A 144,179-nucleotide genomic window follows, 5' to 3' on the forward strand; every position below is an offset into this window, starting at 1 on the left:
AACCAAAACTCAAAACGAGTCAAAAGAGCTTGGAATACGAGCGATTACGCACACAGGCGTAAAATCAAACAAAATAACAATAACGCACAAACACGTGCGAGAACCTCTCCAACACAGAGGAGAGAACGAAGCACAGACAAACACGACAGCAAGTGCAATCACACACAACACATGACAAACACAACGAGAACTTATAGGACAATAATGAACGCTAAACAATAACAGGTGTACAACATCAAGACAAAACCAAACGAACATCGAAACATACAACGGTGGCAGCTAGTACTCTGGAGACGACGACCGCCGAAGCCTGCCCGAGCAAGGAAGAGAGGCAGCCTCGGCCGAAACCGTGACAGTACCCCCCCCCCTTGACGCGCGGCTCCAGCCGTGCGCCGACCCCCGGCCTCGGGGACGACCAGGAGGACGCGGAGCAGGGCGCGTCGGGTGACTACGGTGGAATTCTGTCAGGAGAGACGGGTCCAAAATGTCTCTCCTCGGCACCCAGCACCGTTCCTCCGGGCCGTACCCTACTCAAATATTTACTTTTGTGAGATACTGTATATACTGAGATCATGTGGCACTTAGATTGCACAAAGGTGGACTTTATTTAACTAATTATGTGACTTCTGAAGGTAATTGGTTGCACCAGATCTTATTTAGGGGCTTCATAGCAAAGGGGGTGAATACATATGCACGCACCACATTTCTGTTCTTTATTTTTTAGAATTTTTTGAAGGTAATTGGTTGCACAAGATCTTATCAAGTTATCAAGTAATTTTTTTATTTCACTTCACCAATTCCATTACATGAAATCCAAATAAAAATCCACTTAAATTACAGGTTGTAATGCAACAAAATAGGAAAAACGCCAAGGGGATGAATACTTTTGCAAAGCACTGTAGATCACAAGGCCTGGAGTTCAACCTCTGAAAGCATATTGTTATCCCTGGAGTCAAACACCTATCTGTTAGGCCTACTGCTGATAGGTAGCTCTCTCTGCTCTCTCCCTCCCCTCTGTCTGTCCTTGATTGCAGGAGTGAAGTCTGGTGTGCGGGAGTCAGGGTTCCAGCTGCAGCTCATTCACCATATCACCTCAGCCTTTAAGACCCGGTCAAACTTACCACTCATCGTCAGATCATAGTCAAGACGACCATATATTTGGAACCTGACTCCTGCCACCGCTTCACTCCTGCCACCACCATCCTGCTCTCCATTACCGGACCTCTCTTTTGGACTCACCACGGACACTAGGACATTACGGTACCACACCTGCCCTGATCTGGATCTGTTACCCTCCCTGTACCTGGACTTGCTCTTCCCATATATTTGGAAACCTGGACTTTGTACATTGTAAATAAACCTGTTAAAACTTCTCTGGCTTGGTGTACTTGTCTGCATTTGGGTTCTTATCCAGTTAAATCATAACACTATCAAGGAGAGCGTTGGTTTATACCCTCAAATGGCTCCAAGTTATCTTTTAAATTATATGAGTTTCTGGTTACACTCACTCCAAATAAAACATCATGCTGCTGTAGGCTAGATTTGAGCATCTATCTAAAGTGGTAACCATCCAATGTTTGTGACAGATCTATCACCTGCCAAATGTAACCCCTGCACATAAAACCCCTGCTTCCCTCTATCAGGTGGAGGTGACACATGACAATGTGGGCAGACTCCAGCTGTTCGGGGATGATGATCCACCTTGTACTCTGCCGGCTCAGCACATGTCTGCAGCTGAAACTCATTGTTGATACCCTACAGAGAAACTTTCAGAGCCGCTGTGTTTGGTTGATGTTATATAGGCTACAGTATTGTGTTACATAAAATGTAATATGTTTTCACAGTGGTGGCCCTGAACTTGCATGGAAAGTGGTGGTCTTTAAATTATGTTTTGAAGACATCCAGCAAATCCAGATCTGGTCATGTGATGGTACGTTATTTTCATTTGCACTTACAGTGGGGAAAAAAAGTATTTAGTCAGCCACCAATTTTGCAAGTTCTCCCATTTAAAAAGATGAGAGAGGCCTGTAATTTTCATCATAGGTACACGTCAACTATGACAGACAAAATTAGGGGAAAAAATCCAGAAAATCACATTGTAGGATTTTTAATGATTTTATTTGCAAATTATGGTGGAAAATAAGTATTTGGTCAATAACAAAAGTTTCTCAATACTTTGTTATATGCCCTTTGTTGGCAATGACACAGGTCAAACGTTTTCTGTAAGTCTTCACAAGGTTTTCACACACTGTTGCTGGTATTTTGGCCCATTCCTCCATGCAGATCAGTGATGTTTTGGGGCTGTCGCTGGGCAACACGGACTTTCAACTCCCTCCAAAGATTTTCTATGGGGTTGAGATCTGGAGACTGGCTAGGCCACTCCAGGACCTTGAAATGCTTCTTACGAAGCCACTCCTTCGTTGCCCGGGCGGTGTGTTTGGGATCATTGTCATGCTGAAAGACCCAGCCACATTTCATCTTCAATGCCCTTGCTGATGGAAGGAGGTTTTCACTCAAAATCTCACGATACATGGCCCCATTCATTCTTTCCTTTACACGGATCAGTCGTCCTGGTCCCTTTGCAGAAAAAACAGCCCCAAAGCATGATGTTTCCACCCCCATGCTTCACAGTAGGTATGGTGTTCTTTGGATGCAACTCAGCATTCTTTGTCCTCCAAACACGACGAGTTGAGTTTTTACCAAAAAGGTATATTTTGGTTTCATCTGACCATATGACATTCTCCCAATCCTCTTCTGGATCATCCAAATGCACTCTAGCAAACTTCAGACGGGCCTGGACATGTACTGGCTTAAGCAGGGGGACACGTCTGGCACTGCAGGATTTGAGTCCCTGGCGGCATAGTGTGTTACTGATGGTAGGCTTTGTTACTTTGGTCCCAGCTCTCTGCAGGTCATTCACTAGGTCCCCCCGTGTGGTTCTGGGATTTTTGCTCACCGTTCTTGTGATCATTTTGACCCCACGGGGTGAGATCTTGCGTGGAGCTCCAGATCGAGGGAGATTATCAGTGGTCTTGTATGTCTTCCATTTCCTAATAATTGCTCCCACAGTTGATTTCTTCAAACCAAGCTGCTTACCTATTGCAGATTCAGTCTTCCCAGCCTGGTGCAGGTCTACAATTTTGTTTCTGGTGTCCTTTGACAGCTCTTTGGTCTTGGCCATAGTGGAGTTTGGAGTGTGACTGTTTGAGGTTGTGGACAGGTGTCTTTTATACTGATAACAAGTTCAAACAGGTGCCATTAATACAGGTAACAAGTGGAGGACAGAGGAGCCTCTTAAAGAAGAAGTTACAGGTCTGTGAGAGCCAGAAATCTTGCTTGTTTGTAGATGACCAAATACTTATTTTCCACCATAATTTGCAAATAAATTCATTAAAAATCCAACAATGTGATTTTCTGGAGAAAAAAAATCTCAATTTGTCTGTTATAGTTGACGTGTACCTATGATGAAAATTACAGGCCTCTCTCATCTTTTTAAGTGGGAGAACTTGCACAATTGGTGGTTGACTAAATACTTTTTTCCCCACTGTATGTCCTCCATGGTAAGTAATTGGCAATAGCATCACTAAATATAGGACTATACCATGACTTCACATTACCTTCATGTTTAGATGGGATAGGTGCACATACATTAAATATAATACAGTAAATGCTATGTTTTTACATGGTTATTACATCTACAGTGTTTATTATTACATGTAATAACATGCAAAGACCCCTCCATACCCTTTGAAAATCAAAACCATTAACTTATGCTCATGTTTACACAAAAGGCTCTGTCTTGTACATGTTGAATTTGGGTGAGTCAGAATTAGGGGAACATGTCACATTCAAGTCAATAATTTAAAAAGCTAAACAGTGTAGGGAGGAATGTATTTTTCTCTTGCATATTTTTTTGATCATTTGGTCAAAGCAACAAAATGTATAATTGGCTCTTTCAGGAAGTCTGTGTGATGGATGCAGTAGTCAAAGCTATCAGCTTCCTGTTCTTGGCACTGTGTTTGTGAAGACTCATTGGAGGAGAAGAGGTCTGGCACTGCAGATCCTGACAGACTTATACATCCTTCCCCAACGAGGAAGTGATAGGAATCAGCTGTACCATATCCCCAAGCATGATTAAAGGTGGGTCAGTATTAGAAATTCAAAGTTCAATTATGTAAATGCTGGTTGTACCATGGAAAGATCGCTGAATTTATATTAGGACACAGTCAGGCAGTGACGTGTATTCATGGATGCCAAGGGGAGCCAGGCTTACCCAAATATTTGACCAATAAATACATTAAAATATACAATAATTTCTCTTTGGTCTGTGTCTGTGTTCTCTTAATTTATTTGTCCATTTGCAAGTGGCTGAATCTCACCGGAGAATTCATCTATCTGAGCAAGGGAAACGGCGCCCCTCGGTCTCAGTAGGCTATGTGTAGCCCATGTATCTGATGCTGTCTGGACCAAAAGAGTATAACATGTTGCCACAGTAGCATTTAATTGAGTGATGCCAGCAAGCATTTGACCTCCCTTGATAACGTGAGAGAAAAAAGAATAAACTCACACAATGCTCTTGCTAGTCTCACTTCTCTTTATTAAGCTTTACGTATCGGCCTAAAGGCCTTCGTCAGAGCTTTTATGAGTGTTTTTAATTTTCACCCTTATGTAGGCATTGTAGCCTCCCGTGCAGCAAAACTCCCCACAAGGGAGGCCAGTTTGGATTTGGCTTCAGACCATTCAAATCACTTCCTTTGCAAAATGTCATTTTCAGAAAAACGTGTCTGTTTCTGGTCTGCTAGTGTTTTCTAAACCATGGATGGAGATGGGGATTTGGACTTCTGGTTTTGACTTAATTCTTTGTACTATACATGAATATGTTGTGCCACTGGCCTGAGACGATTAAACCTAAATATGTAGCCTAGATGTAGCCTAGTAGGCTCACATAAACTAGTTAGCTAGTTAACTTAGCTGGTTCATTGCTGCCCATGCGAGGAAGTCAGGCTAGAAAGCACTTTAGCTAGGTAGCTTATGACAACAAAAACTAAAAGTGTACTGCATGACAGAGCCATAGACCATTTTGCCAACATGAAAGAGAGGAGGATGGCATTGGCTTTAAACTAGTCTACAAGTACCATGTCTACAAGTAGGGTGAGTCAACATTTTTTGTTTTACTTGCGCACACACAAACACACACACACAGAAATCAGTGCCATGGACAGCCACATGATATTTAGCAACATTGATTGGACTAACTTGTTTTTGGTATCTTTAAGTTTATTTTCAGTATATTAAACTAAGCATATATAGCCTTGTTGAATTGAGGATGTTTAAGTTGAAATGGTGCTGGAATAGCGGAGGCAGTGCTCCTGTTGGCTTTGTGCTGACTTGCGGTAACTCTGTGGTTCGAAATCAGTAGTTATTTAGTAAACTGTCGAAAATACTAACTTGCTTGACTGTTATATAACTATTTGAATGTAATATTTGCTTTGTGGACTTCACTGGACAGATGTTGCTTTCCGGTTTTGTGATGAAACAAATGTGTAGTTGAATTTATTCTGCCACTGTGTGTCTTTTTGTTGTCACGGCCTTATTGTATATCACGGTGGCGTATGAACGAATGGGTTATAGAGTAAATAATAATAATATGCCATTTAGCAGACGCTTTTATCCAAAGTGACTTACAGTCATGTGTGCATACATTTTTACATATGGGTGGTCCCAGGGATCGAACCCACTACCCTGGCGTTACAAGTGCCATGCTCTACCAATTGAGCTACAGAGGACCAACACAATTATCACAATATACAGTTGAAGTCGGAAGTTTACATACACCTTAGCCAAATACATTTAAACTCAGTTTTTCACAATTCCTGACAAAATACCCTGTCTTAGGTCAGTTAGGATCACCACTTTATTTTAAGAATGTGAAATGTCAGAATAATAGTAGAGATAATTATTTATTTCAGCTTTTATTTCTTTCATCACATTCCCAGTGGGTCAGAAGTTTACATACACTCAATTAGTATTTGGTAGCATTGCCTTTAAATTTTGCCTTTAAACATTGCCTTTAAACTTGGGTCAAACGTTTCGGGTAGCCTTCCACAAGCTTCCCACAATAAGTTGGGTGAATTTTGGCCCATTCCTCCTGACAGAGCTGGTGTAACTGAATCAGGTTTGTAGGCCTCCTACGCTTTTTCAGTTCTGCCCACACATTTTCTATAGGATTGAGGTCAGGGCTTTGTGATGGCCATTGCAATACCTTGACTTTGTTGTCCTTAAGCCATTTTGCCACAACTTTGGAAGTATGCTTGGGGTCATTGTCCATTTGGAAGTCCCATTTGCGATCAATCTTTAACTTCCTGACTGTTTCCTCCAGCATCTTCACAAGGTCCTTTGCTGTTGTTCTGGGATTGATTTGCACTTTTCACACCAAAGTACGTTCATCTCTAGGAGACAGAACGCGTCTCCTTCCTGACTGGTATGACGGCTGCGTGGTCCCATGGTGTTTATACTTGCGTACTTTTGTTTGTACAGATGAACGTGGTACCTTCAGGCATTTGGAAATTGCTCCCAAGGATGAACCAGACTTGTGGAGGTCTACAATTTTGTTTCTGAGGTCTTGGCTGATTTCTTTTGATTTTCCCATGATGTCAAGCAAAGAGGCACTGAGTTTGAAGGTAGGCCTTGAAATACATCCACAGGTACACCTCCAATTGACTCAAATTATGTCAATTAGCCTATCAGAATCTTCTAAAGCCATGACATCATTTTCTGGAATTTTCCAAGCTGTTTAAAGGCACAGTCAACTTAGTGTATGTAAACTTCTGACCCACTGGAATTGTGATACAGTGAATTATAAGTGAAATAATCTGTCTGTAAACAATTGTTGGAAAAATTAATTGTGTCATGCACAAAGTAGATATCCTAACCGACTTGCCAAAACTATAGTTTGTTAACAAGACATTTGTGGAGTGGTTGAAAAATGAGTTTTAATGACTCCAAACTAAGTGTACGTAAACTTCCAACTTCAACTGCTACTGCAGTCAGGTAAGTTTAATTGCTGCCAGCCATGCTATCACTTGGTTGGACGCACAACAATTTATGGTGTGTTATGAAGGTCTGTTTACCTAGTCCCAAACAGAGATATCTAGGAGCCAGGAGAGGGTGGGTAGTGTTCACACTAGCTGTACTTTATCTTACAGGATATGACTTACTGAATCATATGGTATGTAGCCTAATGGATCTTTAGACGTAGACCCACACATTTAGATGACACTACATTTGAAATAATGCTAGCCTGCTTGTCCTCTTCAAAAATGTTGAAGCAACACTTTCAGATAAAATGTAACCATGTTACACACAGTATACTGTAAGTATGGACTCAAAAATTTTAACAAGGTAAGGAGGTTTTCAAAATGAGCAATTTGCTTAAGGAATTCTCAATGAACATGTACATATTACCTCAATTACCTCGACTAACCTGTTCCCCTGCACATTGACTCGGTACCGGTAACCCCTGTATATAGCCTCGTTATTGTTGTTTTATTGTGTTTTTATTTTAGTTTTTACTTTAGTTTATTTAGCAAGTATTTTCTTACAACTCTTATTTGCTTAACTCTGCATTGTTGGTTAAGGGCTTGTAAGTAAGCATTTCACGGTAAGGTCTACACCTGTTGTATTTGGCGCATGTGACAAATAACACTTGATTTGATTTACAGTAAATGCTTTATGGACAATTCAGGACAAATTCAGGACAACATCAAAGTTACCCCATTCAACCCACAGTGATATTGTATTCAACCCACTGGGCACACACTGGTTGAAACAACATTGTTTCCAAGTAATTTCAATGAAATTACGTTGAGCCAATGTGGAATAGATGTTGAAATGACTTCTTTTCCCAGTGGGAAGTCTCAATTCCAGTAAACTGTCCATTGTATGTCTCCTACTCCTTCTCTCCAGTGTGCAGGAAGTACCTGTTGCTGCACCAGAAACAAAGGGATCGGCTCTATGAGGTGGAGACTCCTGGGGGCTGGGGCCAGAGACGGAACATATGGCTGAACCTACAGCTCAACCGCAGCACAAACAGAGGCCATCTCTAGGTCTGAATCAGGGTGTACCAAGGCAAACATTGTGTGTTAATGGGAGACAGACAGACATCACTGTAAACATAACATGGTCTGTGAATTGTAAGACAAGAAAGCACACCTTGAAAGCATTCCACTTGTAAATAGGATTATGTTTGATTATATGATGTTAGGATTTTATAGCTTTTTTATTTCCATGTTAGTTTCATTCATTTTCAGTGTGAAGTATCTTTGTAAAGTGGGGTTGTCTTTGTAGGCTCAAGTGAGAAGCAATGTCCAACAACAGTGAAGAAGGAGAAGAGAAACTATAAAATGTGAGAAAGAAATCTAACTTTTACCTGGACATACAATGTGTTTTGGTCTCAACCTCAAGTGACTTTTGGGGTCCATCACAACAAATGTAGCAACCACTGGATCTTGTAATTAAGACCATTTAGAAAATATGAGTAGGCTAAATCAGATTTCATATATTTGATTACACATTAATTTCCCTAATCCATGTATACATAGGCTTCTTTCCCTCCTACATCTTATGAGGAATGTGTATTTATGACTGTACTATCTGCCTCTTGCCTAACCCTTCCCTCAAGCAGTCCCCTGATTATAGGTTTGCTGATGGGTTGGCTGCCGCCAGCGAAGCAGCATCTTGTGATCACCACAGGAGTAAAAGAGAGAAGCCACCAAGACAAGGCTGATGGGAGTGCTAATTCCAAACGGGCTAGGACATTAGATTAAACCTCAGCGCACAGATGGATCATGGTCCTCAGAAGACTTCATGTCATGGGTTTGATACAGTATGTCATTTGTAGCAGGATATAGAAGGTAATTTGTGTCAGTTGTGATTTTGAGCAACTGTAAGGTGCTGACTAAGGCTAGAAATAATGGATGTTCAAAACTTAGTTTCTAATTTTGTGACATGAATTGCAAACAATATATCAGTTTTATATTCTGCTTAATAAATGTATAACATCATCACTGGGGTTACATGGGTGTACAGTTGAAGTCGGAAGTTTACATACACTTAGTTTGGAGTCATTAAAACTTGTTTTTCAACCACTCCACACATTTCTTGTTAACAAACTATAGTTTGGCAAGTCGGTTAGGACATCTACTTTGTGCATGACACAAGTAATTTTTCCAACAATTGTTTACAGACAGATTATTTCACTTATAATTCACTGTATCACAATTCCAGTGGGTCAGAAGTTTACATACACTAAGTTGATTGTGCCTTTAAACAGCTTGGAAAATTCCAGAAAATGATGTCATGGCTTTAGAAGCTTCTGATAGGCTAATTGACATAATTTGAGTCAATTGGAGGTGTACCTGTGGATGTATTTCAAGGCCTACCTTCAAACTCAGTGCCTCTTTGCTTGACATCAAGGGAAAATCAAAAGAAATCAGCCAAGACCTCAGACCTCAGGCTGCTCAGCAAGGATGAAGCCACTGCTCCAAAACCGCCATAAAAAAGCCAGACTACGGTTTGCAACTACACATGGGGACAAAGATCGTACTTTTTTGAGAAATGTCCTCTGGTCTGATTAAACAAAAATAGAACTGTTTGGCCATAATGACCATCGTTATGTTTGGAGGAAAAAAGGGGGCAGCTTGCAAGCCGAAGAACACCATCCCAACCGTGAAGCACGGGGTGGCAGCATCATGCTGTGGGGGTGCTTTGCTGAGTATAGATCACCACTGGGTACCCCACTGTGATTGTGGATGCTTTGTCATATGCATACTGTACAGCTGTCAATCCCTGGTAACATGGTGGATGCCCTTATGTTACTGAATCTAATTTAGAGCTATAGAATGCTATTGGCTGCTTTCTTCTCCTGCACAGGTTTCTTGCATCAACACTGCTGTTGCAAATCCCTGACAGAGGTTTGCTACATACAGTAAGAAAGGTTTTGTTTAGTCTGGAGTCCCTAATGCTGGGGCGGCAGCATCATGCTGTGGGGGTGCTTTGCTGCAGGAGGGACTGGTGCACTTCACAAAATAGATGGCATCATGTGGAAGGAAAATTATGTGGATATATTGAAGCAACATCTCAAGACATCAGTCAGGAAGTTAAAGCTTGGTCGCAAATGGGTCTTCCAAATGGACAATGACCCCAAGCATTCTTCCAAAGTTGTGGCAAAATGGCTTAAGGACAACAAAGTCAAGGTATTGGAGTGGCCATCACAAAGCCCTGACCTCAATCCTATAGAAAATGTGTGGGCAGAACTGAAAAAGCGTGTGCGAGCAAAGAGGCCTACAAACCTGACTCAGTTACACCAGCTCTGTCAGGAAGAATGGGCCAAAATTCACCCAACTTATTGTGGGAAGCTTGTGGAAGGCTACCCGAAACGTTTGACCCAAGTTAAACAATTTAAAGGCAATGCTACCAAATACTAATTGAGTGTATGTAAACTTCTGGCCCACTGGGAATGTGATGAAAGAAATAAAAGCTGAAAGAAATAATTCTCTCTACTATTATTCTGACATTTCACATTCTTAAAATAAAGTGGTGATCCTAACTGACTAAAACAGGGAATTTCTACTAGGATTAAATGTCAGGAATTGTAAATAACTGAGTTTAAATGTATTTGGCTAAGGTGTATGCAAACATCCGACTTCAACTGTATGTTGCTATGTGTTTACTGCTATGTATTCATTCTGTCCTCCCACCTTATGACTGTAATTGGATGTAAAAGTATGTGGCTTGGCAGGGCAACCTTAAAGGCCCAGTGTAGTCAAAACGTGGTTTTCCTGTGTTTTATACATACACTACATGGCCAAAGATATATGGACACCTGCTCGTCAAACATCTCATTCCAAAATCATGGGCATTAATATGAAGTGGTCCCCCCTTTGCTGCTATAACAGCCTCCACTCTTCTGGGAAGGCTTTCCACTAAATGTTGAAACATTGCTATGGGGACTTGCTTCCATTCAGCCACAAGAGCATTAGTGAAGTCGGGCACTGATGTTGGGCGATCAGGCCCGCAGTCGGCATTCCAATTCATCCCAAAGGTGTTCGATGGGGTTGAGGTCAGGGCTCTGCAGGCCAGTCAAGTTTTTCCATACTGATCTCGACAAACCATTTCTGTATGGACCTCGCTTTCTGCCAGGGGGCATTGTCATGCTAAAACAGGAAAGGGCCTTCCCCAAACTGTTGCCACAAAATCATCTAGAATGTCATTGTATGCTGTAGCGTTAAGATTTCCCATCACTGGAACTAAGGGGCCTAGCCCGATCCATGAAAAACAGCCCCAGACCATTATTCCTCCTCCACCAAACGTTACAGTTGGCACTATGCATTCGGTCAGGTAGCGTTCTCCTGGCATCCGCCAAACCCAGATTCGTCCGTTGGACTGCCAGATGGTGAAGTGTGGTTCATCACTCCAGAGAAGGCGTTTCCACTGCTCCAGAGTCCAATGGCGGCGAGCTTTACACCACTCCAGCCGACGCTTGCCATTGTGCATGGTGATCTTAGGCTTGTGTGCGGCTGCTCGGCCATGGAGACCTATTTCATTACATTTACATTTTAGTCTTTTAGCAGACGCTTTTATCCAGAGCGACTTACAGTTAGTGAGTGCATACATCTTTTTTTTATAATCCATACTGGCCCCCGTGGGAATCGAACCCACAACCCTGGCGTTGCAAGCGCCATGCTCTACCAACTGAGCTACACGTGGCCCCCAACGAACAGTTCTTGTGATGATGTTGCTTCCAGCGGCAGTTTGGAACTCGTTAGTGAGTGTTGGAACCGAGGACAGACGATCTTTACGCGCTTCAGCACCATTTCGTGGCTGAGTCGTTGTTGCTCCTAGACGTTTCCACTTCACAGTAACAGCACTTACAGTTGACCAGGGCAGCTCTAGCAGGGCAGAAAATTGATGAACCGACTTGTTGGAAAGGTGGCATTCTATGATGGTGCCAGGTTGAAAGTCACTGAGCTCTACAGTATGGGCCATTCTACTGCCAATGTCTGTTTGTCTATGGAGATTGCATGGCGGTGTACTTGATTTTATACACCTGTCAGCAACGGGTGTGGCTGAAATAGCCGAATCCACTCATTTACATACTGTTGGTCATGTAGTGTATTTCCACACTATGAGGTTGGAATAACCCTGTGAAATTGTGAAAATTATGGTAATACCCTTTTAGTGTAAGAGCTGTTTGAAAAGATTGCCTGAAATTTCAGCCTGTTTTGGTGGGATGGAGTTTTGGCCTTCCTGGTGGCATCACCAGATGGTAAATTAGTTAATAGTGCCAAACCTCTCTGCCAATAACAGCTAGTTTTCAGTTTTCCCTTCCCCACTCAGACCACTCCTAGACAGTCCTAGCAAAATTCTTGCTTGAAAAATTGCTCTTTGCTAAAAAGCAATTTTTGTTTCTTTTTGACCATTTTAATTTAAAACAATCACAGTAAGGTACTTAATTGTTACCCAGAAATGATTTGATATTGAGATAAAAACATCTGCATGGACCTTTAATACATACACAGGAAAACATTTTCTAGAATAGGATACAAGAGAAAGAAAGAAAAATACACAGGGGGCACATGCAGAATGCTTAACTCAAAACAACTCTAGACCTACTGAGTAAGAAAACATTAATAGTGGAGAGTGCTAGACAAACAAGGAGAGGTAGTAGGCTGCTGACCATTCACATCATCATAGGCCAAGTTATGGGTCAGCCTATTCCATCAGAGCCAATCTATAACAAACAGTATAATTTAATTTCACTGTCAAACATTTCCACTCCTGCTTTTCTGATCTGATTGACATGTTTTACTAATCTGTAAGTCACTGCTGTTGGCGCAGACACCGACTGGCCAACAATTCCTGTGGCGTTTCAATTACATAATTTCGGGGCACACCGACTTTTTAAACAAAAGCGTATCAAAACGTTTTCCAACTTTTCCCGTTTGACGTAGAATCAGGAAGTCACGGGAGAGTTTTGCTTCGGTTTTTCGAGTATAAAAACAGTGTAAATGTTGCTTTATCAACGTTGAACAATGAGCCGAATGTATTACAATATATCCTTGCAGAATAAACCTGTTCATAATGAGAAGATTGGGCACGCGTAGTACCCATCCTAATTTCAGAGGTATACTGACGTGACGCGGATCAAAGTCAGGCAATGATGCTTGCTGCAGAGAATCAGAGACACAATGTAATTCTGCATAAAGATACAATGTAATACTGCATAGAGATCAACATCTAATAGTGTTCTATTAAATGCTCTAGATAGCGCTCTCTCACTCGCTCATACACACACACATAGCTATCTAGAGCATTTAATAGAACATTTAGATTTTTATCTTTATGCAGAATTACATTGTATCTCTGATTCTCTGCAGCCAGCATCATTGCCTGGCTTTGATCCGCGTCACGGCATTATACCTCTGAAATGATGATGGGGACTAGCGTGCCCAATCTTCTCATTATGAATAGGTTTACTCTTCAAGGATGTATTGTGATAAATTCGGCTCATTGTTCGAGGTAATTGAGAGAGATAGAGAGGAAACATGAACTCGCGCATTAACAGCCCTGCAAAATTGTATACAGTAGCCTACAATATTTTCCCCCCACTGTGGTCTAAGTGTCATATTAGAGGAAAAGTTGGTTGATGTCTCACGCCATGTTATTACTGATGTCAACAAAACATAAGGTAAACTGACATCATGGAATAACCTCAATTAAATATGATGAGTCTATGTTATTGTTATTAGGCTATATTATTGATTAAATTGTTCTACTCTGCTCTACAGTAGTCCTACTGTTCGCTATTTGTACTATGAAAGTATGACTGCATGAGGAACTAGGCCTACTTGGTTTTCTAGGACTCCTAATTTGTCAGATTGCAACATATTGTGATGATTTGGCAGGAACGTTTCTATGTCTTATACATCAAACCCAGTCAAATCCACCAGAGGAAATTTGATGCTACAGGAATGGAAATAGAACCAAACTTCAGTGATACCAAAAAGGTCAACACAGGTTATCTCTTGTCATCATTCAGTGAGTATTCTTATCCACTTCATACAATGATATATGAATAAGCCTACAGTCGGATGATTCACAGATTATTTTTGAAAGATATCTTGTTGGTACACTTTACGCTGAAACACCTATAAAGGACTCTCAGAATCATGTACAAACTTACATGAATACATTTGCCACAATACTATATTTTTTGTATTGTAAAACAACTCTAGTGGTGCTGTCTGAACTGGTGTGTTTGTTGGTTACTACCACCATGCAGAGGTGGAGGCTAAAGGAGAGACTGATTGCCTCACTGAGGTCCAGCTGGAAAACCTAGTGACTAAGGAGGATCTGGTGAATGTGACAGGGAAACACTGTCCCAGTGGGACCTACGCTTTCTGGCACCCATTGGGAGAGATGGACAAGACTGAACTAGAAACAGGCCAGGACATTCGACTGAAAACCAAAGGCGATGGCCCATTCATTTGTACGTTCGATGTTCCTTTGAAAAGTAGAGAACTCAGATTTTCACTTTAAAATCTATGTCAAACAAAAACCAATGATTGCAAAGTTAAACAAACCATATATGCACAAGGACATTTTTGAACAATTACCACTGAAAATATTCCAAAAACAAATTTACTTGAGCAACAGTGCAGATGCAAATTTTGGTAACAGAATGAGTTTGAACAGCATTCATTCTGTTACTTTGCATCTGCACTGTTCTTCAAGTAAATGTGTTTTTGTAAGATTTTCTGTGGAAATTGTTAAAAGTCGTCCTTGTGCATAGAGTTGTATGGTTTGTTTAACGTTGCAATCGTTTAGCATACATTTTGAAGTGAATCAGCATCACTCTGTCACTGTGGAATTTCCCAGCTCTAAGTTATAACAGCATTGTGTACTTAGTTGTCGTCTGCCCTTTCAGTTTCCTTGGCCAAAGTCGATGGAGGCACAGTGACCAAGTGCAATTTTGCAGGCGACGAAAAGGCAGGAGCATCGTGGAAAGACAAAATAATGGCCAACAAATCAGATGTCAGCAGTCAGCAGTGCAACGAAGTTGGAGGGCCAGGACGAGGGAGAAGATGAGGAGGAAGGAGTAAGGGGTGGGGGATTCCTGAGGCACAATTTATTTGCTTTCCACACATATTTAGTCCTTGTTTACTGTAACCACATAGGGAATCATTTAGGTAAGCAATGTAAGTTTATTTTTCCCTTTGTTATCTTTGGGAAAACATGTCAAATATGATCTACAGCACAAATATGATCTACAGCAGGGATGGGCAACTGACGGCCCATGGGGCCTTGGATCAATTCGTTTTTTTCAACTTACTGTTGTAAGTTAGAATAGTAGAATACACAAGGTGCAATTTCAAAATGTGGTTGTCCATCAGCAGTTTTTCTCTTATGTCAGTCACTGATAGTCAGTCAATTTACCCATGTAAGCTAACATTTTTTAGATTGCTAAGTTAGTTTAGTGGCCAGTTATCTAAACTTGTTATCATGGTCGAATTACTGGCCGGGGGTCCCCCATAGATTTTGTTAGTCAGTCTCACTCAGATATCATATTAAAAACTGCAAAAATACCTCTCCACCCTATGGCAAAATGTGTAGAATTACATAAAACTTGCTTTGAAACTGCAACATTTTCTCTACACCCTATTGCAAAATGTGTAGAATTGCACAAAATGTACTCAAAAACGTAAAACATTTCTCTCCGCTGTCAAGATGGAGGCCAAGAGGGGGAAGGGTAGATGTGGGTATGCAGACCCGCGAGCAACTGCGGCCTCTCATGAGTTCAGATTTTTTGTGGTAGCACCACCCCCATCAAAGTTTCCCATCCCTGATCTACAGTCTATTCACTGAACATAAATTATTTATTTTTCTCGGTACTGTATATCTTTTATGACACCCCATTTCAACGTTTGCCCCTATCACCCCTATTTGACTGCTATTTCTATGTTAGGATGATTGAGGAGATTAATGGAATTGCACAGTAAAACCTCCTTATTCCTGTGTTGGTTTGTGCTCCATGGTTCCAGCCTCCAACGTTGCTTGTGCAGCATATGCACACAAAAGAGGAAGAGGGGCATTTCATTTTTTATGTTGTTTTTTATTTTGCATGTAATATAGACTCTTCTATAAGACGTTGACAAATCTTGGTATTGCAGGGTACCTTTGATATGGGGTGTAAAGCCTCTCTTTGGGAATCATCATACAGGCTTTACTCCTCTACTATCTCTCTATTGAAAATGCAGAATTGTCTTTAGAAGGGTACAAATCATATGTACAAGGCTAACCTTGTAATAAAACTAATGGCAATTTATTTGATGGTGTTGTTGTTCTAATGATGTGTCCAAAATGTAAACCATCACTTGGGTAAGAGTGATCATGCAAGGATGGAGTTATAGCTTTGACTAGTAGAGTAGTAAACGTTGCCTGCTAATCAGAATATCTGCATGTGCAAATGTATGAAGTAGCCACTTAGATCTAGGCTACAGTAGAATAAGTAAACTATTGTAGTTGATTTGAAATCATGCGTCCTCCAAAATAGATCAGAAACTTGTTTGGATTACCAACATGAATCAATAGCTACATTACTTGTCTACAGTATGTACCATAATGTATCACTATTTTTCTGAGCCCGTTACTAACATATTGTGTGAAATAATACACTTAGATACAATAATGTTATATTTATTGGTGAATATTCGTCTCACTCCCCCGACACAATAGCCCAAACTCAATCTAGTCCTTTTACCAATCTAACTTCAATCAATTTTATTAAAACTAATAAAAAGTATGGAAATGTATGCACTCACTACTACTGTAAGTCGCTCTGGATAAAAGTGTCTGCTAAATGACTAAAATGTTAAGAAAATAAAAAGGAAAACGGCAATATGCAATACTTTGACACATAATACATATTTTTACAAATACATACAGTAAGACATTGTATTGCTATAGTTATGTGTTGTTTGATAGTCTTTTATCAAAATAATTGTAGTTGTCAACCTGAGAAAGCGTTTTCTTTGGATGTGACTGTCAGTGTAAACAATATTGTCTCAAACAACAAATGGTGGAATGTTACTTGTTTAAATAAAATATTATAATTTCTCGTCTTGTTGAATTACAAGTGACAAAAACATTGAAATCTACATTTATTTTAGGTTTATATTACATGTTGATTATATGAAACCTGTTTTCGGATCTAATTGGAATGAAACCAAGGGTGTATTCATTAGTTGGATTCTGTTGCAAAACATTTGATCTGTTGTAAAATGTTTTGCAACGGAAAACATTTACTCCAAATGGAAAATGTTTTGCAAGGAAAAAAAGAGTTTCCCTCCCTGTTTGGTTACGTTTGCTCTGTTTGCTTCCTAGAGTAAACAGTTTGCAACAGACTAAACATTTTGCAACAGAATCCGACTATTTAATACACCCTAAGACTCAAGTCAAATACAGGGTGTGTTCAAAATCATGGCACTCTGGTCCATCTGGTTCTCATCCTATCAGCTCAGTTCAGCTGCTCTTGCCTTGACTCTTTTTTAAACCACTCCAGAACAGTCTGCTTGTTTTCCTTCACCCATTTAATGTTGGCCTCGGTTCTCTCAGTGGCTTGCTCTAGGGCCCTGATTGCCAAACGCAGTTCTTCTACATCATGGTCGGTCAGGAACTGTCCCAGCTGCACAATAACAATCAGGGAAAAGTTTGAATTAGGGCGGAAACCAGTAATTACTCAAAACTCAACTCCCACCAGCTGAACCTAGTCTCTCATCCCCAGACATGAAAACTAAATCACTGCATTCTATTCAGTCATCAAGACGGAGGAGAGGTTTGTGACTCAGATAGCGTTGTGGGCCTTGCCTGTTACCAATAGGGAGACGCTCACCTCTTCAAGCTCAAAGTCAGTGGAAAATCTCTGTGTCACTCCATCAATCAGGTTGCCAAGTGACATGATCCCTCCTCCGTACCTGAGGAGGAGAGCAGAGGGGAGAGGTGAGATGAGCATGTTTGCTCAGCAAGCAGTTTGATAGAAGCCAATTTAGATGACTGCCTGGCAACTCAGTGGCCTTGTGGTTAGAGTGTCTGCCCTGAGATCGGAAGGTTGAGTTCAATCCCTGGCAGAGTCATACCAAAGACTGTAAAAATGGGACCTGATGCGTCTCTGCTTGGCACTCTGCGATAGACTAGCGTCCTGTCCAGGGGGTGTACTTGTACATCAAGCTGCCTCACGCTACAGAAACAGGAGATAGACTAGCATCCTGTCCAGGGGGTGTACTTGTACATCAAGCTGCCTCACGCTACAGAAACAGGAGATAGACTAGCATCCTGTCCAGGGGGTGTACTTGTACATCAAGCTGCCTCACGCTACAGAAACAGGAGATAGACTAGCATCCTGTCCAGGGGGTGTACTTGTACATCAAGCTGCCTCACGCTACAGAAACAGGAGATAGACTAGCGTCCTGTCCAGGGGGTGTACTTGTACATCAAGCTGCCTCACGCTACAGAAACAGGAGATACAGGCAACTCCAAACAAATAAATGATAAATTAGAGGTGATTTCCTCTGATTGGCCAAGGAGACCTTTGTACCCGACTTGTTTGACTGGTCTACACCTTCCTTGAGGTTTATTTAGGTGATTTTTACACAACACTTTATGAGACACCATACAAAATAAATGCTAATAAGTCATGGGTCCATTATTTTAGTTGGAAAGGAACATGATATATATATACAGTAATTAACAACAGAAAAAAACATACTCCAAGCTGATGTAGTTCCAGTTTGCGCGTACAAAATTCCAGGCTATTGCTTGCCCTGCCACATTTCTGGCTATGTAGCTGATGGTAGAAACTGCATCCATTTTTCTTATCTTGTCAGGGTTCAAAGTATACTCAAGGTATCTGCAAGATGAGAAGGAAATGCCTGATAAATGGTCTTTGCACAGCAACTAAAGTTTATATCCCGAAGAGGGTGGTACAGACGGAAAACTATCTAACCTGTTCAGGAGCCAGATCTTCCTGGTGCATGAGAGGGCATATCTTAGTTTGTCTTTCTCTGTGGCTGTGGCGGCATTCTCGAACTTGCCCCAAGCAAATTCCCATTCCTTCTCTCCCCCAGCAGCTATAGCTTGGCAGTAGATGGTGGCCTTCAGGTTAGGGTGTATACTATGGCAGTGGGGACAATTAAAGAGAGAAACAGAATCTGTTCATTAAAGTTAAAAGGATCAATACACTCAATATATCCAAAATTGCATATAACATTTTGGTATTAGGTTATTTAATCAATGTCATGCATATTACAGATTACGTGTTATGTTTTATGAATGATATGACGACCCCATTCAACTGTGAAATACAGTGCTAAGTACAGCAGGAACTAGCATGCATCTGGCTATGTTGGCTTGACGAAACCCAATTCCATACCAATTGGTAGTTTTGTTTGTCATCCAGTTGTCAAATAGCATTTTTGCCATTTCTTGGCACTCTGGAATGTCATTGCTGCATGCGACTGAAATGGCGTTAATCTGGTTGTACCTGGGAACGAATAATGACATGTTAATAACATACTTAAAGACAGGATGTGTTCAGAGGGTTGCAATATTTGATGATTATGAAAATATGTTTCTCACTGTGCAGAATGCTTCTCTGGGACCGTAGACAACATGGTGACATTTTCAAAATGTTGATAAAGGCCACCAACTTGCTTTCTTAAGTATGCCTGGAAATAGCATAGGAAAAATACTGTATTACACTCATATTTGTCATTTAAATTTGTAGGAATACAGTTTGCTATGATAAAAGGGCACTTTAATGTACAGTATCTTTATTTGATGACTGACCTGCATTGGGCCATAGACCTCGGAGCGATCAAACATGAGAATGAAATAGTCCAGGTTTCTGAGTGCTGATTCCCATGGTATGTACTCTGTGTCATTCCGGAGGTACTTGGTAGTTCTCAAAGCCAGTGTCACATTGATATGTTTGGCCCTTGATAAACAAATAAAATATATAATATCAGAAGACCTTAGCCGTCCAAAGAGGATATTATTTACATCATGAAAGTATAATTTCTGTAAGGTCCCAAACCATGAAAATGCAATCACTGTAATGTGTAAAACATGTTTATCAGAGTATACATGTTGAAGGAAGTCCATGAATGTATCAGTCTTAGATGAGATTACCTTGCCAAGTTGAATGCATCATCAATAAGCTGTCCCCGGTTGATGACTGGAATTTCCTGAGAATAAATCAAATAATAAAATGAATGAATTCTAGTTATTAAAGTCCTACTCCAGTCTCTTTTTTCACCTAATTTAACACCTGATTTACTTAGCAAAAGGCACATCTCAATAGGTGGTCCAGGTATGACATGACATGGCACAAGAGGGGCCTTTCCTTTTTTCACCTCTAGTGCTCCTCTATTGTTCCCGTAAGGAAGGGGGGAAGCCGATGATGTCACATCAGACCATCAGAGAAACTCATTGAATGTCCTACTCCTTGAAGTTTACAGTTGTGTTTAAAAAACACTATTTTGCTCAAAACATACACTACCGTTCAAAAGTTTGGGGTCACTTAGAAATGTCCTTGTTTTCGAAAGAAAAGCAATTTTTTTGTCCATTAAAATAACATAAAATTGATCAGAAATACAGTGTAGACATTGTTAATGTTGTAAATGGCTATTGTAGCTGGAAAAGCAGTTTTTTTATGGAATATCTACATAGGCGTACAGAGGCCCATTATCAGCAACCATCAGTCCTGTGTTCCAATAGCACGTTGTGTTTGCTAATCCAAGTTTATCATTTTAAAAGGCTAATTGATCATTAGAAAACCCTTTTGCAATTATGTTAGCACAGCTGAAAACTGTTGTGCTGATTAAAGAAGCAATAAAACAGGCCTTCTTGAGACTAGTTGAGTATCTGGAGCATCAGCAATTGTGGGTTCGATTACAGGCTCAAAATGGCCAGAAACAAATAACTTTCTTCTGAAACTCATCAGGTTCTGAGAAATGAAGGCTATTCCATAAGATAAATTAAAAATCAGCCATTTCCAGCTACAATAGCCATTTACAACATTAACAATGTCTACACTGTATTTCTGATCAATTTTATGTTATTTTAATGGGCCAAAAAATTGCTTTTCTTTCAAAAACAAGGACATTTCTAAGTGACCCCAAACTTTTGAACGGTAGTGTATATATTTTTTAGTGTGTGTCCATTACTGTATTTATACAGTATTTTTCAACCGGAAAAGTTCAAAGCTGGAGAGTGTCTTTAAAGCAAACTGCACAAGGGAGCTAGCATATTGTCTTATTTGACATCTTAAGGAATACCTACAGTGAGGAGAACAAGTATTTGATACACTGCCGATTTTGCAGGTTTTCCTACTTACAAAGCATGTAGAGGTCTGTAATTTTTATCATAGGTACACTTCAACTGTGAGAGACGGAATCTAAAACAAAAATCCAGAAAATCACATTGTATGATTTTTAAGTAATTAATTTGCATTTTATTGCATGACATAAGTATTTGATACATCAGAAAAGCAGAACTTAATATTTGGTACAGAAACCTTTGTTTGCAATTACAGAGATCATACGTTTCCTGTAGGTCTTGACCAGGTTTGCACACACTGCAGCAGGGATTTTGGCCCACTCCTCCATACAGACCTTCTCCAGATCCTTCAGGTTTCGGGGCTGTCGCTGGGCAATACGGACTTTCAGCTCCCTCCAAAGATTTTCTATTGGGTTCAGGTCTGGAGACTGGCTAGGCCACTCCAGGACCTTGAGATGCTTCTTACGAAGCCACTCCTTAGTTGCCCTGGCTGTGTGTTTCGGGTCGTTGTCATGCTGGAAGACCCAGCCACGACCCATCTTCAATGTTCTTACTGAGGGAAGGAGGTTGTTGGCCAAGATCTCGCGATACATGGCCCCATCCATCCTCCCCTCAATACGGTGCAGTCGTCCTGTCCCCTTTGCAGAAAAGCATCCCCAAAGAATGATGTTTCCACCGCCATGCTTCACGGTTGGGATGGTGTTCTTGGGGTTGTACTCATCCTTCTTCTTCTTCCAAACACGGCGAGTGGAGTTTAGACCAAAAAGCTATATTTTTGTCTCATCAGACCACATGACCTTCTCCCATTCCTCCTCTGGATCATCCAGATGGTCATTGGCAAACTTCAGACGGGCCTGGACATGCGCTGGCTTGAGCAGGGGGACCTTGCGTGCGCTGCAGTATTTTAATCCATGACGGCGTAGTGTGTTACTAATGGTTTTCTTTGAGACTGTGGTCCCAGCTCTCTTCAGGTCATTGACCAGGTGCTGCCGTATAGTTCTGGGCTGATCCCTTACCTTCCTCATGATCATTGATGCCCCACGAGGTGAGATCTTGCATGGAGCCCCAGACCGAGGGTGATTGACCGTCATCTTGAACTTCTTCCATTTTCTAATAATTGCGTCAACAGTTGTTGCCTTCTCACCAAGCTGCTTGCCTATTGTCCTGTAGCCCATCCCAGCCTTGTGCAGGTCTACAATTTTATCCCTGATGTCCTTACACAGCTCTCTGGTCTTGGCCATTGTGGAGAGGTTGGAGTCTGTTTGATTGAGTGTGTGGACAGGTGTCTTTTATACAGGTAACGAGTTCAAACAGGTGCAGTTAATATAGGTAATGAGTGGAGAACAGGAGGGCTTCTTAAAGAAAAACTAACAGGTCTGTGAGAGCCGGAATTCTTACTGGTTGGTAGGTGATCAAATACTTATGTCATGCAATAAAATGCAAATTAATTACTTAAAAATCATACAATGTGATTTTCTGGATTTTTGTTTTAGATTCCGTCTCTCACAGTTGAAGTGTACCTATGATAAAAATTACAGACCTCTACATGCTTTGTAAGTAGGAAAACCTGCAAAATCGGCAGTGTATCAAATACTTGTTCTCCCCACTGTATGTGAGAATGCTGTTCATCGACTACAGCTCAGCTTTCAACAACATATTCCCCTCCAAGCTCGTCATTAATCTCAAGGCCCTGGGTATGAACACATTCCTGACACATTCCTGACAGGCCGCCCCAAGGTGTTCAGGCCACGCACGACTCCAACACATTTTACATTTTAGTCATTTAGCAGACGCTCTTATCCAGAGCGACTTACAGTTATTTTTTTATTTTTCATACAGGCCCCCCGTGGGAATCGAACCCACAACCCTGGCGTTGCAAACGCCATGCTCTACCAACTGAGCTACATCCCTGGCAGCCATTCCCTCCCCTACCCTGGACGACGCTGGGCCAATTGTGCGCCGCCCCATGGGTCTCCCGGTCGCGGCCGGCTACGACAGCCTGGATTCGAACCAGGATCTCTAGTGGCACAGCTAGCACTGCGATGCAGTGCCTTAGACCACTGCGCCACTCGGGACACTATCATCATTAAGTTTGCTGACGACACGACAGTGGTGCCTGATCACCGGTGGCGACGAGACACCCTACAGGGAGGAGGTTAGAGCCCTGTCAGAGTGGTGCCAGGAAAACAGCCTCTCCCTCAACATCAGCAAAACAAAGGAGCTGATTGTGGACTACAGGAAAGAGGAGAGGGACCATGGCCCTATTGACATTGATGGGACTGCAGTGGAGAGGGTCAAAAGCTTCAAGTTCCTCTGTGTGCACATCACAGAGGACCTGACATGGCCCAATCACACCAACACTGAGGTGAAAAACAGCTGCACCATCAAGAGCATCTTGACCGGCTGCATCACTGCCTGGTATGGCAACTGCACAGCCCTCAACCACAAGGCTCTACAGAGGGTTGTGCGGACGGCCCAATACATCACTGGGGGCAAGCTCCCTGCCCTCTAGGACATCTACACCAGGTTGTGTTTGAGGAAGGCCCGGAAGATCGTCAAGGACTCCAGTCACCCGAGCCACGGACTGCTCACTCTGTTACCATCTAGCAAGCGGTATCGGAGCATCGGGTCTCGGACCAACAGGCTCCGAGACAGCTTCTACCACCAGGCCATCAGACTGCTGAACAGCTAACACTAGCAGTCTCCTGCACAGAGCTGAGACTTAGTGACTATTTGCACCGACTCTCCACACATCCAACCCTTACACACAAGCACACACTCACAACTGTCCATAAACAAACACACACAAACAAACACGCAGTCAATGCTGCTGTTCTATTATATACTATTTATTCAACTGCGTGACCAAGACACTACCCACTTTATATCTGTAAATTCAGCCAGGGCGAAATTGTGGTGTAGATATTGGGGGGGACGAACAATAGATGGGCTCGGGGGTAGTCCTCCCCCAGATTTTTGTTGTTGACATTTTAAAACGCATTTCCTGCAACTCTACACAGTTTGACATGACTTATTATGCCTCTCGAGGGGTATTTTGAGGGGTATATGGAGGGGTATTTTGAAAACACAGTATAAGTGTAAGGCCCCCACAACCCCCCCAAAAAAGGGAAAAATCAGGAAAACAGCTAACATTTCAACACATTTTGCCATGGGACAGAGAGAACAATCTGCAGTTTTATAATGTTACTCTACACATTTTGTCATGAGGCTGAGAGAAAATGTTGCAGTTTTAAAGCTAATTTCCTGCTATTCTATACATTTTGCCATGGGGTAAAGTAACTGTCCAGTGAAAATCTCCAAAGCAGAAAAAACACTTAAAATCCCCCAACTCAAACTTGTATCTCAAACAGACCATTTAAAAAATGTGTGCTATTTCCTCATAGAGGACGATGTCACCCTCCTGAGGAGGATGAGCTGGCTAATCAGTGGTCTACTTGCATTAATATTTTTTATGACCGGTATTGCCCACACCATTCTGTTGTTGAGGTACGCCCACACCATTCCAACACAGAAAAGCTGCTTTTTAACATACTTAATTACGATTTCTTGGTAGGAAAACAATTTCACTCATACTGTAATTAATTAGTCATATTTCATAGAAATCTGGAAACACTGAACAGTTACTTTAAAGCTAATTTTCTGCAATTCTACAAATTTTGCCATTGCTTATGACGTATTCATATGCTACAACAAATATTTTGTAAATATTTTTTGAATAAATTATTGGGGGGGACCAATCGACCTGTTCTGAATATTGGGGGGGGACCTGTCCCCCCATTCCCTGTGGCAATTTCGCCTATGAAATACAGTCATACTTGACATGGTCCTCTGTAGCTCAGCTGGTAGAGCACGGCGCTTGTAACGCCAAGGTAGTGGGTTCGATCCCCGGGACCACCCATACACAAAAATGTATGCACGCATGACTGTAAGTCGCTTTGGATAAAAGCGTCTGCTAAATGGCATATTATTATTATTATTATTATTATTATAAAAGCGTCTGCTAAATGGCATATTATTATTATAACACAATCATGATCTATACTGTATAACCTATTGTGTACACAGGGCTGGCTCTAGCCTTTTGGGGGCCCTAAGCCAGATTTGGTTGCCCCCCTTTCTGAAATTTCCTGAAATTCTACACGGGGGGAGTTACAATTTTATAAAAATGGTCATGCAATTCTACTGATTTTGCCATGGGGCAGAGATAAATAAATGTCAGTCTTATAGCCAATTCCCTGCAATTCTACCCATTTTGCCATGTGGTGGAGAGAAGTTTTTTTCAGTTTTAAAGCACATTTCCTGCAATTCTACACATTTTGCCATGATTATGCCATGTTAATGATATCTGAGTGAGAGTGACTAACAAAATCAATGTGGGCCCCCTGGAGGTCAGGGCCCCTAGGCACGAGCCCTGCGTGACCGGTCGGTATTTGACCATGATTACTACAAGTTCAGATAGCTGGCTGACTAACTTACCAACCTGAAATTCTACACATTTTGCTGGGGGGGTAGTTACAATTTTATGAAAATTTACATGCAATTCTACTGATTTTGCCATGGGGCAGAGATAAATAAATGTCAGTCTTATAGCCAATTCCCTGCAATTCTACACATTTTGCCATGTGGTGGAGAGACGTTTCTTCAGTTTTAAAGCACATTTCCTGCAATTCTACACATTTTGCCATGATTATGATATCTGAGTGAGAGTGACTAACAAAATCAATGTGGGCCCCCTGGAGGTCAGGGCCCCTAGGCACGTGCCCTGCGTGACCGGTCAGTATTTGGCCATCATTACTACAAGTTCAGATAGCTGGCTGACTAACTTACCAATCAAAAAATTGTTAGCCGACATGGCTAATTGAGTGGTTGTCAGTGACTGACATAGCAAGAGAAAACTGCTGATGCACAATCACATTTCTAACTTGCACCTTGAGTACTACTATTCTAGCTTACTCTCAACAGTATGTTGAGACCCCAACTGAGGAGGGGGAGGAGGGGGTTGTACTGCAATTTTGAGGGAGCTAGCACACAAGGCATTTTGCTGCACCTTTTAAACCTGCTGTAAACTGTTAACGTGACGAATACATTTGATTTGAACAATGTACTCACAAAAACCTTTTCCAGCACATTCTCTCCAAATATTTCTTAACAAAATATTACCTAGTCTTCTTAGAATATGCTACATTGTTTATTTTGGATCAACAGGCTGCTTTGATAATGCACAGGAACAGCCTTCTAAGCACTAGCAATATATAATGTGCTCTGTTTCGTGTCTGACTTGGACTGTATGGACAATACTGTTCTACACAAATGAGGAAGACTTACGTGAATATTCATTTCCAGCTGAGAGAGCAGTCTATCCCAATTCACTGGATCATAGTTGACTCTGAAATATCCCATACAGTTTATGTTGGCAAGCACCCACTTGCCATCTTCAGACAGGTAATCTGGCATCAGTACTGTTGAGCAAATTCAGAACATGAGAGTTACATTTTCCCTCAATTAGGTTTTTATTGACAGAACTAATGACTAGCACCATTTAATTAGTTGGGTTTGCTATTATCATACATTATATTTGCCATGTTCAGTCTATCTATAATGGAGAATTACTGTACATAATATAGCTCATCAGATCATCTCTCTCATTTAGCCTGGGGACGAGGTTACTCATAAAGTGATACTAAGACAAACATTAACAATTGTACATAGTACATTCAATTAAATATTCCTTACCTTGATATTTTTTTGCCAGTGTAACTAGTTTTATGGGTTCACCTTCCTTCATCACTCTGATTGGGACATGCCATTCAAAACTAATGAAAGAGAAAAAGTTCATAAACAATATATTGACATAATATTATGACCTACAGCTATATTCACATATGCTAATACAATGCTTCATTGTAGGCCTAATTCATTTCAATGTAATCCAATCAAAACTGTAATAATATACTATAGTAACACTTCATTTGAAATGATAACAGTGTCATAATATTGTTGTAAACATGTCATAACTGAATGGCATGGCAGTGTCATTTTGCATGCATTGGAAACGGTTATGACAGGTGTTACGACTAACAATTTTAGCAACACTTTTTAGGTGAGTAAGCAACATAAGCTGTTATGTCAACATATGTCATAACTGTTTCTGATGTATGAAAAATGACACTGTCTTGTCATCTTATGACATTCATTATGTCATGTTCATGATAATAGTATGACGCTGTTATGGCTTATAGTTCAATTAAAGTGTTACTCTAAAACTGTTGAGTGGAAATGTCTGTCAGAGTACTCTAGCAACAATCCATTGCTTAGAGAACAAGAGGTGGAGTAGCCTGGGTTTGAACTCCACACCTGCTGTGGGGGACGGACCAAGCACAGGATTTCACAAGGTCAGTCATATGGGCATCTAATTCTACACGGAGGGGACAATCAGTGGTTCAGGAAACCTGTTATATTTGTTTTCTCTCTCTGTGGTGTTTCTTGACATAGTGCAGGACTTACTCGTAGTCAGATGTTTGATTTAGGAGGAAATGTTCTTGAGAAACTGCCCCATTGGTGGTGTTGATGGTGATGACTGGGTAGCCCATTTGCTTTGTCCAAGTGTCCATGACTTCAGCAACTTTAATGTGGCCGCTGTCCTCGTCCACCGCCTAGAATGTTTTTGTCATTAGCATTTTATACAATGTATTCATGCCACTAAAGCATTTTATAAATTTTACATGCTTGAAAGCACACAATTACATATACTAATGTTGTGTTGATAGGCCTAGTAAAACTATCAGCTTTTACCTCTTGTAAATATTCCCACAGGTCCTTGTGTACAGTATTACTGTACTGGAAAGCCTGAAGATATTTCTGAAACATTTTGAAACAATAGTATTTACACACACTCTTAAGAATTTGACAAAAAGGTAATTGATTATTGATCCACAAAAGGTTCCCATTAGTTTTGATACATCCATGTGGAAAATTACAAATATACAACATAGATGTTCCACACACTGACAATAAGCCATTCTACACATTAATGGACAGAGACATAGTTGTACTTACTCTCAGACCATTCAGAAATACCCTCTCATCCAGATAATCTGCGAGCATTCTCAGCACAGCTGCCCCCTGAAGAGTGAAGATATGTTAATATTAATAGATTATATAAACTAATTCCTTCACTATATAGAACATTCCTGTTCAATGTTAAAAAGAAACATTTTTGATATCATCTCTCTTCCCCCATGGGGCTCTGTCACAACCAGACCTTGCTGTAGGTGATGGAATCGAAAAGTTGAGTGATGTCACTAGAAGTTTGAACATCATCCTCTTTAGAGCTTAGGGGATGGGATGAGGCCAATGAATCCACTTGAAATACAGTCTGGATGTCATTTAGAACAATCAGATCTTTCTGGAAAAACAAAAGAATCAGAGACCAAATGAAAAGAAGCCTCTTAGAAGTGTTACTACAATTTGCAATCTGATGCAGAACAAATATACAGTTATTAATAAGTTGATGGGGACATACTATGTTCCATGTTGGCTCAATATGATCCACTCCCATATAGGATATATATGTTGCAAATCCCTCATTCAGCCACAGGTCATTCCACCATTTCATTGTCACCAGGTTTCCAAACCACTGAAAACAACAGATTTAGGTGGCGTTACAGTGAATGCCACTACAATGCAAGATCATGTTTTTAATTAATTGTAGTTCTCTTTACATTAATACATAGATTACATTTTGAAATAGTAATTTTGAGTTTTGTACCTGATGGGCAAGCTCATGTGCAATAACTGTGGCAATCCACTCTTTGTTTGATGTGGAGGACACCCCTTCCTCATATAGCAGAGCTGTCTCACGATATGTTACCAAGCCCCAATTCTCCATGGCACCTGCGCTGAAGTCTGGTAGAGCAATCTGATCTAAAGTAGATAGAAAATAGGCAGTTGTGGAAAAAGTACCCAATCTTCATACTTGAGTAAAAGTAAAAGACACCTTAATATAAAATGACTCAAGTAAAAGTTTAAAAGTATTTGATTTTAAATATACTTAAATATCAAAAGTAAATGTAATGTAAAAAATATACTTAAGTATCAAAAGTAAAAATCATTTAAAATTCCTTATAGTAAGCAAACAAGACAGCACCATATTTCTGTTTTATTTTTTTACAGATAGCCAGGGGCACACTCCAACACTCAGACATAATTTACAAACAAAGCATGTGTGCTATGAGTCCGCCAGATCAGATGCAATAGGGTTGACCAGGGACGTTCTCTTGATAAGTGCATGAATTGGACCATTTTCCTGTCCGGCTAAGCATTCAAAATGTAAAGAGTACTTTTGGGTGTCAGGGAAAATGTATGTAGTAAAAAGTACATAATTTTCTTTAGGAATGTAGTGAAGTAAAAGTAAAAGTTGTAAAAATTATAAATATTAAAGTAAAGTACAGATACCCCAAAAAAACGACTTAAGTAGTACTTTAAAGTATTTTTACAGTGGGGGAAAAAAGTATTTAGTCAGCCAGCAATTGTGCAAGTTCTCCCACTTAAAAAGATGAGAGAGGCCTGTAATTTTCATCATAGGTACACGTCAACTGTGACAGACAAAATGAGGGAAAAAAATCCAGAAAATCACATTGTAGGATTTTTTATGAATTTATTTGCAAATTATGGTGGAAAATAAGTATTTGGTCAATAACAAAAGTTTCTCAATACTTTGTTATATACCCTTTGTTGGCAATGACACATGTCAAACGTTTTCTGTAAGTCTTCACAAGGTTTTCACACACTGTTGCTGGTATTTTGGCCCATTCCTCCATGCAGATCTCCTCTAGAGCAGTGATGTTTTGGGGCTGTCGCTGGGCAACACAGACTTTCAACTCCCTCCAAAGATTTTCTATGGGGTTGAGATCTGGAGACTGGCTAGGCCACTCCAGGACCTTGAAATGCTTCTTACGAAGCCACTCCTTCGTTGCCCGGGCGGTGTGTTTGGGATCATTGTCATGCTGAAAGACCCAGCCATGTTTCATCTTCAATGCCCTTGCTGATGGAAGGAGGTTTTCACTCAAAATCTCACGATACATGGCCCCATTCATTATTTCCTTTACACGGATCAGTCGTCCTGGTCCCTTTGCAGAAAAACAGCCCCAAAGCATGATGTTTCCACCCCCATGCTTCACAGTAGGTATGGTGTTCTTTGGATGCAACTCAGCATTCTTTGTCCTCCAAACACGACGAGTTGAGTTTTTACCAAAAAGTTCTATTTTGGTTTCATCTGACATTCTCCCAATCCTTTTCTGGATCATCCAAATGCACTCTAGCAAACTTCAGACGGGCCTGGACATGTACTGGCTTAAGCAGGGGGACACGTCTGGCACTGCAGGATTTGAGTCCCTGGCGGCGTAGTGTGTTACTGATGGTAGGCTTTGTTACTTTGGTCCCAGCTCTCTGCAGGTCATTCACTAGGTCCCCCCGTGTGGTTCTGGGATTTTTGCTCACCGTTCTTGTGATCATTTTGACCCCACAGGGTGAGATCTTGCGTGGAGCCCCAGATCGAGGGAGATTATCAGTGGTCTTGTATGTCTTCCATTTCCTAATAATTGCTCCCACAGTTGATTTCTTCAAACCAAGCTGCTTCCCTATTGCAGATTCAGTCTTCCCAGCCTGGTGCAGGTCTACAATTTTGTTTCTGGTGTCCTTTGACAGCTCTTTGGTCTTGGCCATAGTGGAGTTTGGAGTGTGACTGTTTGAGGTTGTGGACAGGTGTCTTTTATACTGATAACAAGTTCAAACAGGTGCCATTAATACAGGTAACGAGTGGAGGACAGAGGAGCCTCTTAAAGAAGAAGTTACAGGTCTGTGAGAGCCAGAAATCTTGCTTGTTTGTAGGTGACCAAATACTTACTTTCCACCATAATTTGCAAATAAAATCATTAAAAATCCTACAATGTGATTTTCTGGATTTTTTTTCTTCTCAATTTGTCTGTCATAGTTGACGTGTACCTATGATGGAAATTACAGAACTCTCTCATCTTTTTAAGTGGGAGAACTTGCACAATTGGTGGCTGACTAAATACTTTTTCCCCCCCCATAAGTACTTTACACCACTGAAAATAGGTTATTTTATATTCTATTCCATTTCCAAGCTTTGGTTGTAGCTGGTTGATTAAATTTCAGCTGATGATTTAATTGAATTTCACCTTCTTACTTTGTTTTGGACAGTTTATGTATGGAGTAAATAATTAAATTGATTAGATGGATTTTATGACAATTCATCTTTGTTGAACACTTGCGATGTTATGATTAACCCATGCTTATTTTACATCGTTATGATGCAATCATGCCCATACATACCTAGCTTGCTCAAAGGATAATTCATTTTAAATACTCCAGGACTCTCATAGAACGCCAGAATATTTCCAGTGATACTTGCAGCATACTTTGCATGTCCAGATTTTATGGCCTCCGGTCGAGCATACGTCTTTAACAAACCGAACAGAAAATAAAAAAGTGAGTTTTAGTATCATATCAATATGATTTGGTGAGTAAAAACATCTCTACCATGAAAATCAGCAGTGTAGTCTAAACTGAATACATTTAAATAGTATAGCGGTTTAGCTGGAATCTAGAGAGAATTGCCATTTATATGTAATTTACTACAGTATTAACTTTCTTTGATATGGCTATTGAAATACAAACCTTTTCACATGGTCCTTGTTATATCTATGCAACAAAATACAAGTCATTTTGTTGATATAATGCACTATTACAGTTATGATTCAACAACTACAGCTACATACCTTAATGTCAACTCTTTCATGTGTAGATCCTATGGATTCGAAATCAGACACTGTGAAAGCTAAGAGGTAAGTTGACATTTTCTTAGTCGTTTGAAAGCGAGTGACTTCCCAGGTCTCTCCATCGATATCCTCAAGGGTTGTACCTAAAAGGAATAAAAAAGACTCTGTACTTGATGACTTTGATAGTATGAAAGGAAAGAGTTTTGTTTTGACACTCATTACACAATAGTATCTACAGTAAATACTCAATATAAGCTAAAAGAACAGGCACAGTATATGCATGCATTAGCCTCATAATCTGTGAATTATTGTTTACAAAAAGTCCTGCATATAAAATGGGGAATTTAATGAGAAGTCATAAATGTATGTCTACATTTTTGAATATACAGTATAGCATATTGTTTTCCAGAAGGGCTACAGTTTCAAAAGTATTGGGACAGTCAATTTTTTGTTGTCGTTTAGGCTCTGTGCTATAGCACTTTGGATTTGAAATGATACAATGACTATGAGATTAAAGACTGTCAGCTTTAATTTGAGGGTATTTCTATCCATATCGGGTGAACCCTTTAGAAATTACAGCACTTTTTGTACATTATCCCTCCATTTTAGGGGACCAAAAGTATTGAGACAAATTCACTTACAGTGAGGGAAAAAAGTATTTGATCCCCTGCTGATTCTGTACGTTTGCCCACTGACAAAGAAATGATCAGTCTATAATTTTAATGGTAGGTTTATTTGAACAGTGAGAGACAGAATAACAACAAAAAAATCCAGAAAAACGCATGTCAAAAATGTTATAAATTGATTTGGATTTTAATGAGGGAAATAAGTATTTGACCTCCTCTCAATCAGAGAGATTTCTGGCTCCCAGGTCTCTTTTATACAGGTAACGGGCTGAGATTAGGAGAACACTCTTAAAGGGAGTGCTCCTAATCTCAGTTTGTTACCTGTATAAAAGACACCTGTCCACAGAAGCAATCAATCAATCAGATTCCAAACTCTCCACCATGGCCAAGACGAAAGAGCTCTCCAAGGATGTCAGGGACAAGATTGTAGACCTACACAAGGCTGGAATGGGCTACAAGACCATCGCCAAGCAGCTTGGTGAGAAGGTGACAACAGTTGGTGCGATTATTCGCAAATGGAAGAAACACAAAAGACCTGTCAATCTCCCTCGGCCTGGGGCTACATGCAAGATCTCACCTCGTGGAGTTGCAATGATCATGAGAACGGTGAGGAATCAGCCCAGAACTACACGGGAGGATCTTGTCAATGATCTCAAGGCAGCTGGGACCATAGTCACCAAGAAAACAATTGGTAACGCACTACGCCGTGAAGGACTGAAATCCTGCAGCGCCCGCAAGGTCCCCCTGCTCAAGAAAGCACATATACAGGCCCGTCTGAAGTTTGCCAATGAACATCTGAATGATTCAGAGGAGAACTGGGTGAAAGTGTTGTGGTCAGATGAGACCAAAATCGAGCTCTTTGGCATCAACTCAACTCGCCGTGTTTGGAGGAGGAGGAATGCTGCAGAGAACACCATCCCCACCATCAAACATGGAGGTGGAAACATTATGCTTTGGGGGTGTTTTTCTGCTAAGGGGACAGGACAACTTCACCGCATCAAAGGGACGATGGACAGGGCCATGTACCATCAAATCTTGGGTGAGAACCTCCTTCCCTCAGCCAGGGCATTGAAAATGGGTCGTGGATGGGTATTCCAGCATGACAATGACCCAAAACACACGGCCAAGGCAACAAAGGAGTGGCTCAAGAAGGAGCACATTAAGGTCCTGGAGTGGCCTAGCCAGTCTCCAGACCTTAATCCCATAGAAAATCTGTGGATGGAGCTGAAGGTTCGAGTTGCCAAACGTCAGCCTCGAAACCTTAATGACTTGGAGAAGATCTGCAAAGAGGAGTGGAACAAAATCCCTCCTGAGATGTGTGCAAACCTGGTGGCCAACTACAAGAAACGTCTGACCTCTGTGATTGCCAACAAGGGTTTTGCCACCAAGTAATAAGTCATGTTTTGCAGAGGGGTCAAATACTTATTTCCCTCAATAAAATGCAAATCAATTGATAACATTTTTGACATGCGTTTTTTTCTGGATTTTTTTGTTGTTATTCTGTCTCTCACTGTTCAAATAAACCTACCATTAAAATTATAGACTGGTCATGTCTTTGTCAGTGGACAAATGTACAAAATCAGCAGGGGATCAAATACTTTTTTCCCTCACTGTATATGTGTATTAAAGTAGTCAAAAGTTAAGTATTTGGTCCTATATTCGTAGCACGCAGTGACTACATCAAGATTGAGACTGTACAAATTTGTTGGATGCATTTGCTGTTTGTTTTGGTTGTGTTTCAGATTATTTTGTGCCAAATAGAAATAAATGGTCAATAATGTATTGTGTCATTTTGGAGTCACTTTTATTGTAAATAAGAATTCAATATCTTTCTAAATACTTCTACATTAATGTGGATACTACCATGATTACGGATAATCCTGAATGAATCGTGAATAATGATGAGTGAGAAAGTTACAGACGCACAAATATCATACCCCCAAGACATTATAACCTCTCACCATTACAATAACAGGGGAGGTTAGCATTTTTTTGGGGGGGTAAGATACAGTGGGGAAAAAAAGTATTTAGTCAGCCACCAATTGTGCAAGTTCTCCCACTTAAAAAGATGAGAGAGGCCTGTAATTTTCATCATAGGTACACGTCAACTATGACAGACAAAATTGAGGAAAAAAAATCCAGAAAATCACATTGTAGGATTTTTAATGATTTTATTTGCAAATTATGGTGGAAAATAAGTATTTGGTCACCTACAAACAAGCAAGATTTCTGGCTCTCACAGACCTGTAACTTCTTATTTAAGAGGCTCCTCAGTCCTCCACTCGTTACCTGTATTAATGGCACCTGTTTGAACTTGTTATCAGTATAAAAGACACCTGTCCACAACCTCAAACAGTCACACTCCAAACTCCACTATGGCCAAGACCAAAGAGCTGTCAAAGGACACCAGAAACAAAATTGTAGACCTGCACCAGGCTGGGAAGACTGAATCTGCAATAGGTAAGCAGCTTGGTTTGAAGAAATCAACTGTGGGAGCAATTATTAGGAAATGGAAGACATATAAGACCACTGATAATCTCCCTCGATCTGGGGCTCCACGCAAGATCTCACCCCGTGGGGTCAAAATGATCACAAGAACGGTGAGCAAAAATCCCAGAACCAGATGAAACCAAAATATAACTTTTTGGTAAAAACTCAACTCGTCGTGTTTGGAGGACAAAGAATGCTGAGTTGCATCCAAAGAACACCATACCTACTGTGAAGCATGGGGGTGGAAACATCATGCTTTGGGGCTGTTTTTCTGCAAAGGGACCAGGACGACTGATCCGTGTAAAGGAAAGAATGAATGGGGCCATGTATCGTGAGATTTTGAGTGAAAACCTCCTTCCATCAGCAAGGGCATTGAAGATGAAACGTGGCTGGGTCTTTCAGCATGACAATGATCCCAAACACACCGCCCGGGCAACGAAGGAGTGGCTTCGTAAGAAGCATTTCAAGGTCCTGGAGTGGCCTAGCCAGTCTCCAGATCTCAACCCCATAGAAAATCTTTGGAGGGAGTTGAAAGTCTGTGTTGCCCAGCGACAGCCCCAAAACATCACTGCTCTAGAGGAGATCTGCATGGAGGAATGGGCCAAAATACCAGCAACAGTGTGTGAAAACCTTGTGAAGACTTACAGAAAACGTTTGACCTGTGTCATTGCCAACAAAGGGTATATAACAAAGTATTGAGAAACTTTTGTTATTGACCAAATACTTATTTTCCACCATAATTTGCAAATAAATTCATTAAAAATCCTACAATGTGATTTTCTGGATTTTTTTCTTCTTCATTTTGTCTGTCATAGTTGACGTGTACCTATGATGAAAATTACAGGCCTCTCTCATCTTTTTAAGTGGGAGAACTTGCACAATTGGTGGCTGACTAAATACTTTTTTTCCCCACTGTATTTGTGCGTCTGTAACTTTCTCACTCATCATTATTCACGATTAATTCAGGAGTATCCGTAATAATGGTGGCATCCACATTAATGTAAAAGTTTTAGAAAGATATTCTATTCTTAGTTACAATAGAAGTGACTCCAAAATGACACAATACATTATTTACCAGCCATTGCGTGCTATGAATATAGGACCAAATACTTTAATACGCATATACACTACCAGTCAGAAGTTTGGACACACCTACTCATTCAAGGGTTTTTCTTTATTTTTACTATTTTCTACATTGTAGAATAATAGTGAAGACATCAAAACTATGAAATAACACATATGGAATCATGTAGTAACCAAAAAAGTGTTAAACAAATCAAAATATATTTTAGATTCTTCAAATAGCCACCCTTTGCCTTGATGACAGCTTTGCACACACTTGGCATTCTCTCAACCAGCTTCATGAGGTAGTCACCTGGAATGCATTTCAATTAACAGGTGTGCCTTCTTGAAAGTTAATTGTGGAATTTATTTCCTTCTTAATGCGTTTGAGCCAATCAGTTGTGTTGTGACAAGGTAGGGGTGGTATACAGAAGATAGCCGTATTTGGTAAAAGACCTAGTCCATATTATGGCAAGAACAGCTCAAATAAGCAAAGAGAAACGACAGTCCATCATTACTTTAAGACATGAAGGTCAGTCAATACGGAAAATGTCAAGAATTGTGAAAGTTTCTTCAAGTGCAGTCGCAAAAACCATCAAGCGCTATGATGAAACTGGCTCTCATGAGGACCGCCACAGGAATGGAAGACCCAGAGTTACCTCTGCTGCAGAGGATAAGTTCATTAGAGTTACCAGCCTCAGAAATTGCAACCCAAATAAATGCTTCACAGAGTTCAAGTCACAGACACATCTCAACATCAACTGTTCAGAGGGGACTGCGTGAATCAGGCCTTCATGGTCGAATTGTTGCAAAGAAACCACTACTAAAGGACACCAATAAGAAGAAGAGACCTGCTTGGCCCAAGAAACACGAGCAATGGACATAAGACCAGTGTAAATTTGTCCTTTGGTCTTGAGTCCAAATTTGAGATTTTTTATTCCAACCGCCGTGTCTTTGTGAGACGCGGTGTAGGTGAACGGATGATCTCTGCATGTGTATTTCCCACCGTAAAGCATGGAGGAGGTGGTGTTATGGTGTGGGGGTTCTTTGCTGGTGACACTGTCTGTGATTTATTTAGAATTCAGCACACTTAACCAGCATGGTTACCACAGCATGCAGCGATACGCCATCCCATCTGGTTTGGGCTTAGTGGGACTATCATTTGTTTTTCAACAGGACAATGACCCAACACACCTCCAGGCTGTGTAAGGGCTATTTTACCAAGAAGGAGAATGATGGAGTTTTTAGTTGTTTAACACTTTTTTGGTTACTACATGATTCCATATGTGTTATTTCATAGTTTTGATGTCTTCAATATTATTCTACAATGTAGAACATAGTACAAATAAAGAAAAACCCTTGAATGAGTAGGTGTGTCCAAACTTTTGACTGGTACTGTAAGTGAATTCGTCCCAATACTTTTGGTCCCCTAAAATGGGGGGACTATGTACAAAAAGTGCTGTAATTTCAGAAAGTACCCTCAAATGAAAGCTGACAATCTGCACTTTAACCTCAGTCATTTTATCATTTCATAGTCATTGTATCATTACAGAGCCAAAACAACAACAAAATTGTCATTGTCCCAATACTTCTGGAGCTCACTGTACCTGCAGGATTCCTACAGGAATTGTCCTAAAGGAAAGTGGCCCCGAAAATCCTGTGGGATATGCTGCAGGACTTCCTATTCCTGCAGGATATGTACTGTATTATGCAGGATTTTTCCTGCAGGATTCCTGTACAACCTTTTTGTAAGGGTACATATGAATGTAAGGTGCCTTTTAGAAGGTGGGTTAACATGACCTAGTATGACAATAGTATGAAATGTGATTCTCACCTATGACTTTCCCATTTGCTAGTGCTGTCGTGCCAGGCCTATGGATGATAGTGACTCTAAATGTAGCCTTCATGGCTGGCTCATCGAAACAAGGAAATACTTTCCTGGCGTCGGTTGGTTGCATTTGGCTAGTAGCGATGAATCTGTGGAAAGTATTTGTTGAAAAATAGGATAAATATTACAACTGGAATTGAATAACAGTGTAACAACAGCAATACAATACAGGAAAGAGTTGCTTGTTAGTTAATTTTGATTCAATTAGCTTTTTTCAGTATTTCAAATTATCCACGCTTCCAATGTCTATGCAGCTACAGTATGAACAGTGATGGAAATTTTTTGCAATACAGGACTGTAATTGTAAAGCCACTGAGGAAGTAACAATGTCTCAAATGAGTGTCCTAATCTATTCAAGGAATGTGAAGCAAAGCTGTTGGTGAAGTGAACAGAGGAAAAATGTGCAACATTATCCCAGGAGGTCTTTTTACAATAAACACTTTTAAGTTGAACATATAAATATGAGCCAGGCCTGAACAACTGCTGGGTGATTTGATATGACAAGAAATAAAGAAATATAGTCCCATTTGTAGGGACATGTTGTATACATCTGTACACATGTCCGCTGAAGAAGCCACTTTGGGGTATTTTTTAAGAAATTGGAATTCCATCTGTAAGCAAATCATGTTTTTTTAAGGAAACAGAGTGCAATAGAATACAAACCATGATAAACTTTGTATTCAATCTCTGTTCAAGCACAGTGGTCTATAAACTAGCAGGTCACTGATTTACAGCATGGAAACAATCACATATGAATGTGTCAAGGTGTAATGATGAGGTGGTTTCAGGTTGCTTTCTGGTTGCTTAGTACTGGCCACTACTAATTTATTTCAAGGAAGCACTGCTGATCAAACCCGTGAGGACTTATGAAACAGAGTAATTATCTTTCCTGCCAGACTCCTAAATGTAACCATATAACAGCCTCTAACAAGAGGTCTGACCTAATGACACAGTAGGTAGAGCAATGTGTCTGCCTTGTAATTGCAAGGTATGTGGTTCAAGCCCTGCCCTGGCTGTCCCCCTCAATTACTACATTGGTGGCAGAGGGGCAAATTATCCCATAGTCTGTCAGGCCTTTGTTGGATGTGCATCCCTGTTTTAGTTGGGGTGTACAAAGTGTTCTGCCTCATGATGATACAGGGGAAGTATGTAGCTTTTTTAAGGTTCAGGAGTGTGCTTGCCTTATTATCAAAAGGTCACTACACCACTATCACCTGTAAATTGCCCATGTAATCATGCCTTTATCAGACAGAGAAAGCTCTATCCAACCGGAACACTGTTTAGGGTTGTGGTTTGTGATCAATCCAGTTATGTAATGCTGTTGATGCAAACATATATTATCAGACTTGTACATGTATTACCTTTCATCAAGCTCCACGATGATCGTTTCATTCCCGAACCACCTGTAAATGGGTTTTCATATAAGTCAAGTCTAATTTCCATCTCACAGCATTCCTTTCATATATGTTTGACAACAAATCATTCATAGTTTTAGTTTCTCAGTAGTTATCAAAGAAACCCTTACCTTTCAGTGTCATCCTCTGTGCTTGGCCCTTTTTTGTATGAACTCATGTAAAAACCAGCCAGATCATCAAGGAGCTCCCCCTCAAATGCAGTAAAGAGACTGTAGTTCCCATCTTCAACTAAAACACTGTCCAGTCTAATCTCTAAGAAGTTACTTTCATTACTATACAGTATGGTGTTGTCAACTTTGATGATCTTTCCCTTGTCAAGATCTGTCACCTTTACAGCAGTCACATTCTGTTCTTTACTGTGAAGGACGATAGTTTTGGTGTTCTCCACACATCTAAAATACACAGTGGAGTTTCCAGTGAAGATGAGAGATTGATTGTTAGTGTTGTTCATCACGATGTAGAGGTGAGGCTGTAGTACGATGTCATAGCTCTCTGGAATCAGGTTTCCAGGGAGTCTCATGTTGGGTGGTGGTCCAGTTGGATACGGAGTAGTGGCATTAGGTGTTGGTGGTGCTGTAGGTTGTGTCTTGATTCTTTCGTTCTCATACACAATAATCATTGTAATTATTCCACCAATAGATGAGACGGTCAACACCACTATGGCTATGGCCAGGAACTTTGAGATATACACCCCTGTGGCCATGTCCAGTCCTTCTGGAAGAGCCTCACGCCTCCCGTTGTGTTGGTAAAGCTTGGAACTCGGAACTGAACTTGAAACTGAACTGAGTTGCCTTTAACTGGCTCTATGTCTCTATCCGACCTCCCATAAACATGCAGACTGCTATGGGGATAAGCTAACCAGTTATTGCTCATAGATTTAGCATGAACTTGCCTTTGCAAGCAAAGAGTAATACTGAAGGTCGATGTTCATTCAAATGAAATCAGTCAGATTTTTCTCCCACACATCTGGCATTGGTTATCCTCTCATACCATCAATCCTGGGTTAGGTGAACCTCAAACGGGAATGCTTTGAAACCCAAACATCACAAGCCTCTCAATAAGTGCGTGGCACAAAAAGTGATACATACTTTATATCGCGTGAGCTCCTCTCAAAAGAAAAATGTACTTTAAGAGCAAGAGAAAAAGCATGTTGGCCCTCTGGTGTCTATGTTGATCCTCACAGTTCTAAGTAATGATAGAACCAGCTGTGTAGCCCTCTGAGTCGTCAAGAGTTCTTTACCCGTTTCCAAAACAACCTCGAAGTACACTGACAGGTCTGTGTCCCACCAGCACTGGATTATTATGCATTCAGGGAAAATTAGGAGCATGTGTTTATGTGAGGAGGGTGTGCTCTAGGGCAGGGGATTTTAGCACATCATTATTTGGAATGGCCCCCTTCACCATAAACACATGCTCCTAATTACCTCAAGATAAAAATAATGAAAATGGAAGTAAAGGAACATTCTGGGAAATTGGGTCTGTGACAAATGATATCCCCCACCCACACCCACTAACATACACAATAGAGCAGCAAAAACTTTACATGGGTCCTTTAATGGATCCGTTGAAGTATTCTAAAATCACAGCAAAGGAGTTTTATACCAACAAAACCCAATGATAAAAAAGGAAATGTCAGCATACAATTCATTGATTTGTTAGAACGTCATTATCTAATAGCCTCCGTAAATTGGCCTAACTACATTTCTGGTTACAACCTGATTAATGAGAGCGCAGCCATTACTCATTGGTGTTAGATTATGTTTTACCAGTGCAGTTGCAAATTACACCTTTTGAGAGAAATCGTCATGGTCAAACCAAAACATTAAGGATAAGGACCTCTCATGGTTAAGCGAGGCACTGCAGCATCACTAATTATATTATTGAAGTAATACATATGCGTTTATTTACCCTACAAACAAGTTACCCCCCCAAAATACCTGACAACATGTCAAGTAAACCTATGTTATTTCACAACAAAGGCAATTTTCCATTGAGTGGAATAAGTTGAAATTCTGGACATTCAATGTATATTTGCTCAAATTATTTTAACAGTGAACTATTGTTTCATTTCAATATCACACACAAGGAATCAATGCAAATGTCTGTCGTGGAAGATCTAAAGGCTCAATATATTCCTTCATTCAAGAACAGCATATGAAATATGAAATCAGTATGTGTATTGTTATTAGTTGTCAATGGTGTGAAAGAAATATAGGACAAATTAAACATCTATGATTGATTCAGCTTCTTCAGTAAACTAAGAAATAAGTTAAGAAAAATGTTTTAAAATGTCTAATGAATTGTAAAATCAAAAAATCAAATACACAATCCTTTTGTGCAATGGAATGGTGAGGGAATAAGCTCAAATGTTCCAGCCAACATTGGACCCTGATTAGCCTAACTACGCTGCATTCCTGATAAGATGTACTGAATTCCAACAGCTTATGATTCCGTCTTGTAATAGTATTTTGTTTACCAGAGCCAACTGTCCAGGTGTTGGAGACAATAACAGGACTGCTGGAGGATAGATGACAGCTCTCTGTAACTCTGCTCTCTCCAACCAGGAAGCAGTCGTTCATTGTTGAGGGCCTGTAGCCTGGGGGTCCCCTCTCTTAGGACCTGGTACAGACAGGGCCATCTGCTCTGTATCCTAAGCCTGGTTCGGCGGTCTAAAGTAATGCCACGGACAATCTTTTTGGCCCTTAGCTCCCGTAATGCTGGCAGATTAAGACTGGAGAAGACCAGACCACGACTAGGCGATACATCCAGGAACTCTAGAGACATGGACTCCAGCGTGTAAGATATCCCAAGGTTTCGGAGTGGCACCAGGATATGCAATGTCAGGGACTTAAGGTTGGGCAGTGACTTGGTCAGGGTCTGCAAAATGCTTGGGCTTACCCCTTTGAAGACCCAAAAGTACTTGAGTTCAAGGACACGGAGGTGCTGGAAATGAGTGAGGAGTGACACTGATGTCTCAGACCAGTCAAAGTGCAGGCGCATCTTGGTGATTCGAGGGCAGCTGTGGGACAGTTTTCCCAGTAGTACCTGAAAGTTAGTGACCTGGTCCATCTTGATCTTGGTAATGCTGTCATGGTGGGAATTGGAACCAACCCGCAGGTCCAGTGGCTCCAGTAGTGTGAATGTCCAGTTCAGGTCCAGTTGGCTGAGATCCCTGCAGTGGACATTTTCTAGAAGGTCAGAGAGAAGCTCCCCCCACTTGTTGCACTGGTCCCCCAGGTCAAAGCTGGCTTTTAGGGTGAGCAGGCTCGCCCCACGGGATATAAGGTGGTGGGTGTAGTGGTGAACCCATGCTTTCCAACGCTCAAACTCTCTGTTGGACACCAGCAGTCCTTCCTGTCCAAGGTGGATCACCCCACGGCGAGAAAAGTCTGCCACTCTCCAAAGCTTCCCTGATCGCACAAGACAACTCCAACTGGAGCATACAAGAGCAGAATTGCACTTGTCAACCTCACTCAGGAAGGAAAGCACGTGGAGCTGGCATTCCACCGGCAGAAGATTGAAAGGAAATAAGTCATCCCCTGCTTTTGCCATTCTTCTTCTACTGACAGGGACGAGAAGCTTCTTCCTTGGGGACATGGTGTTCATTGGTGGAGGACAAAATCCCCACCAGGAAAAGTCTGATATAACTATGCCATATACATTCTGGTCCGGTTCTTCCCAGGGCTGAGAAAGAAAATCAAGTGTTTGTAAGTAATCATCTAACGGTATAGTATACTATAGTAATTATATTCTTAACTAAACAATTTAACCAATGTATACATGTCTGGTTACTGGTATCATAGGTTATATTATGTTAATGGCATTACACACGCCTATTCCACAGACGGTGTAACGATACAGAGCGTTTGCTAAATATTTGCTAGTTATATACGTTAGCTAGCTAACCCGTAGCAAAATAGCTTGTAGACAGACAGACAAACAAAAGACACCAACATCGTAAATGTTGAGCTTGTCATCGATGTGGCAACAAATATGTTTCGTATTTCAACCTGCTTTAAATCTAAAGTTATCTACCAACTGGTGTGTTGTGCTAGCTAGCTAGTGTTATAGTTAGCATTCCATTTCACGTACCTTGTGACGATTGTATGCACAAAAAATTAATAAAAAAATAAGACGTTTTTTCTTGTAGCTAATTATGTTTAATTACATAGGGTACCGAGAACAAATGTCTATAAGACCAATTTATGTAAAGAAACGATTGGTTAGCCAGCTAGCTTGCAAGGATAACAGCTGAGTTGTTGATGATGATGATGATGATGATGTCGTCGTCATCAAATCGCGCGTCAAGGTTCTCAAATGTTCATGGGTTTCAAGTTTGAGTAAGCAGTGCGCAGGCTAATGTTATTTACATTTATAAAGCACCAGGTACTATGATGTTTTTTTCCTCCAACAATCGAGTTAGCTAATACAACAGTTATTAAACTACATGCACTCCTGGATTTATCTAGCTAACAAACTACCGTAAAATCAAACAATGCCAAGTGTATGTCCAGACAGGGCGCTCTTTCTTCCCATCTTCCTGTCCCTGGCCGCCATCTTCAATTTTAAATGTTTGTTTTCGCTGACGTTTAAACAAAAGGTATTTGTATTTGTTCAGATCTTGGCGTGCAGGATGAGTCACGTAATAGTACAAACTCTGGAATAACAAAGTGAGTATTTTAGACAGTTTGTCTCATCAACTACACTTTTTTACGGATATTTCATGGCCTTTGTTTTTGGTGGAACAATGTTAGGTTACTAACGTTAGCTAGCCATTGTTGTTGTGATGTTTTGCTGTAGCATTCGCTTGTTATTATTTAGCTAGCTAAGTGGGAAGCACACACTTTCAAAAGCAGAGCAAGTAACGTTAGTACTAACTGCATGCAGTCCTAACTGCTGGCTAGTTAATTGGATGTGAAGCCTCAGCTAGGTAACCAGAAAACGCATAGCCTCTGCATCAGACCTAATGAGTCATGGGTGTGTTGGCATGCTAGCCTAACGTTAGTTATTCATTTATAATCTATCAGGTATTAGTTTAGTTGATTTTTGTGAGACATTACACTGGCTAGCACGACCCTATTTCTGCAGTTACATCGCTTGTTTTGCCTTTCGAGAAAGACTAAATTAATAGCCACGATGAAATGCAATGCTATGGAAACTCAAAAAAGTTGACAAACAACCACAAGGTGGCATCCTTTGATAAGCCATTAATTAGCTACCAACCATCCGTTCAGGATCTCTGTTAGTTTTGTGGCGCCCCACTTTCTGCTTAATTTATTTGCTTACAGTTTATCCTTCAGGATGTGCCTACAAGTTAAGTCTTTACTCTCAACCCTGTTTGTTTCTTTGTTTAGGTCCAGAATGCATAGTGCTCAATTCTTGTCTATATCAACAGAAGATTAAACCACGCTAGCCTCCCCTCATCCTCACTCTGCAGATCTTCAAGCACAGATTAGAGTATATGCGCCTGGATCTGGCATAATTAAGTAGATGGGGGAATCCAAGAACATGGTGTTGAATGGCAGGCGGCATGGCAGCAGATTCTCCAGTGATCTATCCATAACCTCGGCCAGGTCTCTGCGACAGAGCAAGGGCTCCTTTAGAAGCAGGAGATGTAGTCGACGTAAGTGCTGTCCTTTGGCAATGCTCACCACACAATAACAGAACCATAAATGACCCCTTTCAGCTTCATCAATAAATTACACTGCAGTTTTTCCTGATTTTTAAATGTTTTAATTGTAAAATAAAATAAAAAAATAAGAATATGACCCCCCCCAATCATCTCCCTCTCTCTCACCTCAGGTGTCAGCAGTTCTGCCCTAGAGGCAGAGAGACGTCATACCCCATCGTCGGGTATGACTGCAAAGGAGCTCTGTGAGAATGATGACTTGACTACAAGCCTTATTCTGGACCCCTACCTCGGCTTCCAGACCCATAAGATGAATAGGAGGTTTGTCTCTTTCTGGCTCACAATTGTCCACATTTGTCATATAATGGCTTGTGCATAAGTCAGCAGCCAAAGTTTCACAATATCTGGGGAGATGGTTTACTTGTATGGCCCAGACAAGGTTGCCTATCACGTTAGACTATGACTCGACGCACCGAATGCATTACATTTGCATTGAGAATGGTTTGGAAAGTGGTTACGAAATTGACTGTCTATGGTGTGCTTTTAGGTTTCGACCCATCAAGGACCGACATAGACATTTGAAGGAGGTGCTTGAGAGCTTTAAAAAACATGACAACCTCGAGAAGGCCTTCCATGCCTTGACTGCAGGGGACTGGTTAAGACACCACTTTCCCCACAAGACGAAGGCACAGGGCAAACTCTTCAAAGAGCATGTAAGTTATCTAGAAATATCCATTGTTGAGAAAAAAGCATGAACCATCAAAACAAAGATGTGAAAACTATTTTTTTGTGTTTTGGCAGGTTTTTGTTTACCTACGAATGTTTGCAACTAACAGTGGGTTTGAAATACTTCCTTGCAATCGTTATTCCTCTGAGCAGAATGGAGCCAAAATTGTAGCAACAAAAGAGTGGTAAGTATCCAAATTAAATTGTAGTAGTCTGAATTTTGTTATAACAAAATGTTGCACTAAGTATATAGTCATTTTTACAAACTCAAATATTCCTTATTCATATTATCCCAAGGAAAACAAATGATAAGATAGAATACCTGGTGGGCTGCATAGCTGAGCTATCGCAGAATGAGGAAAGCGTGTTACTGCAACATGGTGAAAATGACTTCAGTGTGATGTACTCCACCCGCAAGAACTGTGCTCAACTGTGGCTGGGACCTGCAGCCTTCATCAACCATGGTATGCATCCCCATGCGCTTGACAACAACTGTATCTGCCTCATTCAACACACTTATACTATAATTAAAATACCTGTATTAAGAGACTAAACAAATGTTTTCTGGTTTTTCAGATTGCAGGCCAACTTGCAAGGTAAGTAATAACTATGCCTACAAATCAAAAGTATTGTGGAAAATGAAGTGAATTGTGGAAATAAATAACACATTTTTCTGTGTATGTTAATACAGTTTGTTTCCACTGGGCGAGATACAGCTTGTGTCAAGGTTCTTGGGGATATTGAACCTGGGGAAGAGATCTCCTGTTATTATGGCGATGGCTTCTTTGGGGAAAATAATGAACTCTGTGAATGCTACACCTGTGAAAGGTATCATTCAATTCTTGATTAAATATCAAACTTGTAGTTACTTTATATGTAGAATAATGAGTCATACATTGACTACGATTTTGAGATTTCACATCTTGATAATTTCTACTCCCTTCAGACGAGGTGCTGGTGCTTTCAAATCGAAGACTGGGCAGCCTATGCCCACTCCGATTATCAACAGCATGTATGGCCTGAGAGAGACAGACAAACGTCTCAATCGGCTGAAGAAACTAGAAGACAGCAAATGCTCTGACAGTCATTTGGAAGGCTCTAATATGGATCCAGACTCTCAGGAAAATCATGACACACATTCATGTAAGTGCACCTTTGAGGTTGAGCAGGGATTGACATTAAGGGTTGCCCTATTTCCTAGGCTAGGGCAAGTGAATTGAGCAGTCACACAAGTTGAGACTGCTCTGTGGTTGCCCCATTGAGCAACAACCAAAATGCAAAGAAGTCCAGTAGCCTGAAACTTATCTTTTTGGTTCCTCCCCATTGTTTAAGTGAAAGACAGACCATTTTGGCATTTATGGCAGCTGGGCAAGTTGTGGTTCCACTGTGATTGCCACAGGAAATTCAGGAAATTTTTACTGATAGCAACCAACATACAAAGATTTTGAGTAGTGATCTTTCTGGTTCCTCCCTTATGTGTAGGAGAAAGGCATGATATATAAAAGCAAGATTACATTTTCGTGATCAAGTTTTTGTCACGTGCACAAGTACAGTGAAATGCCTTTCTTTCTTAGTCTTTCTCAACATTGAAGTCAAGTATGACACAAAAAAAAATTGAAATAAGAAAGTAAGTAAGCTATATACAGGGTCACTTCCAGGGTCAGGTCATTTACAATGTGTAGGAGTGGTGGGGTAAGGTGACTAGGCATCAACATATACAGTGGGGGGAAAAAAGTATTTAGTCAGCCACCAATTGTGCAAGTTCTCCCACTTAAAAAGATGAGAGAGGCCTGTAATTTTCATCATAGGTACACGTCAAGTATGACAGACAAATTGAGATTTTTTTTCTCCAGAAAATCACATTGTAGGATTTTTAATGAATTTATTTGCAAATTATGGTGGAAAATAAGTATTTGGTCACCTACAAACAAGCAAGATTTCTGGCTCTCACAGACCTGTAACTTCTTCTTTAAGAGGCTCCTCTGTCCTCCACTCGTTACCTGTATTAATGGCACCTGTTTGAACTTGTTATCAGTATAAAAGACACCTGTCCACAACCTCAAACAGTCACACTCCAAACTCCACTATGGCCAAGACCAAAGAGCTGTCAAAGGACACCAGAAACAAAATTGTAGACCTGCACCAGGCTGGGAAGACTGAATCTGCAATAGGTAAGCAGCTTGGTTTGAAGAAATCAACTGGGAGCAATTATTAGGAAATGGAAGACATACAAGACCACTGATAATCTCCCTCGATCTGGGGCTCCACGCAAGATCTCACCCCGTGGGGTCAAAATGATCACAAGCAAATATCCCAGAACCACACGGGGGGACCTAGTGAATGACCTGCAGAGAGCTGGGACCAAAGTAACAAAGCCTACCATCAGTTACACACTACGCCGCCAGGGACTCAAATCCTGCAGTGCCAGACGTGTCCCCCTGCTTAAGCCAGTACATGTCCAGGCCCGTCTGAAGTTTGCTAGAGTGCATTTGGATGATCCAGAAGAGGATTGGGAGAATGTCATATGGTCAGATGAAACCAAAATATAACTTTTTGGTAAAAACTCAACTCGTCGTGTTTGGAGGACAAAGAATGCTGAGTTGCATCCAAAGAACACCATACCTACTGTGAAGCATGGGGGTGGAAACATCATGCTTTGGGGCTGTTTTTTCTGCAAAGGGACCAGGACGACTGATCCGTGTAAAGGAAAGAATGAATGGGGCCATGTATCGTGAGATTTTGAGTGAAAACCTCCTTCCATCAGCAAGGGCATTGAAGATGAAACGTGGCTGGGTCTTTCAGCAATGATCCCAAACACACCGCCCGGGCAACGAAGGAGTGGCTTCGTAAGAAGCATTTCAAGGTCCTGGAGTGGCCTAGCCAGTCTCCAGATCTCAACCCCATAGAAAATCTTTGGAGGGAGTTGAAAGTCCGTGTTGCCCAGCGACAGCCCCAAAACATCACTGCTCTAGAGGAGATCTGCATGGAGGAATGGACCAAAATACCAGCAACAGTGTGTGAAAACCTTGTGAAGACTTACAGAAAACGTTTGACCTGTGTCATTGCCAACAAAGGGTATATAACAAATTATTGAGAAACTTTTGTATTTTCCACCATAATTTGCAAATAAATTCATTACAAATCCTACAATGTGATTTTCTGGATTTTTTCCCCTCATTTTGTCTGTCATAGTTGACGTGTACCTATGATGAAAATTACAGGCCTCTCATCTTTTTAAGTGGGAGAACTTGCACAATTGGTGGCTGACTAAATACTTTTTTCCCCCACTGTATGATAAACAGAGTAGCAGCAGTATATACTGTATGATGATTGTATTTGAGTGTGTGTGTTTTGGTGTGTCAGTGTGAGTGCATAGAGTCATACACAAAAATCAAATAGAAGGGTCAATGCAGATCTTCTGGCAACTAAAAAATACTCCTGAGCTACTATTGGTCAATTATAAAACGTGACATGCAGTACTTGCATTAAGAACTGTAACATCTTATGCTACATACTAATATTATAATACATTCCAATTTTACAATGATTGTATGTAGGTTGTCATGTTTCACAAACTTTCGATTTGACTGTTCTGCCATTATTTCTTATTTCCTGTCCACATCTTAGCTGTAGGGAGGACAGCCCGCTCTAGTGTGACAAGGCTCAGTGAATCACAAGCCCTAAGCAGGCAAACTCTGTCCAAAATGCCTATCCCTACCTCATCATTCAATCAAAGACACTCAAAGAACTCCAACGTGCCAAGGAGGCTAAAATCAAAGTCCACAAAGCCTTTGCACAAGCTAGGAAGAAGGTGTCAGGCAACTGGCCACAAGTGCCCCATTGAGGTGGAAGCTATGGGTTTGTGCCTTAAGGACCCCACAGAATTTGTCAGTAACAGGGTCTCACGAAAGAGAGAGATGGATAAGCAAGGGCCCATACAAGTGGTGGGAACAAGGGGTGGTCTTGAGCACTATACTGCGAAGGAAAACCATCAGAAATCAATGAAAGATGTTAGTAGGTGCCCTGATGGTTTAGCTTGCACTCACAGAACTCGCAGTTCAACCAGAGCATCAGTTGGCACACAGGGGTCTGACAACATTAAACTTGAACCAAACTTGCCACCCATCCACTGCGGTGGGGTTATTAGTAAGACCAAGCCTACGGACCTTGGAGATTGTGTCACAGACAGTCACTGGATGAACAGCCCAAGCCTGGATATCAACTGTCCAAAGAAAGAGAACTGTCCCAGACATAAGCAAATGATAAAGCAGGAAGAGCAGCACTCTTTCAGGCCAGCATCCCTTCTCCAGGAGGAGGTTCCAGGCCTGCACCATGCAGCTCGTACCACAGACATAGCTGATGGCAGGAAAGAGCTGCAAGGCCTGCCTGATGGTCGTGAGCACTACAACCTGTCTAAGGGAGACAAGCTTCTCCACCTTGGCAAGGGGAAGAAGAAACAGCAGATTACACGCTATGATTCCCAGCTGATCCTAGCCAACAACAACTCAGGCGTCCCCAAGTTGACCCTGCGGAGACGAAGGGACAGCAGCAGCAGTAGGATTGAGCCTGGTGAGGCTGACCCTGTCAAGTCCTCCAGCTCCACAAAGACCAGCATGAAATTTGGTAAAAACCATCACCATGCAAAGACCAAGAGGAGCTCTTATGCAGCCAGACTGAGTAATGGGACTTTCAGTCATGTGGACCATATCCGCTCCTCCAAACACGGCCTCAGTCCTGTGGACCACATTCGCTCCTCCAAACATGGCCTCAGTCCTGTGGACCATATCCGCTCCTCCAAACATGGCCTCAGTTCTGTGGACCACATTCGCTCCTCCAAACATGGCCTCTGTCCTGTGGGCCACATTCGCTCTTCCAAACATGGCCTCAGTCCTGTGGACCACATTCGCTCCTCCAAACATGGCCTCAGTCCTGTGGACCACATTCGCTCCTCCAAACATGGCCTCTGTCCTGTGGACCACATTCGCTCCTCCAAACATGGCCTCAGTCCTGTGGACCAAATCCGCTCTTCCAAACTGCAGATTCAGCTGCAGCGTGAGCAGGACAGCAGGAGGCTCAGCCAGTATCACCATGGCACTGGGCCCTTCACGGGTATAGTAGAGAGGGAGGCAGGGGAGGTCTTTGGGCCTACAGTAGCAACATTTGGGATGCATGATGACACAGAGGAAGACTCGTCCTCCTCTGAAGAAGAGGATGAAGAAGACGTCTCTGACTCTGACCATGAAGAGTTCGACGATGATTTCATTCCACTTCCACCAACAAAACGCCTCCGGCTCATTGTTGGTAAAGACTCTATAGATATTGATATTGCATCAAGGAGATGTGAAAATCAGTCACGCACAGTCAATGCATGAGCTCTATGGGTCTTTGTTTGACTAGTTGATTACATCCAAAAAATAGAAATCCAATGCTGTTGTAACTATTTTTGTACATGATGGAACTTGATTCGTTATTCATATTGTAGAATGTGTATATTTTACATAGCATACAATGTGTAGGCCTTTATTTTTATATCTTCAGCTTTATTATGTACGATTGTTAATTATATTTAAAGCCTTTTCTTGTTTGTGGGGTAAACATGCTACATTTTGCTTCACTGACATTCGCAAGAATGGAACCTTTTGGGAACACACTTGATGTGCTTTTGTCAGCATGGCAGTGTATACATGCATATAGAAGAATGTGTTTATATATTGTTTTGAGAGTTTGAAAGGCACAGAATTGTTGTTTCTTTCTGGAGGTCTGTGAAAATGTGTTTGACTTCCAGTGATTCCTGGGAGCTGGTCTGTGACATTTTTGCCCCATTTTTAATCATGAATTCATTAATCAAAATGTGTTGGTGCTTGCATAATGATTATATATTATGTTAACTTTTCAGTTTGTACAGAGATGGATTTTGGGGATTTCATTTTTAGATCGACTTTTTCTATTCATTTCACTGTCACTCAATTCTCAAACTGTATCACTTCTGTCTCCGTTTTAACAATCACAAATTCATTACAACTTACTTGGCTAACTTGGTCTGGCATTGGTAGTGTAGAAAATCAGATTTCTTTCTTACTTTGCGATTTTGTTAATTTGTTCATCTGAATGACTTTCTGTCTGCTGTGTGTGAATGATATGCATGTGTCAACTTTTTAAATTGCTCTATGATAAAAAAAAACAATACTAGGTTGATTTAAAGTCGGTTGTACAACATTGTACCTGTCACTGTAATTCTGTATGCTGTCATATGTAGGCTACTGTCTGTAGTCTTGATTAAGCTACATTACATGACCAAAAGTATGTGGACACCTGCTCGTCGAACAGCTCTTTCCAAAATCATAGGCATTAATATGGAGTTGGTCCCCCCCTTTGCTGCTATAACAGCCTCCACTCTTCTGGGAAGGCTTTCCACTAGATGTTGGAACATTTACTGCGGGGACTTTCTTCCATTCAGCAACAAGAGCATTAGTGAGGTCGAGCACTTATGTTGGGCGATTAGGCCTGGCTTGCAGTCGGTGTTCCCAATTCATCCCGAAGGGGTTGAGGTCAGGGCTCTGCAGGCCAGTCAAGTTCCATTTCTGTTGGGAACTGACGTTGCTTCCAGAGGCAGTTTGGTACTCTGTAGTGAGTGTTGCAACCGAGGACAGACTATTTTTCCGCGCTTCAGCTCTCGGCGGTCCTGTTCTGTTTGCTTGTGTGGCCTACCACATCGTCGTTGTTGCTCCTAGACGTTTCCACTTCACAGTAACAGCACTTACAGTTGCCAGGGGCAGCTCTAGCAGGGCAGAAATTTGACAAACTGACTTGTTGGAAAGGTGGCATCCTATGACGGTGCCACGTTGAAAGTTACTGAGCTCTTCAGTACGGGCCAATGTTTGTCTATGGAGATTGCATGGCTGTGTGCTCGATTTTATTCACCTGTCGGCAACGGGTGTGGCTGAAATAGCCGAATCCACTCATTTGAAGGGGTGTCCACATACTTTAGTGTACCTTTTGAGTTGCTTGTATAATGTTGAGAATTACAGTTGAATTGCATATACATGGCTATGCATTCTATAACTTAATGTATATAATTCTTAACATTCATCTCCATGTTTTGTTTTTCTACCTCAGAATAAAAAATTGTAGTAAACTTGTGCTTATTTCTGGTGAATGTAGTTTATATAATGCAAATCACAAAATGTAAAGGTTTCTTCCAAATGTGTTGTCTTCATGACCTGCTGTGCTAAGCTGCTGTTTATTTGGGACATTTTCATTTTGTGGCATTAACTAAGGAAGGAACATTCAGGAACTTTCTAAAATGAAATGTTATTTGTCACATGCACCGAATGCAACAGGTGTAGACTTAACCGTGAAATGCTTGCTTACTAGCCCTTCCCAACAATTCAGAGTTTAAGCTGCAATATGTAACTTTTGGGCGAACTGACCAAATTCACGTAGGATTGTGAGTTATAGATTTGGCATTCTACTTGAAAGCAAGTCTAAAGAGGTATATCTGTTCTATGTGCTCTATTTCTATGCTTCCCGTTCTTAAGTTTCGTTTTTGTGACTTACTTTCGTTTTTGTACACCAGCTTCAAACAGCTGAAAATACAACATTTTTGGTTATGGAAATATATATTACACAGTGGTTTAGATGGTACAATGATTCTCTACACTATACTTGCTTGTTTTGTCATAACTGAAATTAGGCAAACTATTAGAATTTTTGCAACATGGAGGGATTTCTTTATATTGCACGTTTTAAAAAATAATCAGAAAAATATTAACACAAGCAGCAGAATCGTTTATTTTCCATTCATAATTGCTGCCTCCATAAAGATCCTTTTAATTCACTTATTATAGGTCTCTATAACCAGGTTTCCATCCAAACATTTCATGCAGATGAATGACTAGCTGAGCTGACTAAACTCCACTCCATGGTGAAGGAAGTTTAGTAGAGCAGAGACCAGGCTTTGTGGTATGTGGTATTCAGCTCTGACTACATCGATTCGCCCAAGGTCAATACGCTAACCTTGTACTTATGATTGTCCTTTGTTTGCTGAAATCCACACTTTTTCAATAAATGTTAATCAAATACAATCATAGACTGCTCATTGCTGTTGCTCTAAGATGGCAACTCAGTGCAAATGCGCATGTGCCAATTGAATCTCAACGAAACGGTCGGTGGTTGTATTTGATTACGTTTATTGAAAAAGCATGGATTTCAGCAAACAAAGGCACACAACTACAGAGGACAAACAGGTACAAGATTAGTGTTTCATAATACATAAGTATTGATCTTGAGCGCCTCGATGAAGTCGGAGCTGAATTCCACAAAGCCTGATCTCTGCTCCACTCCGTTGGTGGAGTTCATCAGAAACTTAATTTAACTTAATGAATGACCAGATGCATAAAAAAAGTCACAACAGGCCTTATGTCAAACTTCCCAATGTCGACAACACAATACGCTGGACAAGGTGGGATATTTTTTTGTCGGTTAAATAGATTGTGCGACAATTGCAGTGGAAATGCATTTATGCCCAAGTATTATTAGAAAACCATAATGTCACAGTAAACTTGGAGTCACATGATGTTTTAGCCTACTACCACTGTGACATGGAAAAGCATGCAGAGTTTGATGGAATAAGTTACCATCACGTATGGTGGTTAAGTGCACGGTGATGAGCATGCACATTTCCAAAAAATATTGAGGGTAGGCTATCATTTGAATGATGCTGGTGACATGATGATCGGTGCCTGGCTGCCAATTATTTTCTTTTAAATAAAAGGAACTTCCTTTTATCCATATCTCATCAAATGACCTGTACCCAATACACTTTATCAGCTAACTGTTGTCAATAGGCCTAGAGCATGTGCCAAAGCCAGATTGGGCAAGTAGGCTATGCTATTTGTCGCAACAGTTTTTGTGACAAAATCATCCGTAGAGTTAAATTCTATGGAAGCACATTAAACTTCAGTTTTTTTTATTCAGTACATGGATTCTCCGGTACTTTGTATACTTTTTAGCCAGTAGTTCTGAAAGTAGCGCTCACGAGCCAAAAGCGGTCCCCTAAAATGGTGTACTAAGTCACGTGCAGATATGTGCACTACGTCATTGCTCTCTTGCTCTGCTGTGTGTGCATCATGTGCATCTTGCTAGCTCTCACTTGCTAGGGGGCTGGCCAGTTGCTTTCGAGGGATTTCATGGTTAATTGAGTTAAAACAGTAATTCTGCTCATAGATTATGCATGTATGAACTACACATTGACACATCCAACCCAAAGCGGGAGGTTAAAAAAATACTTTGTATTCGACAAAGTTCCGGAGCACTACATCAACAGTAACGACATTTACATCCACAGTTTTTATGCAAGTAAAGTCATACCATATAAAGAAAATCACGAGAGCTGTGATGGAAACAGTACATTTCGGTACAATTTTATGAATGCCGACAGATCATTTGTTAGTTTGACATGGAGAGATCTTTTTGTGTCTGTAAAATGTATTATGCGAGAAATGACGGTGGAAACGCCTTTATTTGCAAATATTGATATAATAACCATCGTATCGAATGTAAACTTGGAGTCACGCGATGACATGGTGTGTGGTCCTCCCACTACAATTTGGGGAAACCATGCAGTTTATGCTACAGATTAAATAAGTTATGAAATTCACAGGGTGGTGAAAGTGCACAGTTATATTGATGCCCCTTTCCAATATATATCGAAGGTCTTATTCTGGTGACATGATGATCGATGCTTGACATAATCTCATCATGTAGACTAGCCTACCCACACTGTATTTTAGAGCTGTTGGCTAGAGCATACAGTATGTGCGAAGACCAGAGTAGGCACATTTGCTATTAAACACAATCGTTTTTGTGACAAAACTATAGGTAGAGTTGAAAATGCAATGGAAACATATTGAACTTGAGCTTTTTATTCGGTACATGGAAAATATATGTGAAAAAGTACATTTTGTGTGCACTATGTCATCACGCTCTGAATGATGAATGAAGTCAATTTGGTGGAAACACCACTGGTAGGAAAATGTGCATATTTTCTTTATGCGTATTCTAGAATATTCACATGAAAATATGTTGCAGTTTATGGCTGCCCCTGCATTCTTTGAAAACTGTAGGAGGTGTCTTGAAATAATATGTAGCCTTTTTAGTGAGACATTAACCAGGTTTCCATCCAACCATTTCATGGAGATGAATGACCTGACTCATAAAAAAGTCACAACAGGCCTTATGGAAACAGCAAATTTGTCTGTAAAATTTCCCAATTTCGACAAAACAAAATATGCTACATTTTTTACTTGGTTAAATAAATTATGCGAAAATTGAGATGTAAACGCTTTTATTCGCAAATATTGATAGAAAAACCATAATGTCGCAGTAAACGCAATGATGTTATAGCCTACTACGACATGGAAAAGCATGCAGAGTTTATAGGCAGATATAATAAGTTATGATGAACTTGAATTATTTAATAACTTTATAACTTATAGTGGTTAAGTGCACAGTGATGAGCTTCATGCAAATGTCCAATAAATATTGAGGGTAGGCGATCATTTGAATGATGCTGGTGACATGATGATCGGTGCTTGGTTGCCAATTATAAAAAGACAACAAGGCAACAGTAAACAGTTCATCCCCCACGAATGATGCAGCGACCCCCTGTGTAATTTTGTAGATGCCGGATCTCTATGGCAAGACGCATCATTCACCCAAGTTTTGTCAAAATCGGCCCAGTGCTGTCTGAGATATCGCGTGTGACAAACGTACTAACGGACGAAAACAGATCCACAGTTCCCTCCCCGATTTCATTGTGGGGGACAATTGTCTTGTTTTTATCTGTATTTCGTCATATAGGCAAGGCCTAAACTACCCTGTCCACTTTATCAGCAAACTTGTCTGTAGAGCATGCACCAAAACCAGATTGGGCAAGTATGTGTGACAAAACCATCCGTAGAGTTGAAAAATGCGGTGGAAACACATTCAACTTATTTTTTTATATACGGTACATGAAAAAATTAGTGCAAAATAGATTTTATTGCACTATGTCATCACAAACAGCCTTTTATCTGCTAAAAAGTAAATTTGATGGAAATACCGCTCTGGTGGGAAAATGTATCATATTTTTTCTATGCAGATTTTAGAATATTCGCATGAAAATCTGTCGCCAATTGGATGGAATCCTAGCTACTGATACTTGAGAGTGGGCAATGGGACAAAATAGCATTTGGGTACACGGACTTCACCTCAGCAGCTCAGCTTTTCCCATATTAATTTGGCCTTTTGTGCACACTGATCAGCACAAACATTGCATAGTCAAAACATTTGTAGGAAATGCATGGTGAAAAATTTAAAATTCCCATCTCCCATTGAGGTGAAAGTTGTTTTAGAGAAAGATCATTAGTAAATCTTGGTTAATAGTAGCATAATCCATAGCATAGCCTAAAGTAGACAATATGTTTATCATTGCACCACAAAATAATATTTGTGAAACAACTACAATAATGTCATTACCATGCATGGGAAATGTTGCTGGGCTGTCTTTGTTTTGCTCCTAAAAGGACGTGCCTGTGCCAACCAATGAGAGAAAAGAATGGGTGTGGTAGTATGACGTATAGATGCAAACCCTACGTGCAAACCGTGCAACCCCCCTCGATTTCAGCCTATTGCCTGGCGCAACCAGCAGCATTTCTTCATTCGATTCCCTACTTGGCACTGAACGGTCGTGTCTACTCTGCTGTTTGAATAAACCCGAGACGCAGATTTTCTAGATTGATTAAAGACACATTGCATGAAATCCAAGCAAGCCTGATTCTACATTTCCTTTCATCTAATTAATTCAAACTGTAGGCTATTTAGTATTCATTTTAAGACAACATGAAGACGAAATTTATCAACGGGGTGTCATCCTCCCCTTCTATGTCGTTGGGTTTGTTGATCACTGAAAATGCACTTGAGGTCCAGCCAGACACTGAGGATGAATGCAAGGACATCATCCGGCCGGATGAGCCCGACCTGGACACGAAACGTAAGGCGTATTTATGGTGCAAAGAATTTCTCCACGGTGCGTGGAAAACGGTGACAGAAGAGGACTTTCAAATCAGCTTAATAAGGTAGATATAATCTTTGAGCACATTCACCATTATTTATCATGATTTATTTTTTATATATAACTTATCATGATTTATTTTTCATATATTACACAGAGAAACAGTTATTTGCTGCGTTTGCAACTGCACAGGATACATTTTTCTCTCCCTAGTCATGATGGTATGGAGGACCAAACCTGCCATAATTATAAATGAATAAATAAATGCACACATAAATAAATGAATAAATAAATCCATATAAATAAATGAGCAAGGAAATACAAAAATACGGACCAAAATGCATTCATTTTTCTCTACATGTCTGTATGTATTCAAGTATTTATTGATCTATTATCTAATTATTCACACTTTAATTGTATTAATTTATATATTTATTTATTTATTTCTTCCTCCAATATGATAATGATGGGGGGGTGTCAATCAAACGTCTGTGGGTGGTATCTAACACACCATTGGTTGATCAATTTCACTGAGTGTTGCTTTTTTCTGGCTGATGGTCCGAAAAGTAAACAATCAAACACTTGAGAGATTTACAACTGGTAGATAACTACATTTTTACATTTTAGTCATTTAGCAGACGCTCTTATCCAGAGCGACTTACAGTTAGTGAGTGCATACATTTTTTTTTTTCATACCCCCGTGGGAATCGAACCCGCAACCCTGGCGTTGCAAACGCCATGCTCTACCAACTGAGCTACATCCATGCCGGCCATTCCCTCCCCTACCCTAGACGACGCTGGGCCAATTGTGCGCCGCCCCATGGGTCTCCCGGTCACGGCCGGCTACGACAGAGCCTGGATTCGAACCAGGATCTCTAGTGGCACAGCTAGCACTGCGATGCAGTGCCTTAGACCACTGCGCCACTCGGGGGTTACAGTAGCCCACTTCTTCTGGCAAGTAGTATGGCTGCAATCAGGCGAGCAGTAGCTAGAGATTTGGCAGTGATGGCTAACGCTGCTGAAAACAACACCTCTCCAGATGACCTGCTTTTCCGTGTGGAGGTGTAACGGAGCTCTTGAAAACTTGAAAACTCTAGACGGCATTCTGCCTTCTCCCTACAGTTCTGAGACATTAGTTTCGCCCACGACTGCCTAATGTTTACTACAATCCGGACGCTGTGTTTTAACGTTTAGAAACGTCAATAATCATCGCTTGCAATATGGCTTTTGAAACATATGGCCCTTAGCTTACATCAGCGAGTGTAGCAGTTTTGCACAGATCCATACAGCTATGTGTGCCTCCATCCAATGAAACTACACTTCCCGAGCTTACACACGGGTGTTCGGAGAATGCTAGATAGCTACATAGCACAGGTGGTCACCTCTTGTCTTCCATCTGTTTTCAGTAAACAAACGCTGTAACATGGAGATATGGCCATGTGGGAACACTAACCCTATCAAGGTGTGTCAATTTAACCTTTTGTGTTAAAAAAAAATATTTATTGCTGATATGAAAGATAAGTTCCTTATGCTTTCAAACCCGTACCGCAAATGATACATGTTAATGTTCAGACGGATCTTAACAAAGCTCCCCCATACAGAAGACGCCTTCGTCCAATGACACTTATGTGTAATGTAATGGAACTGAGAGTCATGATCAAGGGCTAAACGGAGGTAAGAACATACCATAACCTCACTCCACAGCTACCTTGAAATGTAATCGATGGAGCTATCCAATTGGTTCGCACGTTGTCAAGCTGGCAGTCACATGTTGGCGATGTAGAGGACCCTCGTTCAAGCCCAGACAGTGGCAAATTCAAGGAGGCAGCGCTATATGCTAAACTAGCACACTGACCCTGATTATAAGGGCATGCATCGAAAACTTGGGTCTAGCTGTTACAACGGGCACAGAGGTGCACCCGTTAGTTCTTTGGAGGAAGTTGCCCAACGACTTAACCAGAGTTCAGGTGATAACAGAGAGTCCTGGTGCAACACACCATATACAATCGCCCTCTGGGCCACCATAATCTCACCGTCTTTCAACTGGTCGTTCAGTACAGTACCGTTTCTGTTTAATTTAATGTTGAACACTGTTCTGTTGTACTGAACGCACCCCAGGCAAATGCAATCGAGCAACGTGCCGTGACATTGATTAACCAATGGTTTGCTAGATACATACGTTACCTTGACACCCCCTCATCATCATATTGGAGGAAGAAATACAGAAATAAATAAATGAAAAAATAATATATATTTATAAAATGAATGAAAGTGTGATTCATTATTTAAATAATTATTTATCTATATGTGTTCATTCATTCATTCATTTATCTATTTATGTGTGCATTTATTAATTTATTCATATATTTATGTGTGCATTTATTTATTTATAATTATGGCATGTTTGGTCCTCCATATGATGGTGTCCAGTGGTATGATAGGGTTTAATAAACAGAGAATATGATACTGTGATAAACCTAAGTAATGTAATTTCAAATTAAAACGATTCCTTTGCCCATATGGGATTGTATTGTGTTTTTGTTTTTAAAGGCCCAGTGCAGTCAAAATTCTGTTATTCCGGTTTTATATCAAATTGTACAACACCCGTTGAAACTAACACTGTCAAAGTGTGAGAAAAAATGTTTTCCTGATAGTTGCTGGCAGGAGTTTCGGCTTTCCATGGTGGTAAATTGGTTAATAGACCAATAACAAAGAGAGTTCCAAACCTCTCTGCTAATAACAGCAAATGTTCAGTTTATCCCTCCCCACTCAGACCACTCCCAGACAGTCCAAGCAGAAATCTTGCTTGAGAAATAGTTTTTTGCGAAAAAGCAGTTTTTTCCCATTTGAATGGAAGTCTATTGCAGTAAGGTACTTAATTGTTACCCAGAAATGATTTGATATTTATATAAAAACAGCTGCATTGGGCCTTTAAAGCATCACTCCTTATTGGGCTTTTTATCCTAGAATAAAACCGTTATTTAGGCTGCCACATTCATTGGCCTAATCAAAATTCTGGCGATGGGAAAATGTGACGCTTCTATGAGCTACATTCGTTTTTTTTTGTAATGTTGTGACAGGGGTGGCCTCAGCAACAAGCTCTTCCTCTGTGCCCTGCCCGACACCCAAACCAGTGTAGTTGATGAACCCCGCAACGTCCTCCTGCGCCTGTATGGAGCTATTCTACAGGTGTGTATGACATCTATAAACAGACAATGAAATGTTGAGTGAGTCAGTCACATCTTACCTAACACATGTTTTTGTCACACAATGACCAGTGTATAAAACATACATTTAACATATTGTTTGTTTGAATTTCATTGACTAAGCTGGTTATCAATATCATGTCTCAATGAAATGAAATGCACCCATATACAGTGGAATCCAAAATTATTTAGACCCTTTATAAGATTGAAGAACACCCTTTATAAAGATTTTATACAGTCATTTTTGCTCATCTTTATCAAGGGTGTCAATAATTTCGGACCCCACTGTATGTGTTGGGTGTCCTTTGAATTTTCTCTTCAGTTTAACTGAAAAATCCCATCAATGTTCTTTAGGCTAAATACGTAGCCTACCGAAAGGCCCAATCTTGGACCCTTAAAGTTAAATTTGATTTAACCTGATTTTCTGGTCATGTTTTAGAATAGAATAGAATGTGATAATATAAAAGTTTAGGAAAATACATAGCCTACATGTATTCCCTAGGCTTTGCTGCTGGAATTTGGGGTTTGACAGAAGGGGAAGGAGATATCTTCTTCCTCAAACATCTTCTTGTGGAAATACCCTCTGGGGCAAATACCCACATGATGGGTGGCTCAAGTCGTGTGTGCATGTGTGTTGGTGTGCGTGTGCGTGTGTATTTGTGTGTGTGTGTGTGTATCTGCTGTTGTGGTGTGATGTACCCCCATGGCTGTACATGCATATGCTCTTTGCCGTAGGCCTTCCAAAAGGAGCGTGCCTTGAGCACACTTGTTTCCAGGTGATTCCACCATACCATACACGGTACAGTATGAGATCCCTGAAGTCTCAGTATTGTCCACAACAAAGTTAATCCATATTGTTATGGAAGGCAGCTTGTGAATTGATGCACTTGTGAAGATATGGGGGGGGGAGTAATGATAAGAACTAGTGGTAACTAAATGTCGTAATCTATAAGGGTTGGTGTGAGGTGTGACCCAAGTGTGGTGCAGGATAGGCAGTAGGCAGAGATGGTGAAACAAGGATCTTTACTGGTGGTCCCAAAACCAGGACACAAAATAACAGACTTGTCATGATAAAATAAAGGAGGAGCAAATTGGTCTCCAAAAACAGGCTGACAGCAAACATACGAAATACTAACTACGACTGAAAACAACAATGAAACAGGGAGAACACTTCTCAAGTACCTGTACCTACGTCTCACGATCAGATACTGATTAGTACTGTTTGGCATTGAGAAACTAGCAGAGAAAACAGAGCAAGGGAACACAGGGAAGTGAGGGCATAAATACACAGGTGAACAGGTAGACACGGGTGACACCAATAGGGTAATGATTAGTCCAGACAGTGAGTGAGGAGGTGCCTAAGGCTGTCGGAGGATGACACCTAGTGGGTAGCGACCCCCTCCTGTAACAGTCATCTAGTTTAGTTTTTGCATCATGAGCTACTGCCAAATGACACAGGGGGATATCATTCCTGATGACGTGTCACTAGGTCCACATTGCATTGCTCATAGATCACATGATGGGAGGCTAGACAACCCCAAGAGAACCTCCTGGCTAAAATCAGATGACCAGAGAATCCAGGTCAAGAGTCAGTCAAGCTTTCATTCTCCTGTAGTTGGATGGGAATGACAAAAGCAACAACTCTGATCTAAAACATTTTAGCGTAAAACTATTGAAGTAACACTATAGAATATAAAATACAATGAGACATGCCACATTTCTAATAAGAAGGCATACACCATTTGGGACCTGAGGACGAAGACCCATGAATTAAACATGTACAATTAGCCAGGAGATGTAAAGCAACAAAGATTATTGTAAGAATCAAATAGAATGGAATATTAATATATATTCATTATGGTCTCATGCAGTTTATGAGATTCTTTCTGATTGATAATGGCAGTGGTTACCTTTTATTGCCAATGTTCTCAGTGTAATATTAGCACACCTGTTGCTAGAGCAACACTGTGTTCTTCACTTTTATAGAAAATTGCACAATAAATTTGCCTCATAAATGTTTCGACCATGTCTACAGAGGAATTATAAATGTCTTATCAAACACCTAATATTATTAATAACTCCGAAATTCGTGAGTAACTGGGTTTCCTCAGAGGAGAAAATATTTAAAGTGCTAGTGCATAGATAGGGCAACAATGTCAATATCTGCCTTTTATGCCAAAGCATACTGTCAGTGATCTTGCTGGTGTTGAAGCCAAACCTTAACCTTAACCTTCATGCCACCTGCCTTGATCAGGAGATAACAGATCCCTTTCAGAGAGCTTGTCTCTCTGTTTCTACGACTTTAATATCTCAACAAGTCGGTCGTTAAAAGGCACTGAGCGCTTTTCTATTGCCTTTTTGGCCATTGGACTTGGGGACTATACTGTACTCTGTCATTGTCTCTTTGTGAGGATGCTGTAGCATGATGACTCTTTTGAAAACATACATGTACTCATGGTTAGTTTCTTGCTTTTTCTTTCATTGATAGATGTCCTGTAATAAGGGGGAGCCCAGACAGTCAAACAAAGAAAATCTCTTTCAAGTAAGTAACTAATGGCAAAGGTGATCTACCCATACTATTGGTTAGATTTGTCATCTGATTGTGAAATTCACCACAACGTTTCATTGTTCTGGCCTGGAGACTGTGTTTTTGTATTCATTTTCTGGAGTCTGTGATCAAATAAGTCTGAATAGATTAGCATGAAAGATTTTAGTAATTGCCAATGGACGTAGTGATCACTTTGAAAAATGTAAATCCCAGACCATTCTCCAAACTGGATGATATAAAATGGTGTTAAGAATTAGCCATGTTGAGCCACCACTTTGGATTGAGGTCACCTCTGTTAGTCAGTTGATGATAGCAAGATAAAAAGAGGGTAAACATTCATGACTCATGTTATCCCACCAATGTGTTATTGTTGTCACTCACCTGTCATTGCTATGCCATTAGCATCTTTTGCATGAGATTCACATATATTTATCCTATTAGAGGCTAATCCTACCTTGGCTAGCCAGTCTGTCCCCTCGTAGACCTCACTGCTCCTTAACTGTGTGCATGTTGTAGCTGTTTTCTCGTTACAGTATGATTTAGGTTCACATGGACAACAATATTGCCTGTAAGGTTTTTTAAATACAGTTTAAGGACAACGTGGCATACTTTACTATAGACTCTCACTTTCACATGATGACTAATTACAGTAATGGTGAACACACCACTCATGTCGTCATAACTGTAGCTTCAAGTGGAAAATCCCTGCACCTGCTGTGCCATGGTCATGTGACCGTAGCCCTGGCACAAAGGGGATAGAGTGAGGAAAAGTGGTACCCATCAGATGGTACTGTGGCGCTGAACCTAATGTTAATACATTGTATAGAGGTGCCTATTGTTAATGTCAGTTCAGTTCACTGTGATTTATATAGCAATAATTGTGTAATAAACATCCATGTTTTTAGATGAACTTTCAAACTAATATTGAAACTATTTATGTTTCATTTATTACAGAAGGTGAGACGTTTTGAAACTAAAGAGTTATATAATTCACACATTTGTTAACAATGATTTTTGAATGGAAGTTCCTAAGGTGTTGGCGTATTGATTAACCTTATTCTCAGTCAATGGAGGTACTCATTACCCATGAGTACTACTGATTGAGTACATTATTGCTATCTGTTTTGTTATCCGCATGCACAAACAGCAGGCAGGGGCGTACTTGGTGATTTGGAGGCCCCAGGCAGAGGCCAGTCTGTATTACCTTTTTATTACCAGTCTGTATTACCTTTTAATGTGCCATGAACACAACCAGTCATGATGTTTTCATCTGGTTGTCAAACAAATCACTTCAAAAAGTATGTTACTTTCGCACGTTCATCCCAAAAAATTCCAGCATCCGAACAGTGCACTGTGCACCCACCAACTTTCCTTCAATTCGCAAGTGGCTGAAACTACTGTATCTCACCAGAGAAAGCATCCGAGTGAGCGAAACAGCGCCCCTCTGTCTTATTATATGTAACCCATGTATTTGATGCTGTCTGGACAAAAAGAGTATGACATGTCACGAGTGGCGCATGGAGGGGGGCCTCAAGCGGATAAATTAAAAATATATATATATTATTAGTATAATTTTTTTCAATTATGCCCAGCTCACGAGGCCCCTTGATGAAGTGAGGCCTGAGGCAATTGCCTCTTCTGCTTAATGGTAAATCTGCCACTGACAGCAGGATTTGATCATCCAGGTCAGAGCTACATTTATTGACAGGGAAGTAATTTTCCAAAGACAATATGTTGTCAATTCAACACTATTTCAGACCGGTCTGCACTAGTTACGGTGGACATTTGTACCATTCAAGTCTATGACCATTGAAATGCATTGGGATTTATGCAAATGTGGTTGCAGTGTGAAAAGTATAAGTAGTGTCAAAATGTTTTTTTCAAGCACACTGGCCAATGGTAGTCTGGACGTTTTAAAGTTGTTTTGGTGTTTGTAGCTTTTACGGTTTTGGCTCTAGAGATTCCAGCAGAATAATAATAATAAGTATGAACAGTTTCTAAAGTTGTGCTTTGCTTTCAGCAAGTACACCTAATTAGGAAATGTGGACCACAGTAGTGTTTTTGAGGAAGTGTGATTTCCTTCCATTTCTCAGAATATTTGTGTTCACATCTGGACAGGCCACAGTGGACCTCAGTATCCTGATGAAAGGGAGATCACATTGTATCACTTCCTGTTCCACAGATTAGTTGTAATTATGTATTTAAATTGACAAATCATACTGTATATTGAGTTGCAACAGAGGAAATGGTAGCCATTAAAAAAGGCACTATTAATATTTTTCAATAATGAGGAAGGTTGGACGAATGGAATGCTGAACAGTTGCACAACAAAGTGGTCATCAACAGACCAGGATGTGGATGATAGATAGCATTGTTGATTATTAACCTGAAAAGTAGGCTACTTAGCCAATTGAATTTGAAAAGCCTTGCCAAACAACCTGTTGTGATAGAAATAGGTCGTAAAATAAAAGTCGTTGGGAAACTGAGGGTGACTGCTGACCCACTTTTAGAGTGATTTCATGGACATGGAAATGCATTGTACGTGTAGACCTACATACAGGCTGCAAGGCCACAATGTGTGTCAGGATGATTATGATAACAGAGATAACAGGTTGAGCAGATTTCCATTTGGCATCCATCAGCACCACAGAGATATATTGCGTAATATCATCGGAGCAGAACCCATCTTTAAATGTGTCAAATATGAATACTTGCAGAGTTTAAAATTGGCTTAGTTGTTTTTAATAGGTCTGCCACACCAAGGATCATTTTGGTTTCATATGTAAAAATTGTCTATGGTTGACGGGTCTCACCCGTTTTATGGCATGACATCCACACAATGGATAGACCTAAAGATGATTACAGTATGTCTCTTTTGACTAGTGGGAAAGCCATCAAAGATGAGTACTGTAGAAGTTCCCCATGTTGTCAGTGATTATTTACTTATCATGTTTTCCCCATGTCTATAACCATATGAGGTCAGTCCAAAGTGCATACAACACGCCATAAGCAAATCACTACTATAGTTTGTTTTCCTCCTATTTGGCTTCCGACAGAAAGAGCTGAGTCACTTTGAAGTGCACACTTAGCAAATTCCTTGCCCAACTGTCAGAGTCCACAGATCACTGCCAGCTCATAGCTGGTTACAGTAGATAAGGGCACCTGTTCACAGCCGTGGGAAGTAGTGGTGCTGATAAATCGAAATCCCCCCCAAAATATATATATATATATAAAATCAACTTTATCCAACCAAATTAGTGCACTAGGCCTTTAATATTCCTGAATGAGCAGAGAAAAATACCCATCGACAGCACCTCCACCCCAAAACATCTTCCCGCGGCCATGCACCTGTTGGCTACACCGTATTTGGATTGTACTCAAGGCTATATTTGTTACGATTAGCGTTACTACTGTTTAGTACTGTATTTACAGTGTAACAATGGTAATTATTTTTAATGTACTTAGCTACATTAATATACAATAATAAGAACCCTTTATTTTTAAGTATCAACATATATTTATCTGTAAGTTAACATACTTTTCTAATAAATTGTGTCAGACTATATAGGCCTATCTTTTGAATTCTAGCTATTTCAGAGCTCTGGCCTCAGATAATTGCTCCTGACACCATTTTCCTCCACAGTTGAAAAGCCCTGGTGTCTTCTTCGGTTAAGCAGCCACAATTACTGATTGATGCTGTTGGCAGGCTCTGCCTCTCTCAGTACAATTGGCCCCTTGTTTAATTATTCTCCTCATGTGGAACGCAACTCACTTCTTCCCTCTCTGGTCCAAATCTGCTTTTAAACGTACCACCATGATGGACAAAAATACCTGCCAAGTCACTGACAGAGTTGGGAATGTAATTTGTTTGAGGTAGCCATTTTACAGTTACCATGACTCAAATATCTGGATCTGTGTATAATTGATTTATGAAGCCGTAAGCTTGTTTCATGTTATGTAAGGTCATCATCAGCTTCCGCTGTCTAAGCTGTTCTAATTTCATCCTATAGAATTGAATGTGTTTCTGTCCTACTAACCCCCACTTGATGGAAAATCACAGCTAACAATGGACCGACCACAGGTTGGCTGCAGTCATTTTTAGCAGATCCTATTAATTGTCTTCTCTTCCGGTTATCATGAAAACATTAACCGATGACTAAGTCATTTTACCTCATCATTTCTAAGGTTGGTTGTGCAAGACAGCAGTGACTGACAATCATGAAGTTCATTAGGAGAAGTAAACAAGCCCAACTTTCTCTCATTCACCTGTCTGTTTGTGTGCATGCTAATTGCTGTTCTACAGTGAGGGAAAAAAGTATTTGATCCCCTGCTGATTTTGTACGTTTGCCTACTGACAAAGACATGATCAGTCTATAATTTTAATGGTAGGTTTATTTGAACAGTGAGAGACAGAATAACAACAACAAAATCCAGAAAAACGCATGTCAAAAATGTTATAAATTGATTTGCATTTTAATGAGGGAAATAAGTATTTGACCCCTCTTAGTTCTTGGTGGCAAAGCCCTTGTTGGCAATCACAGAGGTCAGACGTTTCTTGTAGTTGGCCACCAGGTTTGCACACATCTCAGGAGGGATTTTGTTCCACTCCTCTTTGCAGATCTTCTCCAAGTCATTAAGGTTTCGAGGCTGATGTTTGGCAACTCGAACCTTCAGCTCCCTCCACAGATGTTCTATGGGATTAAGGTCTGGAGACTGGCTAGGCCACTCCAGGACCTTAATGTGCTTCTTCTTGAGCCACTCCTTTGTTGCCTTGGCCATGTGTTATGGGTCATTGTCATGCTGGAATACCCATCCACAACCCATTTTCAATGCCCTGGCTGAGGGAAGGAGGTTCTCACCCAAGATTTGACGGTGCATGGCCCCGTCCATCGTCCCTTTGATGCGGTGAAGTTGTCCTGTCCCCTTAGCAGAAAAACACCCCCAAAGCATACTGTTTCCACCTCCATGTTTGATGGTGGGGATGGTGTTCTTGGGGTCATAGGCAGCATTCCTCCTCCTCCAAACACGGCGTGTTGAGTTGATGCCAAAGAGCTCGATTTTGGTCTCATCTGACTACAACACTTTCACCCAGTTCTCCTCTGAATCATTCAGATGTTCATTGGCAAACTTCAGACGGCCCTGTATATGTGCTTTCTTGAGCAGGGGGACCTTGTGGGCGCTGCAGGATTTCAGTCCTTCACGGCACCAACTGTTGTCACCTTCTCACCAAGCTTGGTGATGGTCTTGTAGCCCATTCCAGCCTTGTGTAGGTCTACAATCTTGTCCCTGACATCCTTGGAGAGCTCTTTGGTCTTGGCCATGGTGGAGAGTTTGGAATCTGATTGATTGATTGCTTCTGTGGACAGGTGTCTTTTATACAGGTAACAAGCTGAGATTAAGAGCACTCCCTTTAAGAGTGTGCTCCTAATCTCAGCTCGTTACCTGTATAAAAGACACCTGGGAGCCAGAAATCTTTCTGATTGAGAGGGGGTCAAATACTTATTTCCCTAATTAAAATGCAAATCAATTTATAACATTTTTGACATGCGTTTTTTCTGGATTTTGTTGTTGTTATTCTGTCTCTCACTGTTCAAATAAACCTACCATTAAAATTATAGACTGATCATTTCTTTGTCAGTGGGCAAACGTACAAAATCAGCAGGGGATCAAATACTTTTTTCCCTCTCTGTATGTGTCTGCAGGGTGCTGAGGCCATGGTGCTGGAGAGTGTGATGTTTGCCATTCTGGCAGAGCGGGAGCTTGGGCCCAAACTCTATGGCATCTTTCCCCAGGGCAGACTGGAGCAGTTTGTCCCTGTAAGTGCCTCTGTAAATAATAATTGATAGGGAAAACAAATATTCACGACTGTGTGCGTGTCTGTGCATGCGTGCATGTATGTGTGTACAGGTGTACTATCTTTATTTGATCACTCTGTTGTCACAGATAATTTTCCTGTGCAGCAGTAAATTCCAATTTGTAGTGTATTCAAGGTTTAAAAAGTTTGTACTTTCCACTTTAAATGTCAGACTTGATTTCCCCTAACAAAAAATGTAGCAACCTCTACATAAATGTCCATTAATTATAATCAATAGATTGTATTGATTATACTTTCTTTTTATACATGAATTATTATCCACAATTCCTGTAGGATTATTTTCCTGCTGTGAGAAACTGTTCAAATTAAGATAGGAAATCTGTAGGGTCTGTTCATGTCTGGGTGTGTTCTGTTCAATGATGTGTGTTTAATTTACAGTATGTACAAAGGGAATTAATTTACAATTAGTAATTTATCAGACGCTCTTATCCAGAGCGATTTACAGGAACAATTAGGATTAAGTGCCTTGTTCAAGGTCACATTGACAGATTTTTCGCTTAGTTGGATTTGAACCAGCGACCTTTCGGTTACTTGCCCAACGCTCTTAACTGCTAGGCTACCTGCCGCCCTAACCATACTAAACCATACACTTTTTAAAGTGGCAAAAATTGCTTGAAGTGATGTAATTTAACACTTTGTGCAAGCGAGAATATTCTTGGTAAATTGAATCCATGCCCACATTGTCCAGGCATTGTCCTAACAAGAGTTCTCTTGCTAAATTCAACCCACGCCCTAGGCTAGACAATTTAATCAATTTAAATAGGTACAGACCATGAGTATAGTCATGTTCTATCTGAATCACCAGTTTTGCTTGTATGATGGATATCATAATCAATTTTTGGAACAGCATTAAATATGTTTTAGTTATTCACTTAAAGTCCTCAGAGACCAAGAAACCACAGAGGTCAAGCAAATGGCCTTTAAGCAGCTTCTGCTGTGATAAGATCTTAAACTGTTAGCGTTGACAGTGGCCAGAGTGGAGGGCAGAAGGCAATGGAGCTGGTTATACCCTCCATTATTTTTGACAACCCTGTCAGCAGTTGGTAATGTTGTCTCTGTTTATTGTTGCATAAAAAGTTGTCAGCTTGATGGGATTTAAGACAACCTGTATTCAGCTAAGACTTGAAGACCTGGCTTCCTTGACCTCTTTGTGTTAATAGAGTCGCAAACTGGACACAGATGAGCTGAGCATGCCAAGCATATCTGCTGAAATAGCTGAGAAGATGGCCAAGTTCCATGGTATGAGGATGCCTTTCAACAAGGAGCCCAAATGGCTGTTTGGAACTATCGACAAGTGAGTTGGTCTCTTATTATGCAATTTCCAATAGAAACTGGAAACCCTCTTTGCCTATCCTGACCTCACTGAAAGCTCCAAACAAACATTAGCTATCACACATATCTCCCCTTAGAAAATGGTTGCTAGTTTGCTTTTGTGGGTCAATCCTCAAGTCACCTGGTTTGAGAATAATAGTGAGCCAAAGTATGTTTCCCGAAGTAATTTATTTGTAGAATAAAACAACACGCCAATAACAGTCTTGGTGAATGTTCTTTGCCTTCCTTTTGATTATGTGTTTTATGAATGGCCTTGGTGTACAGTAAATTGACTTACAGTATTTGCTTACAGTTAAAATAGGGCATTTACATTGTTAAAAGGATTAGCTTATCAGAGTGAAATATCGACTTGTTGACCTGCTTCATGGTCTAAGGATAGTTTCAAGGTAATCACAGAGAAAAAGTTGCTTGTCATCACAAATAATGTGTCATTTGTGTAGACAAGAAGTGCATTATCATCATCGCTGTGATAAAATAGTGATATCTGTCTTATCTCTAAACTCTATAACCTCTTGTATCCCATACGTTCCCTGACTTTCCTGATGTTTCCCCTATCCACAGGTACCTGAACCAGGTGATGAGACTCACCTTCACCAGGGAGTCCCACATTCGCAAGTTTGCCCGTCTGAGGAGCTGTAACCTGCCCCAGGAGATGGAGAGTCTCAAGTAAAGCCCACCACACCACCCTGGTTCCTGAATCACGTACACAACACCTTTTAGGAATAAGCACACAGGAGCAGACATGATTACATGTATATGCAGTAATTCAGTTATGGAAAAGTCATATGGTGTTTTACAATAAATTGGTGTGGAATCCAGTCAACAACAATAAGCAAATAATTCCATACAAAGACTGTTGTCTGAGTGGTTGAAATATGTGCTGGAATTTGGTATTCTGTTTTTTGGGGGGTAAACAGTGAATTAGTGGACATGTAACTCCTGCTTATTACCTGCTGAAATATGGCTTGCTTTTCTTTGTAGATCTTTGTTGGACTCCACTCATTCCCCTGTTGTTTTCTGCCACAATGACTGTCAAGAGGGTAAGGGGTCTTAGGCATAGTATTACTTTGTGTAAAGCTAGTGAAGATAATCTTTTAAATACAATGTATTGTACTGTGTGCATGTGTGTGGTGTAATAATTATTCTCTCATCCTCTAGGAAATGTCCTGCTCCTCAGTGGTCGTGAGGGCTCTGACGGACAGAAGCTCATGCTGATTGACTTTGAATACAGCAGTTATAACTACAGGTCGGTTCATGCTCAGGCCCTAGTGTATACTGTAATCATCCCCTTTATTACTGTAATCATCTTCTTTATTAATGTAATCATCCCTTTTATTACTGTAATCATCCCCTTTATTAATGTAATCATCCCTTTTATTACTGTAATAATCCCCTTTATTACTGTAATCATCCCCTTTATTAATGTAATCATCCCTTTATTACTGTAATCATCCCCTTTATTACTGTAATCATCCTCTTTATTAATGTAATCATCCCCTTATTACTGTAATCATCCCCTTTATTACTGTAATCATCCTCTTTATTAATGTAATCATCCCCTTTATTACTGTAATCATCCTCTTTATTAATGTAATCACCCCCTTTATTACTATAATCATCCCCTTTATTAATGTAATCATCCCCTTTATTACTGTAATCATCCCCTTTACTTCCGAATCAAAGACAAAACATATATACTGAATGTACAAAATGTACAGCATTTCTTTGGGTTTCTGAGAGCTGAGACACATTCCTCAGAAAAGGAGCTAGATTCAGCAGTAAACATTGGCCACACTGTACAGTGTGGGAGGGCTTTGTCCGTCCAAGGTGACACTGTCTCTGCAGAATGTAAATCTTATGTGATGTCTACTGCAACACAGACAGGGATAGAAGGAATTTACCCAGGTAGTTTGTATTTATCATGTTTTTTTTTCAACATTTAAGACAAGAATGTAGCCACACATATTTGAGATCCAAAACCTCCAATGTTTTGGCTGCCTTCAACTGTGTTTCTGAGTCTTATGTCATCAGGTAAACAAGCCAGCCAGACCTACCAAACAATCCATCCAGTCTCTTACTGCAGTTTTTCCTGTACCACTTAGTATTTCGTTTTTTTTTGTAAAGTATGGAATTCATGAGAGCCCCATTTCTCAGAAAGGACCTTCACTGTTATTGGCCTTGGCTCACAGCTAAGTTAGTACCGTCAAAACAGCCCACCCCCGCCGTCCTGACCCTCAGGCTCTCTCATGGTCATTGTACATCACCACACGTGCTCCTCATTCTCAAGACGGATCAGGTTTCACTGGGCTCTCCTGTCTCCTCCCCAAAGCTTTGATTGTATGGGGGGCTAGGGTAAAACATAGGGCATGTTTAGGGAGCTGAGTGTTCATGCTAAAGAACTGGTTAAGTCACATGGACTTATGTACGAAATGACAACAGTCCAAGGAGGCCCATATTAGACTCACATTTTGTTTGTTTTCCCACCGTTTTTCTTCCAAGTCGGTTTCGTTGGCAGCTAGTGTGGCTCGCTTGAAAGGGCTTGAACTGTACAGGTTTTCAGCACTGACCCATATTGCCACAGCCTGGGGTAGAGAAATATTGGAATGGAGTTTAGCCTCCAAGTTGTTCCTTTTGTCTGGTTTCCACAGCAACTGCAATTCCCTACACAAAGAGCTACCTATTTTCACTCCCTTTGTGAGAACTTCTCTTCCTTTGCTATGGGAACATTTTACTATAGGTCTAGTTTTCATTTGGGCAAGCAAGGAAAGAGCCCAAGCAATCATAATCCTGAATCCAATGTCAGTCAAATCAAATCTTATTTGTCACAGGGGCCGAATACAACAAGTGTAGACCTTACACTAAAATGCTTACTTTACAATCCCTTCCCAACAATGCAGACTTAAAAGAAGAAAATAAAAACACAAGAGAAATAAAACACAAGAATGAAGCTATATACAGGGAGTACCAGTGATGGACTGAGCTGTCAGGGCCTGATTAAAGCAGGGGCTGACGCCCTGGGGCCGACGCCCTGGGGCCCAAGCCCTAAGGGGGCCCTTGAGGCAGAGAATGTACTTTTTTTTTTACTGCAACCTCCAACCACAGGAACCCACTCTCAATGAGTGTAGATAGTTTGCTGCCGCTCTGCTAATCATCAGATGGTGGAGGAGAGGAGGAAGGGGGCCCACGTGGGGGGTAACAGATTAATACAAAACCAAAGCCCCGGGGCCTATGATTTGTTAGTCCGACCCTGTGGGCTGTCCGCACCAGCCTTTGTAGTGAAAATAAGCGTATAAAATATATTCTGTTTTCAGGGGATTCGACATAGGAAACCACTTCTGTGAATGGATGTACGACTACACAAATGACAAGTTCCCATTTTTCCATGTCAACTCAAAGAATTATCCCACTAAAGCCCAACAGGTGAGTAAGGATGACAGAATGAAGGCTTTTTGTCCTCTGAATCTGAATGAGTGGCTTTTTAGGCAAAAGCCATCTAATAACCTTGTGATGTTTATTTTTCAGTTGCATTTCATTGGACGCTACCTGTCAGAGACTGACCAGGGATTTCAGAATCTGAGTGCTGAAGATCAGATGAAACTCAAAGAGGAGCTGTTTGTGGAAGTCAACAGGTGAGGGCCCCAAGTTGAAGTGGCCAAGGCATTCCTCTGGAATGTGGGGCACTGTGAAATTGCTCATGTGTCTGACACACTAGAGTATTTACACCTCATGAGTAATTTATTTTATTTGAGCAGATGCTCTTATCCAGAGCGACTTACTGTAGTGAGTGCATACATTTTTTGTACTGGTCCCACATGGGAATCGAACCCACAACCCTGGCATTGGAAGCGCAATGCTCTACCAACTGAGCCACACAGGACATATGAGGACAAGTTGACTTAGTGTTTTTTTGTCAAATCTGAGGACACCTGTGGTTTAGTACTTATAATGGCCTTCTGTTGAGAGAGCAGCAGTAAATCATAACAATAATGAACCCCTAAGACTGGGCCTCTTGGTTACTGTAAAATGCTCCCTGGGAAATAAAACCCTGGAATCAGTCCAGTAGTGATGAAATAGCATATTTCCATGTGGCTGTTGCTTTGGACCAAAGGTTTGCTCAGTTCACCCAGCTGTATGTTTAATGGACCATACTTTCAATGTGCTTGTCCACTGTTTTATTGAAACATTTGCCTGTTGGTAATTACACAGGTTTGCTCTGGCTTCGCACTTCTTCTGGGGTCTGTGGTCGATGATCCAGGCGAGAATCTCCACCATTGAGTTTGGGTACATGGTGAGTGTCCATTATCTGGTTGTCATGCTTTTGTTTTACGCATTTGTATTTGTAATATAAACAAAACAGCCGTTCTCCCTCCAAAAAAAAATGTAAATGAGAAATGTCCCACAGGACACAGACGTCAGTTCAATGTTTAGTTTTGATTTACATTTGGTTGAGTTGTCAACTAACGTGAATTCAAGCTGAAATCAACAACAAAAATTCACAATGTCATTAAATTTAGTTAAAAAGTTGGGTGAAAAAAAAGACTAAGTTCCCTTACGTTGATAACTTTTTTTCAAATCCAATCAGTTTTCCACGTTGATTCAACGTCATCACATTGAATTTTTTGTTGAAATGACGTGGAAACAACGTCGATTCAACCAGTTTTTGCCCAGTGGGGTATGTTATATACAGATGTAGGATCTTAATTTGATCACTCTTTTGTTGCTGAGGTTTAAAAGGAATGTTAGACTTGATTTGCCCTAATGATAAATGTATCAACCCCTACATTATTTTCCTGCTGTAGCAAACTGTCTCAAATTAAGATCCTACATCTGTAAGACAGGAAATGTAGATGAGCTTCATGATTTACATACATTCACTGAAAACCTGCACTAACACACGGTTATATTGTGACGAGTACTGAGGATACGAAGAGGCAGGACGCAGACGCTGGAATCAACAAGGTAAAGGTTTACTTAACAATGAGAAAGAGAATAACAAAGAGCGAGTAAACGACACGACGCTAACAATTACACACAACAATGACTGAGCAGTCCAGGGCTATATAGTGGTGGTGATGAGATGATGAGGTGCAGGTGCGCTGGAGGTGATTAGGGTGCGTTGGGTTTCCATTCCTGTGTTGCCGAGGTGGTGCACTCAGACCAGTGGCTCAGTAGACCGGCGAATCAGAGCGCCGGAGGGGAGCAACGGGAGGAGACGTGACGCGCGGCTCCCACCGCAGGACGTCACCGGCCATTAGGACGACCCCGAGGACGAGGAGCGGGCCGGTCAGGGCGGCGACGGTGGAAGTCCCGAATTAGGTTGGGGTCCAGAACGTCCCCAGCCGGAACCCAGCTCCGCTCCTCAGGGCCATACCCCTCCCAGTCCACCAGGAAACGGAGCCGTCCCCCATGGAACCTGGAGTCCAGCAGGTTCCTCACAGCATACGCCGGACTCCCATCAATGTCCAGGGGCGGAGGAACCAGGAACCACTGGCCTGAGGAGAGACACATGAAAAGTAGGTGAGACACGGTAGTGAGGGGGAAGGAGCAGCCGGTACGACACCTCATTAATCTGCCGGAGGACCTTAAACGGCCCCACAAACCGTGGGCTCAGTTTCTTGCAGGGCAGAGAAGGAGGTTTCGAGTGGACAGCCAGACACGATCACCAGGCTGGAATACGGGAGCCTCACTGCGGTGGCGGTCGGCTTGGTCCTTCTGCCGACGAATGGCCCTCTGGAGACGGACATGGGCGGCGTCCCAGACCTGTCCGGCCCTGCGGAACCACTCATCGACAGTGGGCGCATCGGTCTGGCTGGGTGTCCAAGGGGCCATGGCCGGCTGGTACCCCAGGACGAATTGGAAGGGAGTGAGCCCCGTGGAGGAGTGAACGAGGGAGTTCTGGGCATATTCTGCCCAGGGAAGAAACCTTGCCCACTCACCCTGTCGGACCTGACAATGACAACGAAGAAACCTCCCCAGCTCCTGGTTCATGCGCTCCACCTGCCCATTCGACTGAGGCCTATACCCGGAAGTGAGGCTGGCCGTGGCCCCGATCTTCTCCAGGAAAGCCTTCCACACTCGGGAGGTGAATCGGGAGCCACGGTCCGAGACGATGTCCTCCGGAAGTCCATAGTGCTGGAAGACCTCTTGGAACAGGACCTCAGCGCCCTGGAGAGCAGAAGGAAGACCAGTTAGTGGCAAAAAACTGCATGATTTTGAGAACCGATCTACGACCACCATGACTGTGGTGAAGCTGTCAGAACGTGGGAGGTGTGACCAAGGTCGCTGAGACACTGGTAGAGGAACTTGTTTGCCTACCGGGGCATTCCGAGGTGTCTTCGTTTGGGCACATACGGAACATGAGTTGACATAGCGAGGAAGATCAGTAGCCAAGGTGGGCCACCAGTATTTTTGTGATATAGAATGCAGGGTGCACGTAATACCGGAGTGCCCTGCCGTAAGGGTGGTGTGCGCTCAGATCAGCAGGCGGACACGGACACTGGTGGGTACATACACGCGCCCCGGGGGGGTGTTGGCAGGCGCTGGGTCCTCCTGAGCCGCCAGGCGAATGTCTTCATCCACATCCCAAATGACAGGTGCAACGATGAGAGACGGGGGCAGGATAGGACCCCCCAGATCCTTCCTTTCTCTGGTATGGTGCATCCTGGAGAGTGCGTCGGCTTTCACATTCTGGGATCCTGGGCGGTAGGACAGAATGAACTGAAAGCGAGTAAGAAATTGGGCCCACCTGGCTTGACGAGAGTTCCTCCATTTCACTGCCCGTATATGCTCCAAATTCCGGTGGTCAGTAAGAATCCGGAATGGATGGACTGCGCCCTCCAGCCAGTGTCTCCATTCCTCCAGAGCGAGGACAATCGCCAACAGCTCCCTGTCTCCAACTCCATAGTTCCTCTCTGTAGCGGTAAGCTTTTTAGAGAAAAAGACACAGGGATACATTTTATCTGGCTTACCTTGCCGCTGGGAGAGGACCGCACCCACGCCCTCCTCAGATGCGTCCACCTCCAGGATGAAAGGACAAGATGGATCTGGGTGTTTTAGGATGGGCGCTGTGGTGAACCTCTCCTTCAGCCTCTTGAAGGCAGTGTCAGCCTCAGGGTTCCAGGCCAGCTTCTGACGCCCACCCTTAAGGAGAGAGGTGAGCGGGGCGGATATGGAGCTGAAGGACCTGATGAAACGCCGGTAGAAATTGGCGTAGCCCAGGAAGCTCTTTAGGCCCTTGATGGTGGTGGGGACTGGCCATGACCTGACGGCGTCCGTCTTCTCTCTTTCCATGAACACCCCCTGAGGACTGATCCTGTATCCCAGGAAGGAGATGGCCTGTTGGTGGATTTCGCATTTCTCCCCCTTCACCAACAGGCTGTGTTCCCGGCGGCGGAGTATGACAGCTCTGACGTCCCTGACGTGCTCCTCGAACGTAGCCGAGTGTATCAGGATATCGTCGATGTACACCACCACCTGTCTACTCAGCATGTCTCAGAACACGTCATTGACGAAGGACTGGAACACAGAAGGTGCATTGTCGAGGCCATAGTGCATGACGCAGTATTCATAGTGGCCTGAGGTAGTGCTGAATGCCGTCTTCCACTCGTCTCCTTCCCGGATTTGGATCAGGTTGTAGGCACTCCTCAGGTCCAACTTGGTAAAGTACCGGGCCCCTCGTAGCTGTTCGAACCAGAGGGAGGGGGTACCAGTACTTGGTGGTGACTGCGTTCAGCCCCCTGTAGTCAATGCACGGCCTCAGTCCTCCGTCTTATTTGGCCACGAAGAAGAAGCTGGCGGAGGCAGGAGAGGTAGAGTGTCTGATGAACCCCTGTTTCAGGGTCTCCGCCACATACTTCTCCATGGCCTCAGTCTCCGCCATGGAAAGGGGGTAAATGCGACTCTTCGGGGGGTGTTGTCCCTCCAGCAGGTCAATGGTGCAGTCCCAAGGCCTGTGAGGAGGGTTACACCTAGCCTTTGATGAAGAGAAGACATCGGAGAGATCTGCATACTCACGTGGAATGTTGGGCTGGAGGGCGGACTCCGGACTCTCCACTGACGTGGAACAACCAAAGACCGGCAGGCAGGTCTTCCGGCATGAGGTGGACCAGGCTGTGATCCTCTTGGTGATCCAATTGATGGTGGGGTTGTGTAGTCTGAGCCAGGGCAATCCCAAGACGATCCGGTGAAGGGGTGACGTGACGATGTGGAATGACAGCTCCTCGTGGTGCTCTGGTAGTGTGGGAATGGTGATGGTGATGGGGAGAGTGACGTGCGTAATGGTGCCTGATCCAATCGGTTTATTGTCCAGTGAGGTGACATGTAGCGGAGATGGCAGTGGCACTGTGGGCAACCCCCATTCAGAGACCAGCTCCCTATCTATAAGGTTCCCCGCTGATCCGGAATCTATCATTGCAGTGGAAATGGAAGAGAAGGAATAACCAGTCACCGTTATGATTTTGTGATGGGAGATGACCTAACACTCACGGAGCGACAACGGGAGTCATACCACCTAGAGTGGGAGCCGCCAGGTGATCTGTGGTCCGTGGTAGTGTAGGGGGTGCTGCCCACCTCCATGGGTGAGGACTCGGAGACAGGGCAGCTTCTATAGCTCAGATGGGGTGAGCGTTGAGGCTCCGGGAGGTGTTGGGAACACCGTCTGTCTCTCAACATGTCGTCAAGACGGATGGACGTGGCGATAAGGGTATCAATGTCCATCTCGTCGTCCCGACATGCGAGTTCCGTCTTGATGTCCTCCCGTAAGCCTCTCCTGAAGGCAGTGTGCAGAGCACGCTCATTCCAGCCGGAAGACGCCGCCACCGTGTGAAAGCTCAGAGCGTACTCAGACGCAGGCCCCTCTCCCTGTTGTAGCTGGAGGAGACTCTCTCCCCCGTCCTTTCCCTCCGTGGGATGATCAAACACCGCCCTGAACCAAGCGAGGAAGTTGGAGTAGGGAAGCGCCGCGGCCTCACCTCCTTCCCAGACTGCCGTGGCCCAATCCAGCGCCTTTCCTTTAAGTAGCGAAATCACCAGCGCTATCCTGGCTTGGTCAGATGGATATGCGCCAGATAAAGTGAAACCTGTAGCAAGAAGCTGCTACATTTAGTAGTTTTACCGTCATAGCGCTCCGGTACGGTGAGGGGTCCCTCAGAAGTTGGTGATAGCACGGGAACGGGTGGACTGGGTGCACTCGCCACTCCCTGAAGTGGAACCGGAGCGCTGGGCAGATTATGCAGAGTTTGGAGCACTTCCTGCATGGCGGCGTTCAACTGGACAAGCTGCTGCTGGTGCTGGTCGAGGCGCTGGGAAACTCCAGGAGGATTACCTGCTGCATCTATTTTCGTAAGGGTGTGTAATTCTGTGATGAGTACTGAGGATACGAAGAGGCAGGACACAGACGCTGGAATCAACAAGGTAAAGGTTTACTTAACAATGAGAAAGAGAATAACAAAGAGCGAGTAAACAACACGACGCTAACAATTACACACAACAATGACTGAGCAGTCCAGGGCTATATAGTGGTGGTGATGAGATGATGAGGTGCAGGTGCTCTGGAGGTGATTAGGGTGCGTTGGGTTTCCATTCCTGTGTTGCCGAGGTGGTGCACTCAGACCGGTGGCTCAGGAGACATGACATATATTAACAGTATTGCACTTTTCATATATTCTACTTTTGTCCAGCTAATAGCCTAACCACCGATATGCCACATTATGGACTAAATGTTTTATTTTACTATGACAGTACTGGTCAAAGGTCAGTGAGTTCCTTGCCATGTTTGGTCTCACAGACTACTCTGAAACTATACACAAGTATTTGCCATGGTCAGGGCAACCTGATAACTGAGAACCACTGGGAATGTGTCTGACAGTGATTATCGCTGTTATATTTCCTTTCAATGCTGAAATATGTATACCTTTTCTCTCTCTTTATCTATTGTATGAAATCCATTCTGTGCAAAGGTTCCAATATTTTTCTTTCCTCTGTCTGTCCACAGGAGTATGCCATGGCCAGGTTTGATGCATACTTTGAGCAGAAGCGGAGCCTGGGTGTCTAAGCGAGGGACCACATATAGTAACAAGGAGGTGGAAGATAAATGGATTAACAGCGCTTTAGCTGAAATGAATGCAAACAGGGTGTAGGACCATGCTTAATGGGGACCCCCTGCATTGGGAATGTAATGCTCACTATAGTCATTATTGCATGGACCAAAGTGAAACCATGAATATTTGGTTTGGTGTTGAATTATGCGCCATGCATTGCTGCTCAGTGTTTACACAATATTAAGCTCCTAATATTACATATGCTCACAGGGTCAAGATTGTTCTTGGCTTCTCTTTTCTTCAAAGAAATATCAGAAAGATTAAGACGGGATAAAAATCTTCATTCTAAAAGGAGGTCTGAGTTACATTTCTGGGAAGTCCATTCCTGTTTGGAAATGTTCTGGGATAGTGGAAAAAACAGAAGTCTCAATGACCCTTGCTAATTGGAAAGCCACTAATCTGTGACCCAACAGTGATAAGCCAAATGGCCATGTTGACTCAGTGTCTCAACTTCAATTGATTATGTTTGGTTCTTTGCATCCATGCTCAGTTTTCCTCCATTCTTTATCAACTCACGTTCAAATGACGACATATACTCAGTGGCCAGTTTATTAGGTCACCACCCCGTTCCTCCATTCTCTAAAATGACTTGTATATGAAAATATCTGGAACCGCCAATGAGATGGGAGCATCTCTGGCCAACAGCATTTTTTCCCACCTGCAGTACTGTGAATATAATGTGCAAAATGTGACCTGAAACCCAGTAGTAATGGTAACCTCACAACTCTACTCTGTACTTACTCTTACTTTACACAGTCCCCAGAAATGGTTTCAGCTCTGAATATGTCATTGAACCAGTATTGATATTCAAGCAGATATATTCATAATGAACACATTGGATAATACATTGGAAAGTAAGGAAATACCAAGCAGCAAAGCTCTTAGCTTAAACTAAACAGACAAACAAAAGAGATGCTTACTGTGTTATTCAGCTGGGTTAAGCAGTTGTAGATAAGGTTGTGAGAAGAACTGTTAACAAGGTGTTACAAAAATCCTCATGTAGAGGTGTTGAATGTTTATAATGATATCTTTAGAATATGTTTGGGGACTGGAAATATTTACTTGACTTTTTTCCAATTCATAACCAAACTGTGATAATTATTGATGTTTTATAAACAAATTTGTATTCTGTATTTTATCATTATATTTGTTTTATGTACAAATGTTTATTTAATCTTGTTACAATGTTATTTTGACAATTATGAGCCTTCACTTTGAAATGTCATTGTTACGTACAATGTCAGTGGCACTTTTTTTTTCGTTCACCAGACACTTCTTCCTAATGCTTGAGCGCAATTAGCCTAGGGATGAGGTTAGTGGCACTTTCCTGACCAGTTTATTTTTTAAGATAAACTTTTTATATTTTTTCCTCAAATGGAATGAGTAATTTTCATAATAAGAAAGTTGTCTCTTTCCTTTTTGAAATATGTGTCACTCCTGTTTTCTCCACATCTACTACAGTATTGTGTGATCAACTACATTCCATTCTCATGTATATTTGTATATACATTACATCTCTCTATCATGCTATATTATCAGTTTGAGACAAAATAAGAATTGATCCAACTGTTTTCAAATATAATTGTAATTGACAGTGTCACATTCAAATTTCTGAGTATATCCTTGGTGTATTTCATGTCTTGCCATCCAATACAGTGATCAAATAAAATGTACATGTAATTGATTATCAAACATGGTAAGAAGGAGCTCCTCGACATTACACTGAATATTGTTGATAATGTATATTGTAGACTTATGGATAATTTAATTGAATGTCCAATTTGTCTATGCTGTGAAAGGATCCCAACTACTCTATTTTGTGAGTGCAAACATTTAGCCTTGCTAACCTATACAGCTATGCAGATACTCTAAAAGGAGAAAATATGTACTGTATAAAATAGTAAGGGTAAAGTGCTTTGTAAAAGTACCACTATGGCAAGTACATACATTTACTGTACCTTCAACTACATTGCATAAATACTACAACAAAGAGAAAATGTGTGTTCTTGCATTTGTGAGTGTCTCACTATGGATTCAATGAGAATATTTTACAACATAGCTGTTTTCACGTTGAACTTAAATTTCACATGTGAAAACATATTTTCACATGTATTAAATTTAGTTTCAGTTTCACGTGAAAATAAAAAATGTACATGTGGAATTGCATGTTCATATGAGAAAATCAATCACGTGAAAATCAAATTTGCAGGTTCAAATGTAAGAAAATGCCATGTGAAAATCTCACTTTCACATGTGGAATTGCAGATTCATATGTGGGGTTGAAATATGTTATTGTCCTCACATGTGAAAAGATGGTGTTAACATGTTGCAGTAGCAATGTTTCCACCGGTGGAATTAGGGTGACCACATCTAAAAAGCCCAAATGCGTGACACGGGAACAATTTTGCAGGACATTTGCAGAACAGTGGGCAGAATAAAGTTTTACCATACATTCTCTGGGGGCAGGTTCAAATGGCAACATACACTCAATGGCCAGTTTATTAGGTGCACCACCCCGTTCACGAAAATGGTTTGATCCTACAGTTAGTGAGTGATATAGCCGTGGCTTGCTATATAAAGCAGGCAGACAGGCAGAGGCATTCGGTTACTGTTCGATTGAACGTTAGAATGGGCAAAACGAGTGACCAAGCGACTTTGAGCATGGTATGATCGTTCGTGCCAGGCGCGCCGGTTACAGTATCTCAGAAAGGGCCAGCCTCCTGGGCTTTTCATGCACGACAGAGTCTAGGGTTTACCGATAGCACTTATGGCACTTTTCCCATTGCACTTATCATAAGAGTAGCGGTGTTAACCCCCGGTGTCCTAGCTAAATTCCCAATCTGGCCCTCATACCATCATGGCCACCTAATCATCCCCAGCTTCCAATTGGCTCATTCATCCCCCTTCCACTCCCCTCTAACTGTTCCCCAGGTCATAGATGTAAATGAGAATGTGTTAATAAATATATAAGTGTTCAATAAAAAAGACGACCACACCAGGTTCCACTCCTATCAGCTAAAAACAAGAAGAAGTGGCTCCAGTGGGCTCTTGATCATCAACACTGGACAATTGAGGAGTGGAAAAACATTGCCCGGTCCGACGAATCCCGGTTCCTGTTGTGTCATGCTGATGGCATATTATCTATGCATGGTCACTTTACCCCTACCAAATTAAATCGACTATGTCACTGTTGATGTGGGTGCGTTGAGAGGAGTCAGACGCAGGACGCATAAGCTAAGTCAAACAAGACTTTACTAAATGTACAACCAGTACAAAATAAAGTACCTCTAACGAGGAGGTAAAACGACAACGCAACACAGTGCATTACAATAACAATTCCAGAGTACTGCACAGGATACCACCAACAGACAGGAAATAAAATAACACACAACTAACGAAAACAACCACAGGAAACTTATAAGGCACATAATCAAGACCAAACGGACACAGGTGTAACAGACAGACCAAACCAAACGAACATCGAAACATTCAACGGTGGCAGCTAGTACTCCGGGGACGACGAACACCGAAGCCTGCCCGAACAAGGAGGAGGAGCAGCCTCGGCAGATTCCGTGACAGTACCCCCCCCTTGACGCGCGGCTCCAGCCGTGCGCCGACCCCGGCCTCGGGGACGGCCAGGAGGACGCGGACCCGGGCGCGTGGGATGACCACGGTGGAACTCAGTCAGGAGGGATGGATCTAGGATGTCCCTCCTAGGCACCCAGCACCGTTCCTCCGGGACGTACCCCTCCCACTCCACGAGATACTGGAGACCTCTCATCCGGCGTCTCGAGTCCAAGATGGTCCGGACCCTGTACGCCGGAGCCCCCTCGATGTCCAATGGGGGCGGAGGGGTCTCTCCTATCTCATCTTCTTGGAGTGGACCAGCTACCACCGGCCTGAGAAGAGACACATGCAACGAGGGGTTAATATTCTTATAATCAATAGGCAGTTGTAACCTGTAACACACCTCGTTCAATCTTCTCAGGACTTTAAAAGGCCCCACAAACCGCCGACCCAGCTTCCGGCAGGGCAGGCGGAGGGGCAGGTTTCGAGTCGAGAGCCAGACTCGATCTCCCGGTGCGTATACCGGTCCCTCACTGCGGTGGCGATCGGCGCTCGCCTTCTGTCGACGGATGGCCCGCTGCAAATGGACATGTGCAGCATCCCACGTCTCCTCCGAGCGCCGAATCCACTCATCCACCGCAGGAGCCTCGATCTGGCTCTCGTGCCATGGTGCCAGAACCGGCTGATACCCTAAAACACACTGGAAAGGTGTTAGATTGGTGGAGGAGTGGTGGAGAGAGTTCTGTGCCATCTCTGCCCAGGGGATATACCTTGACCACTCCTCCGGCCGGCCCTGGCAATAGGACCTCAGAAACCTACCCACATCCTGGTTGACTCGTTCTACCTGCCCATTGCTCTCTGGGTGGTAACCCGAGGTAAGGCTCACCGAGACCCCCAAGCGTTCCATGAAAGCCCCCCAGACTCTGGAGGTGAACTGGGGACCTCGGTCAGACACTATATCCTCGGGAACCCCATAGTGCCGGAAAACGTGGGTAAATAGGGCCTCAGCGGTCTGTAGGGCAGTAGGGAGACCCGGCATTGGGAGGAGACGACAGGCCTTGGAAAACCGATCCACAACGACCAAAATGGTGGTATTCCCCTGGGAGGGGGGAAGGTCGGTCACAAAATCCACCGAGAGGTGGGACCATGGTCGTTGTGGAACGGGCAGGGGATGTAACTTTCCCCTGGGCAGGTGTCTAGGCGCCTTACACTGGGCGCACACTGAGCAGGAGGAGACATAAACTCTCACATCCCTAGCTAACGTTGGCCACCAGTATTTCACGCTAAGGCAGTGCACTGTCCGGCCAATACCTGGATGTCCAGAGGAGGGTGATGTATGAGCCCAATAAATAAGTCGGTCACGAACCTCGAGCGGAACGTACGTCCGCCCCACAGGACACTCGGGGGGACTAGGGTCGGCACGTAACGCCCTCTCGATCTCCGTATCGACCTCCCACACTACCGGAGCCACCAGACAAGACTCCGGCAGTATGGGAGTGGGCTCAATGGACCTCTCCTCTGTGTCATACCGCCGGGACAGGGCGTCTACCTTACCGTTCTGGGACTCTGGGATGTACGTGATCTTAAAAACAAACCGGGTTAGGAACATGTTCCACCTAGCCTGACGAGGGTTTAGTCTCCTAGCTGCCCGGATGTACTCCAGGTTACGGTGGTCAGTCAGAATGAGGAAAGGGTGTTGAGCCCCCTCAAGTCAATGCCTCCACACCTTTAGGGCCAGAACCACGGCTAACAACTCCCTGTCCCCTACGTCATAATTACGCTCCGCCGGGCTGAGCTTCTTGGAATAGAACGCACAGGGGCGGAGTTTAGGTGGCGTGCCGGACCGTTGCGACAGAACCGCCCCAATACCGGCTTCTGACGCGTCCACCTCCACTTGGAATGGTAAAGCGGGATCCGGATGCGCCAGCACCGGAGCCGAAGTGAACAGGTCCTTCAGTTTAACAAATGCCCTGTCCGCTTCAGCTGACCACTGCAAACGCACCGGACCCCCCTTTAGCAGGGAGCTGCCACCTGTCCAAAACCCCGGATAAATCTCCGGTAGTAATTAGCAAAACCCAAAAACTGCTGCACCTCTTTTACAGTGGTTTGAGTTTGCCAATTACGCACGGCCGACACACGGTCAACCTCTATCTTCACACCAGACGCGGACAATCGATAACCCAAGAAGGAGATGGACTCCTGGAAAAACAAGCATTTCTCTGCCTTGACATACAAGTCATGCTCCAACAGCCTCTTCAACACTCTGCGTACCAGGGCTACATGCTCGGCTCGTGTAGAAGAGTACACTAGGATGTCGTCGATGTACACTACCACACCCTGCCCATGCATGTCCCTGAAAATCTCGTCCACAAAGGATTGAAAGACTGAAGGAGCATTCATTAACCCGTATGGCATGACGAGATATTCGTAATGACCCGAGGTGGTGCTGAATGCTGTTTTCCATTCATCTCCCTCCCTAATGCGCACCAGATTGTACGCGCTCCTGAGATCCAACTTTGTGAAGAACCGCGCTCCGCGTAATGATTCTGTCATAGTCGCAATCAGAGGAAGAGGATAACTGTACTTAACCGTGATCTGATTGATACTACGATAATCAATACACCGGGCGCAAACCCCGTCCTTCTTCTTCACAAAGAAGAAACTCGAGGAAACCGGGGAAGTGGAGGACCGTATGCATCCCTGTTCCAAGGACTCGGCTATGTAAGTCTCCATAGCCGCGGTCTCCTCTTGAGACAGGGGATACACACGGCTCCGCGGAAGTGCCGCTCCTGTTTGGAGATCTATCGCACAATCCCCCTGTCTATGAGGTGGCAACCGTGTTGCCCTAGTTTTGCTGAAAACCAGTGCTAAATCCTCTAATTCAGGGGGAATGTGCATTGCGGACACTTGGTTCGGACTCTCCACCGATGTTGCCCCTATGGAAACACCTAGACATCTCCCTACACACTGGGCAGACCACTCCATAAGAGCCCTCTGTTGCCACGCAATGGTAGGATCATGGGTGCTTAACCAGGGAAGCCCCAGCACCACGGGATACGCAGGAGAGTCGATCAGATAAAACTGAATGATCTCCTCATGACCCCCCTGCGTAATCATCTTCAGTGGTGCTGTGACTTCTCTAATCAACCCCCGACCCCAGCGGCCGGCTGTCTAGAGCATGAACTGGGAAAGGGGGTTCCACCGGCCGAAGGGGAAATTCCTACCCTAGAACAAAATACACGATCAATAAAATTCCCAGCTGCGCCTGAATCTACTAGCGCCTTATGCTGGGAATGAGGTGCCACCTGTGGAAATCGCACAGGTATACACAGGTGTCCAACAGAGAGCTCTGGGTAAGTGGGGCATCTACTCACCTGAAATGACTCCCCAGTGCGTGACCTGTTGTCCCCTCTCACAGGAGACCCTCCCCAACACCTAGCCGCAGTGTGCCCTCCACGGCCACAGTTGGTGCAGGGGACGGCCCCCCTCGGGTTCTCTCTCCTCCTCTCCCTAGCGCCTGCACCCCGAGCTCCATGGGAATCGGCTCGGCGGTGCTGGAGGATGGAATGGACGACCCCCATTCGGGGACGTCCCCGCGGGTAGCCAGCAGGGTGTCGAGACGGATGGACATGTCCACCAACTGGTCGAAGGTGAGGTTGGTGTCCCTGCAGGCCAGCTCACGACGAACGTCCTCTCGTAGGCTGCATCGATAATGGTCGATGAGGGCCCTCTCATTCCATCCCGCATCTGCCGCTAGCGTCCGGAACTCCAGGGGCGAACTCCTGGGCACTCCTCTTCCCCTGTCGGAGGTGGAACAGACGCTCCCCGCCGCCTTCCCCTCAGGTGGATGATCGAACACTGCCCTGAAGCGGCGGGAGAACTCCGCGTAGGTGATGGTAGCGGCGTCTATTCCCCTCCATTCGGCGTTAGCCCACTCCAACGCCTTGCCGGAGAGACAGGAGATGAGGGTGGAGACGCTCTCGTATCCCGAGGGCGCCGGGTGTATGGTGGCCAGGTAGAGTTCCACCTGCAGGAGGAATCCCTGACACCCGGCTGCGGTACCATCATATGCCCTCAGGAGCGAGAGCCAAATGCCGCTGGGTTCCGGTACTGGGAGAGGAGGACTGGCCGATGGTGATGGTAAGGTGTGCGAAGATGTGGGCACCTCTCCAGTGACCAAACGGCGCAGCGTGTTGGACAAATCGTTCATGGCGGCCCCAAGTTGTTGGATCATGGTGTCTTGATTGCTGATCCGTTCCTCGAGGGACTTGGGTGCCGCCGCTGCTCCTGCTGACTCCATGATGGTGTGTTATTCTGTCACTGTTGATGTGGGTGCGTTGAGAGGAGTCAGACGCAGGACGCATAAGCTAAGTCAAACAAGACTTTACTAAATGTACAACCAGTACAAAATAAAGTACCTCTAACGAGGAGGCAAAACGACAACGCAACACAGTGCGTTACAATAACAATTCCAGAGTACTGCACAGGATACCACCAACAGACAGGAAATAAAATAACACACAACTAACGAAAACAACCACAGGAAACTTATAAGGCACATAATCAAGACCAAACGGACACAGGTGTAACAGACAGACCAAACCAAACGAACATCGAAACATTCAACGGTGGCAGCTAGTACTCCGGGGACGACGAACGCCGAAGCCTGCCCGAACAAGGAGGAGGAGCAGCCTCAGCAGATTCCGTGACAGACTAACCTGTACCCCCGCACATTGACCCTGTATCGGTACCCCCTGTATATAGCCTCATTGTTATTTTTTACTTTAGTTTATTTAGTAAATACACTGCTCAAAAAAATTAAGGGAACACTAAAATAACACATCCTAGATCTGAATGAATGAAATAATCGTATTAAATACTTTTTTCTTTACATAGTTGAATGTGCTGACAACAAAATCACACAAAAATTATCAATGGAAATCAAATTTATCAACCCATGGAGGTCTGGATTTGGAGTCACCCTCAAAATTAAAGTGGAAAACCACACTACAGGCTGATCCAACTTTGATGTAATGTCCTTAAAACAAGTCAAAATGAGGCTCAGTAGTGTGTGTGGCCTCCACGTGCCTGTATGACCTCCCTACAACGCCTGGGCATGCTCCTGATGAGGTGGCGGATGGTGTCCTGAGGGGATCTCCTCCCAGACCTGGACTAAAGCATCCGCCAACTCCTGGACAGTCTGTGCTGCAACGTGGCGTTGGTGGATGGAGCGAGACATGATGTCCCAGATGTGCTCAATTGGATTCAGGTCTGGGGGAACGGGCGGGCCAGTCCATAGCATCAATGCCTTCCTCTTGCAGGAACTGCTGACACACTCCAGCCACATGAGGTCTAGCATTGTCTTGCATTAAGAGGAACCCAGGGCCAACCGCACCCAGCATATGGTCTCACAAGGGGTCTGAGGATCTCATCTCGGTACCTAATGGCAGTCAGGCTACCTCTGGCGAGCACATGGAGGGCTGTGCGGCCCCCAAAGAAATGCCACCCCACACCATGACTGACCCACCGCCAAACCGGTCATGCTGGAGGATGTTGCAGGCAGCAGAACGTTCTCCACGGCGTCTCCAGACTCTGTCACGTCTGTCACATGTGCTCAGTGTGAACCTGCTTTCATCTGTGAAGAGCACAGGGCGCCAGTGGCGAATTTGCCAATCTTAGTGTTCTCTGGCAAATGCCAAACGTCCTGCACGGTGTTGGGCTGTAAGCACAACCCCCACCTGTGGATGTCGGGCCCTCATACCACCCTCATGGAGTCTGTTTCTGACCGTTTGAGCAGACACATGCACATTTGTGGCCTGCTGGAGGTCATTTTGCAGGGCTCTGGCAGTGCTCCTCCTGCTCCTTCTTGCACAAAGGCGGAGGTAGCAGTCCTGCTGCTGGGTTGTTGCCCTCCTACGGCCTCCTCCACGTCTCCTGATGTACTGGCCTGTCTCCTGGTAGCGCCTCCATGCTCTGGACACTACGCTGACAGACACAGCAAACCTTCTTGCCACAGCTCGCATTGATGTGCCATCCTGGATGAGCTGCACTACCTGAGCCACTTGTGTGGGTTGTAGACTCCGTCTCATGCTACCACTAGAGTGAAAGCACCGCCAGCATTCAAAAGTGACCAAAACATCAGCCAGGAAGCATAGGAACTGAGAATTGGTCTGTGGTCACCACCTGCAAAACCAGTCCTTTATTGGGGGTGTCTTGCTAATTGCCTATAATTTCCACCTGTTGTCTATTCCATTTGCACAACAGCATGTGAAATTTATTGTCAATCAGTGTTGCTTCCTAAGTGGACAGTTTGATTTCACAGAAGTGTGATTGACTTGGAGTTACATTGTGTTGTTTAAGTGTTCCCTTTATTTTTTTTAGCAGTGTATTTTCTTAACTCTATTTTCTTAAAACTGCATTGTTGGTTAAGGGCTTGTAATAAGAATTTCACGGTAAGGTCTACACCTGTTGTATTCGGCACATGTGACAAATAAGTTTGATTTTATTTGAGTCAGTATTTGGCATAAGCAGCATGAGTCCATGGCCCCACCCTGCCTGGTGTCAACGGTCCAGGCTGGTGGCGGTGGTGTAATGGTGTGGGGAATGTTTGTAAACCACGTAAATGTAAACAAACACTGTATAGCCTAAAAGCATTGTTAAAACTATAATGTTGATAGCATGGATGGTCAGTCCTTGCATCCATAGCATAGGCTATGGATTTGAGAGTGTTTGCATTTCTCCAGCCCCATCCCTTAGCTTTTTACCGAAACTGTGGTGGGGAGTACACTTTGTTAATGTTTTAATTAAAAGATTGCCACTTAAAACACCTTTAATAGGATATTAGTGTTATTATATGATGCAATCCTCTAGTGAGTGAGTTACTTTTGTGCCATTAATTACTGTTTTTTTCAATTGCAACAAGCATTGGTCAATACTGAAGCCACTTTTTCAAAACTCTTCACACAATCTGCATTACCAACATGCATCTTGGCCAAACAGTTAATCTCACCTCCAAAACACTTCATACAGGTCTCAAAATAAGCTTGTTCGACCATAACACTGGCAACAATTCTCACTCAGAAAGCATACATTGTCACTCATAACACACTGACCTAAAAAACACTAGCAACAGGGAGCATTACATAAATGATTAAGTATTCTCTTTGAAGTTTGAATGTTTTTTCACATAAATCAGTATTTCATTATAGAATAAGAATAACACCTTTTCACTTGATTGACTGTACTAAAGTATATGTAACAAGAATGATTCAGAAATGCAGCAATTTGCTTCAATAGCCTTTATTTTTTCCATATCTTTGCATATAGTAATTTACTTGTGAAAAAATTAAAAGTTGAAACAAAAAACAAATTCCTGAAATTCCAGGGCTGCAATTGTCACGCCCTGGCTCTGGGGACTATGTTATGTTGAGCCAGGGTATGTAAGTCTATGTTTGTATATCTATGTGGGCCTGAGTGACTCCCAATCAGAGGCAACGAGTGTCAGCTGGTTGTCTCTGATTGGGAGCCATATTTAACTATCGGTCTTTTCACTTTGTGTTGTGGTTTCTTGTTCCGTTAAGGTTTGTTCGTGTTGTAACCTTAGACGTCACGCATCGTTGGTTATTGTTTTGATCGTGTGATCAGTTAATAAATATATATTATGTTCACCTTCAACGCTGCGCATTGGTCCTCTCTCGTAGACGATCGTGACAGAAGAAACCACCAGAACTGGACCAAGCAGCCTAGTGAGGAGCAGAGTAGGTGGACTTGGCAACAGTGGAGGCAGAGCTTCGACTGGGTCAAGCCGAATGAGGAGCTGAATGACGGAGATTGGAAGCAGAGGAGCGAGAGGTGGGCGAGAATTATCGAGGCCTGGCCCACGGGGAAGAGAGACTCCCAGAAATTTTTTTGGGGGGGGCTCACGACGTCGGACCAGCAGGAGGCCGCGATAGAGCGGCCCAGTGGGTTGCCAGAGGAGGCCGCCAGGTTACGGGGGCCACTGGTCGAAGAGGGGATGGAGGATGTAGAGGCACGGCGAGAGGTACTGGCGTGTGTTGCCAGTCCGGTCCGGCCCGTTCCAGATCCCGGTGTAGGGCCAGTGGTGTGTGTCCCCAGTACGGTCCGGTCTATTCCTGCTCCCCGCACCAAGTCAGGGGTGCGCATCGTCAGCCCGGTTCGGCCCGTTCCTACTCCACGCACCAAGCCTACGGTGTGCGTCGACAGCCCAGCCCGGCCCGTTCCTGCTCTCCGCACCAAGTCTGTGGTGCGCGTCGCCAGCCCAGTCCGGCCCATCCAAGCTCCCCGCACCCAGCCAGTGGTGTGCGTCGTCAGTCCGGCACGGCCCGTGCCTGCTCTCCGCACCAAGTCTGTGGTGCGTTTCGTCAGCCCTGTCCGGCCCGTTCCTGCTCTCCGCACCAAGTCTGTGGTGCGCGTCGCCAGCCCAGTCCGGCCCATCCAAGCTCCCCGCACCAAGTCAGTGGTGCGCGTCGTCAGCCCGGTCCGGCTCATTCCTGCTCCCCGCACCAAGTCAGGGGTGCGCCCGTCAGCCCGGTCCGGCCCGTTCCTGCTCCCCGCACCAAGTCAGTGGTGTGCTTCGTCAGCCCAGTCCGGCCTGTCCCTGCTCCACGCACAAGCCTACGGTGTGCGTCGTCAGCCTGGTAAGGCCCGTTCCTCCTCCACGCACCAAGCCAGGGGGTGCGCGTCGTCAGTCCAGCACAACCCGTGCCTGGGTCATGTCCGGAGCCGGATCCGCCGCCGAGGCGGAGTGCCCACCCGGTCCCTCCCCTGTTGTGGTTGTTTGGCGCGGTCGGAGTCCGCGCCTTTGGGGGAGTACTGTCACGCCCTGGCTCTGGGGACTATGTTATGTTGAGCCAGGGTATGTAAGTCTATGTTTGTATATCTATGTGGGCCTGAGTGACTCCCAATCAGAGGCAACGAGTGTCAGCTGGTTGTCTCTGATTGGGAGCCATATTTAACTATCGGTCTTTTCACTTTGTGTTGTGGTTTCTTGTTCCGTTAAGGTTTGTTCGTGTTGTAACCTTAGACGTCACGCATCGTTGGTTATTGTTTTGATCGTGTGATCAGTTAATAAATATATATTATGTTCACCTTCAACGCTGCGCATTGGTCCTCTCTCGTAGACGATCGTGACAGCAATAATAATTACCAAAAAAAACATCAACAACATGTATAGTATAATCACTCATACTGTACAGTACTGTGAGGGTTCTAGTTCTCCCTCTCTCCTGCATTTGGCCACAAGTTCTCATCAACATCACATCTTATTTTTTCTCTGGCGATGCATCTTGGAAAGTATCTTCTGGAATGTCTAATCCAACCCTGGCAGTCTTCAGGAGAAGTGTCTCCACACCCCGCATTTATGGCATCCAGTAAGGACATCTGGTCATGTGGATGGTGGTCATAAACCTTCCACCTCCACGCAGAGAAAAACTCCTCTATGGGGTTTAGGAAGGGGGAGTATGGAGGCAAGAATAGTACTGACATCCTGGGATGTGCAGCAAACCAGTCTGTAACTTCAGCAGAGTGGTGGAATGCCACATTATCCCCACACAACAGCGAAGGTAGGGGAGTTTCTTGCCCCTCTCTCCTCCGCTGGCACAAGTCGATTATGCAGGTCATCAAGAAAATAAATGAGCCTCTCTGTATTGTAGGGGCCAATGAGTGGTTTGTGTAACAGCAAACCATTATTGGACAGTGCTGCACACTGTCCACTGTAGCTCAGTTGGTAGAGCATGGCGCTTGCAACGCCAGGGTTGTGGGTTCGTTTTCCATGGGGGGCCAGTATGAAAAATGTATGCACTCACTAACTGTAAGTCGCTCTGGATAAGAGCATCTGCTAAATGACTAAAATGTAAATGCACACATTGTGATATTAGCTCCTATCTGGCCTGGGACATCCACGGTTGCTCTCTGTCCAATCACATTTCTTCCCCTGCCGCGTGTTTTTGCCAGGTTGAATCCAGCTTCATCCACATAGATGAATGTATGTGCAGTTTGCCTGGCTTCCATCTCCATTACTCTCTAAAATACAGTAAATCCACATTTTTACAGTACTTTACAGTATGCATAGCTGTGTATGTACCCTGTTAGGTTATTGAACAGACATCTTACCTGGACACACGTTCACCGTTTCTCTCAAAGGGTACAGTGTACAACTGCTTCATCCTTATTTTATGTTTCTCTAGGACTCTGGCAATTGTCGTTGTGCTGACCGTATTCACATTCCCAAAAGTGATATTGTCTGCCAGCACTCTGTCCCGAATTTCCCGCAGTTTTATTGCATAGTTGCCAATTACCATGTCAACAATTGCAATTTCCTGCGTATCTGATAATATTCTGTCTCTCCCTCCTGTGGGAGGCAACCTTTGGATCCTACTGAAAAACACAAAACAATCAAACTATTTCAAAATGTCAGTACAGTAAAAATCGTACTATTGATGCAACTGTTGAACGCTGCAGATTTGGTTGCTCCCTTAAACCAGCCTCTCTCAAAGAGAGACCATGGTTTACAACATGGTCAATAATTGTGGCCCTTATCTCATCAGAGACCACCGCTCTTGGTCTGCCTCTCCTTTGTCCTCCACGCATTCTCCCTCTCCCTGCCACTCTTCTTTCCCCACCAACCTGTCTTCCTTGATCCATGTTTCCAAACTTAATCATTCCGAAGCCGTCCTCTTTTGTCTGTTTGGTAACGAGACTAAAAAGAAGAACACTTGGGTAGGCTTTCAGCTGAAATTGCAATAAACTCTGTTTGGAATGATTAAATATTCTGCTGAGATTTTCTATATGTTTCAATCTGGTTACTGCAGAAATACATGACATTTGCCATCATTCTGCTTTGAATGTCTTTTTAACAGTTTTGGAAACAGTGTGTTAGCATTTGAAAACATGCTGCAAATATATAGTTTTGCAGGTGGTGGAGTATGAATGAGAAAAGAGTTCATGGATTTCGGAGAATGTGGTCATTGAATCCATTTTGTGTGAAAGCAATGAAAAATTATTCACAGTTTGGTCCACATACACTTCTGTTTCGCTGACTGTGTGAAGAGTTTTGACAATCTGACTTCAGTTTTGACCAATGCATGTTAGCAATTGAAAAAAACTGTAATATCAAGCAAAACTTCTGAATTCAAGAACAAAATGCTTAGTATTGCAAACAAAAATAATGATATTGAAAGCGATAAATAAACCCCAAATAATTTTGAAAATGCGAGAACATATTAATTGGAAATGGATGCAATTTTTTATTTATTTTTTATGCTGACATGATTAAATATTTCCCCTCACCCTTACAAAAAAGCACATGAAAAATCGAGTGAAAAAACAACAACTGTTTTTTCACAACCAATTACCTTCAGAAGTCACATAATTAGTTCAATAAAGTCCACCTGTGTGCAATCTAAGTGTCACATGATCTGTCACATGATCTCAGTATATATACACCTGTTCTGAAAGGCCCCAGAGTCTGCAACACCGCTAAGCAAGGGGCACCACCAAGCAAGCGGCACCATGAAGACCAAGGAGCTCTCCAAACAGGTCAGGGACAAAGTTGTGGAGAAGTACAGATCAGGGTTGGGTTATAAAAAAATATCCGAAACTTTGAACATCCCACGGAGCACCATTAAATCCATTATTAAAAAATTTAGAATATGGCACCACAACAAACCTGCCAAGAGAGGGCCGCCCACCAAAACTCACGGACCAGGCAAGGAGGGCATTAATCAGAAAGGCAACAAAGAGAACAAAGATTTACATTTTAGTCATTTAGCAGACGCTCTTATCCAGAGCGACTTACAGTTAGTGAGTGCATACATTATTTTTAAAAAATTTCATACTGGCCCCCCGTGGGAATCGAACCCACAACCCTGGCGTTGCAAATGCCATGCTCCAACTGAGCTACATCCCTGCCGGCCATTCCCTCCCCTACCCTGGACGACGCTGGGCCAATTGTGCGCCGCCCCATGGGTCTCCCGGTCGCGGCCGGCTACGACAGAGCCTGGATTCGAACCAGGATCTCTAGTGGCACAGCTAGCACTGCGAAGCAGTGCCTTAGACCACTGCGCCACTCGGGAGGCCCGAAGGAGCTGCAAAGCTCCACAGCAGAGATTGAAGAATCTGTCCATAGGACCAATTTAAGCCATACACTCCACAGAGCTGGGCTTTACGGAAGACTGGCCAGAAAAAAGCCATTGCTTAAAGAAAAAAATAAGCTAACACGTTTGGTGTTCGACAAAAGGCATGTGGGAGACTCACCAAACATATGGAAGAAGGTACTCTGATCAGATGAGACTAAAATTGAGCTTTTGGCCATCAAGGAAAACGTTATGTCTGGCGCAAACCCAACACCTCTCATCACCCCGAGAACATCATCCCCACAGTGAAGCATGGTGGTGGCAGCACCATGCTGTGGGGATGGTTTTCATCGGCAGGGACTGGGAAACTGGTCAGAATTGAAGGAATGATGGATGGCGCTAAATAGAGAGAAATTCTTGAGGGAAACCTGTTTCAGTCTTCCAGAGATTTAAGACTGGGACGGAGTTTCACCTTCCAGCAGGACAATGACCCTAAGCATACTGCTAAAGCAACACTCGAGTGGTTTAAGGGGAAACATTTAAATGTCTTGGAATGGCCTAGTCAAAGCCCAGACCTCAATCCAATTGAGAATCTGTGGTATGACTTAAAGATTGCTGTACACCAGCGGAACCCATCCAACTTGAAGGAGCTGGAGCAGTTTTTCCTTGAAGAATGGGCAAAAATCCCAGTGGCTAGATGTGCCAAGCTTATAGAGACATACCCCAAGAGACTTGCAGCTGTAATTGGTGCAAAAGGTGGCTCTACAAAGTATTGACTTTGGGGGGTGCACGCTCAAGTTCTGTCTTATTTCTTGTTTGTTTCACAATAAAAAATATTTTGCATCTTCAAAGTGGTAGGCATGTTGTGTAAATCAAATGATACAAACCCCCCAAAAATCTATTTTAATTCCAGGTTGTAAGGCAACAAAATAGGAAAAATGTCAAGGCGGGTGAATACTTTCGCAAGCCACTGTAGCTAGCACTATGATAGTCAATTACTGGACATGATGTACGTAAATAAGCAGACAAGTGCTGGATCAATGATGTGTATAAAATATTAGAGGTTAATTGGATGACTGGATAGGATGACTCAGAATGAGCTGACAGACTTGGCATCATCCAAATGCTATGTTATTTCTCTAAACTTTGCCTTTCTCTAAACTTTTATCTTGTTGCTTTCATCAGTTTATGGCATATGCCACATTGTCCTCTGCGATTATGTAACTACTATGTTTTTTTGTGGTGATGTCACCATCTCCTCTCCCTTTCTATGGCTCCTTTGCACATTGATCTCTCTGAGGTGGCAAATTGGGTTTAAAGTACTATATTCTCCAGGACACAAAGGTCTCACTGTTCTCATGAGAGTGATAAAGACCTTGATCTACATTCAACCAGTTCAAACACTACAAAGGAAACAGATCTTACAGAGCTGCCAGAATGTTGGTTGGACAAAGGCTCTAATCTACACCTGGGGCCAGATTTAAGAAACGTTTGCACCAGGTGGCCCTGGGTATTTTAAAAGATAACCCCTGCCTGTTGACCTCAGCCAACATGTCAGCACAGAGCAATGCCCACTCCCAGGCAGACAGCATCTGATCTGGCCTTGTCTTTTCTTGTTGACCCCATCGTGGTGTGGCCACTGGCCACATGCAGGGATGAGCACAGACAATAACATTCCTCAGCTAAAGGCATGTTTGTGTTATCATTTAAATTGAAATGCATTCCCGGTGACTACCTCATGAAGCTGGTTGAGAGAATGCCAAGAGTGTGCAAAGCTGTCATGAAGGCAAAGGGTGGCTATTTGAAGAATCTCAAATATAAACTATATTTTGATTTGTTTAACACTTTTTTGGTTACTACATGATTCCATATGTGTTATTTCATAGTTTTGATGTCTTCACTATTATTCTACAATGTAGAAAATAGTAAAAAAAATAAAGAATAACCCTTGAATGAGTAGGTGTTCTAAAACTTTTGACCAGTAGTGTATATCTATTAATACCTTTTTACTTTAATATATACTTCATAATGTTTATCTGATGTACTTTACAGAGTATGTTACCAATGTGTTTCATTGTGGTAGATCTGGTGCTCTTCAAATGCCCTTTTTGTCTTTTCTGCCAGGCTAATTGACATGTATCTCTGGCCAACTGGAAGTTCTTCTATAAACAGCAGGAGGGATGTCTGAAGGGCAGGAGCTGTACTGCAGTAGCAGAAAATATTAATCAGGGAGAGTGGGAGACACAGTAGTGAGCCAGAGACCTGTCCTTGACAAAGACAGGACAACACAGTGAGAATGAGGACTGATGTATGATGTGTTATGTGTAGCCCTCACAGGAACCTGAGGTCTGTCTGTCAGGGGCTTGGTAAAGTCTAGAAGTTTCCCAAGGGAAGAATGTGGGAGATGCAGAATGGAATGTGGAATTTGTCAGAGGGGAGGGGCTGATGGGTAAAATACCTCCTCTCTGCTTTGTTTGGATTTCCTGTGCTGTGAGGTCAGATGGCCGCAACACCAACTTCACACAACTTCAATGGTGCCACACTCAATGTAGATATTTGAGTAATTGTCTCTCCTTTTTTCTGTCAAAGAAGAAATGCTCTTATCCCACCTCTGTTGGGAGTCATATGTTTGTTAGTTAATCTTTTATTGAAACATTCTCCCAAAACTAAGAATTGATGATCCTACATGGTCAATTCAAACAGCTTAGCTCTGAAACTCAGGAAAAAAGAAACTTCCACACAGCCCTTTCCTGTGTAGCCCCAGGTAACCCAACATTCCACTCTATTGACATCACACAAGGCCCCTCCGGGGATATCAGAGCCAATTGACAGTCAGAATATGTACTGTACTATCTGTATATCAAGCGTAAACCACATGGAATTGACATGTTTCTCTTAGACAGATGGTTGGCTGCATGCCACTGTTATGTAATGGCCTAGAGTTAAGTGTGCTGACTGCTGACCCATCATCAGTGTTGCCTGACCTAATTTATATCCTGGAAGTCCTGAGTCCTGGAAAGTCCTGTATACAGTATCACGTTCTGCTGTGGCGTGCAGCAAATAACACTGTTTTGTTTATGTTTCTAACCAGGACACCCCACGCTAACTTTTCAAAGCCAAGCTGTATAATACACACATCTTTGACTGATACAACTTCAAATTACACCCCCTGTTATGACAGTTATTTAGAATAGTATAGTTATGTTTGTTTTTATTGTCGTTTTTTTTGTTATTCTACACACAATTTACATTTCTATTGGATATGACAGATGAGGCCACAGGTGAAGAGAAGTCCTCAACTGTATTCACTGAGTGGGAGATCCCAAGAGGTTCAGCAGAGTGGCAAACACCGGTGGCTAAATGTTTACGTCTAATTTCACACGGAGCAATAAACGAAATGGCAGAGCAGCTAATGACAATGACATAACTGTACTATTTTGAGACCGATATTCTGTAACGCTGCACCTTACTACAGTCTGAATCAATCAAACATGATAATGAAAGCAACTTTTCATTGTTCCTACAGAAGGGAACTATGAAATTGAAAGCTGCAGGACCACTTAAAGAGCATTATGGCTGTGTTCATACTGTGCATTCCACTGTGTAAACCCCTTAGTAAACTGGACAAAATCTCCCCTCTCTAACAGTTGTACGACATTAAGAGCGTGGACAGTAATTGCAGGCAGACTGCAGCCCCTCTAAAGGCATGGCAGTAAGCCCCTTCCATCTCAAAGTCTCTGGGTTTATTTTCTCAGGCCTCTGTTCACGGACAGCCAAATTAGGAGATAGTGGGCAGGGGGGTAGCAGCCAGCTAACAGCACATTGCCCTGGAGAAGGGGTGGGCACTGCCTGGGAATGGCCTTGAAAGGGTGAGATGCAAGCTGGCCACTAATCTCACATCAGCAGCTCACAGTGTTGAGAGAGGTTTTGTAGTGTTTCCTTTTGTGATTGGGGATGCACATGTTTTGGGGTCACAGTCTGAACTCAAATAACTTTATTCTGTTCTGATCCATGTCTTTCTTCTGTGCTCTTCATTCTCTAGTCTTCAGTTTTCCTCAGATGATTGTTGCAGCACAGCCACAGCAAGGACAAACACTGCATGATAGGCTATGTGATGACTGATCTCGCATAGCCAGACATGTGTCTATGAATATTGCATATCCTCAGACTACCGCCATAGCTGTACAGTCTGGCATATGAGTCTTGTTGACGGTTACCAGTCTTAGCATTATAGACAAATGTGTGGACAGAACTGACTAGATAATAAATAATGTATCATGGCATACAGTAGCTGTTAAACTGGGGAAAGTACAGTAATAGAACCACTGAGCTACAGTATATATGAATGATTATAAACTGGGTGGTTTGAGCCCTGAATGCTGATTGGCTGAAAGCCGTGGTAAATCAGACCGTATACCACAGGTATGACCCCAAAAATATTTGTTACTGTTCATAATAGCAATAAGGCACCTCGGGGGTTTGTGGTATATTGCCAATATACTACGGCTATAATGGCTGTATCCAGGCACTCGTGCATAAGAACAGCCCTTGGCCATATACCACACCCCCTCATGCCTTATTGCTTAAATATAACATGGCACATGATGATGACGCATGTGTGGCCTTTATGCCATATCCAAAACAACTGGGAACTCAAAAATCTCCGACTTCCGAGCATTCAAGGCAACTGGGAACTCAACAAAAATATTTTGAATGGTCACCCAACTCGGAATTCCAAGTCGGGAACTCGGGCCTATATCTAGAGTTCCGACTTTCTGACCTGAAGATCACCTGAGGTCATGATTTGACTTCGTTTTTTTCCAAGTTCCCAGTTGTCTTGAAAGCACCATTACTAATAAGTAGTGATGGGTCGAATGAACGGCTCTTTTCGAATGGTGAAAGAGACGTTCATTTGGCTCCCTAATTTTCATACTGCAACTACTGCTTTTTGAGCTTAAAACAACGTTTTTCTACAGATAAATTACAAAATTATTAGTGGGGAGAGCGCGTCAATCTGGTACCAGGGCATTCCAAGTCTTTTTGGCTCACTGAAAATACTCGGAATGCCCATCACTACAGCAGAGCACCCTCATGTGGTCAACAAAGGTACCTGCTAGACCAGGATGAACGTGCCTAAACTGCTTGTGGGAGTCCAACTTCAGAGCTGAGATTGTATAAATATGTGAATGTTTTTACTGAACATAGATTTCTTCAAGGTTCTAGTGATGCTGACATGCAACAATTACTATAAGTTAAGAATCTTTGTGCACTTCATTAAATCACATCTGTTACAATTCCATGTTGCACAATCACAAATAATAATGAGGAAGGTACAAGGGCATAAAGTAATGACAAACAACAGAGCATATCCCATATGCTGCAAAAACACCTATGTTCTTATTCTAGTAGCCTGTGTACTCACTCCCTGGTTATATGAGAAAACCATCACAAAAATAAAAATAAACAAGTCTTGTGAATGTTTGGGCTGGTATCTAATTAACTTAGGCTATCATCATGATATTAATTTCTTGGAACGTGTTGATAATGTTCAGCTTCGTGTAGGAGAAGTGGAATTTCGATAGCATACCATTTCTGCCATTGTCGCGTTTCCTATAAACAGCAGAAGTTGTCCGACTTACTGTCGGTGCATGTGTACCTCCCCGATTTTACTCATCGACTTCCGTCTACAGTCGGCTACTTTTGCCTTACCACTCAAAAGCGCCCATTAACTACTGAGTGAGTGCCCTCTGGTGTTCCTGAATGGAGGAGTGCAGCTCGAAGTTAAAGTAACTGTCCAGTGTTTCCAGATTTCTATGAAATATGACCTATAATTAATTACAGTATGAGTGAAATAGTTTTCCTTCCAAAAATGGGTAATTAAGTATGTTAAAAAGCAGCTTTTCTGTATTTGAATAGTGTGGGCGTACCCTAACAACAGAATGGTGTGAGCGTATACCGGTAATTGTAAATATTCTTGCGAGTAGACTACTGGTTGGCCAGCTCAGCCAATGAGCCAACATGGCATCATGTTCTATGAGGAAATAGCAAACTTGGTTTGAGCCTCGTCCCGATAATGAAAAGGATTATTCTGGCCCAGTGGGAGTGAGATTTATGGAGAGCATGGATCCTTGTATTCTGTTGGATCCATATGTGGTGTCAGTTTGGGTGGAGAAGAGCTCCGGACCACATGACTAGGGACAATAATTGTGACTTGCTTTGCTCTTCGGAGCAGGGCACCGTTGAAAGGAGTGATAACGGGGGTGGCATTAAGTGTTGAGGAGGATCAGCTGAAATGGAAGATTCCCGGTGTCTGTGACGACTGCCGTTTGGTGCGACGCAGACCCGGTGAGGAGTGTGGTGAAACGGAGAAGACATTGTCTGTTCTGCTGAGTTTTGATGCAGAGTTTTTCTACAGATAAATTACAAAATTATTAGTGGGGAGAGCGCGTCAATCTGGTACCAGGGCATTCCAAGTCTTTTTGGCTCACTGAAAATACTCGGAATGCCCATCACTACAGCAGAGCACCCTCATGTGGTCAACAAAGGTACCTGCTAGACCAGGATGAACGTGCCTAAACTGCTTGTGGGAGTCCAACTTCAGAGCTGAGATTGTATAAATATGTGAATGTTTTTACTGAACATAGATTTCTTCAAGGTTCTAGTGATGCTGACATGCAACAATTACTATAAGTTAAGAATCTTTGTGCACTTCATTAAATCACATCTGTTACAATTCCATGTTGCACAATCACAAATAATAATGAGGAAGGTACAAGGGCATAAAGTAATGACAAACAACAGAGCATATCCCATATGCTGCAAAAACACCTATGTTCTTATTCTAGTAGCCTGTGTACTCACTCCCTGGTTATATGAGAAAACCATCACAAAAAATAAAAATAAACAAGTCTTGTGAATGTTTGGGCTGGTATCTAATTAACTTAGGCTATCATCATGATATTAATTTCTTGGAACGTGTTGATAATGTTCAGCTTCGTGTAGGAGAAGTGGAATTTCGATAGCATACCATTTCTGCCATTGTCGCGTTTCCTATAAACAGCAGAAGTTGTCCGACTTACTGTCGGTGCATGTGTACCTCCCCGATTTTACTCATCGACTTCCGTCTACAGTCGGCTACTTTTGCCTTACCACTCAAAAGCGCCCATTAACTACTGAGTGAGTGCCCTCTGGTGTTCCTGAATGGAGGAGTGCAGCTCGAAGTTAAAGTAACTGTCCAGTGTTTCCAGATTTCTATGAAATATGACCTGTAATTAATTACAGTATGAGTGAAATAGTTTTCCTTCCAAAAATGGGTAATTAAGTATGTTAAAAGGCAGATTTTCTGTATTTGAATAGTGTGGGCGTACCCCAACAACAGAATGGTGTGAGCGTATACCGGTAATTGTAAATATTCTTGCGAGTAGACTACTGGTTGGCCAGCTCAGCCAATGAGCCAACATGGCATCATGTTCTATGAGGAAATAGCAAACTTGGTTTGAGCCTCGTCCCGATAATGAAAAGGATTATTCTGGCCCAGTGGGAGTGAGATTTATGGAGAACATGGATCCTTGTATTCTGTTGGATCCATATGTGGTGTCAGTTTGGGTGGAGAAGAGCTCCGGACCACATGACTAGGGACAAGAATTGTGACTTGCTTTGCTCTTCGGAGCAGGGCACTGTTGAAAGGAGTGATAACGGGGGTGGCATTAAGTGTTGAGGAGGATCAGCTGAAATGGAAGATTCCCGGTGTCTGTGACGACTGCCGTTTGGTGCGACGCAGACCCGGTGAGGAGTGTGGTGAAACGGAGAAGACATTGTCTGTTCTGCTGAGTTTTGATGCAGAGTCTTTGCCCGAAAAGGTCAAGTTAGGATGTATTAGTTATCCCGTGAGAGCTTTTGTGTAGTATCGGTGGAGAAAGTTGTGTGTGTAATCTGTGGGGGTGCCCATGAGGCTGGAGATCGGAGGTGTCCGGTGAGAGAAAGGCAGGTTGAGGTTGCCAGGGTCAGAGTAGTACAGAAAGTGTTGTGTGCTGAAGCAGTGAAGAGAGTGGTAGAGAAATATGGGTACAGGGTGAGGGATCCTGAGAGGATTCCTGTGAGTAGACAGAGATCAATAGAGAGGGATGGGAATAATACGTCCTTCAGTAAGGTGGGTTTCTAAGCATTCATAGCCGTGGTTGTCAACTGTACTGAAATGGAACATAAGTCACAGAAAATAGAGGTTGTGGTGGCAGCTACAGAGAAGTACTCGGGATTGCGAGGTTTTACAGCAGAAGATTTGCAGGGGGTGTTGAGTGGTAGTGTTCTGTCCTCCCAATCCCAAAGAAAACAAAATATTTATTTAATGTAATTTAGCTCTTATCCAGAGTGACTTACAGGAACAATTAAGGTTAAGTGCCTTGCTCAAGGGCACATCGACAGATTTTTCACCTAGTCGGCTCAGGGATTCAAACCAGAGACCTTTCAGTTTCTGGCCCAACACTCTTAACCACTAGGCTACCTGCCACCGCAAGCATATTTGAAATGTTCTGTTTGAGATACAAGTTTGAGGTGGGGTTTTTAAATACTTTTTTTCTCCAATTTATGCTTTGGCCATTATTTGGGTATGAGTTAACAGTATATTCACTTTTTTTAAAGTGATATATTCACTGGACAGTTACTTTAAATACGTAGCCTACTGACAATACATACACTACATGTCCAAAAGTATGTGGATACCTGCTCGTCGAACATCTCATTCCAAAACCCCCTTTGCTGCTATAACAGCCTCCACTCTTCTGGGAAGGCTTTCCACTAGATGTTGGAACATTGCTGCGGGGACTTCCTTCCATTCAGCCACAAGAGCATTAGTGAGGTCGGGCACTGATGTTGGGCGATTAGGCCTGGCTCACAGTCGGCGTTCCAATTCATCCCAAAGGTGTTCGATGGGGTTGAGGTCAGGGCTCTGTGCAAGCCAGTCAAGTTCTTACACACTGATCTCGACAAACAATTTCTGTATGGACCTGAAACAGGAAAGGGCCTTCCCCAAACTGTTGCCACAGAGTTGGAAGCACAGAATCATCTAGAATGTCATTGTATGCTCTAGCATTAAGATTTCCCTTCACTGGAACCAAGAGACCTAGCCCGAACCATGAAAAACAGCCCCATACCATTATTCCTCCTCCACCAAACTTTACAGTTGGCACTATGCATTGGGGCAGGTAGCATTCTCCTGGCATCCGCCAAACCTAGATTCATCCGTTGGACTGCCAGATGGTGAAGCGTGATTCATCACTCCAGAGAACACGTTTCCACTGCTCCAGAGTCCAATGGCAGCAAGCTTTACACCATTCCAGCCAACGCTTGGCATTGCACATGGTGAAGCTCCCGACTAACAGTTATTGTGCTGAAGTTGCTTCCAGAGGCAGTTTGGAACTCGGTAGTGAGTTTTGCAACCGAGGAAAGACGATTTTTACGCACTACGCTCTTCAGCACTCGGCGGTCCCGTTCTGTGAGCTTGTGTGGCCTACCACTTCGCGGCTGATCCGTTGTTTCTCCTAGACGTTTCCACTTCACAATAACAGCACTTACAGTTGACCGGGGCAGCTCTAGCAGGGCAGATATTTGATTAAATGACTTGTTGGAAAGGTGGCACCCTATGACGGTGCCACATTGAAAGTCACTGAGCTCTTCAGTAAGGCCATTCTACTGCCAATGTTTGTCTATGTAGATTGCATGGCTGTGTGCTCGATTTTATACACCTATCAGCAACGGGTGTGGCTGAAATAGCCGAAACCACTCATTTGAAGGAGTGTCCACATACTTTTGTATATATGGTGTATAATATTCACAGGTGATCAGGCACTGCTCATATCAGGTGAGCAGCTGGAACTTATGATTTATCCACATCATTTCAGTATAGTAGTAAAGTATAGTAGTCTATAGTTCACAGAGAGGTGATATCAGTTGTGAGAAATAGCTTGAAAAACTAAATGTTAGTAATCCTGGTCCTCCACACATTTCCATTTTTTTTAAAAACCTTTATTTTACCAGGTTAGTCTCATTGAGATGACCAAACTATTTTACAAGAGAGACCTGGACAAAATAGCAGCACACAAAGTTGCACACACATTTACAACATAAAACACAAAGCACTTTTTAAAAAACACGAATTTACACATTGAACAGCAAGATGGTTAGGGAAAGTGTGGTGCAACTAGGAGTCAAAACATTGACAGCCCCCCACTTCATTTTCCACAATTTTCCATTATAGTGTTTAACTTTAAACTAATTTAAAGGGACAAGCTCCTGTAATTTCAGGACCTTTTGAAGCTTGTTTCAAGCGGAAGGGGCAGAGAACAGGAACGTTTTTTTCCCCTATCTCTGTACGGGCCTTAGGCACAATCAACAAAACACAGTCGTGAGCACAGGCGATAGTTTTCATTTGTCTGCTGGACAATGTAGTTACACAAGTCAAATGGGAGCTGTCTCAATATGGCCTTATAAATAAAAAAGTACCAATGATGTAATCTCCGAAGAGCTAATGAAGGCCAGCCAACTCTCATATAGAGGATACAGTGACGTGTGAGAGCTTTGGAGTTAGTAACAAACCTCAGAGCCCCAAGGTACACAGTGTCCAGCATACGTAATGATGCCACAGGGGCATACATGTACAAGATATCACCATAATCAATTACAGGGACAAAAGTAGCGGAAACAAGCCTCTTTCACACCTCAAAAGAAAAACATGACTTATTATGAAAATAAGAACTCAACTTGAGCCTAAGCTTTTTCACAAGACCTTCGATGTGGGGTTGAAAGTTGAGACACTCATCTATCAAGAAACCAAGTACTTGTAAGTTGATACTCATTCTATTTGCTTGCCCTTCATAGTGACCATATGTGGAAGAGTCTGAGGTTTCATCTTAGATTTCGTGAAAACGATCAACTTTGTCCAGTATGCTGTGCATTACAAGAACATAGTCAAAGTAGGGGGCCTGGCTGACCTCAGATCAACAGCGGATGCCACTTGGCTATTGGCTGACAAATTGATCGCATCATCAAACTCCAGTGTTCATCCTCTGAGCTCTTTCCCTTTCCAAAGGTGACCTGGCCAACCAGGCGTTTGGATGACTTCCTGGCTGCATGGATCTCGTACACAGAGACCACAATGCAGCACGCCCTGATCAGTGGGTCTGGCAGTGTGAACATCATGACTTCGTTGAAGACGGTCACTTCGCACAGGGTCTTAGTAGTGGACTTCTGATGCCGCAGCTTGAACTGGTTACAGAGGACACTGATCCTGGCATACAACTGAACTAGAACAATGAAATTGTAACTTTTTTAAACAATCACCAATCAATCCTACCTGTATCTACAACGCAACAGTATGCAACTTCTGCTCAACAATGAGTTTATCACACAAGAAAAGTGGCATTTACCTTTGTCTATTTTACTTGGCTGAGGCAGTGCCCTGATTTTCAGCAGACCCACCTCTAGCCTCTGGAGGGTGTGGAGGTACTTTAGAGAGAGAAGCACCTCTCCAACCATGTCCTGGAAATGGTAATACTGTATTACTAAAGTCATGACAGTACACAGACAGGATTGATATCATTTGAACATACACTCCCCTACGTATTTATTTGTGAAGCTAAAAGTGAAGCTAAAAGTTAGAATTTGGTTCTATACTCCAGCATTTTGTATTTGAGATCAAATGTTTTATATGAGGCGACAGTACAGAATGTCACCTTTTACAGTGGGGAGAACAAGTATTTGATACACTGCCGATTTTGCAGGTTTTCCTACTTACAAAGCATCTAGAGGTCTGTAATTTTTATCATAGGTACACTTCAACTGTGAGAGACGGAATCTAAAACAGAAATCCAGAAAATCCCATTGTATGATTTTTAAGTAATTCATTTGCATTTTATTGCATGACATAAGTATTTGATCACCTACCAACCAGTAAGAATTCCGGCTCTCACAGACCTGTTAGTTTTTCTTTCAGAAGCCCTCCTGTTCTCCACTCATTACCTGTATTAACTGCACCTGTTTGAACTCGTTACCTGTATAAAAGACACCTGTCCACACACTCAATCAAACAGACTCCAACCTCTCCACAATGGCCAAGACCAGAGAGCTGTGTAAGGACATCAGGGATACAATTGTAGACCTGCACAAGGCTGGGATGGGCTACAGGACAATAGGCAAGCAGCTTGGTGAGAAGGCAACAACTGTTGGCGCAATTATTAGAACATGGAAGAAGTTCAAGATGACGGTCAATCACCCTTGGTCTGGGGCTCCATGCAAGATCTCACCTCATGGGGCATCAATGATCATGAGGAAGGTGAGGGATCAGCCCAGAACTACACGGCAGGACCTGGTCAATGACCTGAAGAGAGCTGGGACCACAGTCTCAAAGAAAACCATTAGTAACACACTACGCCGTCATGGATTAAAATCCTGCTGCGCACGCAAGGTCGCCCTGTTCAAGCCAGCGCATGTCCAGGCTCGTCTGAAGTTTGCCAATGACCATCCACCATGGAGGAATGGGAGAAGGTCATGTGGTCTGATGAGACAAAAATAGAGCTTTTTGGTCTAAACTCCACTTGCCGTGTTTGGAGGAAGAAGAAGGATGAGTACAACCCCAAGAACACCATCCCAACCGTGAAGCATGGAGGTGGAAACATCATTCTTTGGGGATGCTTTTCTGCAAAGGGGACAGGACGACTGCACCGTATTGAGGGGAGGATGGATGGGGCCATGTATCGCGAGATCTTGGCCAACAACCTCCTTCCCTCAGTGAGAGCATTGAAGATGGGTCGTGGCTGGGTCTTCCAGCATGACAACGACCCGAAACACACAGCCAGGGCAACTAAGGAGTGGCTCCGTAAGAAGCATCTCAAGGTCCTGGAGTGGCCTAGCCAGTCTCCAGACCTGTACCCAATAGAAAATCTTTGGAGGGAGCTGAAAGTCCGTATTGCCCAGCGACAGCCCCGAAACCTGAAGGATCTGGAGAAGGTCTGTATGGAGGAGTGGGCCAAAATCACTGCTGCAGTGTGTGCAAACCTGGTCAAGACCTACAGGAAACGTATGATCTCTGTAATTGCAAACAAAGGTTTCTGTACCAAATATTAAGTTCTGCTTTTCTGATGTATCAAATACTTATGTCATGTATTAAAATGCAAATTAATTACTTAAAAATCATACAATGTGATTTGCTGGATTTTTGTTTTAGATTCCGTCGCTCACAGTTGAAGTGTACCTATGATAAAAATTACAGACCTCTACATGCTTTGTAAGTAGGAAAATCTGCAAAATCGGCAGTGTATCAAATACTTGTTCTCCCCACTGTATTTGAGGGTTTCTGCATACATATCTGTTTTATCGTTTAGAAATGAAAGCACATTATGTATCTAGTCCCCCCATCTGAAGATGTCATATGTATTTGGACAAATTCACTTATAGTGTATTCAATTTAGTCAAAGTTCAGTATTTGGTCCCAAATTCCTAGAACGCAATGACTACATCACACTTGTGACTCTACAAACTTGTTGGATGCATTTGCAGTTTTTTGTTTGTTTGTGTTTCGGATTATGTTGTGCCCAATAGAAATGAATGCTTAATAATTTATTGCATCATTTTGGAGTCACTTTTATTGTAAATAAGAATATAATATATGTCTTAACCCTTCTACATTAATGTGGATGCTACCATGATTACGGATAATCATGAATTAATCGTGAATAATGATGAGTGAGAAAGTTACAGAGGCATAAATATCATATCCCTTTAAAAAAGCTAACCTCTCCTAATGATAAAATGACACAACACATTATTTACCATTCATTTCTATTGGGCACAACATAATCCGAAACACAACCAAAACAAACTGAAAATGCATCCAACAAGTTTGTAGAGTCGCAAGTGGGATGTAGTCATTGTGTGCTAGGAATATGGGCCCAAATACTAAACTTTGACTAAATGTAATACACTATAAGTGAATTTGCCAAATACTTAAAATGTGGAGACTAGATACATGAAGTGCTTTCATTTCTAAACGGTGATGTATGAAAATACCCTCAAATAGAAGATGACATTCTAAACTGTCGCCTCATAAAAAACATTTGATCTCAAATCCAAAATGCTGGAGTATAGAGCCAAAATAAACTGTCCAAATAAATATGTTGGGAGTGTAGGTCCAGATAGAGTGTATCATCCACCTTTTGTGGTGTCTGTAGATCCTCCAGAACTTCAAGAGGGTATGAGATGTTCATATCGCACAGAGAAACTCTGACCTCTCCCAGGAACCCATGCCTGGAGAACTTGTCAAAGTCTCTGACCTGCAGAAAATAGGAAAATATTTAGGTTATCTGATTTAATTAGCTAGTCAATCTAACACCATGTTATGTACCTCAAACCTGACGGTGGTGTGAGGGACATCCTCCTCCTCCAGAGAGCACGAGAACTGGTCCCCAAACGTAGGGCTGCTGTTGTCCTTCACCATATGGGTCTGCCACTCATGGAGCACACACTTCAGTGAAGGAGAGGACTGCTCCCCCTTCTCCTCCTCCTCATCATCATGCCTGGCCCATAGCAGCCGAACCCTCACAAAGGGGTCCACACTGCGGCTGAAGTCCCTGACCGGCAGGACCAGGGCCTCCAGGACGGTGATCACCAGTCTGGACTGCAGCTGGTCATAGTAGAGGGAGAAGCGCAGGGAGCCCTTCACCTCCTCCTCCAGCTGGTTCCCCAGGCTGGGCAGCTCCACATGGCTGCCCATGGACAGGCAACGGCTCAACCTCTGCGCCTCTTCATGGAGCTTCTCCACCTGGGGAGCAGATATGGTCATACTGTCTATTTCAGTGGGTTTAAGAGTGGGTTTTTGAGATGTGCTGTATTCATTTGTTGTTGTAGGCTGTTGGGTTATTTGACAGAAATACTACAGCCCCAAGCTAATTCATATGACTAACCCTAGTAACTTTTGTCAACTCTGATATCTCTCACTGTATATTAAAATGTGTGAAAACTGACTATGGTAGGCAAACACCAAGAGAAAAACTCTCTAAACCACAGCTCACTGAGATAAGCCCTCTGTTTGATTTACGTGCATCCAAGAACAGCATGACTGCAAAGATACACACAGAATGTTAGCTATTCATCGTAGTAGAAGCTTGTTGCTCCATATTTCAGTGTAGACATAAGACAAAATGGGAGAGCGTTCCTTGTGAGTAACCAAAGGAATTAATGGTTACAAGTAATAGAGAGCTCTTACCTTAAAATTAGGCCTCTGGGTTTCTGTGTGGAAGTCTCCTGTCTTTGCTGGCTTGCCATCAGATGAAAGTAAGTCATCCACTGCATTGAATAGAGAGTTAAAGCAGCATAACAACTTGTCTCCTGCTCATGAGCCAAAGTCTTATCCAAACAATGTAGGAGTTTACGATAAAGAATGTTCAGTACTTGAATTATTATTCCATCCAATTCTACTGTATATTGGTGCTTTACCCATATATGGTTTGACCAACAACCAACTGATAACTTAGATTAATTTTTGTTAACTTACCAGGTCCCTTTGGAGCCTGTGAGCAGTAACGGTATAATTGCCACACCAGAATGCCCATAGCAATCAGGAAGAGGGTTACAGAGATGCTCAGGAGACAGTACTTAACCTCTTCATTGAAGGGCATGCGTAGGTCCCCAATAGACAGGTCTACAGTGGGAAGGAAATTCATGTCTCTCTGCCATGTAAAACCCTGCAGGAAGCCATATCATTTCAGCACTTGTAATGTTCTATTCAAATAATATATTTACCCTGGTGTCCTATACGCAAAATGAGTGCAATTCTCAATGGTTAAACAACATCCATGAGATCCAGTAACAAACTTTAGGCTACGGTCTCCTTCTGGAAATGAAACTAAAATCTAATCTATGGAAAACATTGTGACTTTAACATTTCCATGTTCTCCCATCTTATTATTAATGTACATTTACATTTTAGAGAGATAACATTCTTTAGTTAGTGTTGCTGTATAACAACTCTGTCATAACAGTCATAACAAGGAAATTATAATAATAATAAATTATATCAGATAGGTAAACTAAAGATATCTATCATGTCATCTGGCTCCCCAATAACATGTTATTACACATAATGTACAAGTACTGTATATAACAATAAAGTCACCCCATATCCTTAATCACTCTATTCTGTCCATTCTTTACAATTGGCAGATACAAATATACAGTGACACACTTGCAAACATCATCTGATAGAACTACAATTATGTGTGAAGTAAGAAAGTAAGACTTAATACCTTATGACGTCATCCGTCTGTCCCTTTCCGTTCACTGTCACCTGTGTGTTCCAATTACCATACATTCATCCTCTGGCAAAATGACTCACTGATCAAAACAGTACCTGCCTATCCACAACCTGGTTTAACAGATCAGATTAGTTTCTAATGATGTTCCAAGACTGCCTCGTCTTATTGTACTTCCTCCACAAGCAGCCTTGACATTTGTGGCTAGACGGTTTCACATTACTCTATGTCTCATTGTTCCACCAGCACTATTTGCAAAGCCACTGCTAGGTAAGGTTTATCACATGCAGTACCCAAATAGCTGCCAGATGAATGATAAGATAGTGAGCGAATAAAACAGGCTTGAATTATTTCAGCATTCACCTAATAGTGTTTGGATGTTTGAGTGATCATACATAATTGAGTTCTGAACTGAAAAGTTCTTAATAGTGTTTGTTTTGTGCAGTGACATGCAGCTCTCTGAGATAACTAAAGAGCAAACATAACCATTCCTAACATACGGATGAAAATGTTTTTAATCATATCCACTTCCTTGTTCCTCATTTTCTAAAAACTTTTGTGCACAACTTGTATTTCAGGTTTATCTAACATCAGAAAAACTCCTACTATGCGTCATATGGGATAACACAGGGGATAAATGTTATTTTCCAGGATACTTACTATATTTTCTAAAGACACGTAGTACAAATAAATACTTTCCATTACTATTTTCTGTAATAACGCCAAAATGCTTTTAATTGGAAAAGAGAGCCGTAAAATGCATCACCCTTTCAGACTTAACTGTGGGATATTTCTATATAATGACATAAAGAAGAACCGGATCATTCACTGCTATTATAATTGAAAATCCTCTTAGTTTGTGGTTTACAAAGAAGTCACATGGGAAGTTACTTAACCAAAGCTTTATCTTTTGTTTTATATGTAATGTAAGTACCTTAATGTGTTTGGACCTCAGGAAGAGGGATCCCTAATAAATACAAATAAGAACAGCTTTCTCAAAGACAAACAGACTGTCCACTATTTTAATACTTGCCACTTCAACCTGTTGCACATAGGCCTACAGTACAATTAATTTGTCTCTTTGTAATAACATAGGCTAGGCATACAGTATCAGTGTTACAGCAAATTAAGCTCATATACTGAACAAAAACACAGCATGTAAAGTGTTGGTCCCATGTTTCATGAGCTGAAATAAAAGTTCCCAGAAATGTTCCATACGCAAAAAAAAGCTTATTTCTCTCAAATTCTGTGCACAAATTTGTTTACATCCCTGTTAGTGAGCATTTTTCCTTTGCCAAGATAATCCATCCACCTGACAGGTGTGGCATATCAAGAAGCTGATTAAACGGCATGATCATTACACAGGTGCACCTTGTGCTGGGGACAATATGCTTTGAGGGAGCGTGCAATTGGCATGCTGACTGCAGGAATGACTGCAGGAATGTCCACCAGAGCTGTTGCCAGAGAATTTAATGTTAATTTCTCTACCATAAGCCGCCTCCAACGTTGTTTTAGAGAATTTGGCAGTACGTCCAACCGGCCTCAGAACTGCAGACCACATGTAACCACGCCAGCCCAGGACCTCCACATCCGGCTTCTTCACTTGCGGGATCATCTGCGATCAGCCACCCGAACAGCTGATGGGTTTGCACAACCAAAGAATTTCTGCACAAACTGTCAGAAACCGCCTCAGGGAAGCTCATCTGCGTGCTCATCGTCCTCACCAGGGTCTTGACCTGACTGCTGTTCAGTGTCATAACCGACTTCAGTGGGCAAATGCTCACCTTGGATGGCCACTGGCACGCTGGAGAAGTGTGCTCTTCACGGATGAATCCCGGTTTCAACTGTACTGGGCAGATGGCGTCATGTGGGCGAGCAGTTTGCTGATGTCAACGCTGTGAACAGAGTGCCCCATGGTGGCGGTGGGCTTGTGGTATGGGCAGGCATAAGCTACAGACAATGAACACAATTGCATTTAATCGATGGCAATTTGAATGCACAGAGATACCGTGACGAGATCCTTAGGCCCATTGTTATACCATTCATCCGCCGCCATGACCTCATGTTTCAGCATGGTAATGCACGGTCCCATGTCACAAGGATCTGTACACAATTCCTGGAAGCTGTATATGTCCCAGTTCTTCCATGGCCTGCATACTCACCAGACATGTCACCCATTGAGCATGTTTGGGATGCTCTGGATCAACGTGTAAGACAACGTGTTCCAGTTCCCGCCAATATCCAGCAACTTCGCACAGCCATTGAAGAAGAGTGGGACAACATTCCACAGGCCATAATCAACAGCCTGATCAACTCTATGGGAAGGAGATGTGTCACGCTGCATGAGGCAAATGGTGGTCACACCAGATACTGACAGGTTTTCTGATCCACGCCCCTACCATTTTTTCAACCTGGTCTCAGAGCATTTCGTATTATTCTGTATGTAAATCCGTGACATGGTATGTATTAATTTGTGGATGTCCATCACCCATTTCATATTATATGTGACGAATTACAATTCGTATTAAATGTCACGTATTTTCAAAACATACCATATGTTACGATTTTGCAAACGTATGATATGTTAAGAATTCTAGCTAGGTGGCTAGGTGGCTAACGTTAGCTAGCTCGCTAACGTTAGCTAGGCTAGGGGTTAGTGTAAGGGGTTAGGGTTAAATTTAAGAGTTAGGTTAAAGGGCTAAGGTTAGGGTTAGGGGAAGTTTTAGCTAAAAGTGTTAAAGTTAGGGTTAGGTGAAGGGTTAGCTAAAATAATTAAGGTTATGGTTAGGGGAAGGGTTAGCTAACATGCCTAGTAGTTGCAAACTAGCTAAAAAGTAGTAAGTAGTTGAAAATTAGCTAAAGTTGTCCGTGATGAGATTCAAACTCACAACCTTTGGGTTGCGAGACGTTCACGTTATCAACCCACCCATTCACCCCCCTTTCTTATGTAACTATACCAAACATAACATATCATACTGAATGGAGTGTCTCAGATTTACGTACAGAATATGAAATGCTCTGAGACCATTTTTTTTTTTTTAAAGGTATCTGTGACCAACATATGTTTATCTGTGTTCCCAGTCATGTGGAATCCATAGACTAGGGCCTAATGAATTGATGTCAATTGACTGATGTCCTTATATGAACTGTAACTCAGTAAAATCTTTGAAATTATTGCATGTTGGCTTTATATTTTTGTTCAGTGTAGAACATTACATGATGCAATTGTAATGTAAAACTGCTATCTAGGTAGTACAGTGGGGGAAAAAAGTATTTAGTCAGCCACCAATTGTGCAAGTTCTCCCACTTAAAAAGATGAGAGAGGCCTGTAATTTTCATCATAGGTACACTTCAACTATGACAGACAAATTGAGATTTTTTTTCTCCAGAAAATCACATTGTAGGATTTTTTATGAATTTATTTGCAAATTATGGTGGAAAATAAGTATTTGGTCACCTACAAACAAGCAAGATTTCTGGCTCTCACAGAGCTGTAACTTCTTCTTTAAGAGGCTCCTCTGTCCTCCACTCGTTACCTGTATTAATGGCACCTGTTTGAATTTGTTATCAGTATAAAAGACACCTGTCCACAACCTCAAACAGTCACACTCCAAACTCCACTATGGCTAAGACCAAAGAGCTGTCAAAGGACACCAGAAACAAAATTGTAGACCTGCACCAGGCTGGGAAGACTGAATCTGCAATAGGTAAGCAGCTTGGTTTGAAGAAATCAACTGTGGGAGCAATTATTAGGAAATGGAAGACATACAAGACCACTGATAATCTCCCTCGATCTGGGGCTCCACGCAAGATCTCACCCCGTGGGGTCAAAATGATCACAAGAACGGTGAGCAAATATCCCAGAACCACACGGGGGGACCTAGTGAATGACCTGCAGAGAGCTGGGACCAAAGTAACAAAGCCTACCATCAGTAACACACTACGCCGCCAGGGACTCAAATCCTGCAGTGCAAGACGTGTCCCCCTGCTTAAGCCAGTACATGTCCAGGCCCGTCTGAAGTTTGCTAGAGTGCATTTGGATGATCCAGAAGAGGATTGGGAGAATGTCATATGGTCAGATGAAACCAAAATAGAACTTTTTGGTAAAAACTCAACTCGTCGTGTTTGGAGGACAAAGAATGCTGAGTTGCATCCAAAGAACACAATACCTACTGTGAAGCATGGGGGTGGAAACATCATGCTTTTGGGCTGTTTTTCTGCAAAGGGACCAGGACGACTGATCTGTGTAAAGGAAAGAATGAATGGGGCCATGTATCGTGAGATTTTGAGTGAAAACCTCCTTCCATCAGCAAGGGCATTGAAGATGAAACGTGGCTGGGTCTTTCAGCATGACAATGATCCCAAACACACCGCCCGGGCAACGAAGGAGTGGCTTCTTAATAAGCATTTCAAGGTCCTGGAGTGGCCTAACCATCTTTGGAGGGAGTTGAAAGTCCGTGTTGCCCAGCGACAGCCCCAAAACATCACTGCTCTAGAGGAGATCTGCATGGAGGAATGGACCAAAATACCAGCAACAGTTTGTGAAAACCTTGTGAAGACTTACAGAAAACGTTTGACCTGTGTCATTGCCAACAAAGGGTATTTAACAAAGTATTGAGAAACTTTTGTTATTGACCAAATACTAATTTTCCACCATAATTTCAAATAAATTCATAAAAAATCCTACAATGTGATTTTCTGGATTTTTTTTCTTCTCATTTTGTCTGTCATAGTTGACGTGTACTTATGATGAAAATTACAGGCCTCTCTCATCTTTTTAAGTGGGAGAACTTGCACAATTGGTGGCTGACTAAATACTGTTTTTCCCCACTGCACATTCAACTTTGCATAGTCAAAGCATAAACGTGCAAACCATCAACTTTATAAAATCATCCATGGTGATATTCCAAATCACCAGGGTAGTGGCTTCCAGGTGTAGTGTAGAAATTAACCATGATCCTTTTCAGTCAATCCACCAATTATGGACAACACATATGATATGCGTTATTGTTATTTCTAGCATAGTGGTGGGAAATGGTGTTTCATAAAGAAAGTAGCATATTTTTCCAGTTATTTTTCTCCACTTTCTTGCCATTAAATCGAGTTAAGGAGGAAATCGACGCCTTTGCATCCTGAATGGAGATTGTGTTATGTATGAACTGGTCCACGGGGAAGTGTATCATTGGCTGCAGGCATTCGCTTTGGTCGGTAAAATGAAACGACTCAATTTCGCCATCTGCCGGCCTTTGGGCTAGGTTTCTGGCAATAATCTTACCCGGAGAAGAGCTCGCATCACCAGACTTTCCACTATTTGAAGACCGAGGCCTCGCTGGGTGCAGTCATCTTTAACGTTTAAAAGCACAACTCATGGTTATTATGAGAAGTCATTAGTTATTTTGGGCTATTTCTTCGTATGCACTGTAGTGACTACTGACTCTACAGTACACAATGATTTACTGCAGTGGTTTAGATTTAATGGTAAGCCATTTTACGCGCATCTCGTTGCAATAACCACACCAATAGTAGGCGTATATAGCACATAATGGAAAACAAATGTAGCCTAACGTGAGTAATCATTTAGTTAAAAAAAAAAAATAGTATTAGGCCGAAAGCGCCTTATCCTTTCCCTTTTGCCGGACCGACCGTGGTAAGAAACGTTTACCTTCTCACTAATACAGTTTACTTTGCGCTTGAATCATTGCTGAAAATGAAGAAACTGACATTTACACAAACTGTGCAACCATCTTTATTTTACAGTGATAACTTACACTGGTCTAACATTAATAACATCTTCTGAGAAACATAATCATGATCAGATTAGTACCATTCAAATGAACTTCAGTTTAATGAATCCATGAAACAGAAGTGGATAGTGATGTTGGCCAGAAAAAGATCAGGGGTACAGTAGTTCAAATCAGTGTCTATTCGGAACAGAAACAGATGCCTCCACCAAATGTGCAAAAATAAAATAATTCTAACTCCTGAGACCACATGGTGTCAGAGTTCTGGAACTTCAACAGAGCAGGTGATTGAAAACCCTTTCAAAGCTTCTACTGACATGCTTTAGAACATTTGTGACCCTGCATACCATAATGTACAAGGTGGAGCCCACCATTAATCTTGTTCTTTCACAACACAAAGTAAAAACCATAACTCTGAATTTCAAGCCAATGCTTGGCTTTGAGGGAAAGTGTTACCGGTCGCCTGAACTGTGCTTTCCATGGCCCCTCAGAAATGTGTACCACAGGAGGCTGCTGAAGGGGAGAACGGCTCATAATAATGGCTGGAATGGAGTGAATGGAATGGTATCAAACACATGGAAAACGTGTTTGCTGCATTCAATATCATTCCATTTATTCCGTTCCAGTGACTACTATGAGCCCGTCCTCACCAATTAAGGTGCCACCAGCAGCCTGTGATGTACACCATTTAAAAGTCAGAGGGCATCTTAAGGTGCATTACATTTGACTTTCAATGATGGTCAAGAAAATGACGGGGTATGGGAGTACAAAGCAATGTGCAAGCAACGAAACACCCTTCATGCTCCTGCTAATTGAGAGTCAAAACAGTTCATACAGTATACTGTGTACAGCCCATAGATAGATTTATATAATATAGTTATATTTAATTACATGGTACATCAGTGGGAGATGTGGCAGTTGTTGATTGGTAGACAGTGCTCATCCGTTACAATAAGTTACAACAGCAAAATAACATCCTTAGCACACATTGTGGCTGGCTGATCATCACAATCAGTGACTCCATGCAGCACATATCGTCCCACATAAAACAAGTGCCATGACTCCAGTACCATCACCTAGAAAGGTTCCACTGGCATTATAACGTTGAAACAAAGGTTTGCAGCACCTTTTTGAAAGAGGTTTTGTAAATTAATCCTTAATAAATTAGACGCACATTTCAATAAAATTACCTGAAAGAGAGACAGTATCTTTAGTAAATAATTTTCTAGAGAAATGTCTTAATCATTATTACTTTGGAGTTCCATGTCACACCCAATAGTTGAGCACAGTTCTTAGAGACAGGGTGTGCTCAAGCCAAGTGAGAGGACTTATAGGACATGATTCCAAACAGTGATATTGTGCTTGTTAGTTTTCATTGTCAAGTATGACTTACACAATATATTTTGAGCTCATGACCACTGCATGTATGTCTGAGGGAGGGTAATGGATATTTTTCCAGGGAACCCACATTAAAAACCTAGTCACAGATGGTCCAACATACAATATCTAGACAATGCCAACAGAAAATGCCAACAAAAATAACCCTATGGTATATCTTATTACTTTTGGGTCTTTCCCTAAAGGAAAGCAGAGGAGAGGGTTGATTTACATAAAGGTTGTTTAGTTTTTCTTGTCTGACGCTACCACCCCTCTGTCCTCTGGTGGGGACTACGGTGTGACTCCTGGTCAGCCATCTCACTTGGTCACTGCATGGATACCTTGTGCAAGGTAACCCACATTGCCAGAGGTGACACCAGCCATGGAGATACGCCCATCCTTTGTCATGTAGACGGAGAATTCCTTCGTGAGGCGCGCCACCTGCACAAGTTGAAATAGTTATACTCATTATGACTCATCAACTGCATATTAAGGAATTTGATATCTAGACAGATACTTATAGTATAGCCATGTTCAATGTTTCATCCATTGATTCCTTACCAGTAGGTGACCCAATGGAAATCACATACTATATTATGAGACAGTGTAGAGTATCAGCACACAGTTACTCTACCTGTTCAGGCTTCAGCCCTGTGAAGCAGAACATGCCAATTTGGTCAATGACGTGCTGCCAGTTCTGAGTGGAGCCCTCCTTCTTCAGGTTGGCCACTAACAGCTCCCTCATTGTGATGATGCGGTTGGCCATGCCATGCACCTCCCCCAGCCTAGGAAGAGAACAGCCATGACTCAGCTGGGCCCATATCATATTGGCTATGAGGCACAATTGAAATATGACACTTCGTGGATGACGCTTACTCACCACTCTTTGTACAGGTCTGGTGTATTGAGGATGGTGGCAGCGATGCGCGCTCCGTTCATGGGAGGGTTGGAGTAGATGGGCCGAATGAGGATCTTCAGCTGGGACTCCACACGCTTGGCCTCCTCAGCATCCTTACACACCACAGTGAAGCCCCCAACACGCTCACCTGAGGACATCACACACCACCACACAAGGCATGTTGCTTAGCTTAAATAATAAATAAATAAGGTATTTTGTTTTCCCAAAAACATTATCCTCAAACATGACCAGTGCGATTATCATAACTCACCATAGAGACCCATGTTCTTAGCAAAGGACTGAGAGAGCACAATGTTGTGGCCTTGCTCAATGAAATAACGGACAGCCCAGGCATCACGGTCAATATCACCACTGGCAAAGCCCTGGTAGGCCATGTCAAAGAACACCAGGAGGTTCCTTTTCTGGAAGAAAGGAAATTATGAGAGAACTTGTTATATACAGTGCCTTCAGAAAGTATTCACACACCTGGACTTCTTCCACATTTTGTTGTGTTACAGCTTGAATTTAAAATGGATTCAATTGAGATTGTGTCACTGGCCTACACACAATATCCCACATTTGACTAATTAATAAAAAATTAAAAGCTGAAATGTCTTGAGTCAATAAGTATTCAACCCCTTTGTTATGGAAAGCATAAATAAGTTCAGGAGTAAAAATGTGCTTAAGTCACATAATAAGTTGCAAGGACGCAATAATAGTGTTTAACATTATTTCTGAATGACTACCTCATCTCTGTACCCCACACATACAATTATCTGTAAGGTCCCTTAGTCGATCAGTGAATTTCAAACACAGATTCAACCACAAAGACCAGGGAGGTTTTCCAATGCCTCGCAAAGAAGGGCACCTATTGGTGGATGGGGTAAAAATAAAACAATAAACACTGAATATCCCTTTGAGCATGGTGAAGTTATTAATTACTGTGAGGGAAAAAAGTATTTGATCCCCTGCTGATTTTGTACAATTGCCAACTGACAAAGAAATGATCAGTCTATAATTTTTAATGGTAGGTTTATTTGAACAGTGAGAGACAGAATAACAAAAAAATCCAGAAAAACGCATGTCAAAAATGTTATAAATTGATTTGCATTTTAATGAGGGAAATAAGTATTTGACCCCTCTGCAAAACATGACTTAGTACTTGGTGGCAAAACCCTTTTTGACAAATCAGAGGTCAGACGTTTCTTGTAGTTGGCCACCAGGTTTGCACACATCTCAGGAGGGATTTTGTCCCACTCCTCTTTGCAGATCTTCTCCAAGTCATTAAGGTTTCGAGGCTGACGTTTGGCAACTCGAACCTTCAGCTCCGTCCACAGATTTTCTATGGGATTAAGGTCTGGAGACTGGCTAGGCCACTCCAGGACCTTAATGTGCTTCTTCTTGAACCACTCCTTTGTTGCCTTGGCCGTGTGTTTTGGGTCATTGTCATGCTGGAATACCCATCCACGACCCATTTTCAATGCCCTGGCTGAGGGAAGGAGGTTCTCACCCAAGATTTGACGGTACATGGCCCCGTCCACCGTCCCTTTGATGCGGTGAACTTGTCCTGTCCCCTTAGCAGAAAAACACCCCCAAAGCATAATGTTTCCACCTCCATGTTTGACAGTGGGGATGGTGTTCTTGGGGTCATAGGCAGCATTCCTCCTCCTCCAAACACGGCGAGTTGAGTTGATGCCAAAGAGCTCCATTTTGGTCTCATCTGACCACAACATTTTCACCCAGTTCTCCTCTGAATCATTCAGATGTTCATTGGCAAACTTCAGACGGGCATGTATATGTGCTTTCTTGAGCAGGGGGGACCTTGCGGGCGCTGCAGGATTTCAGTCCTTCACGGCGTAGTGCGTTACCAATTGTTTTCTTGGTGACTATGGTCCCAGCTGCCTTGAGATCATTGACAAGATCCTCCCGTGTAGTTCTGGGCTGATTCCTCACCGTTCTCATGATCATTGCAACTCCACGAGGTGAGATCTTGCATGGAGCCCCAGGCCGAGGGAGAGTTCTTTTGTATTTCTTCCATTTGCGAATAATCGCACCAACTGTTGTCACCTTCTCACCAAGCTTCTTGGCGATGGTCTTGTAGCCCATTCCAGCCATGTGTAGGTCTACAATCTTGTCCCTGACATCCTTGGAGAGCTTTTTGGTCTTGGCCATGGTGGAGAGTTTGGAATCTGATTGATTGATTGCTTCTGTGGACAGGTGTCTTTTATACAGGTAACAAGCTGAGATTAAGAGCACTCCCTTTAAGAGTGTTCTCCTAATCTCAGCTCGTTACCTGTATAAAAGACACCTGGGAGACAAATCTTTCTGATTGAGAGGGGGTCCAATACTTATTTCCCTCATTAAAATGCAAATCAATTTATAAAATTTTTGACATACGTTTTTCTGGATTTTGTTGTTGTTATTCTGTCTCTCACTGTTCAAATAAACCTACCATTAAAATTATAGACGGATCATTTCTTTGTCAGTGGGCAAACGTACAAAATCAGCAGGGGATCAAATACATTTTTCCCTCACTGTATGTATGTATGTATGTACGTACGTACGTACGTACGTACGTACAGGGTTGTGGGTTAGATTCCCACGCGGGGCCAGTATGAAAAAAAAATTATGCACTCACTAAGTCGCTCTGGATAAGAGCGTCTGCTAAATGACAAAAGTAAATTATATATATATACATACATACATACACACACACAGTGGGGAGAACAAGTATTTGATACACTGCTGATTTTGCAGGTTTTCCTACTTACAAAGCATGTAGAGGTCTGTAATTTTTATCATAGGTACACTTCAACTGTGAGAGACGGAATCTAAAACAAAAATCCAGAAAATCACATTGTATGATTTTTAAGTAATTAATTTGCATGACACAAGTATTTGATCACCTACCAACCAGTAAGAATTCCGGCTCTCACAGACCTGTTAGTTTTTCTTTAAGAAGCCCTCCTGTTCTCCACTCATTACCTGTATTAACTGCACCTGTTTGAACTCGTTACCTGTATAAAAGACACCTGTCCACACACTCAATCAAACAGACTCCAACCTCTCCACAATGGCCAAGACCAGAGAGCTGTGTAAGGACATCAGGGATAAAATTGTAGACCTGCACAAGGCTGGGATGGGCTACAGGACAATAGGCAAGCAGCTTGGTGAGAAGGCAACAACTGTTGGCGCAATTATTAGAAAATGGAAGAAGTTCAAGATGACGGCCAATCACCCTCGGTCTGGGGCTCCATGCAAGATCTCACCTCGTGGGGCATCAATGATCATGAGGAAGGTGAGGGATCAGCCCAGAACTACACGGCAGGACCTGGTCAATGACCTGAAGAGAGCTGGGACCACAGTCTCAAAGAAAACCATTAGTAACACACTATGCCGTCATGGATTAAAATCCTGCAGCGCATGCAAGGTCCCCCTGCTCAAGCCAGCGCATGTCCAGGCCCGTCTGAAGTTTGCCAATGACCATCTGGATGATCCAGAGGAGGAATGGGAGAAGGTCATGTGGTCTGATGAGACAAAAATATAGCTTTTTGGTCTAAACTCCACTCGCCGTGTTTGAAGGAAGAAGAAGGATGAGTACAACCCCAAGAACACCATCCCAACCATGAAGCATGGAGGTGGAAACATCATTCTTTGGGGATGCTTTTCTGCAAAGGGGACAGGACGACTGCACCGTATTGAGGGGAGGATGGATGGGGCCATGTATCGCGAGATCTTGGCCAACAACCTCCTTCCCTCAGTAAGAGCATTGAAGATGGGTCGTGGCTGGGTCTTCCAGCATGACAACGACCCGAAACACACAGCCAGGGCAACTAAGGAGTGGCTCCGTAAGAAGCATCTCAAGGTCCTGGAGTGGCCTAGCCAGTCTCCAGACCTGAACCCAATAGAAAATCTTTGGAGGGAGCTGAAAGTCCGTATTGCCCAGCGACAGCCCCGAAACCTGAAGGATCTGGAGAAGGTCTGTATGGAGGAGTGGGCCAAAATCCCTGTTGCAGTGTGTGCAAACCTGGTTAAGACCTACAGGAAACGTATGATCTCTAATTGCAAACAAAGGTTTCTGTACCAAATATTAAGTTCTGCTTTTCTGATGTATCAAATACTTATGTCATGCAATAAAATGCAAATTAATTACTTAAAAATCATACAAATGTGATTTTCTGGATTTTTGTTTTAGATTCCGTCTCTCACAGTTGAAGTGTACCTATGATAAAAATTACAGACCTCTACATGCTTTGTAAGTAGGAAAACCTGCAAAATCGGTAGTGTATCAAATACTTGTTCTCCCCACTGTATGTATGTATGTATGTATGTATGTATGTATGTATGTATGTATGTATGTATGTATGTATGTATGTATGTATGTATGTATGTATGTATGTATGTATGTATATATATATATATATATATATATATATATATATATATATATACACACACACACACTGTCAGCGGCATCTACCACTTGCCACTGTAGGTCTGGGCTGAGGTTTGTTTCACCTCTCGGCCTATGTCGTGTGTGGAGTTTCCTGTTGGACAGAGTGGTGAGTGAATGCACTGCTAAAAAGGCTAATTACATTTTAGTCATTTAGCAGACGCTCTTATCCAGAGCGACTTACAGTTAGTGAGTGCATCCATTTTTTTTCTTCCCATACTGGTCCCCCGTGGGAAACGAACCCACAACCCTGGCGTTGCAAACGCCATGCTCTACCAACTGAGCTACACGGGACTAAACAAAGCCTTACATCTAGGTCCCCCAGAACCAGGATTGTGAAACACTGCTCTGGTGTATGCAAATCCAGGGGAGTAGGGAACATAACGAGCATACATGAATCATTCATGATTCCACTCGTTCACAGAGGTAGGCCCGATTAGAACTCAGATCAAGAAGCCTTCTGAGCGTTGGTCAACGCTTGGAACGCAATAATAAGTGGGTAAGCGATAATTAACTAAATAAAAAGGCAAGTGAACGCTATTTCACAAATAAAAAGGTGCGTAAACGGTGCTTACCTTCTACTACATCCCTGGATGGGTCTGGCAAAACCATTCATAAACATCAATATCCTGCAGGCAGGGTTGAAGCGACATTTGCCCGGGATTTTAGCTATCGATGTGACGTTTGGCGGCGCTGAATCAGTCAGTTCTGTACTTGTCTGGCTGAGTGGCAGTGTGGGTGGAATGAGCGAGCTTGCCTGGCAACCAGCGCACGAAATACGTGAGGAAATAAAACTTAGTAGTCTGCTTAGAAATTAATTCTTAAGACCAATACATTTCTAATATTTTTTATATTAACATATTTGATCACTTTCTGTTCTCCTCTCATTTTAATTCAAGTATTTTTTAAGTACCAACTTCAGAAAATGTCTGATTTTCAAGGTATTTCAGTACTTGAATTTCAGAGTGCCAAATTAAAGTACTTTAAGCACCTTGTGCGAACCTTGCTCTACCTGAAAATACATGATCTAAGTGATTTATAGTTGGTATTCAGCAGTCATAAATGTATGCCTTATTTACTTTGGAGAACTACAAAATAGTGATTTTGCCAGACAGCATATGCAGCAGCTCTATACAGATGAGATGACTTGGAATTAAAGAATAAAGTCATCAAATAAAACAAATATAATACACAATTAAATATTTTATTAAAGTGAATAAATTATGGTTAAGTGATTAGCTGTAATGAGCAGTCACTACCATCATGGGACATTTATTAATTGTGTTACAGCATTCAACCCAAATAATCAAAATCCGTGAATATTTTTTAAATAATCAAACCGATCTCAAAAAGCACTAATCGATGCCAAAGGTGATTCTAACATGTATTGACTCAGGGGTGTGAATACTTATGTAAATGACATATTTCATTTTCAATAAATTTGCAAATACCTCTAAAAACATGTTTTCACTTTGTCGTTATGGGGTAGATGGGTGAGATGTTATTTATTTAAATCAATTTTAAATTCAGTCTAACAACAAAATGTGGAATAAGTCAAGGGGTATGAATACTTTCTTAAGGCACTGTATTTTGGCCTGGTTGGTGGATCGAATTAGGTTTCATAGGGCTACTGGGTCGTTCCACCACTTGAATACCACCAGTGTAAACTTAAACGACTAAAACCAGATATAATGTAGAAAATAATTACCTATATATTTTGTTAAATAATATAATCTTTGAGAACTAATAGTCACCAAAATAAAAGCTCAAGTAACACAGTCAGGGAGAATGGAAAATTCCCAAAACAATTAATTTAGCCGTATTGATTTTGTTTTATGTTTAAGCAAAAGAACACAGCAATAGCCATAGCAAAATGAATAGAATTACAGGAAATGTGCTTTAAAAATGCTAAATATTCTACACCAAGATGGGGGGCCTCTAAAATGTTCTCTGAAATTCAGCCGCGCCAACGGGCCGGCCGCACCCATTGCCATGCCCACCACCTAAGCCCCTTTTTTGATCCAGAAAAAAACCTGTACAGTAACAGCGTTGACCGTAACAGGGTTGACGATTTCATCTTCAAATCAGCCATAAATCCCCTTGTGACAGGGGGAATGGAAGCTTGTTGTGTGCAACAGAGATTATTGTTAAAACATTTCTAGCCTGTCTATCTATGGGTAACATGGTTGACGTGTTATACTCCACCCGCTCAGTTTTCCTCCACAAAACACCAGAAAATTGCCCAAAAAAGAGTAGAACCAGCTCACCTGCTTTTACACTATGATTTGACTATTAGATGTTCAATGTTTATTTTAAAACAATTTTTTAAAGGAATAGTTTTACCATATTAAAATGAGAGTTCAGTTCACGTAACAGGGTTGACCTTAAAATGAGGGACAAGTTTCACATTAAATCGTGGGTTAAAATCTTCCTAGAAGTCACCGAGGGTGCACATAGGGACATGTCAAAACTCTGGTTTTTGGCACTTTAGCAAGTCTTTATTCATATAACAAATCTGATTTATAGAATTGTTCATATGGTCTATATTAAAGGGCACTTCATTTAATTTAACAGGCTTTAAAAAATGTTGTGCACACTTTCTACCTAAAATATCAAAGCGACGCAAAAGGCACTCATTTTGTGGAACGACCCTACTACAGCACTTTATATTTAGCTGTGTTTACCTTCACCAGGTTAGCAATCTCCTTCCACTGCTCTGGCCGAGGGTCCACTCCTGTGGGGTTGTGGGCACAGGCATGAAGCATGATGACACTTTTCTCAGGGATTTTCTAAATAAGAGGAAACAATAACACATTTGTTGATCCCAGCAGCTACTTGAAGTACACATTGATAGGGGGAGTACAATGTATACACATTGGTAGGGGGAGATTAGGCTTCTGTGCCATGTCTTACAGAGATGTCATTCAGGGCTCCCTGGAAGTCAAAGCCACAGGTCTTTGGGTCATAGTAGGTGTAGGCCTTCAGTTGCATCCCAGCGTCTCTGAAGATAGGTGTATGGTTCCCCCAGGAGGGCTTGGGCAGGTACACATCCCGGGCCTCTGTATGGAAACGGGACTGAGGGAGGGGTGCAGGAACAAAGAAATTAGGGAAAAGAAGAGACCGTCATTCATAAGCCTTCATGATGATGGTTAGATCTGTAAAAAAGCAAAAGGATCAGGGCTCTTACCAGGAAGTTGGCTCCAATTCTCAAGGACCCAGTTCCAGAAATAGTTTGGACAGTGATGTTCTGTGAACAGGGAATAAACAACAAACTGTCAAAATAAGGCTTCTAAAGCTGTGCTGTAGAATCAGGATGTCTGAGGTTCCAGGAAAAGCTCGACTTACCCTGCCACTCTTGATGACCTCATTGTCGTCTCCCAAAGCCAGCTTGGCGCATGCCTTGGTAAAGTCCCCCAGACCGCCAATAGCCAGGTATTCTTTGTCCAGCTTCTTTGCAGCAATCTGAGCTTCAGCCTAAGAATACAGAGGGTCAAAGTCAAGCCAAGGTTTTTAGTTAAGTCTGTTGTTCTCGGTGTCAAAGCGATTGTAGGCAGCTAGGCTGACGTCTTTTTAACTTCTAGTCTCTCGTAAAAGTTGTTAGTTTATCAAGTTATGAGGTATATAATGATTCATTATCATCATAATCATCTAGCAGTGATTGAACACACCTTGCGAACACAGCTGAGGACATATGGCTTGCCCTGGTCATCACGGTATGCTCCTACACCCAGGTTCATCTTCTTAGGGTTGGTGTCACGCTTGTAGGCCTCCGACACCCCCAGGATGGGGTCAGGGGGACCCATCTGCACCTCGGACCACCATGAGCTGAAACAGTCGGGGAGGTAGATTGAATCACCCCGTAGAAGATAGAGCCGGTAAATCACAGACTTGCATCGACTCAATTTACACCCAATTAAGTAGTCTGATACCTTTGCACTAAGTAGGATTTGATCCAAATTAGGTGGTGGTAATCTCCTAACAGTCTGAAGTTGATTAAGCTAAAGTCTGCTTTCACACAGAGGAATGCTGGATAACCTGTGTGCAGCATCAACAACCAACCACTAATGTTGCAAGGATGACATTATGTCCATAGGCATACATCATTTATTGCATCAATGACTACATTTTGATGGGCCTAGCTTTCTTTCAGTGGTCAGCAGTAGTACAGTAATGAAACATGCTTGACCAGTCATGTGGAGGGGGGAAAGCACTACATGCCCAGCCAGCTAGCTTGTAGCTACATAATACAAACTAACTAGTTAGTGTTTTGTGACTTTAGCACTGTCAGATAAATCTTTGACTTTAGTGTGTAGCAAGCTAACAAAGCTGTTTCAACTCCTCCAACATAAAAAAAAAAAAAAATGTAGCTAGCTGTGGCTATCAGGTAACCAGTTAGCTGCCAAAACACATCGTTGGATCCTAGTTAGCTTGCCAGCTAGCTACTGAACAACCTTGGTTTGTGTGGCGAGGTTGCAAATAGCCAACCAGCCTCACAAGGCCTATGAAATCCGCTAACTAACGTCACATCATTGGCTACTTTGCTAATTACCTGGACATGGCTGTGAAAAACAGTTAACTAACATGCTAGCTGTCCATTTGTCTTGAGCTAGCTAGCAAGCAAGCCTGCTCCCTTTGAGGGGAAAGTCAAAGGGTCGTTCGTCTGCTAGCTAGCTCTGCACAAGTTGTCTATGGCTGTCAGCTAACTGAGCTAGCTAGCTAACATTAACTAGCCGACTAGTCAATAAAACAACAATAAAGCAGTACTCTCGGAGTACAATTTACCTGGCACGAATGGAGAGTACACCCAATGGAGGGTGAACCCCGACGGTAGAAATTATCTTGCTAGATTTCAACAAGGCCATTGCTGGTACTCAAGACAACACGCACGGAAAACGGTTTCCTGAGTTCCCACACACTGTACTAGCTAGATCAGCTGTAAATTGCAGCACACCACCAGTGCTCAGCAGCGCAACCTCTTCTTCTTCTTCTTCTTCTTCTTCAGTGGGGTTTATCGGCGGTTGGCATCCAACGTTATGGTGCATTACCGCCTGCAGCGTAACCAATCAGAATTCAGTCTTTTTGAGTGCACTGCAGGTTTGGGAGTAGCATGTAATACACAGTATTGGCCATTTGGTGGCTATACAGCATCATAGTGGTTTATCAAAAACAAGGTCTCTTTTCAGAATATTTCAATAGGGGTTTGTAATGCTATTGTATTTATTATTTATCAGCCCACCCAGTGTACTTACTTTAAATGTTGACATCTTAAATAAGTTGATAATCAGCTCTTTATTGTCATTAAATCTCTCACATTCAAAGATCGATTAGGTTATACAGAGCACAACCCCAATGGCAGTCAAGCATACACAACTTTACCTGGAATGCTTTATTTGTTGGTTGCATTGACTATAAGTGTTACCATTGAAAAATAAGGTTTCTACCAATGCATGCAAATTATTACTGTAGCTTACCATGTCCACTCTTTGCAGTGTCTTTCAGGGCTTTATCACTCCATTTTACAAAAAATGTATCCTTATGATCTAGAATATTAGATGCAATATTAGTCCATAGATTATAACAGTGAAATAGATGTGTGTGAATGTTTGTAAATGCAATAAATGTAGAGATTCCCTCAATTCAAGGGAGAGATGTTCGGAGGGCTTTTTCTATGACTGAGTGATGACATTGCAGATTAAATTTTCATGCAGGAAGGAATGAATGCATTCCGCTGTGTATAGCAAAAGTGAGGTGTGAGTTAGGGTTAGTGAAGCAAGAGTAAGTGTACCTCTATCTCTGAGAAGCCTCTCCCTTTCTTCCCCCATCCTGTATTTCTAGCTCACCATCACCCACATGACTTCCTCTCCTGTCTGCTTCCATATTAGTCTGCCTCTCCTCTCAGATTGAAACAGCAAATCTGTTGGAAAGGCTATTTTAATATTGTCATCTATAATCTGTGTGGAAAATGGAATGGATCTTAGTAGGAATAGTTGTGGAAAAGCTCTGATACCACAATGAATGTGTAAACATAATCGAAGTTGAGAGAATATAGACTATCCTGTTGTATTATTGGATTTACGTATTGCCTTTGTAGGTCAACATTATTATTTTGGATCTTGTATATCACCACACAAGCAGCTATGTGTTGGGATGGCCTAAGTCCATAGCAAATGTATTACAATGCATTATGGGTTTGTGGGAGCATAGCCCCTTAGGATAAAGATGGATTGCCTGTGTGCAATTATCAAAGATGCAGTCGGATGCTTAGAAATGCCTCTGTCATGTGCTGATGGCATGTTGGCAGTGTTAGACAAAATGATTGACTTAATTTACAGTGTGTTAGTTGTCCTGTGCTGGTTCAGTGATTATCACTGGAAATGGGCCAGGCCTCAAAATGTTCCCAATGTGGTTTTGTTTTAATTGGGCATTGTCTACCAGCTTGCCCCTTCCCTCTACATATGTACATATTTCATTATTTAAACCATCTTTTGAGATGAAGCTTTTCAAACTTGTTTGTTTTACTCACAGGACCATCCATGTGCAGATCACAGGCGGCCGGTGGCACCTTAATTGGCGAGGACGGGCCCATAGTAATGGCTGGAATGGAATCAATGGAATGGTATCGAACACATCAAACACATGGTTTCCATGTGTTTAATACCATTCCATTGACTCCATTCCAGCCATTACTATGATAAGTTCTCCCCTCAGCAGCCTCCTGTGGTGCAGATATATATTATTTTGTAGTATATTGTACAGTAAAAAGGCTAATTTGTAAACAGGCTCAGTATTTATGTCTTAGTCACCAGAGTGTGTATTGGTGTTTGTGTGTGTGGTACTCAGTGGATATACTGTGCATGGACATCCATTCGATGAGTTATTTAATTCACATGAGCTATATTTAAAGAGTACATTAATAAAACACCAGGTTTCCTTTCATACAGTATATGTTTAAATAATTAGAGTTATCATTATATATGAAGCTGTTCTCTCTTGTTCTCCTCTGCATGTGTCTGATATCTAGTCATAATGTCAGTTATTAGTTAAGATAAGGATGGTGATTGCAGATTCAAAAAGCTAAAACATGTCTATCTGATTCTTAATGATATTTTAACATACAGTAATAGCATACAATAATATTGTATCATAGATCGTTACTTTTGTTCACTCTTTTCATTGACATCCTTATATGTGAAACCTATATGGAAATAAACCTGGTCTTCATGAATTTGGAATACCTCTTTGCAAAGGAGACCGATAGTAAATTGAGGTAGCACTCTGACTAAAATATACAGTACACTAATATGGTTTGTTAATCAGTATCTCATAGAAATGACTACAAACACAAATGATCATCTCTGTGCATTGCACATTGGATTAAAAAAAAACAGTATTTTCCTGCAAAACTTGGCTTTCAATGAAAGATTTAAATAGTGATGATTAATTGATAGGAATTTCTACAAGCTCTGCTGTGAGAGAGGGAAGTTTGACTGCTGAATTATTAAGCTTGTTTTAAAAGCATCTGCACACAATTAGAGGGGATTTTACTAGAAATATGAAGTCGTGCTTCAGAAATACCCATAGAGGAAATTTAGGAATTGATACAGGTACCAGTCTTTTTAGCTAACATTCCACTCCTTGCCACTCTTGTCATTTGCCAAAAACCGGAGTGCCAAGGATTGTAAAAGTAATACCTGAACAGAGACTACAACCAGGCTAGGTATTCTCTTGTAATTATAAAAAATGTGTGAGTGTTTCTGTGTGTGGTTGCAGTACCTCCCAGATATCTTGTAATGACAGTAGGGCTCTCCTTATTTGCTACCCATTCTCCACCCAGTAAAAATACCTAGTAAAAATGAGAGAATCTTAATCGTAAGATATATTTTATTAATGATTTCTATAACATCCTCATTATAACAATATTAGCCAGAAAACGCAACATAAAAAATCTAAATGTAACAGGATAAAAATATAAGGATGAAACACCAGATCAAATACATAAATGAACTAGATGGTAATTTTCCATGAAGAAAACTTGTGGGACTTGCTTTAACTCTTTAAATGTGTTTTTGTGGTAGTGGAAGAAGTTTAAAACATTTTAATTAAGCGAAGCAGTTAAATATGGTCAAAGTTAAATTTTGTAAAATAATTGGTCTGCTTACTTTGATAGACTACTTTATCAACCTTATTACTTTGGATTGTGGAGCAGTTAGATCACACATTTCATCAGAAATCACTACATCCAGACTACTACACTTTTATACACTCTCCTACTAGAATACCACAGTATATGACAACTGTAATAACAGATTACAGAAGACAATGAGGCATTGTTGAAGTTTTAAATAAAAAATAACTATTTTTTCACAACGTATTTGGACGACAGCAGGATGTTCATTAAGTCCTCTCTGGGCTGGAGGAGGGTCAGTGGGAAGAGGGACCCACTGGCCGGAAAGGGGGAACGCCTTCATTCAGAACCCCTCTGCCCCCAGGGGGGACACACAAGTTAACTGAGCATAGCATACATCTGAGATTCATTATTTGAAATGCAATTGTAGTTTAGTTGTTTTACCATGAGCATGTAGACAGTTAAAAATTTATTCTGCTTTCACAACGTATTTTGACTTTTGTTTTTTTTACACTAACATGAAGGAAGAACTAATGCAAGCAGTGAAATGTGATATCAATGTTTTGGTCAAGATTCATACCTGAGAGATGTCTGAAGTGAAAATGCAGTACATTGGGTTGTGATAGCTGTAGTACGTCTGCAGCACACCTGAATGGAGGCAACGTTGTGGTTGGAGAAATTAACACTGGATTCAGCAGGGAATTATTTTCTGTGGTAGCAGCTTGTATCAACTGTGCATACCCTCTATCGTGAAACAATGCCAAGATGGGCTTGCTTGACCTGGATAGCAGATCCTTGTTGAAGTCGCCAAAGACGATGATCGGTTCAGTGCCTTTAAACTATGACAATGGAAGGAGTGTGTGTGTACTGGTGTGTGTGTACCTTAATGTGTTTGTGACTTCTTACCTGTAGAAAATTATAATTCTGACACTTCAAACAGACTAAGTAAACAGGGCTGTTAATGCTCAGTGAGACCATATGTTGCTGTGGTAACCAGGGAACTTTCACCAACGAAGTTACATGACAGTGGGAAGTTAGCTGAAAGGAAAATACCACTCAAAAATACATTTTGGTATTTGTTTAATTAGTCCACTGTTGATACAGTCTCATTTTTTTTGCATGTCAGCAATCAAGTTTTCAAGATAAAGAACTTTCAAAATACAGAAAGTGTCACAGTATGATAAAACACATCATACATACACTTTATGTATTTTTAATGTTCTATATCTTCAAAACTTGATTGCTGATATGCAAAACATTTTGGGACTGTATAAACAGTGGACTAAAGAAACAAATACAAAAATATAGTTTTGAGTGGAATTTTCCTTTAATGAAAGCAGTTGATGTGATTACTAAAACAGCTTTACCTCATGATTGGTAGAAGCTATTCCTTTTCTGATTTCAGGTATGAAAAGCAGAGAATTAGAGGAAGATTTCATACGCTCTTCGTTTTTGTCTAACTTGTTGGGAATGCAATTACTAAAACAGCTGTACTGTTTGATTGGTAGAATATCATTCTGTTCTAATTTCAGATTTGAATAGCAGAGAAGCAGACTTAGATCTTTTTTCTAATTTGTTGGGAAAGTGGTCAGAGTAGCTGATTTGTGTCAAAAGTGACATTGTTTTATGGTGAATAGAATAGGTCTTTATCAATAAAACGTCACAATAAGGTGCAGAGCGTTCATTTTTCCTGCTGAGGAAGAGCATAGTCAGAACTACACATTGCCGATTATTCCATGCAAAACAATTACGCATATTTTCATCTGAGTTATACAGCAAGTAACTGCATCCTTTTCATGATCAGTAAACATCAAGTGATCATGTAATTTCAGATATGTGAGGGTAGCCTCATGATATCTTTCAATATTGGCCACCATTAATTGGATATTTGAGTTTAAAAAAATAAAAGTTAACTATACTTGACAAGTATGAGTGGTTTAGGTTAATTTCCCTTCCTTTGTGGGATCTGCCTGTCAAGCAGCAGAAGGGCGCATTTGCCGATGTACTGTTAGCTGATAATGTTTACTTTGCAAGCTATCGTACTGGTAGAAATGTTGTACAGTTGGCTAAACATAGTGGTAAGTGCACCTAATGTACTTTTTTCTCCAACCAACATAGTCCTACCTAGCGAAGTTAGCTAATGTTATCCCCTTTTCAACATTGTTTTTAAGAATGTTTAATCACGATTGCTGCTGACAGACATGATAGGCTACATTGACTGATGGACCACGTCAAATTGGTTAGCTAGCTAATAACACATCACATCAACATGGCTAGTTAACGAGTTAACTTTCAGGGGATAAACAAGATGGCTATATCCAAATATTGTTTGATTTGCTTGCCATCTATAGTGGTGATGACAGTAGTCCAACTGACAACTTTACCACGACGAGGACTTGCCGATCTCAAGCTCTTTCCAAAAGCCTAATCTCTGAGGAAGCAAGCTAAATTACACGTTGTTTGCTTAGCTAGCTAGCTAGCTAGCTACATGCCAAATGGATAGGCTACCCTCATGTATCTGAACATATATGATCAATTGATGTTTACTGATCATGAAAAGCATGCAGTTACTTGCTCTATAACTCTGATGATGCTGCTTAATGTGGAATAATCGGAAATGTGTAGTTCTGACTATGCTCTTCAAGAGAAGATGATATTAAAACCAAATACTTATAACAATTATCCCTTGAAAACGGCACGCAGTTGTCAATGGTTTTAGCGGAGCTGGGGGTCTCCTTGCCCCCCAGCAGGCAAATTGAAAGCGCTGCACCGTATTGTGATGTTGTATTGATAACGACCTATAGAACATTGGTGTCATTATGTCACAATGGGCCCCTTTAGAATGTTGAGGAAAATCCTTCAAAGTTGATGGAGGATGAAAACAAAAACAAAAAGCTTAATAGTTGAAAAAAGTATAAATGTTATCAAAAAGTTGTATAACAGCACACTATTCCAGACCGGTCTACACATTTTAAAGTTTCTATCTTAAACGGTGTAAGAGTAGTAGTGTTCTAAATAATGTATTTTACTAGGCAAGTCAGTTAAGAACAAATTGTTATTTACAATGACGTCCTACACCGGCCAAACCCAGACGACACTGGGCCAATTGTGCGCCGCCCTACGGGACTCCCAATCACGGCCGGTTGTGATACAGCCTGGAATCGAACCAGAGTGTCTGTAGTGATGCCCCAAGCAATGAGATGCAGTGCCTTAGACCACTGCGCCACTCGGGAGCCCAATAATAACTATAAGTTAGAAATAATTCTTAGAAGATTTAAAGTGGGACGTTTGCTATCGCAAGTCCCATTACGCAAGTCCCATTAATAAAAAGTCAGAAGTATGACAAAGATTTAGAGTGGGACGTTTGCTGTCGCAAGTCCCATTAAAAAGGTGGATACGGGAGAAAAAAGAGAGGAGGAAAGTCAAACCAAGCATTCAGAATAAATAATCGTATCATATTTTACATTTTAGTCATTTAGCAGACGCTCTTATCCAGAGCGACTTACAGTTAGTTAGTTAGTACATACATACATTTTATTTATTTTTCATACTGGCCCCCCGTGGGAATCAAACCCACAACCTTGGCGTTGCAAGCGCCATGCTCTACCAACTGACAATTTCATTCCACTCCTGTTCACATTGCAATCATAATTAGCAGAAGTACCTTTATTATCTTTATTCATTTAGTTAAATGTAGAGTTTAGGGATTGAGCCGAAGGCAACGTCAGAGCTGGGTCAGTCTTCAGGGACGAGTGGGGACAGGGGTCATGAGGGAGAGCTGCTTTATGCTTCTCAGTGCACATTCATTCAAAACTCATGAAGGGAATGCCCGGCACATGCACCTGGTTACAGTCGTCAGGCAGTTGGAGGTGGGTGTGATCTGGGGATGGGCAGATAGGGTCATGAAGGTAAAAAAACAGACAGCGATGGTTGTCAGGGTTCACAACATGGGCTCCCTGCAGAGCACAATCTCCAGCTCTGAGCGGTACAACTTGCCCCCGTCCGACAGGGCCATGATGCTCTTCTTGTAGCCAGTCAGGTTTTTGGTGTCCACCTCCTGAGAGAAGATTAGAGAAGACAAGACACCCTTATCCATACAGGTGCTTCTGTAATGATGCATTAGAATGAGAGATTCAACATTATGGGGAATTGAGAGTTAAACTCCAATTCTTCAATATTATCTCACCTTTTTGTTCTTTTCATAGAGGTCACGCAACAGAGCATCAAGCTCCTGCTCATCAATGTAGCCGTTTCCATCCTGGAAGAAAGAGGGGTAACGTATCATAAGCCTGCATTAGAACCTTTCTTAATTCCCTGCTTTCAATGGAAGTTTTAAAAAGTACACGTCCCTTGACATGTCACTCATGAATCCAAAATATGTACTGTATATGGCTGCTCGAGAGCAATAACTTGAAATGTGGAGAGGAAGGGCCATGGTACTGAAGATACAGTGGTGGGGTGTTTCTTTGGGAAGGCGGAGGAAACAGGCTTGCTGTCAAAAATGTTGTCTTTTTCAAAGCTCTGCACATTTACATTTTGGCACTGTAGCCATGTTAGTGTTCAGTTGACCTGGTGTGCTTCTTTTTACCAATAATTCCATAGCAGTGACAGCAGCTGCTAGTGATTCAGCTGCAGGGGGAGGTTGAAACAAACGCTGAAATAATTATGCACATAAATGTTTAACACATATCATGTGTACACAGACACTGTTTCATTTATAATTGAGTGTCTGCCCCAGTCCTCTCAGCAAGCCTCTAGTCCAGACATAGGCATGCAAATATTTGTTAAACTTAAGACACAGGCTCTAACCTCTCACTCAGCGAGTCTGTGAGCTATTTGAAGCCCTCCGGATGTAATAGTTGTCTTAGGGATTGTTAGTTACAATATTGTGAAAATGTTGTACATCAAATGTAACCCTCAATAGAGAATAATGCATTCTCTTGTTGGAAAATGTAGCAACATACTGTAATTCAATAGAGAATAATGTATATGTAATTAAATATGTGTCACTATACAAAGCAATGACGACAAGAAATTGGTAGAGATACAGTGCAGGTTTTGAATAATGCCAAATCAAATAGTCCATATATCTCAATCAATTCATCCTTCTAGGGGTATCAACAACACACAAGTAATATGAGTTGGCGGTTTACTCGTTTGAAGTCAGCTCTCTATTGACTACATGCCAAGCCAGATGTAATGCTATTATTCCAAGACATTACTACATTCCACAACAGAAGTTTGTTCCTGAAATCTGACATCCCCAGCCACAAATGGCAAACATGTTCAACCAACACTCAAACATGAACAGCAGGTGTACCAATCAAGCTTATTTGTTTTCACAACAGAGAGGGAAATCAGTCATAACAAACAACTCAGTCATCCACCAAGCCTGATTGAAGGTTAAATACCTCTATAGCAAACTGTATCCTTTTAGAATATCCAATCACATATCAAAATGTACCTTGTCGTAGAATGTGAAGATAGCGTTGAACTGCTCAGAGGTCAGCTTGATACCCTGTAAAACACATTTTGAAATAAAAACATATTGTAACAGAGCAGGATCATGTTACTGAGTTAGATAGCAAATTAATGATTGTGTTCTGAAATATCTAATTATCATGTTGCTGGTATGTTATTAGCCCAAATTACTGTGAAAATGAAATTTGTTTGGAGGGATTATCAGTTCCTCTTGCACCCTCCTCACCTGGAATTTCAGTAAGAAATTTTCCTGAACTGGGAGAAGCCTTAAAAGAGAAGAACAGAGAACATAACATTATTTCCATGAAAAAACTTGTTAGGAGTGTTGGATGCTGAAGGCACACATGAAATATAAACATTTCTTCTCAGTTGCTGACAGTCACCTCGCCATTTCGGACAGGCCCAGCTTCCCATCTCCGTTTAGATCAAACATCTTGAGCTACAGAAAGCGAGAGAGAGAGAGAGAGAGAGAGAGAGAGAGAGAGAGAGAGAGAGAGAGAGAGAGAGAGAGAGAGAGAGAGAGAGAGAGAGAGAGAGAGAGAGAGAGAGAGAGAGAGAGAGAGAGAGAGAGAGAGAGAGAGAGAGAGAGAGAGAGAGAGAGAGAGAGAGAGAGAGAGAGAGAGAGAGAGAGAGAGAGAGAGAGAGAGAGACATTAAAGCAAGGGGCCTTCACCAGTTGTGACAGCAAGTTTGGCTCATCACACATGTATTATTTTTATTTACCATGCAACACTGTCAGTCTGTTGTACATAAAAGTTGCTAGTCAACTCTAAGACTGAACAATAAAGATGGGTTCTCTCCCCAGAGTAATTCAGGTCAAGCTTTAGGCCTTGAGGTTGAAACAGATGTTTTCACATCTGCTGTAGGAACACACAACCCATAGGACATTGTGAGTCCCACTCCCAACCACTCAACCACATGGCAGCCACCAGCATGACAGGACAAAAGATACATACAGTACACTCTTAGAAAAAAGGGTTCCAAAAGGGTTCTGCAGCTGTCCCCATAGGAGAACCCTTTTTGGTTCCTGGTAGAACCCTTTTTGGCTCCACATAGAACCCTTTTGGGTTCCACGTAGAACCCTTTTGGGTTGCATGTAGAACCCTCTGTGGTGCAGGATGTTGGTTACTTCTCAGATAAGTATGTGAGGAAGGGTTTGGGCACAATACAGGAAGGGATTAATTTAGACTGAAAAGACTCACTATTGTCTGTGTGTACTCGTGAAGCTTCTGGTCATCGTAGTGTCTGTTAGCTTTCTTCAGCAGGTCTGAGAGGAATCCCTGTGGAGTGGAGAAATGTGAATAAACTATAATCGACTAATAGGTCAAAAACAATCGTATGACCTTAGCGAGCCTGGCTTGTCTATACTTTAGCCCAGAGGCCCCAGTTATTGCTTTCCGTCAGTCATGTAAGTATTGGCTTACATAGAGTTGGAAGTATCACATACATTCTCAGATCCTTTATTGACAGAAAGGGTCATTCTATCTATCACTACCAGCTTGTGTTACAGTAAGACCCTGCAGATAAGAGCAGAAAATGCTTTAGAAATGAATTAGAGTTTCAGACAATAGCATAATGGGTGGTATTACAAGTCATGATTTGTATAGTGTCCTCGTCTGACAGCCGTTAAGAGAGGAATTTGCATTGTCCCCATTTGCCTCACTGCATCAACACAACAACTATGGCCTCCCGAGTGGCGCAGCGGTCTAAGGCACTGCATCTCCCTACAGACCCCGGTTCGATCCCAGGCTGTGTCGCAGCCGGCCGCAACCGGGAGACCAATGAGGCGGCGCACAATTGGCCCAGCGTCATCCGGGTTAGGGGAGGGTTTGGCCAGCTGGGATGTCCTTTTCCCATTGAATACATTTCAACTCTGTATCATACATGGTACAGGTGTCTTCTTTTTTTTAAGCCCATAACCATGTGTGTGAGGTGTATATTTTGGTTTCAAAGTAGATGTGTTTAAGAAACACTCTGTGACCCTGATATAGCCCACTGCAGTAAAACGTTAACAAGTGAGAAACCATACCTTCAGTTCATTAGCTTCAATGTACCCACTGCGATCTGTATCGTATCGTCGCCATGCCTATATATGCAAATACAAAGTCACACTCATTAGAAAAAGAAACAAAAATTACACACAGCCAATCACTTGCTGCCACAATAGTACCAATCACTTTTTAAAAGAGCCACCTCATTCCTCCACTCACACTGGATTGTATTAATTGGATTGCATGTGACATGCATTAATTACTCTCTGGAGGGACAGAGATCATTTTTAAAAGAAGAGGAAGAGCACAAAAAAACAATTTCCAATTTATGTGGCTGGTAATTGTTAGCTTTTTCTTCCTGTAATCACACTAGGGTTTTCATTATACTTTCCAGATTTTCAATTCCGTTCTCCCACACATTGTGAGAGGGCAAGGAGGTAGAAATGTATTTTAATTAATGTTTTAATCTAGCAGCTGTCCCTGTTTCCAGAAAGGGCTCTTATCAAAGATATATGCCCTCCCTCTCCAGGTCTGTGGAGAATTACAGAAGCACATCTATAATATATGACTCTGAAAATAGAAGTTTGTACTTCCTCATTCAATCCTTTTAAAAGCCTTCCTACCACACCTGGTGATTAAAAATATTCATTTTCTCTTTCTCATTTCATTTTTCCTGCCCTTGACATAATAGGTGTGCATTGGGTGACTGGATGGTCCCTCCTGTTATTACTGATAATCAAACTCTCTCCATTCACACTGTATGAGGACTAATCTGACAGAGCTGTCAAGTGTCTCTGAAATTTTGTCTGCTCTATGAGTGAGTGATTGTGGCTTTCCCCTTGGCAGAGGACACATATGACAGAGAAAAATAACCTTAGAGTATGATACGTTTTTGCAGTGCAATTGCAGTGCAATTCAGTAATATGATTTGGGCCAGGCAAGGAATCCAACATTTGGATTGTTATTGGTTCTAATTGCTGTGTCTAATTGTTGTTTTTCATTCTGCCTTATTACAGTAGCTCTGTCTTTCCAATCCCACCAACACACATAAACAGCCTGTACCAGTCTTCACATTCTTAATACTCAAACCATCTATTTTCACCACTTACCGCCATGAATTCAGAACTGGATCCCACAAACTCTCTGAAGCAAAGCAGGAAGTTTTCCTCTGTGGGCAAAATCTGAGCCAGCTGGAGAAAGAAAGAAAGAAAGAAAGATTCATGAGGGGGAAAAAAATTGAAAACTTTTGTTTCTCTGTGTTTGATAGTGTGAAAAATACTGTGTTAGATGATAGAATCTTATCTTTTAGACAAAGATTACTTGAATGAAGCATTGATCATTGAGTCATCAACAGTTTCAGAACACATCTACCGTAATAGTGTCTGATTATTTCTGCATTGATATGCAAACTATCTGAGATCATTAGGAATATTCCTCACTAGTATATTCAAATCCTTAATCACCTGAAATAGGACATGGAAAAATGTCAGCTCACCTCTGACATCTCAATTCTCCCATCTGCGTTCTTGTCAAACTTTTGCATAAACTCCTTCATCTTCTCTTTGAAAGTGGAGTTTGATGGGTCCTATAACACATACACAAATACACGCAAATACAATTTGTCATGACATAAACATCAGTAAAGATCAGTTGTTTTTTAATGCAAACCATCCTCTCATGTTATAGGGCTGTGGTCACTCACATTGTTGTGACAGAGGTAGTTTTAGATGTTAGTGCTTGCTACACTGGGCAGACAAAGAGATTGTCTCTCTTAAACAGACAACCCTCTTCTCCCCAGCTAACATGATTACTGATGCTCTCTGATTCCTTTGTTGTACACACACGAGATGTGGTGACAGGAAAATGATTGTACTGACTCCTCCCAAGAAAAATTATATTTTCTATCTGTGGGAGAACTCTCTGGAGAACTTTGTTTTGATGTTGCTTGAATAATTAATTAGCACTTGGTTGGACAAATCAGTCACATTTTAATTACTGGTAGTAGTCCTAGACCAGGGTTTCCCAAACTCGGTCCTCTGGACCCCAAGGGGTGCACGTTTTGGTTTTTCCCCTAGCACTACACAGCTGATTCCAATAATCAACTAATCATCAAGCTTTGATTATTTGTAGTGCTAGACAAAAACCAAAACATGCACCCCTTGGGGTCCCGGGGACAAAGTTAGGGAAACTCTGTCCTAGACGGACTGGACAGCTTACAGACATCAGTTCATATCTCTAGGGCTTGTTACAGAACTCAATTAACCACCTACCAGAATAGACCACAACCTTGATTAGTGAGGAGATGCCAACATGTGACTGTTGGATTTAAAGAACAAACAAAATACTACCTTTACTATTGTCAGTAAAAGTTGGTGGTAGAATTCCTTTGTGCCATTGCTTGTTATCCTGGTACAGGAAACTCACATGACACTAATTACTATGTCAAATATGTTTTTGCATGAGGTTGTGGTCCTTTGGTTTCACCTAATAAAACCCCAAACATAGTTAACTTACTGTTGTAATTAAAGACCAGAGCCATGACACTTCCCTTCACTCAATTAAATCAAACCAGCATTACAGTATACAGTGGGGAAAAAAAGTATTTAGTCAGCCACCAATTGTGCAAGTTCTACCACTTAAAAAGATGAGAGAGGCCTGTAATTTTCATCATAGGTACACGTCAACTATGACAGACAAAATGAGGAAAAAAAATCCAGAAAATCACATTGTAGGATTTTTAATGAATTTATTTGCAAATTATGGTGGAAATTAAGTATTTGGTCAATAACAAAAGTTTCTCAATACTTTGTTATATACCCTTTGTTGGCAATGACACAGGTCAAACATTTTCTGTAAGTGTTCACAAGGTTTTCACACACTGTTGCTGGTATTTTGGCCCATTCCTCCATGCAGATCTCCTCTAGAGCAGTGATGTTTTGGGGCTGTCGCTGGGCAACACAGACTTTCAACTCCCTCCAAAGATTTTCTATGGGGTTGA

At 42.1% G+C, this 144,179-nt stretch overlaps 8 protein-coding genes across 10 annotated transcripts in view; 3 read left to right on the forward strand and 5 right to left on the reverse strand.

The window, feature by feature from the left end:
* Positions 1 to 13,091: 13,091 nt before the first annotated feature.
* Positions 13,092 to 15,147, forward strand: LOC121577459 (arpin). Its single transcript, XM_041891211.2, is given in 5 exon segments — positions 13,092 to 13,183; positions 13,680 to 13,741; positions 13,963 to 14,097; positions 14,342 to 14,548; positions 14,987 to 15,147. Coding segments are annotated over 5 exon segments (657 nt in total).
* A 1,013-nt stretch (positions 15,148 to 16,160) lies between these two features.
* Positions 16,161 to 40,397, reverse strand: anpepa (alanyl (membrane) aminopeptidase a). Its single transcript, XM_045223471.1, has 21 exons — positions 39,805 to 40,397; positions 39,641 to 39,682; positions 38,226 to 38,368; positions 32,214 to 32,356; positions 31,768 to 31,894; positions 29,183 to 29,337; positions 28,937 to 29,050; positions 28,676 to 28,819; positions 28,471 to 28,536; positions 28,207 to 28,272; positions 27,919 to 28,067; positions 27,148 to 27,227; positions 26,740 to 26,873; positions 20,245 to 20,300; positions 19,903 to 20,050; positions 19,693 to 19,781; positions 19,487 to 19,597; positions 19,061 to 19,228; positions 18,824 to 18,964; positions 17,951 to 18,032; positions 16,161 to 17,743 (listed from the first exon to the last, which is right to left on the reverse strand). Exons 1-21 carry the CDS (start codon positions 40,395 to 40,397, stop codon positions 17,576 to 17,578), a joined length of 2,919 nt encoding a protein of 972 aa, XP_045079406.1. The 3' UTR covers positions 16,161 to 17,575.
* Positions 40,398 to 42,165: 1,768 nt separating this feature from the next.
* Positions 42,166 to 43,965, reverse strand: si:dkey-12e7.1 (uncharacterized protein LOC557553 homolog). The gene is made up of 2 exons (XM_041889937.2): positions 43,787 to 43,965; positions 42,166 to 43,378 (listed from the first exon to the last, which is right to left on the reverse strand). The coding sequence occupies exon 2, from the start codon at positions 43,298 to 43,300 to the stop codon at positions 42,167 to 42,169; it is 1,134 nt and encodes a 377-aa protein (XP_041745871.1). The 5' UTR covers positions 43,301 to 43,378; positions 43,787 to 43,965; the 3' UTR covers position 42,166.
* Positions 43,966 to 44,205: 240 nt separating this feature from the next.
* Positions 44,206 to 52,372, forward strand: LOC121576631 (histone-lysine N-methyltransferase KMT5B-like). Of its 2 annotated transcripts, none has more exons than XM_041889935.2 (10): positions 44,206 to 44,364; positions 45,049 to 45,317; positions 45,497 to 45,644; positions 45,871 to 46,036; positions 46,125 to 46,234; positions 46,347 to 46,513; positions 46,626 to 46,645; positions 46,741 to 46,877; positions 46,996 to 47,192; positions 49,677 to 52,372. In XM_041889935.2, the coding sequence occupies exons 2-10, from the start codon at positions 45,185 to 45,187 to the stop codon at positions 51,419 to 51,421; spliced, it is 2,823 nt and encodes a 940-aa protein (XP_041745869.1). In that variant the 5' UTR covers positions 44,206 to 44,364; positions 45,049 to 45,184; the 3' UTR covers positions 51,422 to 52,372. The 2 variants fall into 2 exon arrangements, with proteins under 2 accessions (XP_041745869.1, XP_041745870.1); XM_041889936.2 differs by having other exon boundaries at positions 45,132 to 45,317.
* Positions 52,373 to 57,727: 5,355 nt separating this feature from the next.
* Positions 57,728 to 83,156, forward strand: LOC121576634 (choline kinase alpha). 2 transcript variants are annotated; one of them, XM_041889938.2, is made up of 12 exons: positions 57,729 to 58,165; positions 61,182 to 61,290; positions 63,796 to 63,849; positions 69,558 to 69,671; positions 70,891 to 71,024; positions 71,624 to 71,728; positions 72,044 to 72,102; positions 72,221 to 72,308; positions 74,374 to 74,482; positions 74,585 to 74,691; positions 75,269 to 75,350; positions 81,054 to 83,156. In XM_041889938.2, exons 1-12 carry the CDS (start codon positions 57,930 to 57,932, stop codon positions 81,111 to 81,113), a joined length of 1,257 nt encoding a protein of 418 aa, XP_041745872.1. In that variant the 5' UTR covers positions 57,729 to 57,929; the 3' UTR covers positions 81,114 to 83,156. The 2 variants fall into 2 exon arrangements, with proteins under 2 accessions (XP_041745873.1, XP_041745872.1); XM_041889939.2 differs by lacking the exon at positions 63,796 to 63,849 and having other exon boundaries at positions 57,728 to 58,165.
* A 23,696-nt stretch (positions 83,157 to 106,852) lies between these two features.
* syt19 (synaptotagmin XIX) lies at positions 106,853 to 113,279 on the reverse strand. The gene is made up of 7 exons (XM_041891036.2): positions 113,111 to 113,279; positions 112,360 to 112,549; positions 112,072 to 112,151; positions 111,211 to 111,627; positions 111,020 to 111,139; positions 108,239 to 108,350; positions 106,853 to 108,115 (listed from the first exon to the last, which is right to left on the reverse strand). The coding sequence occupies exons 2-7, from the start codon at positions 112,526 to 112,528 to the stop codon at positions 107,805 to 107,807; spliced, it is 1,209 nt and encodes a 402-aa protein (XP_041746970.1). The 5' UTR covers positions 112,529 to 112,549; positions 113,111 to 113,279; the 3' UTR covers positions 106,853 to 107,804.
* Positions 113,280 to 118,846: 5,567 nt separating this feature from the next.
* Positions 118,847 to 130,595, reverse strand: LOC121576635 (aspartate aminotransferase, mitochondrial). The gene is made up of 10 exons (XM_041889940.2): positions 130,368 to 130,595; positions 129,254 to 129,410; positions 128,931 to 129,059; positions 128,773 to 128,832; positions 128,499 to 128,660; positions 128,270 to 128,374; positions 121,404 to 121,554; positions 121,115 to 121,280; positions 120,869 to 121,019; positions 118,847 to 120,675 (listed from the first exon to the last, which is right to left on the reverse strand). Exons 1-10 carry the CDS (start codon positions 130,445 to 130,447, stop codon positions 120,553 to 120,555), a joined length of 1,284 nt encoding a protein of 427 aa, XP_041745874.1. The 5' UTR covers positions 130,448 to 130,595; the 3' UTR covers positions 118,847 to 120,552.
* A 6,776-nt stretch (positions 130,596 to 137,371) lies between these two features.
* LOC121576636 (calretinin-like) overlaps positions 137,372 to 144,179 on the reverse strand; it is an 11,951-nt gene continuing 5,143 nt past the window's right edge. The window contains exons 3-11 of the mRNA XM_041889942.1: positions 142,677 to 142,766; positions 142,291 to 142,371; positions 141,220 to 141,276; positions 140,393 to 140,470; positions 139,575 to 139,630; positions 139,418 to 139,457; positions 139,175 to 139,228; positions 137,897 to 137,968; positions 137,372 to 137,767 (exon numbers count right to left, since the gene is read on the reverse strand). Of these exons, the coding sequence (XP_041745876.1) occupies positions 137,651 to 137,767; positions 137,897 to 137,968; positions 139,175 to 139,228; positions 139,418 to 139,457; positions 139,575 to 139,630; positions 140,393 to 140,470; positions 141,220 to 141,276; positions 142,291 to 142,371; positions 142,677 to 142,766 (645 nt within the window). The 3' untranslated portion in view covers positions 137,372 to 137,650. The remainder of the gene's footprint in view (positions 137,768 to 137,896; positions 137,969 to 139,174; positions 139,229 to 139,417; positions 139,458 to 139,574; positions 139,631 to 140,392; positions 140,471 to 141,219; positions 141,277 to 142,290; positions 142,372 to 142,676; positions 142,767 to 144,179) is intronic.

Source organism: Coregonus clupeaformis, chromosome 11, assembly GCF_020615455.1.
Source record: "Coregonus clupeaformis isolate EN_2021a chromosome 11, ASM2061545v1, whole genome shotgun sequence".
In the NCBI taxonomy this organism is placed as follows: Eukaryota; Metazoa; Chordata; class Actinopteri; order Salmoniformes; family Salmonidae; genus Coregonus; species Coregonus clupeaformis.

Excerpts from the sequence above, each read along its gene's own strand:
- anpepa (XM_045223471.1), bottom strand. The coding sequence starts at position 40,397 with ATGGCCACAGGGGTGTATATCTCAAAGTTCCTGGCCATAGCCATAGTG. Across the intron at positions 20,301-26,739 it reads AGCTGGAAATGAATATTCAC|GAAATTCCAGTCATCAACCG; the intron begins GTAAGTCTTCCT and ends ATTTATTCTCAG. Across the intron at positions 18,965-19,060 it reads AAGATCTGGCTCCTGAACAG|ATACCTTGAGTATACTTTGA; the intron begins GTTAGATAGTTT and ends CTCATCTTGCAG.
- si:dkey-12e7.1 (XM_041889937.2), bottom strand. The coding sequence starts at position 43,300 with ATGAACACCATGTCCCCAAGGAAGAAGCTTCTCGTCCCTGTCAGTAGA.
- LOC121576631 (XM_041889935.2), top strand. The coding sequence starts at position 45,185 with ATGGGGGAATCCAAGAACATGGTGTTGAATGGCAGGCGGCATGGCAGC. Across the intron at positions 46,037-46,124 it reads GCAAACTCTTCAAAGAGCAT|GTTTTTGTTTACCTACGAAT; the intron begins GTAAGTTATCTA and ends GTGTTTTGGCAG. Across the intron at positions 47,193-49,676 it reads AAATCATGACACACATTCAT|CTGTAGGGAGGACAGCCCGC; the intron begins GTAAGTGCACCT and ends TCCACATCTTAG.
- LOC121576634 (XM_041889938.2), top strand. The coding sequence starts at position 57,930 with ATGAAGACGAAATTTATCAACGGGGTGTCATCCTCCCCTTCTATGTCG. Across the intron at positions 58,166-61,181 it reads TTTCAAATCAGCTTAATAAG|GGGTGGCCTCAGCAACAAGC; the intron begins GTAGATATAATC and ends ATGTTGTGACAG. Across the intron at positions 69,672-70,890 it reads GACTGGAGCAGTTTGTCCCT|AGTCGCAAACTGGACACAGA; the intron begins GTAAGTGCCTCT and ends TTGTGTTAATAG.
- syt19 (XM_041891036.2), bottom strand. The coding sequence starts at position 112,528 with ATGAATTTCCTTCCCACTGTAGACCTGTCTATTGGGGACCTACGCATG. Across the intron at positions 112,152-112,359 it reads ACAGGCTCCAAAGGGACCTG|TGGATGACTTACTTTCATCT; the intron begins GTAAGTTAACAA and ends TATTCAATGCAG. Across the intron at positions 111,628-112,071 it reads CCCAGAGGCCTAATTTTAAG|GTGGAGAAGCTCCATGAAGA; the intron begins GTAAGAGCTCTC and ends TCTGCTCCCCAG.
- LOC121576635 (XM_041889940.2), bottom strand. The coding sequence starts at position 130,447 with ATGGCCTTGTTGAAATCTAGCAAGATAATTTCTACCGTCGGGGTTCAC. Across the intron at positions 129,060-129,253 it reads TCCTCAGCTGTGTTCGCAAG|GCTGAAGCTCAGATTGCTGC; the intron begins GTGTGTTCAATC and ends CTGTATTCTTAG. Across the intron at positions 121,020-121,114 it reads CCAGACCTGTACAAAGAGTG|GCTGGGGGAGGTGCATGGCA; the intron begins GTGAGTAAGCGT and ends TTCTCTTCCTAG.